This window comes from Dama dama, chromosome 23 (genome assembly GCF_033118175.1).
Source record: "Dama dama isolate Ldn47 chromosome 23, ASM3311817v1, whole genome shotgun sequence".
Lineage (NCBI taxonomy): Eukaryota > Metazoa > Chordata > Mammalia > Artiodactyla > Cervidae > Dama > Dama dama.
The window spans coordinates 77,469,888-77,614,066 of NC_083703.1; the positions used below are offsets into that span (position 1 = coordinate 77,469,888).

Sequence of the window (144,179 nt, forward strand, 5' to 3'; positions counted from 1 at the left end):
TCCAGCGATAGACAGTCTGTTCCTGTGTTGCATTGTGATGGCTTTTAGCAGCCCTCACATGCTGCGGGCTCAGCAACCGCAGTGGGAGGATAGTCTCTGTCAATAATCTTAGTGAAAGTCTGAGGCTGATTCAGGTCGGCCTTATTTAAGTCGGATGCAAATCCCTTTACTAATCCCTGCAGCCATATGGGAAGCTCACAGGGGCCAGGCTGGATCTCCTGCCAGCTTCTGGAGGTGGAGTTGGAGACTGGAGTAGTTTCACTACAATGATGAGTAATTAGCGGCCTGCTTTTGAGTCCTTTGCAATGTGAATTTATTCCACATGTTCTGGCCTTGAGACTTGCTCTGACTGATGGAATGCTGGGAAGTGATGCTGTACCTGTTCCCAGCATTGGCCTCAAGAATCTTTGCAGTCTCTGCTCTTTCTTGGAACCCTGCATAACCACTGTGAGAACCAGCCTGGAGGATGAGAAACCAGAAAAAGAGAGTCCAGTCCCCCGCAGAGGCTGTCCTAGACCAACAGCCAGCCAGCTGACCTCCCAAAACGTGAGCCTGCCCAGCCAAACTCAGCAGACCTGCTTAGCCAACCTGAAGCTGACCCCAGATGCATGAGACAAGCTGAGACCAAAACTACGCCATGGTTCCATCCACTCGTGGGAAACGATAAATACGTTCTGTTTATAAATTTATTTTTGGCTGCCTCGAGTCTTGGTTGTGGCACACCGTCTCTTCTTGGCGTCACGCGGAGTCTTTCTGTTGCACGCTTGGACTCTCTAGTCGTGGCACATGGGCTCAGTAGTCGTGCGTGGGTTTAGTGTTCTGTGGCATGTGGAATCTTAGCCACGCAACCAGGGATCGAACCCGCATCCCCTGCATTGCAAGGCAGATTCTTAACCACTGCACCACCAGGGAAGTCCCAATACTTATCATTTTAAGCCACTGAGATTCAGGACAATTTGTGTACCAAAAACTGACAGATACAGGGGTCAGTCCACCGGAACCATGTGGATCGAGTGGAGGAGGGGTGCTTGCTAAGATGAAACATGTGTTCTCTTACCAGAAGGGCAGGAAGAATCTTGGACAATCTATTATTTCTTGCTCTGTAATTATCATCCCCATTTTGCAAGTAAGGAAACTGAAGCTCAGAGAGTTTCTTCAACTGGTAAATGAGAGAGAAATCAATTTGCCTTTCAGCCTGGTCCACCATGTTTCCCAGAACAAGTACAAAAATTGAGTGATGAACCTGGATTCAGTGGAACATGGACACAAATGTGATCATGCATCTGAGATGAATCAATCATGGCAGTTGAATACTGACTTTAGTTGAGTTTCCTGGCAGCCAAGGTAAAAAGGGAAATGTATTGAGTTGCTTCAGTCTCTTTACTTAATATTTAATGAAGAAGGAAGTGAGGGAGGAGGAGGGAAAAAAAAAAAAAAGGAAAAAGAATTATATCCAAGGTTGAAAAGAACTGTATCCAAGGAAAGAAAAAACAAAAACAAAACTATATCCAAGACCGTCTGAAGACAAACGTTTTTCTAGCCTTGACTCCAAGACGGCAGTAAGGGCTTCTTATATAAGGAATCTAACAGGGAAAAAAAAGGTTTTTATGGTCGATGCTACTCATTTCACTCTCCATGAACGTTAAAGGCAGCCTGTGAACTCGCAGGCATTTCTGAGAGGAACTCAGATAATGAGGTCCTTTCTCTTTTTCTTTCTTTCCTCTCTCCTCCCTCCTGTCTTCCTTTCTTTCTTTCTAACAACATAGAACATTATTTCTGTCTCTAGTGTAACAATTTAGAGATCACTGATCCAGGGATGACTCAGCCGTTCTTCCCATGCAGCTTCAATCTCTGGGTGCAGGGTGGCTGCTCTAGCTCCTGCCATCACACCTGCCTTCCAACCATCAGAACATGGGAAGAAGCAAGAGTTTGCTTTTGAAAAATTTTATTTACCTTCCTGGCAGGACTGGAACCAACAGAAGGCAAGGGAACAGAGATAAAGTGCATTTGTATAGTTGAAAATGGAAAGGTTGCGAAGGTTCAGATCCTGCCTCAGCCACTTACTGGCTGTGTTAGTTCCCTGTGACTGCCACAAATTACCACAGACTTGGTGATCTGCAACAACGGAGACTCATCCTCTCGTCGTTCTGGAGGCCAGATGCTCAGCATCAGTTTCGTGGGATCAGAACCCCACGGCAAGATGCTGGCAGGGCAGAGGATCTAGGGGAGAGTCCTTCCTCCAGCTCCTGATGGCTGCTGCCATTCCATTACTGCAACCTCTGCCCCTGTCTTCACGGCGTCTCCTCATCTGCATGTCCATCTAGGCTTCCTCTGCCTTCCTCTAATAACGACACATGTGCTGGCACTTACAGCCCTCCTGAATAGTCCAGGATAATATTGAATCGTCCAGAATATAATTGATGGATATCATCTCCAAAGCCTTAATTTAGGCTTTCCTGGTGGCTCAGTAGTAAAGAATCTATCTGCCAGTACCGGAGACGTGGGTTCGATCCCTGGTCTGGGAAGATCCCACATGCTGTGGAGCAACCAAGCCCCTGTGCCGCAAGTACTGACGCCCGTGCGCCTGGAGCCGGTGCTCTGCAACCAGGGGAGCTACTGCAGTGAGTCCGCGCGCTGTAACTAGAGAGGAGCCCCTGCTCACCACAGCTAGAGAAAAGCCCACACAGCAACAAAGACCCCGCACAGCCCAAAATAAGTAAGAAATATTTTTTTAAAAGCCTTAATTTAATCACACCTGCAGACTTTACCATATTATGGTAACATTCACAGGAATTTATGACCTGATCTCTTAGCGACCCACCATCTAACCCACTGCACTAGTTGTGGGAGCCCAGACAAGTGTCTTAACTTCCCTGTGTGGCATTTTTCTTACTGTGAAATGATAGGAGCCACCTCCGGAGGCTATTATGAGGATCAAATAAATTAATTACATAAAATTAATCACATAAAGATTACTTCAAAGGGTAACCAGCACATGGTAGGCTTTAATATGATCAAGACGTTTCTGCTATGATGCAGATCCTCAGAAGGACAGTTGTCATCTTGGTCCTGTTCACCACTGTCTTCCTAGCACCCACCACATAGTAGGGACTTACACACAGTAGGTGCTCAGTAAATGTTTAATGCATGCATGCCGCAGGCTGACTGTGCGGCTTTAGGGAAGTTGTTTTCCCTCTCTGGGGCTTGGTTTCCTCCTGCCTCCATGAAGACCAGTTGTTGGGGAAAGTACATTCTCTGTCTAGAAGGGCGTGTCCCTGTCAGGGGTAGAGGTTTGGGGGTGGAGGCAGGGGACAGCTGCAGCTGCTTTCTTTCTGAGTCACAAGATTTCTCAACTTAAGGTCAAGTGTTTAAATATCATGAGCAAGCCAATTGGAGATAAGGTGGGGAAACACTGATTTGGCCAAAGCAGCAGCCAAAGCGCTGGGTCTGGACGTCTCTGGAACTTTTCAGCTTCATGACTTGGAACTTAGCACCTGCCAGGAAAATGGGCTGCTGACTCACGACCAGGAGGGGCGTCCCAGATGCCTGACTTTCAAACCTGCTTTAACTGTCCCTGTTCACAGAGCTGATATCTACTCAAATCCTCATGGTCCCAGTGGAGAAACAGACCCAAAAAAGAATGAAGACCTTGTCCAGAGTTATGCTGCCCAATGAGGCTACGATCCTCAGCCCAGCACCTGTAGGAGCCAACCAGGAAAGAGGGAGGAAAGCCTGCAGGCAGGGGTGTGGCGTGTGCAAATGCCCCCGGGGTGAGAGGCGGGACAGAGACTCAGGCGGAAAGGGGGCTACATCACATACCCAGGACTTAGGACTCAATTCTGAGGAGAAAGGGAAACCACTGATGCTTTTAGGAAGAGGACCAGCTAGACCTGAGAGTCTGTTTCCAAGTGTGGTCCCCAGACCCTCAGCATAAGAACAACAGCGGGGATGAGGAGAAGTCAAAACAGATTCCTGGGGACGGATAAGCTGGGAGGTTGGGATTGAGGTGTACACACTATTATATGTAAAAGAGATAACTAATAAGGACCTACTGCATTACAAGGAACTCAATACTCTGTAATGACCTGTATGTGAAAAGAATCTAAAAAGAGTGTACATATGTATATGGATAACTGATTCATTTTACTGAAATGAACTAACACAACATTGTAAATCAACTATACTCCAATAAAAATTATTTTTAAAAAAACAGCAAAGAAATGTTAACCACTCGTGGATGCCTCAGGATATAAAAGGCAGTACAGTTTTAAATACATGTGTTGGGAAAAGTACAGAAATTATGAATCAATGAAACTCCATTTTGTGTAAAATGGCACTTTAGTGTAACCATGATTAATAAATGCTCCTATAAGCCAAAAAAAAAAAAAAAGCCCCACAGACTCCTGGGGTCCCACATAGACAGGCTCTTCATTTTAACAGAGCCTCCTCTGAGGTGATTCTAAGGCATACCCGCTGTTCTAGTGATTCCAGAGATGCTGAGTAACATTCTCGTTTACAGGTCTGGGCTCAGCCAGACCTGGCTGCAAATCCCAGCTCTGCCACTCACTTCCTGTGTGACTTTAGGACACTTACTGCACCTCTCTGAGCCTCAGTGTCCCCTTCTCTAAAATGAAGACAATTTTAGTCTTTGTCTCTCAGGGTTCCTCTAAAGACCAAGTAAGGTAATGTACATAAAGGGCTCAACACAGGTTGAAAATCTAGAACCTTCATAGTGCTCAAAAATCACTGGTGGTTAGGGACTCGCCATGGCGGTGATGTGGAGGATGGGTTGGAGCGGAGCAGGCGTGGAGGCCCATCTAGTCAAAGCTACAGTTTTTCCAGTGGTCATGTGTGGATGTGAGAGCTGGACTATAAAGAAAGCTGAGTGCTGAAGAATTGATGCTTTTGAACTGTGGTGCTGGAGAAGACTCTTGAGAGTCCCTTGGACTGCAAGGAGATCCAACCAGTCCATCCTGAAGGAGATCAGTCCTGGGTGTTCTTTGAAGGGTTGGGGCTGAAGCTGAAGCTCCAATAGTTTGGCCACCTGATGTGAAGAGCTGGCTCATTGGAAAAGACCCTGATGCTGGGAAGGACTGAAGGCAGGAGAAGGGGACGGCAGAGGATGAGATGGTTGGATGGCATCACCGACTCGATGGACATGAGTTTGAGTAAACTCCGGGAGTTGGTGATGGACAGGGAGGCCTGGCGTGCTGCAGTCCATGGGGCTGCAAAGAGTCGGACACAACCGAACGACTGAACTGAACAGAGCTGGAGCGTGGAGGCAGGGGGACCAGTGAGGAGGCGGCCCCAGGATGCACTTGAGGCTGGGATGTGGAAGTAGCACAGGCGGGGTTCTCCCTACAGAGAACTTTGTGGTGCCTTCAGGTAAGCTGCACGGCGAAAGGCACCCCCGACGTCCTTCTAGGAGGCGGTCCGGGGCGGGAGAGAAGAGGGGGAGTAAACAGGAGAGGAACAGCAGCTGCACCCGCAGCCCTGACACCCGTGTGGGCCTCTCCAGGAACGGCTCCCTCGCACCAACCCCACGACGCGGGGTCACTCTACCCTCAGGGACTCTCAGTCTCGGTACTGTTGACATTGCGTGTGTGCTGGTCGCTCAGCCGGGTCCGACTCTTTGTGTCCCCGTGGACTGTAGCCCGCCGGGCTCCTCTGTCCATGGGATTTCCCAGGCGAGACTACTGGAGTGGGCTGCCATTCTCTTCTCCAGGGATCTTCTCAACCCGGGGACCAAACACAGGCCTCCTGCACTGCAGGTAGATTCTTTACCATCTGAGCCACGGGAAGCTCATGCCAGCTAATTCTTTGCTCTGTGGGACCAGGCTGCACCGTGGGATCTTCTAGCAGCATCCCTGGCTAGATGGCCAAAGTGCCCTTTGCTAGTGGTGACAACCGAAAATGTCTCCAGAATTTGCCAAATGTTCCCAGGGGACAGAATCACCCCAGTTAAGTCCCAGTGTGTTATCCTCATTGTACAGGGAAAAGAGCCCCAGAGTCAAGCCGTCTTGCCCACAGTCACGCAGCTAAGAAGCAGCAGGATTCAAATTCAGGTCTGGCTCAGAGATCCGATGTTAACCTCTGCTATGAAGGAGGTCAACTCTTTGCAGTGGCAGACCCAGGCTGTCTCCATGGGAGGGGCTTGGGGGTGAAAGATTGTTGCTGAACCACAAAAGACGCCTCATTAAGGCTATGCATAGAATTTTAATCCAACTGTCCTGCGTCTCTTAAATTAATTTGCGCAGATGTCTTTTGATAATGTCATTAGCTTTTTCAACATTTCCTGGAGGATTGGGGTCTCCAAGAACAGTGTAAGTGATATTATATTCCTAGAGCTTTTGACACCCCCTGAGTTACAGCAGCTTTAAAGGCGGAGCCATTGACGCTCTGAAGGCTCCATGACAGCCCAAACCTGGGGATAATTTCATGTATTAAAATCTTTATAACCTCCTTAGCCGGTTCACTACAACAGGAAAAAGCCTCAATCCATCCAAAAAAAGTATCCACCCAAACTTGTAAACAAGAATATCCATTAGCTTTTGGCATATGAGTAAAATAAATTTCCCAGTCCTCTCCAATATATTTTCCATTTCGTTGTAATCCAGATTTTGCTAGGTTTTCAGCTTTGGGTTATTTTTCTGACAAACCTCACATCTTTTGATAATGCTCTTTAAAGTTTTCATTACATTTTTACCTTCAAACGAATGAGAAACCATCTGGTAAGTACTCTCACACCTAAATGAAAACTCTGGTGTAAACCCTTAAGAATTTTCCATTGAGTATTTTCAGGAATTATTAATCGTCCATCCTTGGACTGTAACCATTCTTTATCAATAATCTTTGCTCCTCTTTTCTCATATCTTTCTAATTCTTCCTCAGTGTATTGTGGTTTTTCTTGTTCCACAGGACCTGTCCAGTTCAAAGGCATCTGCAGTGAAGAGGTTTCATAAAGTGCCGCTTTTCTGGCATGACAGTCAGCCAGCTGATTACCTTCGGCTTCTTTACTGGCATCCCTGCTGTGCCCTTTGTAATGCATAACAGCTACTTCTTTAGGACAATATATAGCAGTTAAAAGTCTCTGGATCTCTCTGAAATGCTTAATAGGTTCTCCTGTTGCTGTTTTCAACTTTCTTTCCATATTGCAGCATGAGCTGCTGCTGCTAAGTCGCGTCAGTCGTGTCCAACCCTGTGTGACCCCACAACGGCAGCCCATCAGGCTCCTCCGTCCCTGGGATTCTCCAGGCAAGAATACCGGAGTGGGCATGTAAAGTCAAATAAGCATACTTAGAATCAGTGTAGATATTTACTCGCTGCCCTTTGCTTAACTCTAGAGCTCGGGTCAGAGCCACAAGCTCTGCTAACTGAGTGCTGGTTCCCTGGGGGAGAGATTTTGCCTCTAAAACTTCTTCAGCCATCACCACGGCGTAACCTGCTTTACGCTTCCCCTTCCGAGCAAAAGAACTGGCATCTGTAAATATTTCCATGTCAGGATTGTCTAATGGGGTATCCATTAGATCTTCCCGAGCTGCATAAAGTTAGAAATTGGAAACAATCGTGATCAGGTGTTTCATTTTCCTTCTCAGGAAGCAAAGTGGCAGGATTTAAATTTCCACAAACTTTAAGCTTAGTTACTGTCCTTCTAACAACAATGACTGATATTTAAGAAGCCTACTGTCTATACCATCCAAGTATTAACCTTAGAATTTAAGATTCCACTCCCATTATGAGAAGTCAATACAGTAAGATTTCGTCCATGAATTATTTTTAAAGCTTCAGGTGTTAATAAAGCTGTTGCCCCAATTACTCTTAACAGTGTGGTCACACACGTGAAATTATGTCTAATTATCTGCTTAGATAAGCAATAGGTTGCTGCTGAGGCCCTCAGGGTTGTGTCAAAACTCCCAAGGCCATACTTTTTCTTTCAGTGACAAATTAAATTCTGACCCTGTGGGCAAGCTCAAAGCAGGAGCTTGCAGGAGAGTAGTCTGAAGAACCTTAAAAGTCTTTTGAGTATCTGGAGACCAAACCAGCTTGTTGGTTTAGGCCTACTGAGTCTCAGCTATAAATTTATATAAAGGCTGGGCAAGTTCCCCATAACCTGGAATCCAAACGCGACAGTAGCCTGTGATTCCCCAAAACCCTCTCAATTGTCATAGTCATAGGTAGGGGATAATTTAGTAAAGGTTTAATTCTCTCGGGGCCTATGGCCCTAATCCCTTCTGATATCATTAGGCCCAGATTATCTAATAGATTGTTGACAAAGCTGAGCCTTTTCTCTTGATGCCTTGTAACTGCAGCCTGCCAGAAAGTTTAAGAAATCTTCTGAGGCTCATGAACAAGCTTCCTCTGTCTCAGCACAGAGCAAAATATCATCTACATATTGTAACACTACCGCTTCAGAGCTATTAAAGTTTTGTAGATCCCGTGAAAACTTTGTCCAAATAAGTGAGGGCTGTCCCGAAATCTCTGGGGCAAAACTGTCCAGGTTAACTGAGAAGCTGGCTGAGTAGGGTCTTCAAAGGCAAATAGAAATTGACTTTCCTCCGCCAAAGGCACTGAATAGAAAGCATCTTTTAAATCAATTACTGAGAAATATTTGGCTTGTTCAGGAATTTCAGACAATAGAGCATAAGGATTAGGCATCATGGGGTGTAAAGGAACTACAGCCTCATTTATTATTTGTAAATCTTGAACTAGTCTCCATTTACCATTTGATTTCTTTATACCCAAAATAGGAGTGTTGTGTGGACTGTTTCAGGGAATTAATAGTCCCTGCTCCTTTAAATTCTCCATGATGGGTTTTAACCATTCCTTAACCTCAGGTTTCAGTGGATACTGCTTCTTATGTGGAAATAAGTGTGGGTCTTTGAGCTTGACAACTACGGGAATAGCATTTTGTGCTCGACCCACAGATTTTCCATCAGCCCATACTCTAGGATTTACATTTTGTTCAATTAAAGGGAGAGAAAGGGAGGGCTCCATATTCATGAAAACAGAGGCTTGGACCTTGCTCAGTAAATCCCTCCCCAAAAGGGGTGAGGGAGACTCTGGCATGATCAGAAACTCATGTGAAAATAGCACAGAGTCCCAGTTATAGCTTAAAGAACAACTGAAGTAATACCTTTTGGCTCGTCCAGACAGCCCCATTACGGAAGCAGATCGGGAAGAAAGTGGGCCAGGGGCTTCAGTAAGTACGGAGTAAGTTGCCCCTGTATCTAAAAGGAAATTGACAGATTGGCCTCCCACCGTTATCAATACCCGGGGCTCCTCAGGTGTAATTAGGATGGGAGCTTGTGTGGGGACCCCCGGGCACCTTCAGTCCTGATTGTCTTGAGAGTCAGACCCCTGAAACCTACGCCTCTGGGGACAGTCTCTCCTCCAGTGTGGTCCTTTGCAGACCGGACAGGCAGCCGGAGGGGGGGTGCGGCATGGATGCCTGAGGGCAATCCCGCTTGAGGTGCCCTCCTTTCCACAGTAATAGCAAGCCCATCCCTTTTCACCTGGGCCCCTCTGGGCATCTTTCTCAGGCTGTTTAAGAGCGGTCTCACAGCCATTGTGAGGACTTCCGCCTGTGCCTTTGTGTCTTTCTGCCTTCCTTTCTTTTCCTCATGTTCCCTACCGTAATAGACTGTTTGAGCCAGTTGCAACTGATTATCTAAAGATTGATTTGGTCCATACGCCTGTTTTAATAGCTTAAGGCGGATATCTGGAGCCGATTGAGTGAAAAATCTATCTTTTAAGATCACTCTCCCCTCTTCACTTTCAGGATCAATCTCAGTGAATCTGCGAAGGGCTTCTCTCAGTCTATCTAGGAAATTACCAGGAGCTTCCTTCTCCTCCTGTTCTATGTTAGCCAATTTGGCATAGCTTAAAGTCTTAGCATGCACTTGCCTGAGTCCTTCCAGAATACATCTGACAAAATGACTCTGATCCCATCTTCCTTTAGCCTTGTTGTATTCCCTGTCTGGTTCTACAGTTGGGACCGCCTGATTCCCAGTGGGGAGGGTGGTTATCTCGTCCTCCCTCTTCCCTATTGATTCATTACTGAGCCATTCATCTCCATAAGCAACAGCTTTCCCCAAAACTCGAGATTTTGAGTCGGGAGTCAGCATTTGTCCCAAGATATACATCACATCCTTCCAAGTAAGATCATAAAGCAGTTAGTCCCGTATAGGCTTCTATGTACTTTTTGGATCCTCTAAATAGTCTCCCAGATCCTCCTTGATTCTTTGTATTTCTTGGTAAGAAAAGGGCTTATTAACTCTCATAGCCTGATTATGTCTCCCGGTGGGTGCTTCATGAAGAGGCAACAGCTGGTGTGGCTGTTCCTCAGCTTCTCCGGCTGCTCTGCGCATACGATCCCAGGGATAGATTGGAGAAAACTGCTTTTCTGATCTCTCTCTTTCCTGTCCTCCATCTCATCCTGTATTTCACCCTTAGTTTTTGCTGTCTGAGCTTCTCTTACTTCGATGGTCTGAGTTTCTACTGAAATTAGAGTAGTCTGAGGTCGTGTTGTTTGGACCTCTACTTGGGCATTTTGAATCTCAGTTTGGGTTTCTACTGAGACCAAGGCAACCCTTCTTGAGGGGGAGGGGGAGGCCCCTGACTTTCAATTTGCTCAGTTTGGACCCCTGGTTACGGGGGCAAAGTAGGAGGACAGGAGGGAGCTGAAGGTTTCACACCCAAATTTATACCCTTAGGACATAAGTCTGGCATATTTTGAAGAGAGACAAGGGCAACACATATGCTACTTCTACCCACTTCCCTTGTTTTCTACAGAACCGGTCTAATTGTGAAACAGTATTATAATTAAGAGACCCTCCAACTGGCCACCATTTGCCATCCTCCATTGGATACCGTGGTCATGCAGTATCACATAGGAAGACCAGGGGATCTTTAAGCCCTGGGGATCAAATCTATCCCAGTTTTTCAGGATACTGTTCAAAGAAATGAGGCTGAAATTGTTAGTTCCCATCTGTAAGAGAGAAAAAAGGCGACAAGCACCATCTTTCTACCGGAGGTGTCCCTCCCTGCTCTAGATGGGGGTGTAGACAGACTTTACACAGAAGCTTTCCTTCCCTGGTCAGACTTAGTCTGTCCCTTACTGATGCAGGCGCCGCACTTGTCCCTCCCGGTTCTACCACCAAGACGGGGTGGAGATGCCCCGGGGTACACCTGATGTCATTCCAGACTGACGTCCAGCTCCTCACCATTAAAACCTTGCTTGCCTCCGATGCCACCCGGGGTGCGATCAGAGTAACCTTCCGGAATGCCTCCCCAGCTAAGGCCGCTGGGGGAAACACTCGTCACCCGAGTGCCTGTGCACGGCCCTTAGTATATAAGACCGGTACAAACATAAAACTGAGACGATCCTTCCAAGCATTACCATACCAGTGTAAACGATAGCAAAATAGATGGTGAAGGGCTGGCCAGTGAGGAAAAAGTGATTTTTGTCCTCAAGTTTTTTTTAGGGCCAGTCCTTCCAGTTCATTCCCACAGATTCCACAGGAAGAATATCTAAGGAGTTTGGGACCAAAGACACCGGAGAGCCTCCTCTGGTCCCCTAAGAGCCAGTGTTACCAAGGGAAGAAACCCATTGCACGTCCAATCTGAGTGACCTTTAACCTCCGAGATGCTCTTGGAGCTAGAGCTCCATCTAGCTTCCGGACTTTCGATTCCTAGAGAGGCTAGGTGCTTCCTGACTACCAATCCAAGTTGGGGACCTAAGTAACAGTACACCGTAACAGCATTGATCGCAAGTCCCTTGAAAGTCTGTGATCCGACCAATTAGGTTAGTAGTTCTAATTCCCAAAAAGTTATGAAATGGTCAAGGAAACCGGAAAGTTTGACTGAGAAAGGAGAGTTTGGTCCACACGCTTTGCCCATTTCTGGTCAGTCCCCGAAGGAGACGTTGGGTGCCTCTTGGCATTGGCAGGTCAGTATAAACCCCAGACAGATTTCTGCCATAAGCCATATGAGGTCACCGCGGAACCGCAGAGGAGGGCTCCTCACTTGCTTCGTGCAGGGCATGTCATTCATTCACACAAGCACGTTGTAGAGTAGGTAAAGTACAGCAGAAAATGTGTTCGCTAGGAGAACAAAGATCTAGAGCTCCAAGCATCCTCACCTTGTCCTGAAGAATCCCGGATGAGTCCCCAAGATGAAAGATTGCTGCTGAACCACGAAAGACGCCGGGATTCTTGGCCTCCAGAGAAGAAGAATTCAATCTGGGGCCAGAGACGAGGCTTGATCGCTCAGAGCTTTCGTGTAACAAGAGTTTTATTAAAGTATAAAGGAGGTAGAGAAAGCTTCTGACATAGACATCAGAAGGGGGTTGAAAGAGTGTCCCCTCACTAGTGTTAGCAATGGAGTTATATACTTTTTAATTACTTATTACAGTGAATCAAAAGAATGTCTGGAGGTTGTAAAGACCTCACTAGACCCACTCCCATAATTTACATTTTAAGATAACAGGATTAGCCAGACGGTTTTTTCCAGAGACTGTCCTCAAACAGGATACATTATTGTTATATAATCCTAAGGAATGTAGAGAGAGGAAAAAAAAAAAAAAAAAGATGGTCCTTTCTTCCTCTTTGAGAATTCCAGATCCCTCTCTCCTTGGGGACCCCTGGCCTTCTTATCAACCTGCCTAGGAATTGACTCTCTCAGGGGCAGTGGTCTGGGAGGTGACCTGGGGTCAGCCTGCTGGGAAGGTGAGTTGCATTAACTTAGATTGTATGCTTATGGGGCTGACTTTGGGAGCAGTGATAGAGATTATGGGGGAGCCAGATTCACCCATCACCACCAAGCATCCTCTAGGTTGCCCTGGATGGTGGGTCTGAGGGAGACGAGGACAGGGGAGGGACCAAGATGGGGCTGTGGGGAGAAGCAGTGAGGTCATCCTAGCCTGAAACCTTGCTGCTAGGACCCTCCCCCAAACTCTGTCCAAGACCTTCAAGCTAAATATTTACAGTGTAAACTCTGTTTTCCTTTCTGGGTGGACAGATGGAGACTTAGAGGTGGTCCAGGAGATTTGGGGAGACAGAATCCAGGGAAAGGGAAAAGAGTTGAGGCCAGAGGCCAGGAGATTGGAGACGAAATAAACGTCTGTTTCTCCGCTCGACATCCAAAGCCTTCCAGGGCAGAACTGGGTGCCAGCAGTCACCTCCCTCAGGGAGCCGTGGAATTCAAATTGTTTTTGTTTTCTTAGGAGATGTGGGAGAAAATGATATGTTTCTTTAAGCCCAGTGTTGCATGGAGTTAGAAGTGAGGGGACAATTAAGTTAAAAAATGGTGCCCAGAAAAGAACCACTTTTCTCAACCCTGAAATACTTTGTTTACACAGATGGTTGCCGTCCAAGATGTGACTCTGAGCTGTTGAAGGAGCTGGATTTATGACAGAGGGGCTTTCGGGTGAGCTGAGTAATCAGAGTCAAGGTCCTGACAGTGAAAGCCACAGTGGGCTCTGCTCTCCATCAGAGATGACAGACCCCGCTGCTGGGTTCTCCTTCCAGGCGATGAAAAGACTGAAAATGGCCTTCATGCTATCAGTTTTACCACGACTGTCCTTTAAGTGTCTGAAGCATCACCTCTGACCTCTTGGCTGGGATGACCCCCAGAGCTTGACGATCTTGGCGGGAGAATGCATGGAGCATTGCACTTACTTTGGTAGGAAATGGTGCTCATTAAAGAAATAGGCGCCAGTTAGCCATCACGTGAGTGGTGATGACCTTGCCTGTGTCGTGTGCATGCATGCACGTCCACGGGCACGCCGGCGGCCGTGTCTGCATCTTCTTTTTCTCCTCTGTTCTTCTACCAAAGTGGAAAGTGTTGAAAGGTGTTTGAGAGGTGTGAAAACAGAGAGAAACAGCAGTTCAGTCAACTCTTCCCTCTTGTAGGATGAAAGCATGTTTCTGGAGGTTTCTGAACCAAAACTGGTCCTTCTCCATCTTTTATGTGCATTGGAGACAGCTGGAGGTCTCAGTTTGGTTTGGTTTTGTTTTAATTTTGGCTGCACTGGGTCTTCATTGCGTTATGGCACATGCCCGTAGCATCTGGGATTCTCGTTCCCTTACCAGGGATTGCACCTGTTTCCTCCGCATGGGAAGGCAGATGCTGGACCACCAGGGAAGTCCTTAGGGGTTTTGTTAAAAGCAGAGCCGGCTCAGTAGATCTGCAGCAGAGCAGGAGATTCTGCCTTTCCAATAGGCACTCGGGCGGCGCTGACGCTGCACCTAGAGGGGTGGGGGCCTTAGCACCCGGCTTGACGCTTGAGGTCGTTGCCGGGGCGAGTTTTATCATCGGTCACCCAGCATGCTCTTGTGCCCCTGCTGCTTGGCATGCCCTCACTTTCTCTGCTAAACCTCTCTGAGCTCCCCACCTTCTCAGACAGGGCACCTCCTCCGGCTGGTAAGCACTCCACTTAAGGATTCAGGAAATGTCTAAGCTTGAAGGATCTTTGAAATAATCTTCAACCCTCCCTAGAGTTCCAGGTGCTTTAGTGGTAAGAGCAAAAATCTCAGCTCAACTCGGCCAAAGCAGAAAAAAATTTTTTAGTGACTTATTGGCTCATAGCATTGAGAAATCCAAAAATATTTATTGAAGCAATGTTTGTAATAATCCCAAACTGGAACCAATCTTCATGTGTCCTGCCATTAAAAAAAAAAAAAGTTGGGAAGGTTTGCATATGCTGACCTGAAAAATCTCCAAAATGTATTTTTAAGCAAGAGAAGCTCAGAAAAATATTATGCCACTTATTTTAAAACACCCCCCCCCAAAAAAAATCTTTGTATCTTCTACATGTCTGTATACATTTATGTGGCTGCAAGAATTAGGCAAAGTTTCTCAGCTTGGACACAATTTGGGGCAGATAATTTTCTGTTGGGGACTGTCCTGGACTTCCAGAATGTTTAGAAACATCCCTGGCCTCTACCCACTAGATATGGTAATACCACTCCCCCAGGTGAGACACCAGAATGTCACCAGGCATTGCCACATGTACCCTGCTGGCAAAATCCTCCGTGGCCTAGAACCACTGGAGTAAGATCTGGAAGAAATAAGATCAGCTACCTCTGGGGGCTGGGAAGGCCTGGGATGGAGGTTTTTCATTCATTACAGATTCATTCACTCATCTATTTCATACATTCTGTATCTTTGGTGGGCCCTGACCGACTCAGGAAGGATAAATAATACTCAGAAAGTCTGGCAGAAAACAAATGCTCAGGAAATACCAACACCATGGCGGTTGCTTATACGGTTCCCCTTCCCTCACCTAAAAGAGTAGACCTCGTTTTGAAGTCATTCTGAGACTAGCAGACACATCTCAAAGAGCTCATCTCTACACCCCCTGGAGGAGGGAATGGCTACCCACTCCATTGTTCTTGCCTGGAGAATCCCCTGAACAGAGAAACCTGGTGAGCTACAGTCTATGGGATCGCAGTCAGACACAACTGAGTGATTTTTCATTAAAAAAAAAATATTTATTTATTTTTTAAATCCCTTCCCAGTGAGATCTCTGAGGCTCCACCTGCTCCATCTGCAGAATGTCAGTAATCTGACCTCTCACGGGCTGGCTGTGATTAGATGTTCCTGTGACTGTGTAACACCTGGGACACCAGCGCTGCCTGATTAAGCTTCGTGGGCTCCACGTGTGTTTATTTATTCAGCATGTCGCAGGCACAAACGCATTGTGCTGGGCATCAAGGGGAAGTATAACCCACACAGAACCCGGGGCAGCGCATGGCTCAGTCTCTGAAGGAAGATGCACCTTTGCCCTGGAGATGCTTGGACTTGAGGGAGCTGGGAGGGAGGGGAGTTGCCATTGGCCTCGATGAGTCTGTGGTCAGGATCGTGATGACCCAGTAACTTTCCTCCAAGACCAGTGTTCTCAGAATTAAGTCCTAACCATCCATCTATTCATCCACCCACCCTCTCATTCTCCCTCCCACCCATCCATCCATTGATAGAACACTGTTGAAGACCTACTATGTGTCTGAACTGTGTGAATGAGGTGGGGACTACACAGGCCTTTCTCAGCCCCATCCTCCGTCATCCCTGCTTCCATCCCCTCTTCAGGAGAATCCCTGTCCCGGGAGATCCAGGGACTAGGCGGAGCTGCGGGAGGCTGCGTCAGAGCTTCACGGTGTCTCTCTGCAGAGGTCCTGGCTCCTCTCACCACGTGGAAAAGGTGAAAACCTGCATTTCCTTCCCAAGCCTGAGGCCAGTGGGGCTGGGCTTCTGGGACACTGAAAGTAAAAACATGGGTGGTGAAAACATTTCCTCTGGCAGCTTCCTGGTGGGAGTGAACAGCAGAGGGTCTCACACAGACCCCAGCCTCCTGTCTGCCCAAGGGGCTGCCCAGACCCCTCCACTGCGGTGGAAAATCTCCGCAAGTAGAGTCAGTGGTGGGTTCCAATCCCACCGTTGTGCGTGGGTTCCCCAGGAATGTGTCCCGCAACCCCATCTTCCACCCATACCCCATCCTCCAGGGAGGATACTCTGTAGTCTATTTAGCCTCCGGACTCTGCCCAGTGGAAGGACTTTCTGATCACAGTCCCTGGTGACTGAGCCCCAGCTACATCCTGCTGCTGCTGCTGCTAAGTCGCTTCAGTCGTGTCCGACTCTGTGCGACCCCATAGACGGCAGCCCACCAGGCTCCCCCGTCCCTGGGATTCTCCAGGCAAGAACACTGGAGTGGGTTGCCATTTCCTTCTCCAGTGCATGAAAGTGAAAAGTGAAAGTGAAGTCGCTCAGTCGTGTCCGACTCTTAGCGACCCCATGGACTGCAGCCTACCAGGCTCCTCCATCCATGGGATTTTCTAGGCAAGAGCACTGGAGTGGGGTGCCATTGCCTTCTCCCCAGCGACTGTAGTTCGTCATTCATTTCGCATCACCACCAACGCCCTTGGGTGGTAGATACCCACACTGTCTCCATTTTACAGACTTGGAAACCGAGGCACAGAGAGGCTAAGCCCCTTGTCCAAGATCACACAGCAGGTAAGCAGCAGGACTGGGACTCATGTCACCAGAATCTTAGTGGAACGTCAGCGCCTGGACAGGGACAGGTCTCAGAGAAGTGTTCACGATGGACAGAGGAGGAGGAAGGGGGACCTCAGGGCTCGAGCCTCCAGCCCTCACTCCGTGGGGAGCAGCTCCAGCCTCACCTCCTCCCTCCTGGTTCTGCCACCACCCTGCTCATCTACCTCTCTCCTGGAATCCCAGGTTTTCCTGGTTGATCGCTGTGGCTCCAGGAACTACATCAGCCCACGAAGGCAGGACTGGTCTGTCCGGTTCAGGGCCATGGCCCAGGCCCGTGTCAGTACTTAATACATTTTGGCCAAAGACCTTTGGGATCAGCTGTCAATCAACCGGACATCTGTGGCTCAGATGCAGCCTCAAGGCCGATGCCGTGAGCCTAGTAAACCACATCCTCCCCTTCCCTGAGCTTCACTTCCCTCGTCTCTAAAACGGGCTTGTAAGGCTTCTCTCGTAGGTCCGACACATACTAAATGCTCAAGGAATAGCTGTTGAGTGAACGATGTTGGAGCTGGAAGGGCCGCAACATCCAGGGCTGTAAACTCAGACATCCCAGCATCTCGAGACACGAGTCAGAAATGACGGGGTGGGCGGGGCACTGACTTGATGGCACCGAGTCAGCTCCAGGCACCACCTGCCAGATCTTCTCGTTTCTCAAAAGAAGCCAGAAATCTGGAGGTTACGAGAAGTTTCTCAGCTCTTAAGTGCTGACCATTAATCTAAAACACCTAAATATGTCTGTGGGCAGGATGTGGTTACAGGCTGTCAGTTCAAGACCCCTGATTAATCCAACCTCTTTTGCCTTTGGATGTGGCGATTGAGGTCCAGAGAGGGCGAGCCACCAGCCCCAGGTCATGGAGCACAGAAAGTGGAGGGGAAGCGGCTGGCGACTTTCATCCCCCAGCCGCCAGCCCAGCTGCTCAAGCCCAGGGCACAGGTGGTCCTGCTTGGCCTTGATCCCAAGGGAGGCAGCGCAGCCGTCTCCTCCCAGGCCTGGCAGTTCTAGGGTGAGATGGAGGTCGCGGTATCTCTGCCCACCCCACCTAGACCAGGCTGTATCAGGCGCTGAGATTCAGAGGAGGATTCCAAGTAACAGGCTGACCTAGGAAGTAAGACCTGGAATGGGATGATGGCATAGAGGGTGGGCACATTCCTTCTTCACTTTACTGAGCGGGAAACCACGGCAGCAGCCTGGGCAGACCTGGGAAAGGGGCTGATCTTTTTTTAATTAATTCATTCATTATTTTTGGCTGTGCTGGGTCTTCGTTGCTGCTCACGGACTTTCTCTAGTTGCCATGAGCTGGGGCTACTCTTCACTGTGGGGCCCTAGAGGGCGTGCGGGCCTCAGTAGTTGCAGCCCTGGGCCAGAGCACAGGCTCGATAGTGGCGACGCACAGGCTTAGTTACTCCGTCATGTGGGATCTTCCCAAACCAGGGAGGGCGGCTCCTACATGCCAAGACCCCTCACCAGAGCTCAGTTGATCCCCCACCATCCTCCCTGACCTCCCCTACCTCCATCCCCCCAGCTCACTCTGCCACCATCACGGTGGCTGCCCTGCTGTGCCTCAAACATGCCAAGCTCACTCCCACCTCAGGGCCTTTGCACCTGCCCGTCCCTCCACCTGGTACCTTGTTCCCCCATTAACTGCCTGGCTCACGTCCTCACCTCCTTCAGGCCTCCGTGAAGTGTGACCTTTCCAGGGAGGCCTTGCCTGCCTGTTCCCTCTGCTTAAAACTGCAAACCACCCCGACATCCCCTGTCCTCCCCCTGGCTTTATTTTTCCCCAGAGCACTTACCACCATCTCGTGTATTGGATGTCTCATGTGTTTGTTGGGTATGAGTTTCCTTTTGCAGCTGTAACAAATCACAATTTGGTTGCTTAAAACAACACAAATTTATCTTACAGTTCTGGAGGTCAGACGTTCAAGTGGGATCTTCTTTGGCCACAATTAAGGGGCAGGGTTGAGCTCCTCGGGGAGGTTAAGAGAGAAACATTGGCTTCCGTGTCTTTTCCAGCTTCTCCAGGCCGCCTGCGCTCCTGGGCTTGTGGCCCCTCCTCCGTCTTCAGAGTTGCAGAGGCCGGTCCGTTCTGTCTTGTGCTGCGTCCCTCTGGCTCTAACTCTCCTTCTTCCCTCTTGGATTACAAGGACTCTTGCAATTCAGCTGGGTTCAGTAGGGACTTCCCTTGGTCCTGTGGCTAGGACTCCACACTCCCAATGCAGGGGATCAGGGTTTGATGCCTGGCCAGGGAACTAGACGCCACATGCTGCAACTAAAGATCCCACATGCTGCAGCAAAGCTCGAAGATCTTGTGTGCTGCAACTAGGACCTGGCGCAGCCAAATAAAGAAATATTTAAAGTAAATAAATAAAAACAGGGCCCAGCAGATAATCCAGGACCACCTCCCAGCTCAAGGTCAGCTGCACAACAACCTTGATTCCACCTGCCACCGTAACTCCCCATGTGACCTCACATATTTGCTGGTTCCAGGGGTTAGGACATGGGTGGGGTGAGATGGCTCTTAGTCTACCTACCACACATACACACGCACATGCACACACGCAACAGAGCTTCAAGAGGTCACAGATTGTTGTCCATCTGGTTTACTACCTTATGACCAGTGCCTGGCGCTTAATCAGAGCTCAATAATTTGGTGAGTGGATGGCTGAATGGAGCAGACTGTAGGGAAATGAAGGAAAGGGAGGCAGGAGGCGACTCAGGCACCCCAGGGGTCCTCCCTGTCTTACTCAGGAGACGTTGGTCCAGAGGAGGCCCACGCGCCTAGGACTGGGCGCCGTGACTTGGCCCCTGGCCTCGCGATACCCACCAGAGCGCGTCCCGTGACGTCATCCCAAGCCCACAAAGAGGAGACGGGTGTGTGTGGTCTCCCTCCCTCACCGCTTGGCCCTGCCCATTCCTGGACCAGCTGCTCATGGCTCTGCCAGGCCCAGAGAGCAGGCCGGGGGTCTGGGCGGCTCCAAGGGTGGATCATCCCGGCCCTGACCCCACAACCCTCCCAAACCCTCCTCCCACGGCCTACAGCGCGTGCAGACAGCTGCCCAGCCCTGGCCGATCCATCCCCGGGCCCAGCAGGACCCCATTAGTCACGTAGAAGCTGGAGATTTCTCCTCCTCCCTATGGTGCAGGCCCTCCTGGCTTCAAAGGAGCAGGCTCAGGGCCCAGGTTTTCTCATGACAAAAAAATGTTCTGCACCAAAGGACATGAGTAAATGGCCTGCTAGGAAGGAGGCAGAAATAAATGACTTTTCAGCATAGCAGCACGCAGAGATCTTAGAGACAGAATGTTGAGTGAAAGAAGAGAGAAAACAGAAGAACTTGTCTCTAAATTAAAAACACCCATGCATAAAATAATGCTACTTGTTTTACAAAGACACATACACAACCAGAGACAGCTGTCATGGGCCTGGGCATTAAGGATGAGGGGAGAAAATACAACAAAACAAAGTAAAACCACGGAGATCCCTGATACAAACCAACGATAGCATGTTTAACTCAACAAGTAAAAGGTGTCTGCCTCACTCTCAATTCAAAAACAGAAAAGTAAAAGTCACTCAGTCATGTCTGACTCTTTGCGACCCCATGGACCATACAGTCCATGGAATTCTCCAGGCCAGAACACTGGAGTGGGTAGCTGTTCCTTTCTCCAGGGGATCTTCCCAACCCAGGGATCGAACCCAGGTCTCCCACATTGCGAGCAGATTCTTTACCAGCTGAGCCACCAGGGAAGCCTGAAACACTGGAGTTGGTAGCCTATCCCTTCTTCAGTGGATCTTCCTAACCCAGGAATCGAACCAGGGTCTCCTGCATTGCAGGCGGATTCTTTACCAGCTGAGTTACCAGGAACCCCTGGTAAAAACAGAAGTTTATCATAATAGCCAAGACATGGAAGCAACCTCAATGTCCATTGACGGATGCATGGATAGAGAAGGTGCAGCACATATATACGATGGAATATTATTCAGCCATAAAAAAGAAAGAAAGAATACCACTTGCAGTGACATGGATGGACCTAAAGATTGTCATACTGGGTGAAGTAAGTTTATGTGGGATTTAAGACAAAGACAAACATATGATACCGCATATGCGTGGAATCTAAAAAGATGATACACACTGACACAACAGTAAAAAGTGGCAGCCTGGCCAAGATTCCAGTAAAGAAGGACCTTCTCGTGGCTCTTGACCCCTATTCGGGCTCTGGAAATTAAGTGGGAAAATGGAATTATAGGAAAATATATGGATGTAAAGCCCCACCTCACACGCACACATGCACAAATCACTACCATTAACCACTTTTCAGATTTAACATATGATCTTAAACTGTGGTGTTGGAGAAGACCCTTGAAAGTCCCTTGGACTGCAAGGAGATCAAACCAGCCCATCCTAAAGGAAATCAGTCCTGAATATTCATTGGAAGGACTGTTGCTGAGACTGAATCTCCAATACTTTGGCCACCTGATGCAAAGAGCCGACTCATTAGAAAAGACCCTGACGCTGGAAAAGATTGAAGGCAGAAGGAGAAAGGGATGACAGAGGATGAGATGGTTGGATGGCATCATCGACTCAATGGACATGAATTTGAGCAAACTCTGGGAGATGGTGAAGGACAGGGAAGCCTGGCGAGCTGCAGTCCACGGGGTCACAAAGAGTCGGACACAACGTAGCGACTGAATGACAACTTAAATGTTGACATGCTTCTGTATTGTTTGAACTTGTATGAGAGGCGGCATGACTTGAAGTTAAACATACAACCACTTTCTTTTTAACTCAAGATATGAGCAGGGAAGTGTTTGCAGTAATCAAGGGGAGGAAAGATGTTGACCTGGACAGGCCGTGGAGACAGTGACGTGGCCGGTGGCGACAAGTATCAGGGACAAGTGTGCAGGCAGGCAGGAACAGAGGGGAGGAAGTGCCGTGACCCCACGTCCAGTGGACGCCAACGTGCCGGTCCCCGTCAGGACAGGGGAGACTGGAGTCAGGGTCAGAAACCCAGTGATGGGTGGGGGTCACAGAGCATGAGGAGTTCTGGATTTTAGGGGCTGGGATCTTCGGGGTCAGAGTAAGTTTCATGGAAGAGAAACTCAGTTTCAAGAGTTAAACTCCAGGTTTACACGAAGTTCTGGAGGCTGGATTCACTGCTGGGAAGTTTGGAGGGAGATGATAAGATTCTAATAATGAGTAACCGCAGTCAACGCTTTGTAGCACTTACTAGAAGCCACGTTGTTTTAGATGTGCTAATAACCGCCTCTAGAGAGGTGCCACCATCCCCATTTCACAGATGAGAAAATTAAGTCACAGAAGAAGTAACTTGCCCAAGTCACAGCTTATGGGAGAAACAGGCAGGCGGGCAGGATGCACCTCTGAGCCAAAAAGGAGGTCCCTTCCCCTCCTTTTAGATCCAGAGCCCCGAATCTAGCCTTCCTCAGTCCCTGCACCTCTCCTGCCATCACCGCATGGACACCTGCCATGAGCCTCCTCCTCAGCTTCCCTGCTTCTGCCCTCAGCACGCCCACCAGCCATCAATTGATCAAATTGAACATCACTAATAAATGTTAATGATGATCAATAATTATTTCAATAACTAGCCCGTACTCCTCAAAAACTATCAAGATTAAGGACAGAATCTCTCAGGTTAAAAAAGATGAAATGAACAAGGTCTGTGTCGCACAGGAGACTATACCCCGGAGAAGGAAATGGTTACCCACTCCGGCGTTCTTGCCTAGGATGTCCCGTGGACAGAGGGAGGCTGGCGGGCTACAGTCCGTGGGGCCGCAAGAGTCGGACTCGACTTAGCAACTAGACCACCACCAGCCAGTGGCCCCTGAAGAGGTATTTCCCTTCAATTCTGCCAGCCCAGTCATCCCCTTACAAGGCTCCATGCCTCGTTTTATCCAGAATCTCTGGGTATCCTGGTGGGAGAGACTCCTGACCAGCCCCACTGCTCAGCCTCCCAGCGCTGTGGGTCAGGAGTGAGTCTGTCTCACCCCCAGGCCCCGGCACAGATCCTGGGCTTGGACTACAGGCTGGGCTCTGATCTCAGCTCTCTACTCACCCCTGGGAAAGCCACTCCATTCCAAGCCTACTTTCCTTGATCTGCATGGGGACATTTCCATTAAAAAAAAAGTTGGTTTTTTTTTTTTTTTTCAGTTCAGTTGCTCAGTCGTGTCCGACTCTTTGCAACCCCATGAAACGCAGCACACCAGGCCTCCCTGCCCATCACCAACTCACGGAGTTTGCTCAAAATCATGTCCATCGAGTTGGTGATGCCATCCAACCACCTCATCCTCTGTTGTCCTCTTCTCCTCCCGCCTTTAATCTTTCCCTTCAATCTTTTTTTTTTTTTTAAATAAAACACAGATATAGAAAACCACACAGTGCAAACACAAACCTTCATGATTCTGATAAGGCAACTGGACTTCCCTGTGACCATCTCCAGGTGAAGAACAGAACTTGGCCAGTTACCCCAGAAGCCCCCACAGGAGTCCTGTCCCACTCAGGGACAGCCCCTCCCTCCTTCCAAAAGGATCCTGACTTCTAGAGTCAACGTTTGTGTTTTTTTATAGTTTTATCACTTCTGCATGTATCTCTAGGCTATATTTTGTCTTGCCCATTAGAAAAAATTTTTTTGATGAGGAATTCCCTGGTGGTCCAGGGGTTAGGAGTCTGTACTTTCACAGCTGAGGGCCCTGGTTCGATCCCTGCAGGGGGGAGACTAAGATGCTGCAAGCCAGCGAGGTCAAAACAAAACTGATACCTGTTCAGTCTTTCAATGTCTGCTTCCCCTGCCATTTGTTTCTTTTCCTCATGGTTCATCTGTGGCAGAGCCTGGGCCGTCTGACCCGCTAGTTTCCCTGGGGCTGATTGCAACACAACACACTCTAGCCTTGGCGTTTCCTGCAAAATGGCAGTCAAGTGCGGATGCTTGACTGGGGATGTCCGTGAAGAATAAGGATGAGTGAGGAGCCTGGTGTGGGTGGGCAGCCTCCGAACGCAGTAGTCGAGAAGCTTCCCCGGGGCGGCCCCGTGACCAGACCACAGCTCACCCAGCCTCAGTGATCCACCCTCCCTTCTTTCCCCGACTCAGACCCGGCCGCCCCACCTCTGGAAAGTTCCAGGGCCAAGGCTGGCTCGTCCCGGTGGGAGCTGGCGGCAAACTGGCCCGTAATTTTAGCCGTTCCTCTCCCCTAAAATTATTCCCCATCTGGAGATGGTTTCCAAACCCTGCCCAGGAAAGAGTTGGTGGTGCAGGGAACATTTTTCCATTAAAAACAACAAAACGAGACCAAACACTGGCCCCTGAGCTCCTGCCAGCCCAGCTCTGGAGGTCTGGCTGAGCACCAGCTCTATCCTCACCTTGGGGGACTCTGCTAGGAAGGCGCAGGTGAGAGGAACAGTTGGGCTCTGTCCCCGGGATCGCCCACCCACCCTGGATGCGTGGACTCTGGCTGCAAGGCCCAGGGCGGGGCAGGTTGGATGAACAGAGGAGAAGGCTTTGGGGCTGAGGTCAAGCTGCTGGGAGATTTGAGGCCTGTGGGCTGTCACGTGGGGCGTCGAGTCCCAGAGAGGCGGGAGTTTTCCGCACAAGGATTCTCTTCAATCAGCTGCTCTGCGCATTTCAAGGCAAAGCTCCCTTGCTGCTCCCGGCTCCTCACCACCTCTGAGCCTCAGCTTCCCCATCTGTCAAAGGGGGCCACTGGCAGTCCTTTGAGGTTCCCGCAGGAGGTGGGGGGTGCCTTCTGGGACCCCACGGCACCCTGCGTGTCCTGGGTCAGTCCCTGCCTCTCGACCTCCGTGAATTGAGCCCCGACATCTCTCCACCTGGTCCTGACTCCCCCCCACCGCACCTTCTTGATGCTCTTTCAGCCAGACTTGGCTGTTGAGGTTCCTTGAGCCACTCCGGGGCTTTTGTGCACATGTTCCCTTCAGCCTGAAACATCCTGCTGCTTCCAGGTGGGTACCTTTGCTCCTCCTGGGAAAATCAGGCAGGCTTCCTGCCCTCCCTGGAGCATCCCCTGAGGCTGGGCCAAGCTTCTCAGGGCCATCCCAGCTCCTCAGTCCTCTATTTTCTCATATGGAGGACATGAAGACTATAAACAAATAATTCTCTCTTGGGCATAATATCGGCCTCCCTTTCTTCAGCAGAAGCCCTCACCCCTTCCCCAAAGGAGACCATGCAAATATCTGATACGCACAGTCACGGCTTATGATCCAAAGGCGTGCGATCTGCCTCCATGCACTGAACACGCGTTGCGGAACAGCACTGCCTCTGGCCGACGACCCCAGCTCTCTGGCCTCAGCCCGCTTCTGAATAACGGGGCGATAACCATAGCCACCTCATTCTGACTGCCATGAGGGTTAAAGCAGGTGGGAAGCTCTGACCACACTGCTCAGTGCAGGGCAGGAGAAAGGCATCTCTCAGTAGAAGTGACCTCTCAGATCAGGGCTGGGACTAGGGCGAGGCTAGTGAGGTGCTTAGGGTACGAAATGTAAGGAGGGCTGCCTCTCAGGACCGTGCAGACCCAGGGATGCTGGAAGTTGCAAAGGAAGCCAGATGTCTTCTGCCCCCTGCTGGTCACTCCTCAGAATGACATGCCTTTCCTCTGCCCCCAAAGGTCCCAGACTTCACCCTGGTGGTTCAGACAGTGAAGAACCTGCCTGCAATGCAGGGGACCCAGGTTCAATCCCTGGGTCGGGAAGATCCCCTGGAGAAGGGAATGGCTACCCACTTCAGGATTCCTGCCTGGAGAATTCCATGGACAGAGGAGCCTGGCGGGCTACACTCCACGGGATTGCAGGGTCGGACACGACTCAGCAACTAACACTGCACCCTCAGAGCTGGATGGAAGCTGGATGGAAGCTGATGGAAGGAGGTCACCTCGCCAGCTTTGAGGGACAGGTCCTGCTTCTGCCGCTGTGGAAGCCTCAGTTTCTTCACCCATAAACCAGGGCAGGAGAGCTTGTCTCATAGTGCATGGCAAACAGGAGGCCCTCCTCAATCATCAGTGTCCTTCCCTCAACACCTGCATTTAAGGAGTACCTACTGTGTGCAGAGGACTAAAGAAGGAGGCTGAGACTCGGAGCCTTTCCCTCCGGGGTGGACAGGGGAGGGGGATGGAGGCCAGGAATGGGGTCTGAGGTACAGGACTGCCCCCTTATGAAGCACCCACTGGGTGCCACTCTGTTGTAAACACTTGTGGAGGAATGCACCTAATGCTTTCAGAATGCAGTGAGGAGGGTACTGTTTTTATTCTTCGGAAGCTGAGGCCCAGAGAGGCTAACGAGCCTGACCAAGGTCACACAGCCTTGGTGATGGAGGTGAGATTAAAACCCACAAAGTTCCAAGTGCCAGGCGGGAAAGGTCGGGCAGATCCATCCCCATCCATTCATCCAACAAATGTTTGTTGCACACCTACTGTGGACCAGGCCTGGGGCTGGGTGTCAGAGAGAGACCAGTGAACGCACAGACAGCACCTGCCCCCAGGGAGCTGTTCACCTAGAGGAGATGGGCAAGATAAATAAGCCAAATCTATGCCACTTGGTAATCCTTGCTGTATATAAAACAAACAGAGTGAGGAGGAGGGGAAAGCAGGCGGCAGCGCGCTTTGACTTTCAGCAGGAGGGCCGGGGCCTTTGGAGCCTCCTAGGGACTTTGGCTTTCTCTGCGAGTGAGAAGCGGGAGTGAGAAGCGGGAGCCGTGTTCTGAGCAGGAGAGGCACGTGGGGGTGACGGACAGGGGATGGGGACGACCGACTCCCTGAGCTTCCGGGGAGGGGCTCCGGGGCAGGCGCGTCTGCTCAGAGCTGCCTGTTGTGGGGATGTGGAGGCTGAGCTCATCGGAATAAAATATCCTGCACTGACCCGGCCACTGCGAGTCCCCAGCAAGCACTGCATGGGTCTCATTGGTGTCCCCGTGACAGGACGACTCGGCGCCTCCGGAAGCTGGTGCGGTGTGTCATCCGGCCAGCAGGTGGCACCAGCGCACAGCAGGCGGACCCGAGGCTGCGCGCAGGGGGAAACTGTCCGCTCCGCCCTCCCCGCTCCGCCCAGCCTCTCTCAACTAGCCGCGTCTGGACGAGGCCTCTGTGGTCTGAGGTGTCCGGTGCGTTGAGGCGTCTCTGGCCTCCACTCACTCAATGTCAGCCCCATACCCTTACTCCCTAGTGAAAGTGAAAATCGCTCAGTCGTGTCCAACTCTTTGCGGCCCCAGGGACTATACAGTCTGGGGAATTCTCCAGGCCAGAATACTGGAGTGGGGAGCCTTTCCCTTCTCCAGGGGATCTTCCCCACCCAGGGATCGAATCCAGGTCTCCTGCATTGCAGGCAGATTCTTTACCAGCTGAGCCACCAGGGAATATTAACTCCCTTGTGTGACCACCAAAATTGTCTTCAGACATTGCCAGGTCATGCCCTAGAGGGAAAAATCTACCCTTGCTCTTCACTTAGCCACTCTGTGCCAGACATACTGGCCTCTTCGAAGCTCCTCCCACTCATCTGCATATTCCTGCCACAGGACCTTTGCACTTGCTATTTCCTGTGTCTGGAACTCTCTTCCCCCCAGATATTGACAGGGCTGCCCCGTTCCATCCAGTCTCTGCTCAGCTATCACCACCCCCTGTTCCAGACACTCTCTACCCAGTTGCCTGAATATTTTTACCCCATGTATCACTAGCAGAAAGGATTATATCAAAATGTTAATTGCTTTGCATAGCGAATCCCTGCCCTCTTAGAGCACATGTTCTGGTAAGCCAGATGGTCAGGAAGGGCCTCTCTTTGGAATGGTGGCTTTGAGTTGTGACTTGAAGGATGAGAAGGAGCTGGTTCCTGACAGAGGCAATAGCATTTGCAAAGGCCCCTGGGACACTGCTCAGGCCCTAGCCCCTGACTTCGAGCAGGCCCGTCTGCTCATTTGGGGGGTGGGCTCCCGGGTCAGGCAAGGCAGCTGGCTAGGAGCCCTTGAGTCATCAGGAAGCTGTGTGGTGTGGACAAGGGCTGGGCTAGACCTGCCACACAAAGGCTCATTCACGGCCAGATGGGAAGGACCCGGGGCAGCCCAAGAGGGCAGCTCCCGTTTGTCAGTTCCCAGGAAGCCCTGGCTGGCAACATCTGAAAGTCGGGAGCTTCCCAGGAGATTCAGGTTTCCCCGGGTGGGGGAGAGAAACTCATGCAGCCCTGTCACCTGGACACACAGGGCAGTCCTGTGAAGGCTTTGAGGTCCCACCCCCCACCCCCCAGATGAGTGACCTTGGCCACATCATCCCACTCTCCGGGCTTCAGTTCCCTCACCTCTAACATGGGGTGAACCACCAGGACTACCCCGCTGGGCTCCTAACGCAGGGTGCTTGGGTTCCATCCCTAGTTAGGGAACTAGATTTTGCACGCCGCAACTAAGAGTTTGAATGCCGCCACTATGACCTGATGCAAACAAATAAATAAATATTAAAATAAATAAATGAATAAAACAGGGTGAAAAACAGGACTGACCTGACAGTGAGGCCCTGGGGGACCCAGGTGTTGATAGCAGGAGGCTGGTCGTGGTAGGACTAAGTATGAAGGCCAGTAGGAGAGCGTGGTTTTCTGGATCAGACACACTGGGTTTGACTCAGATCTCCTGCTTTCCGGCCTGGGGCAGGTCGCCCTGCTCCTTGCCTCAGTTTCCCCACCTGTAGCACCGGGATAATGAGAGCAGCACACAGGACAATTGACTGTGAAGTCCCCAGGATGGGGCCTGTGGTTACAGAAGTGGGTTCAGAGGGCAGCCTCAGGAGGGCAGGTGGGAAGGGTAAAGGATGTTCCCCACAGGCCGATAATAGGAAGGGTTTCTGGAAGGGACCGGCCAAATGGCTGATATGGCAGAAGAAAGCATCTGGGTCAGTCTGCTGGGTTCAAGTCCTCTTCGTTAGCTGTGTGTCCTTAGACAAGTTACCAAGCCCCTCTGTGCTTCGGTGTCTTCTGTGAAATAGGGATAAAATCACCCCCACTAGGCCATGGGGTAGATACAGCCTCAGGTTCCCCCCCTCCCAGGACCTCTTACGTTAAAAAGCATAAAATGCCTTCCCTCGACCCTAGCATCTTCCCATGAGCGCCCTCTCCCTCATCCCCATCCCCTACACCTGATGAGCGTCCGCACTCCCTGGCCCATGTCCACACCCCCTCCTTGCTGTCCCCCAGCCAGGCTTCCACCCTCCATGCCCCCAAAATGGCCCTGACGTTACGATCCTTGCTGCCAAGTCTGAGCATGGCATCCATGCTCCCGGATCCCCTGCCAGCAGTGGTCCGCCCCATTCCTGGGTGACCTCACCCATTCTGCGGCCTTCAGTAAACACACGTGATGAATCTCACGTTTCCGTTGGCATCCTGCTGCCTCCCAGGCTCTGGACTTGCATATCTAATTGCCAGCCTGAAATATCCTAAAAAGACATCGTGCGTCTCTCCAAACACTATTCCTCTGCCATCCCCTCCCCACAACATGCAGTCTCTGCTCCTCAAACACCCCCTGACGGCTCAGGCTCCAAAGTTAGATGTCGCTGTGGATCCCTCCCCGCCCCTCACCACCACCATCTCCAAAAGGGGTCCTGAATCATCCTCTTCTGTCCACCTCCACCGCCACTGCCTTAATCCAAGCCACGACCACCCTCACCTGCAGCCCCCTTGCTGGTCTCCCTGCTGCCCGCTCCGTTCCCCATAGCAAGCCAGAGGAACTTGTATTTAAAAAAAAAAAAAACAACATTTTTGGCCATGCTTCACAGCTTGTGGGATCTTAGTTCCCTGACCAGGGATTGAACCTGAGCCCTCAGCAGTGAAACTGCAGAGTCCTAACCACTGGGCCGCCAGGGAATCCCCGAGAGGGAACTTTCAGAAATGAAAATCCAGACGTGTCAACTTTCAGAAACGAAAATCCAGATGTGTCACCGCCTGCCGAAAGCTTCCAGTGGCTCCTGGCTGGCCTTCGGCGATTATCCCAGCTCTCACCTGGCCGGCAAGGCCCCGCCTTTGCCTCCTCCCCTCCCCTTCAGCTGTTCTGGCTTCCTTCTACCTTTTCCAACAAGCCAAATTCTCTGCTGCCTCAGAGCCCTTGCACTTCCTCTTTCCTCTTCCTGCGACTCTCTTTCCCCGGGTCTTGTCATTAACTGCCTTTCTTTTAAACCCCAGGGGACTCATCACTTTCCCAGGGGTCTCTTTCCTGACCATCCAATCGAAACAGCCCCACCATGGGTCCTGGTCATTCTCAACCCCACCTCCCTGTTATTTTCTTCCCAGCTCTGAGCAGATCCAGAACTCAGTCATTTATTTGCTCACTTGTTGACTGTCCACTCATCCTTCCTCCCCAGAAAGTTGGTTCCGTGAAGGCAGGGATTCATGTCTGCCTTGCTTGCTGCTATAGACGGAAGCCAGGTACCCAGAGCCGTGTGTAGCCCAGAGTAGACGCTCAGTAAACATCTGTTGCATGGATGGAGGGATGGATGAATTCATATGTAGCCAGACAAATAAATGTAGAAAGTGAAAGTGAGAGAAAGTGAAGTCGCTCAGTCATGTCCGACTCTTTCTTTATGACCCCATGATCTGTAGCCCACCAGGCTCCTCTGTCCATGGGATTTTCCAGGCAAGAGTACTGGAGTGGGTTACCATTTCCTTCTCCAGGGGATCTTCCTGAACAAGGAATCGAACCCGGGTCTCCCGCATTGTAAGCAGCCGCTTTTACTGTCTGAGCCACCAGGGAAATCATAATCTTGCCACTCTCCCACTCAAGAATCTTCCCACCATCTATAGAAAGACAGCAGAACCTTCTCTGTGACTTTCAAGGGTTTCTGAACTGGTACCAGACTGGGTGCTCACTGCACACCCAGAAATCATTCATATTGGCCCATTAGGAAGTGGACCGGCTGGCTGTCTGCCTCCCCCACCCAGCCACAAGCCAACTGGGGTCTCGGGAGTCTTCATCTTGGTCTATTGGCAGTTAGCCCTTGGTCAGCCGCATCAGAGATGTTTGATGAAGAAATGCAAGAAGTAGCGACTGAGTGAGCGTGACTCGAGAAGCCAGCAAGTGAGAGGGCTCAGGACCTAGAAGCTTCAGACTGAGAACTGCACTTTTCGAAATTTAGAAAACAGGAGGAGTTTCACTGTTTCAGGCCACCGCTTCTGGTTGGAGTTTCAGAAGTGCTTGTAAAGGTAGGGCTTTGTGATAACAGAGAAAATTTGAAACCTACCATCAATCAGCCTGCAATGTCTCTCAGGAAGGGCTAATTTGACTGATAATGACCAGATCCTTCAATTCTAAGAGCTGTGCAGCGTCAGATTAGTAAAAACACACTCTCACGTGATTTTCATCCAAACCACGAAGACCCATAGCCCTGTATGTGTGTATGCAGGTCAGGAAGCAACAGTTAAAACTGGACATGGAACAATAGATAGACTGGTTCCAAATAGGAAAAGGAGTATGTCAAGGCTGTATATTGTCACCCTGCTTATTTAACTTTTATGTAGAGTACATCATGAGAAACGCTGGGCTGGAAGAAGCACAAGCTGGAATCAAGATTGCCAGGAGAAATATCAGTAACCTCAGATATGCAGATGACACCACCCTTATGGCAGAAAGCGAAGAACTAAAGAACCTCTTGATGAAAGTGAAAGAGGAGAGTGAAAAAGTAGGCGTAAAGCTCAACATTCAGAAAACTAAGATCACGGCATCTGGTCCCATCACTTCATGGCAAATAGATGGGCAAACAGTGGAAACAGTGTCAGACTTTATTTTGGGGGCTCCAAAATCACTGCAGATGGTGATTGCAGCCATGAAATTAACAGACACTTACTTACTCCTTGGAAGGAAAGTTATGACCAATCTAGACAGCACATTAAAAAGCAGAGATGTTACTTTGCCAACAAAGGTCTGTCTAGTCAAGGTTATGGTTTCTCCAGTGGTCATGTATGGATTTGAGAGTTGGACTATAAAGAAAGCTGAGGGCCGAAGAATTGATGCTTTTGAATTGCGGTGATGGAGAAGACTCTTGAGAGTCCCTTGAACTGCAAGGAGATCCAACCAGTCCATCCCAAAGGAGATCAGCATTGGAATGCATTTAAAGCTGGCACTGAGAACGTTAGTTCTGAAGGATTGTTCCTCCCTCTGCTGGGAGCACGCTCTCAATTTCAGGTGTCATCCCTGAACACCCTGTTCGGAGCAGCCGACGGTCCCAGGTCTGTGTTATTTTTCTTTACATCGCATCACTAGATGAATCCATATGTGCACTGGTTTATTGTCTTTCTTCCCTCTCTACACAGTAAACTTCTGGAGGGCAAGACTCTCAGGTCTCCTTGCCATCCAGGGAAGGGTGTGACAGTAGATTGTTTTAAAATATTTGTTGACTGAGAGAGACAGGCCTATCCAGCTATCCAGACTTCTTGACTTTTCAATTTGTCCTTCTTACAAAAATATGGGCACTTTCCTGGGGGTCCAGTGGCCAAGACTCCCTGATCCCCATGCAGGGGGGCCTGAGTTAGATCCCTGGTTAGGGAACTAGATCCCACATGCTGCAACTAAGACCTAGCACACACGTGTGTGTGTGTGTGCACGCACACACACGTGTGCATGCACATGCACTAAGTCACTTCAGTTGTGTCTCCTTTGTGACTCAATGGGTCATAGCCCGCCGGGCTCCTCTGTCCTTGGGATTCCCCAGGCAAGAGCACAGGGGTGGGTTGCTATTTCCTCCTCCAAAGAATCTTCCAGACCCAAGGATAGAATCCACGACTCTTGTGTCCCCTGCATTGGCAGGCGGGTTTCTTTACCACTAGTGCCACCTGGGAAGCCCTACATCTATCTATCTATCTATGAACCACTGCTAAGGAAATGGAGTCCCAGAGAAGTTCCCAGGCTGCGGAGTTCTGTAGACGTGGGATTCAGGTATGGAGCCACTCTCCTCATCCTTCTTTCTAGAAAGAAGACCAGCAGATTGAAGTCTCTTTCTCCCCTCTTCCTCCCCCCTCCCCCCACCCCAGCCTCCCCACAAAGCAGGGGGGAAGAAGGAGAGAGCGGCACAGCTCATAACCTCCCAGGGAAGTGTTCTGCCAGAATGAGGAGCAGAATTCATTTCAGAAGCAGCATAAATTACCCGGAACAGTCTTTCCTCGAAGCTAATTTGCAGGTGATAGCGAATATGAATCATTACTTAGCCATCATGGTCATTAAAGAAACAGCTCGCCCCTACTGTCGCGTGGGGTCCTGGGGCCAGGTTAGGAGGAAGCGTTGGCATCCGTCGCTTCAGGCCTGGGGTGTTATCATGGTCAGTGAGAGCGTCAAGGGCTGTGAGAAGTGCCTTGTCTCGTCCCTGTAACTTCAACACCCTCAAAGCCACTCCAGATAAACACGCGACATAAGATAGCGAGTTTGCTGAGCCAAGGCAGCTTCACAGAGCTGCTTCTCCTCCATCAGAGCTCTGCTTTCATCTCGCCTGCACACCAAGAGATCTGAAAGGGCCCAAAAGGTCTGCAAAGATCAGAAGAAGGCCAGCAAGACTGGCAGTCCCAACAAGCTTTGCTGCCAGGGCTATGGGACTTCATTCAGTTCAGTTCAGTTCAGTTGCTCAGTTGTGTCCGACTCTGCGACCCCATGAACCGCAGCACACCAGGCTTTGCTGTCCATCACCAACTCCTGGAGTCCACCCAAACTCATGTCCATTGAGTTGGGGATGCCATCCAACCATCTCATCCTCTGTTGTCCCCTTTTCCTCCTGCCTTCAATCTTTCCCAACATCATGGTCTTTTCAAATGAGTCAGCTCTTCGCATCAGGTGGCCAAAGTACTGGAGTTTCAGCTTCAACATTAGTCCTTCCAATGAACACCTAGGACTGATTTCCTTCAGGATGGACTGATTGGATCTCCTTGCAGTCCAAGGGGTTCTCAAGAGTCTTCTCTTAGTTCATCATAGTTCATCATAGTTCAAAAGCATCAATTCTTCGGTGCTCAGCTTTCTTTATAGTCCAACTCTCACATCCATACATGACCACTGGAAAAACCATAGCCTTGACTAGACAGACCTTTGTTGACAAAGTAATGTATCTGCTTTTTAATATGCTGTCTAGGTTGGTCATAACTTTCCTGCCAAGGAGTAAGTGTCTTTTAATTTCATGACTGCAGTCACCATCTACAATGATTTTGGAGCCTAGAAAAATAAAGTCAGCCACTGTTTGCCCATCTATTTGCCATGAAGTGATGGGACCGGATACCATGATCTTAGTTTTCTGAATGTTGAGTTTTACGCCTACTTTTTCACTCTCCTCTTTCACTTTCATTAAGAGGCTCTTTAGTTCTTCTTCGCTTTCTGCCATAATGGTGGTGTCATTTGCATATCTGAGGTTTTTGATACCTAAGACGTGCCAGATTCACCTACTAAATATAATTTTTTAAACTGAATTAATTAGGCGTGAGACTGGCAAAATGTTTCCTGTAAAGGGTCAGATAGTAAATATTTTAGACTCCGGGGGCCATACGTAGTCCCTGTCACAATTCAACCACTCAGTTCTGTCTTTGTAACCAATGGGCATGCCTATGTGCCCATAAAACTTTATTTATAAAAACCGGAGGCTAGCCAGCTGGCCAGAGTTTGCCAACCCTTAAGGTAGGGTAAATATGAATGATGGAATATGAATGATGAAGGAAGATCACAGAATAAAAAAGGAGTCCAGGAAAAATAAAGCCAACAATGTGTGCTAGCCGGTTTTTCACCATGTAACAATAGCAATCCCTCGGAAGGAAGTCAAGAAGAGCAGGCAGACGCAAAGGAAGAGGAAGTGACAGTGAAGAGTGACAGATAACACAGGGGCACGGAAAAGCAAGCCTGACGGTGAAGAACGGGCACACCGATTGGGATTCCCCAGGCGAGGTGGGGAAAAGACAGCAACCAGTCTTTGTCCTGGCCGGTGGCTGCGGAGAGCTAACCAGAGATTTAGAGCAATGGGGGCCATGGCATTTTTGTGCCTGTCATTCAGTGTCTGACAAACGTTTATGTTTGTCATCTGAACAGATGATCAAAAACAGAACAGAGCCCAAGCAGACTTTTTAAAAAAATTTACAAGTTGATTCAGTAAATATTTAACAAGGACCTACTATGTGAAGGGCTACCATGACTTGGAGTGGGGATAGTCACAGTTCCTATTGGATGGGGTTATTGAGAAGCAGAATTTTATAATTATTTTAAAAATTTCTTTTTAATTGTGGTAAAATATACATAATGTAAAAATTACCATGCTAACCATTTTCCCATGAACAGTTCAGTACTGTTGAGTATATCCATACTGTTGGGCCACCATGTCCAGAACTTTTCATCTTGCGAAAATGAAAGTCTGTTTTCATTGAACAATAAGATTTCATTTTCCCTTCCCCTCAATCTCTGGGAACTACCCCTGGTCCCTGATTTTGTCTACTCCAGGAAGCTCATGTAAACGGAGTATTTGTCTTTTTGTGACTGGCTTCTTTTTTTTAACTTTTTATTTTGTATTGGGGTGCAGCCAATTAACAAACAATGTTGTGATGGTTTCGGGTGAACACTGAAGGGTCTCAGCCATACATACACACGAATCCATTCTCCCCCAAACCCCCCTTCCAATCCAGGCTGCCAAGGAACAACAAACAGAGTTCCATATGCTCTACAGTAGGTCCTTGTTGGTTATCCACGTTAAATATACCAGTGCGTACACGCCCATCACAAACCCCGTAAGCATCCCTTCCCACTCCCCTCCCCCCCCAGCAACCATGAGCTCATTCTCAAAGTCTGTGACATGACTGGCTTATTTCACTTAGCATAACATCCTCAAGGTTCATCCATTTGTAGCATGTGTCAGAATTTCCTTTCTTTTTAAGGCTGAATAATATTCCATTATATGTACCACATTTTACTAATCCATTCCTCTGTTGATAGACACGGGTTGCTTCCACCTTTTGGCTATTGTGAACAAAGCTGCTATGAATGTGGGTGTACAACTATTTTTCCGAGACTGTCAATTCTTTTGGATATGTATACCCAGAAGTGGAATTGCTGGATTATGTGGGATTCTATTTTTAATTTTTCAAAGAAAGACTGTTTCACATACCATTTGCTCCATTTTACATTCCCACCAGTGCCCAAGGGTTGCAGGTTTCTCCACATCCTTGTCAACACTTACTGGAGGCAAAACAGTTTAGAACTGAAATCTCAGCTGCACCCTGTCACTCCCTGACGTGATATATATATATACACATACTATGGGGTCACACAGAGTCAGACATGACTGAGCGACGGAGCTGATACTGTGAAGTAGGTCCAGTCTGTTTGTCTTTCTTCCCAACTGTACTGGAGAAGAAGGATTCTGTTTTTCACATTCTGAGTGAACAAAAAAAAAGGAACCATCTCAATTTGATAGGGAAAGAACTAGGTGAGATGCGATGAATGCAAAAAGAGCCGGACACGCTTAGCACTGAATCCCACTCAGGTGCCCTAAGTGAAGTCACGTGTCTCCGATTCTGCTTTCTCTTTTGCAAAAGGAGAGGGTAACACTTTCCATATGAGGCCATTTTGAAGAGTAAGTGCAATGACGTATGTGAGTTACTTAGCACCATGCTTGTCTCATAGTAGGTGGTCAGCCCACAGAGCCTCCTTCATCACGACAGCTTCACTATAAAGTGGCACATATAAATCTAAGGCACTCTTACTATTAGTAAAGCCTGCTTCTTAAGACCAACTCACCTACAAGAGAAGTTACTGGGAGCCGAGATTTCTAGTTGGTGACAAGATCGTGGACATTTCTGTCAAAAGAGTAGTTGCAATGGAATGAAATACAAAATAATACAACAAAATAGAAAGATGCCATCAGATTTGCTTTCCTATCATTTAGGAATTTTTCTTTTTTAAAAAATATTTTTATTTACTTATTTGGCCACTCCAGGTCTTAGTTGTGGCATGAGGGGTCTAGTTTCCCAACCAGGGACCAAACCTGGGCCCCCTGCGTTGGAAACTTAAAATCTTAGTGACTGGACCACCAGGGACTTTTCTTTTTATCACAGTATTTTGGTTGTGAATCCACCGACTAATAAAAACATAGTTGTGGGATCATGACTTGGTCACAGCTAGAGGGAATGGTTCATGTTTCCTCCGAGCAAAAGGATTTGGTAATTCTGGAGATTAGACTTAATATTGTAAAGATACCAAGTCTTCCCAAATTAATACTTCAATGTCATGTCAGGTCAATTGTACTCCTACAATAATTTTTTAAAAGAATTTGACAAAATGAATCTAAATTTCACTGAGTTAAGAAAATGCAAGTATGGAGGCTCCTTAAAAAACTAAAAATAGAGCTAGCATATGACCCTGTAATCCCACACCGGGGCATACATCTGGAGAAAAACATGATCTGAAAGGATACATGCACCCCAATATTCATCGCAGCAGTGTTTACAATAGCCAAGACATGTCCATCAACAGAGGAATAGATAAAGAAGACGTGGTACATATATTCAATGGAACATTATTCAGCCATAAAAAGGAATGAAATAATGCCATTTGCAGCAACATGAATGGACCCAGAGAGTGTCATACTGAGTGAACTAAGTCAGACAGAGGAAGAGAAGTATCACATGACGTCCCTTATATATGGAATCTAAAAAGACGTGATACAAATGAACTTACTTGCAAAACAGAGACTAACAGAAAACAAACTTGTGATTTTGCCAGGGAGAAGGATGGGGGGAAGGGATAGTTAGGGAGTTGAGGATGGACATGTACACACTGCTCTATTTAAAATGGATGACCAACAAAGACCTACTACATAGCACAGGGAATTCTGCTCAATGTTATGTGGCGGCCCGGAGGGGAGGAGGACTTGGGGAGGATGGATTCATGTATATGTATGGCTGAGTCCCTTTGCCGTTAACCTGAAACTATGACAACACTGTTTGTTAGTTGGCTATACCCCAATACAAATAAAAATATACGTAAAAATAGCCAAGAAATTTTTAGTAATAAGCAATGATGAGGTTATATGAATATGTTCACTCTAACAGTTTAAAGAGTTGTTCACTTATATTTATGGACATCTCTGTATGTATATTCCACTTCTAGGAAAGCTTACATCTAAAAGTTTGGAGGAGCGTATGGAAGATGAGAGGCATTTGTCTCATTAAACTATATTGTGGGGGTAAATATAAACCATGTAAAGCAGAATGAGACAAAGAGCTTGGTGGAATGCAAGAATCTGGCTAAAGAATTTAATGTCTGAGACGTATTTCAAAAAAATGAGGAAATTACATATTATAACAAATGTTATAGGGACAATTAACAGTCCGTTTAAAAAAATCCTGGCCCTTCTCCCTATCTCATCTCATCAACAAAATCAATTCCACGGGATTATGGTCTTCCTAGGTGGTGCTGCTGCTGCTGCTAAGTCACTTCAGTCGTGTCCGACTCTGTGCGACCCCATAGACGGCAGTCCACCAGGCTCCCCCCGTCCCTGGGTTTCTCCAGGCAAGAACACTGGAGTGATTTGCCATTTCCTTCTCCAATGCATGAAAGTGAAAAGTGAAAGTGAAGTCGCTCAGTCGTGTCCGACTCTTAGCGACCCCATGGACTGCAGCCCACCAGGCTCCTTCATCAAAGGAATTTTCCAGGCAAGAGTACTGGAGTGGGGTGCCATTGCCTTTTCCGCCCAGGTGGTGCTAGTGGTAAAGAAACACCTACCAATGCAGGAGACATAAGAGGCTCAGTTCAATCCCTGGGTTGGGAAGATCCCCTGGAGGAGGGCATGGCAACCCATTCCAGTATTCTGGCCTGGAGAATCCCATGGATGGAGGATCCTGGTGGGCAACAGCCCGTGGGGTCGCAAAGAGTCGGACACAAGTGAAGCAACTTAGCACACACACACCAAGATATAAAGGGCATGGTCATGCCTAGATGGTAGAAGGGTTAATCCAAATTGCCTTTAAGAATATATTTATTTATTTGGCTGCGGCAGGTCTTAAGTCACGACATGTGGGATCTTCAATCTTCATTGTGGCATGCAGGATCTCTAGTTGCGGCATGCAGGGTCTAGTTCCCTGTCCAGGGATTGAACCCAGGCCCCCTGCATTGAGAACTTGGAGTCTTAGCCACTTGGGCCACCAGGGAAGTCCCTAAGCTGCCTTTTTGTAGGACAATTTGGTGTGTTCCATCAACATCTAAAATATGCAAATCCTCCACCTAGCAATTTCACTTTTTGGACTCTCAAGTTGACCTACTCACGTAAATGCACCCGAATTTACGTGCGGCTGTTCACTGTGGTATTTAATGTGACCGTGGAAAACGGGACACAGCCGCCACGTCCATCAGGAGCAGAAGAGCTAAATAAATCACATCCATCCATGTGATAGGTTACCACATGCAACCATTCAAAGAAATAATATGGATTTGTTCATTCATTCATTCAACAGGTATTCACTGAGCACCTACTATGTGCCAGGACTGGGCTAGAGCAGGGAACAAAGCAGTCTCTACCTTCATGGGGATTACACTGGAGTGGGGTCGACAGTCAGTGAACAAACATACAGTAAGGATTCAGAGTAAGAAGTCTTGAGAAGCAAAAGAAAGGTGAATGAGGGCTGAGGCATTGTAGATCCAGTACCGATGCACCGCTTCCTGGAGGAGGTGGTATTTGAACTTTATGTGAGAAAGCTCTTCATTATAGAGAAGAGATCTCCAGGAAATAGTAAGATTAAAAGCCCAAAGTAATTACAATTTATATTTCCTTAAAAATATAACCTGTCTTTATCTCCCTATACTTGCACATAGGTATATAGGTACCTACAGACATGAGCTAAACTGCTAACATTAAAGGGAGTTTTTAAAACTTTTTCAGCAAGCATATGTTCAGGCATTACTTTTACAATAAAAGTATCTGTGAGGTGTGTTTGTGAACAGACGCTAGTAAGAGTAGTTAGGCAAAAAATAAAAAAAGAAGTTGCATCAGAAGTAGCCTGGGGGTTCAGAGCAATTACCTTGGAGTAAAAGCCACATGGTGTTGAAAGGCTGGGCGCTCCATTGGCTAGTTTTGTGACCTCAGGCAAGCGGTGGCTTTAGTGGCTTCCGTTCCTCAACTCTAGAGCAGAGGTTCCCAGCTAGGGGATTTTGCTCTCCCTGTGGTCACCTCGAAATGTCTGGTGACACTTTTGGTTGCCACAACTGGGAGCAGGGCATGCTATGCTACCAGCCTCTAAACGGTAGACGCCAAGGGTGCAGCTAAATATTCTACATTGCAGAGAGGACGCCAACCCTCCTTCCCTGCTCCATCTTGCACGAAGAATTATCTGGCCCCAAGGTCAGTGTCTAGTGGTGAGATTGAAAAATTGCATTCTAAAAAAGGGCAGAGTTCACCTTGCAGGGCTGAAGCCTGAGAGGGCACAACGTGCTTAATTAGCACAGACCCTGGCACAGAAGCAGCGCTCAGTAAATGGGAACTACTATTTTTACCACTGGACTTCCCCTAAACTAAAAAAACTTTCAGTGGGGAGGAAGTGGTAGAACCAGAGATCAATTCAGCCGAATTCTGATTCTGGTGATTAACTGGACAGGATCCTAGATCCTTGCTAACAGCAACACAGGCCTTCGCAGGGTGTTTGCTTATTGGAGATGGCTTGGAAAGACTTCTAATTCCTCCTGGTTTGGGGTTTTGCTTTGGTCTCACTCACCTGCTACTAGTTCAGGAGCATTCCTGCTGAATTATTCTCTGTCTCACGTATATTCAGCTATCTTTCTTGGGCAGGCATCTCCCTAGGGTTCAAAGACACACTCAAGTTTCTCTTGGAAAATCAAAGCCTGCCCTGAGCCTCACACACTTCCTCCAGCCCCCATCTTTCTTTTTTCACCTCTGTACATGAAATTCAAGAAATGCCTGCATTTGCTGCTACTCCATCTCCTCCTTTCTTAGTCTTCTCCAGGGTGGTGTCCCTCGCAGACTCACTTCAGCAAATTGGCTCTGGCCTAGACCAGCATCCTCCCCACTAATAATCATTAATCTTCATGCCTCATCTTGCTTCACTTCTTTGCTGCATGCAATGCTGTTGACCACAGCCTTGAACACCGCCCTTGACCTTCCTGTCCTAGCCACTCCTGTTTTCCTCCTACCACTCTTCCTGTCTCCCTTGCTCATTCAATCTCTTTTTCCCAACTGTTATTAATGGAGATCTTAGAGGCCTGGGTCAAGGCCACACTATTCTCCCTCTGTCCATCCTGTTCTACTCCTTCGCTCAGCAATCTCACCCACTCCTTGCGTGCGTGCTCAGTAGTGACCGACTCTGCGGCCCCATGGACTTTATGTGCCAGGATCTTCACTTATCTCCTAGTCCTGCTGCTGCTAAGTCGCTTCGGTTGTGTCCGACTCTGTGCGACCCCATAGATGAGAGCCCACCAGGCTCCCCCGTCCCTGGGATTCTCCAGGCAAGAACACTGGAGTGGGCTGCCATTTTCTTCTCCAGCGCATGAAAGTGAAAAGTGAAAGTGAAGTCGCTCAGTTGCGTCCGACTCTTAGCGACCCCATGGACTGCCGCCTACCAGGCTCCTCCGCCCATGGGAGTTTCCAGGCAAGAGTACTGGAGTGGGGTGCCATTGCCTTCTCCGATCTCCTAGTCCAGAGACTCACAAATGCAACCATGGTCTTGACCATTCCTTTGAGCCACCCAAACCAGCAAATGTTGAACAGCCTGTTAGCTGTTTCGATTTGGTTTTCTCAAAACTCCCTGAAGTCAACACACTTGTGACTCATCTCATGATCTTCATCATGAACCTGGTCCAATTCCAGTGCCCTTGTCTCGTGAAAATGGCCCTGCCACCCATACAAGTGGGGAAGCCAGTAGTGGATCCCTCCACCCCAACAGCAATGCATGCCTGGATCCTGGATGACGTCAGCATCCTTCTATCCCACACACCCTGCCCCCACCAGGACGGCATTCTCCTGTCTGGTCGCCTTCGCCTTAAGTCTCCTTTGTTTCTCTATAATACGCCATTCTTCCTGCTGCCAGACATCTGTTCAAATTACCCTCTACTTACATCACACCAGCTTCCCTGGTGGATCAGATGGTAAAGAATCCGCCTGCAATGCAGGAGATGTGGGTTCAATCTCTGGGTGGGGTAGACCCACTGGAGAAGGAAATGTCTACTCACTCAGGTATTCTTGGCCTGGGACATCTCATGGACAGAAGACCCTGGTGGGTTACAGTCCATGGGATTGCAGAGTCTGACACGACTGAGTGACTAACACTTTTCACTGGTTTTTTCACTTTACATCACACAGCCTTGCTTACTGGAAATGCTTGAACCCACTGCTCTAAAGATCAAACCCAAATGCTTGAGCTTGGCTCACAGGGCCTGCACGCAGTCTGGCCCTGTCCATTGCCCCAGCCCAACACTGCCCGCTGTGCCCTTTGCTCTCTCTGCCCTCTCCTCACGGGGGTACCCTGTTCACCTCGCTTCAGCTCACCCGCTGCACTTCAGGGATGCCTTCCCTACCAGGCACTCATGGTCTGTTGTTACCTCCGTTATGGCACTTACTGTGGCTGTCATTTAAATCCTACCTTCCATCAGGAGTGCAGGAGGAGAAAAGGACAGTTAAGCTTTATGAGGCCACTGACCTGTTAGTTTGCTAGTCGTTATATCCCTAAGACCTGGACATAGAACTTTCCACAGAGTGTTAGTCAGAGGTAAACCTTCAACAAAAAGAAGCTATGATTACAACCTCCCAAGTAGACACAGGCAGACAGCAAACTCTGGACTGGCCCCAGAGGACCTTCTGGAGGCAAAGTCCGTCGACCCTCACCCATCCCTTGTCCAGGGGTCTGATTTGACTTGATGGGCATTACCTGGGCCAATTCCTATTTTTTTTTTTTTTTTGGCCACACCTCTGGGCACATGGGATTTTAGTTTCCTGACCAGGGATCAAACCTGTGCCCCCTGCAGTAGAAGTGTGGAGTCAACCACTGGATTGCCAGGGAAAATAAAAGCGTTAAGTTGCTCAGTTGTGTCTGACTCTTTGCGAACCCATGGACTCCTCTGTCTGTGGGATTCTGCAGGCAAGAATACAGGAGTGGGTTGCCATTCCCCTCTCCAAGAGATCCTCCTGACCCAGGGATCAAACCCAGGTCTCCCACATTGCAGGCAATTCTTTACCGTCTGAGCCACCAGGGCAGCTCAGGCCTCCAGGGAAGCCCCTTTTTAAATCTTTCGCTATTGTGGTCACTTGGCATGCAGGACATTAGCTCTGCAACCAGGGATTGGGCCTGTGGCCCCTTCAGTGGAAACATGAAATCCTAACCAGGGAATTCCCTTCCTGGGCCAGTTCTTGAATGAAGACCCAAGTGTGGGTGGATTGAACCCAAGGGGGTTCAATGTTTTGGTTACATCAGCAGCGTTCTTCACTCAAGGGGCCTGACTGCAGGGCTCAAGTTGGCAGTATTTCTCTCAGGACCACCTTGAGGTCAGCCCGGCTAAAGCAGAAGCCAAGACTTCAAGAAGCCAAACTGTCCCAGACAAAGAGAGACGACCACTAAGGTTTGGTTCTTGAATATGTATTTTTTACTGAAAAAATCATTCATAAATTAACATACAAAAATGTACAAACACATGAGTAAATAATGTAATGACAAAGGACTATATTTTTGTGAAAAGTGTTTTTTAAAACATCTTTAGATTTCAGTGCAAAAATGTACCCCTGGCACCTCTTAAAACATAAGAGCAAGCTCAAAAAATCGTAGTGATGGAAATAAGCTAGTTCAATGTCATCGTCATTGGTGAGTGGATACCATCAGTCCGTGTGGCTGTCGCTCAGCTACTGGGGTCTGTGGTGGAGCGGCTCTCACGGGAGGCCCTGTGTTGTCAAAATGAATAGCTTTGTGGACACTCCCTCCCCCTCAAAAAAATCAGCGTGAAAGAAAACTTTTCCTTGCACGCTGCAATCAAAAGACAAGGCTGATTTAAGCAGTCGTCCATTTGGTAGCCTTAAGGAATTTCAGCTGCCAAAATATGCGCAAGGTCACATTTGGTTCTTTTTTTAACATGATAATTTCACGCTACCAACAGCACACGGGGCTGGCTGTGATTTTTTTTTTTTGCTTTTACGTTTCCCCACTCAGTTTAGTGGATAAATGATTAACAGTGCACAGTTAAGAGATTTCACACGGATAAAACAAACTCACACATGATTGCAAGATGATTTAAGTCACCCAACTTCCAGCCCTGGAAAGACTTTTCCTTTTGTCCGCAAGCCAGCATTTTCTTTGTCAAATCAGGTGTTGTTAGCTTTCTGCCAGCATTTGTTCTTGATGGCAAATATGCTAATGAAAGGCTTCAAACACGGGCCTTCCCTGACCAATGATCAGTCTGCCCTGGCAAATTCTTCTAAAGGACATCGTAATTTTGTCACACTGAAAGCAGCTCACAGCTCTCAGAGAAAGAACAAGCCAGGCCAGCACAGAGGCCGGGAGGCGCATGGAGGAAGGGGGAAAGAAATTTTTATTGCTTTATGCACCATACGTCAAAGGAAAACCAAGAGAACTTCCGTGTGTCGTGTTCCCTGTGAAGGTCTTTTAAAGCATGAAATGCTCAAAACTCTTTTAAAACATTATGATAACAACTTACCAGCGTGCTCAAGGGCAGGAATCTGCTCTCTCATATGAGCTGGTAAGAGCTTTTCAATGCGATTTCTTTTCTAAATAGCATTCTCGTCTTCGAAAGAACAAAAACACACACACAAAAAAACAAGGCCTGGCCAATCACTCCCACAGCTTGTGGGGATCATACGTCCATGGAACCCACACATGCAAAAACCCCAACCCACGTGTATATACACAAATATAGCCCCTACACACACATCCATGTAAACCATGAAAATTAAGGAAACTGAAGGCAAACAAGGCAATTTAAACAAAAACTATGAAGTACTCCTCAGAAAGTACTCTTTAGTATGGATACATAAATATGTCTCATGGAAAAGGACGGGGAGACCTGGTATTTCTCAGAATTCTGCAGGAGCCAAAGGGGACTATGAGGTGAGGGATTTGGCTCAGGGGGAAACTGAGGCACAAATTCAAATGCAATTTGGAATCTGACTTCAAAAAAGCACATGGGGGTGTGGAAGGAGCACTTGGGCTCCTGTGTCTGTCTGTCCGGCAGCTTTGTTAATCTAATCCCGAAGCTCTGATTTGGTCTAGCCTGGAGCCCAGTTGACCCACAGCACACAAGTATCACCTGCTCCCTGGCTGAGTTCCACATCATTCAGTTGCTCATGATTCAAGGTATTGGGCTGGCCAAGAAGTTCATTTGGGATTTCCCATACGATGGTACAGAATGACCCGAGTGAGCTTTTTGGCCAACCCATTACTAGTTAATAATGTTGACAAAAAAAAAAAAAAATTTTTTTTCCAGAAACCAAAAAGGGGAATATTCAGAGGAATCCATTGAAGCTGGTTGGTAATTTAGGCACAGATTTCAGAAACTGTGGCCACGGTCCACAAGAGCAAGCGAAAGAAAGAGAAAAGAGAGAGAAAGTAGGAAAAACCAACACCCCCCACTCTCTCCTGATGATGAGGAAAGGAGGAGACCCCAAGGTGAGCGATCCAGCCGTGTGCAGTGGGCCCACCTGACGGGCTGGCACTGTACTAACACGGCTTCCTGTTCAGAGCAAGGCTGGGACCCCGGAGGATTGCCCAGCGGGGAAGAGAGAACCAAAGCCAAAGTCAAGAGCAACGCTTTTGGAAAAGGGGACGGGAGGTGAGGCAGAGGAAGTTGGCCACTGGCGATAATGACTGGGCTGTTTCGTTCTGCTGTGACATGCTCTATATCCACTCCCTTCCGCAGTGACAGCAACCGGGGAGATGCTGTCGTTCCCTTTTAGCCGAGTTCCTGTGTCTGCGAAACCAATACAGGATCTGATGTATAAACCCTCGGTTTGAGTTGGAGCCGGCTAGAAAATCAAATTAAAAAAAAAAAAAAAAAAAAAAGGCATTTTACATGGCTTATTTACAATTATACTTCTTCAAGAAGTGATTGTTGCATGTCTATTTCTCTTTCCCAAGCCCTCCCCCTCCACCCTCAATCCCCACCCAAAGCAGGTAATTTAGAAAAAAAGAGAGAGAGAGGGAGAGAGAGAGGGGACACCAGAGATGCAGAAGGATGGTTGTGTGTTTTCTTTTGCTCTTCCTAAAACACAGCTGCCTTGCGGCGGGTCTGCCTCTCCGCTCTGGAGGCCGAGAAGCTGCCCAGGCCGTTCTCGCCGGGGGAGAGGCTCCGGGGCGGTTCCGGTTCCGGTTCCGGTTCCGGCTGCGGAGGCCCGTGGCTGAGACGGGGCGGGAGGCCGGGGAGGAGGGCAGCAGGACAGACGGCGGTCTTGAGAAAAGGGCAGTCCGTTCCCGGCCGCCTCCCTCCACCCCGGCGGGTCCAGACGGGGAAGGCGTTTTTGTGCGTGTGCTCTGTTCACATTTGTTTTTTCCTTGAACCCTGTGATCCTTCCGGAGGCGCTGGGTTTCCTGTTCTCTTCCTCTGTGGAGCGCCCCCCACGAGGCGCGTCGCGGGCTGCTGTCCTGGGGGCGGTGGGGGAAGCCAACGACTGTCCCCTCCCCCTCAGTACTCAGCCACCTGAGCCAGCTCGGGTGTCAAGTTGACGGTAATGTTTTTGTACAAGGCGTCGTACGTGACGTTCGCGAAGTAGTTCAAGTTGTTGAGGCCGTCCACCGCCTGCCGCTCCTTGGACTTCCTCAGCAGCGCGTACCTGTGAGGCAGGGGGCACAGGGGGCGGCTCTGAGCCAGGGGCCGAGCGGCACAGACCGCAGGCGGGGGGCCCTGCGGGGCGGGTCATCAGCCCTGCGGCTCCTCCAGGCCGCGTGCCATTATCAGGACTGGAAACACCTCCCATTTCACATGACCTGCTGGACTTCATGTAATGCGCCTGCCCCTCGGCAGATGAGGAAACCGAGGTTCACAATCCTAACTGGCGCCGGGAAGCGGGAGGCAAGATGTTAAATGGGGGGACGAGAAAGTTCCATCTGTATTCAGTGGCCTTACTCCCCAGGAAAACAGTTCATGGAGTCGGATCGACTGTCGTGAGGACAGTCCTCTCAACAATTAACAAAACCAGCGAGAGCCACCCCTGAGGACCCGGAGGTGCAGGCTATCCACTGGCTCTGCTCAGCCCAATGGAGTTTTTTTTTATTGAAGGTGTGCAGGGTGATAAAGCAGCTGCAGCCACATAAACAGAGGCTCAGGGACACCCTTCCAGAACCGAGCTAGCAGAGAGGGTGCCAGACTCTGTCACATGAGCGTGAGTTACACAGGGACTTTGACCCAAATGGGTTTTTCTCCAACTCCCTGAAGGCTACACCGCAGACAACTACAAAGCTTAAGGTGCAGAAGGAGTGATTTCCTTAAAAGATCTTATGATCACATTTTTCACCAGTAGTATCACTTTGCCCCCAAACACCTGCCTCACACTTAAATGAGTGATAAACAGGAACTCTCAAACAGCTGTCTGAACAGGACCTTGGAACGGGTGAGGAGCAAGCCCAGGGACTGCAGTGCTTGAGGACCCTGGAGATACAGGACTTTCATATGACAAATAAACAAGCTGCACCAACCTTCCAAGAAACTGGACCTCTCCTCGATGGTGATGAGGAATGGACTTGTACTTCCCTGTGTCACCTTCTGGCCGACTCACAGAATAGCCTGCGTTCTGGACTCTGTCCAAGACAAAGAAGATGGGCTTTTGGGTAAAATGATCAAGTCTGACAGGTGAAACCAAACCTATCCCAAGGCTGAGGAATGCCAAACTGAACAACAGTGCTTTTTTTACAGCTATATATTCAAGTCATTTTCCTTCTGGGTAAGTTCATGGTTTTAGAAAAGGAGTCTACAATACAAAAAGTTTTGAAGAAGAAGAGAAATTAAAAATTCCCAAGGTCTGACACGGGGTCTCAGTGACAGGTACAACCATGTGAGTCCCCCTGCAGACAGGTGCAAACATGCCCCCTCTGGGTCAGCTTGTTTGTTGTTTAGTTGCTAAGTCATATCTGACTCGTTTGTGACCCTGTGGACTGTAACCCCCCAGGCTCCTCTGTCCACAGAATTTCCCAGGCAAGTGTACTGGAGTGGGTTGCCATTTCCTTTTCCAGGGGATCTTCCTGACCCAGGGATCGAACCTGTGTCTCTTATGTCTCCTGCACTGGCAGGTGGATTCTTTACCCTCTGAGCCACCTGGGAAGCCCAAAATGGCAGAGTATCTGCATATAACCCACACACATCCTCCAGCAGACCTTAAATCATCTCTAGCGTCAATGCTATGTAAATAGTTGCTTGCAGGGAACAAATCCAAGTTTTGATTTTTGGAACGTTTTGGAATCTCCCCCCCGCCCTCCATCCATAGTTGGTTGAATCCTCAAATTCAGAACCAGCGGCTATGGAGGGCTGACAGGGTGAAGATGTGTTCTCCTTCTCATTTGATAAATACGTATGAAATGCCTACTGTGTGCCTGTAATTGTGTGGGGGTGCTGGGGAAAACCAATCACACATTCCTGGCCTGAGGGACTCCTTGCTGAGCTGGGGAAAGAACAGATGAGCTGGCAGGACAGATGTCCTAGGGGAGCCCAACTAGATTCAGAAACCAGTCAAACCAGTACGGAAAAGCTGCTCATCCTCACTAGGTTCCTAAGAAACCCAAATTAAAAGGATGAGATGCCATTTTTACCTAACAGACTGAGAAAGAATTGTCCAGGAGCTGCTGTGCTGAAATGGGGCACAAATTTCAATGGTCATTTATATCCAAAAGCAGGTGGTGCAGTAAGAAAATTTGTACGCTTATGTACTGTTGGTCACAATACTTTTGCAATCTTTTCTGGAGGAAAATCGGACAATAACTATCAAAATTTTAAAAGTGCATTTACTTCTTGACTCTGCAGTTCTGCAACCAGGAAATTAACCTACAGAAATATTTGCACATGTGAACAAAAGATGCTCAAAATTAAACACCACTGTTCATCAATAGGAGAGGATTAAAAATAAACTGCTGTCTGTCTACACAAGGAAATACCACACAATTATAATAATAATGAAATGGCTCTCTGTATTGACATGATTGGAAGGGGAAAAGGAATGTGTCTGGGCTGTTTATGTATGAATAGAAAGAACTATAAAGAAAGAAACTGCTTGTTCAAATGGCTACTTCCTGGGAAGGAAACAGGGTAACAATGGGGATTAGGACTTACACTCTTTTGTTTACATGCATGCGTGCATGCTAAGTCACTTCAGTTCACTTCACCAATTCTTGGTGACCCTATGGACTGTAGCCCGCTAAGCTCCTCTGTCCATGGAGTGGGTCACCATGCCCTCCTCCAGGGGATCTTCCTGACTCAGGGATCAAACCTGTGTTTCCTTCGACTCCTGCATTGCAGGTGGATTCTTTACCGCTGAGCCACCGGGGAAGCCCACTTATATACTTCTGTATTACTGAATTTTTACCAGCCTCCTCTGAATCCAACTTATACTCTCATTATTATATATAGTTGTTCCTCAGTCTCCAGGTGGGGGGGACTGGTTCCAGCACCCACCTTGCAGTTACTAAAATCGGAGGATGCCCAAGTCCCTTATGTAAAAATGGTGTAGTTGCCGGGCTGCTGTTTGGTTGCTCAGTTGTGTCCAACTCTTTGTGACCCCATGGACTTCAGCCCGTCAGGCTCCTCCTCTGTCTACGGGATTTCCCAGGCGAGAACACTGGAGTGGGTTGCCTTTTCCTTCTCTAGGAGATCTTCCCGACCCAGGGATCAAACCAGCATCTCCTGTGCTGGCAGGCGGATTCTTTACTGCTGAGCCAACAGGGAAGCCCCTACTATTTACTTATTATTTACAAATAGTACAAAAATACTATTTGACACTACTCATACATGAGACTGTTCCTACAGACAAAATATGAGCCTTACCTGATGGCATGGATAAATCTGTGTAAATGTAACTCATATCTGACCTCTGGTTTGGGGAGGTTTCAGTGCAATGGGCTATGTGTGTAAAGTACACATCAGATTTCTAAGATTTAGTAAGAAAAAAATGAATGTAGAATATCTCATTAATATTTTATATTAAAAGAAATTTTATATGGATTGCATGTTGAAATGGTATTATTTTGGATATACTGTGGTAAGTATAATTGTTAAAATATTTTTATTAATATAATAAATTAATTTCACCTTTTTCCTTTTTAAAATCTTTCTAAATGGAGCTACTAGAACATTGAAAATTAAATACATGGCTTAACGCGTCATATTCCCTAGGCAGTGCTGGTCTGGAGAGCCTAAGGGAGTGTTTCTAGTAGACATCAGAAGAAGGGCAATACCTGTTCCACAGGTCATCATCTTCTCCACCCCACCCCCAGAACGCGTTAGGAAAGCCGTTGATCTTCCGAAACTGTTCCACTGTTAAGCCGCTTACTCCACCAAAGAACTCAGTATAAGGAAGCCTAAAAGGAGATGTATGGCATCAATCATCTGTGCATGAAAGGGTGTTCTCTTTTTTCCCCCCAAGAACAGGCCATCTCATGGGAGAACTAAGTCTTAAGTAAAACAATACTCTCTGTGCTACTGCCCCGAACCACCTGAAATGGTTTCCTTGGGCCAAATGCATCAACCTGAGTAACTAATTAAATTTCTTTTCTAATTGATTTTTTTTTTTAATCACAGCTTTATTGAGACAGAACTGACATACCATATAACTTAACCATTTATTTATTGATTGGTTTGGTCTGAGTGTGGCAGGTGGGGTCTTTGATCTTTGTTGAAGTATGTGGGATCTAGTCTCCTGACCAGGGATCAAACCTCGGTCCCCCACATTGGAGGCAAGGAGTCTTAGCCACTGGACCACCAGAGAAGTCCCTAATTTACTTATTTAAGGTGTATAATTCAATGGGTTTTTTTTTTAATATATTCATGGAGATTTGCAACCATGGCCACAATCAGTGTTAATCAATTTCATCACCCCCCCCCCCCCCCCAAGAAGCCTTGTACCCACCATCAGCAGTCAGTCACTCATTTCTCCCTACTCCCCTCAACCCTATGCAACCAGTATTCTTCCTTCCGTCTCTATAGATCTGCCTATTCTGGACATTTCATACAAATGGAATCATATAATACCCAGTCTTTTGTAGCTAGTTTTCTTTCACTGAGCATAACGTTTTCTAGTTCCATCCAGGCTGTCACATCTATCAGTACTTCATTTCTTCTTATTGTGAAATAGCATTCCATCGCATGGATGTAGGCACTGCATTTCGTTTATCCATTCATCAGTAGATTGCGATTTACGTTGAAGCTGATCTGATTTGGCCATCCTTGCATCGTTCATCATCCTTCTAAATTTAACCTCTTTAATTAAAAGGAAATGATACTCACAGATACATATACTTATCCAGTTTAGTTGCAAAGTGCCTTGGCATCTGTCCACATCCATAATAGTTACGATCACTTTCTGGTATGTGATCCACGTCATGAAAAATGAGGCAGTCCCAGTCCAAGTCCTTCATTGCTTCTTGAAAACCCACATTAAAAAGCATGGCTCGATTAAAGGGTTGGGTGCCAACCTAAAAGAAGCAGAACTTTATTTTTAAAAGGACTCTTGAAGAATAATCTTTGCTGCCTCAGCCCTGCCTAAAGGAGAGCTTATTGAGAGAACAGTGGGCCGGAAGGGAGGTGGGTCCTGCCTGGTTCATCACTGACTCACCATCACTTGACCTCTGGCCTCAACTTCCTCAGGAATAAAAAAGGGTGATAAGGATAAACCTAAGCCTCTCTCTCCCAAGGCCATTGGAAGGCAGACAGTGAGCTGTGTAACAGCATTTAGAAGGGTACCCAACTCCCTACACAGAAGGAAGAACCACACGGCCATTTCTACCTGTAGCCCCTTATCTCGCGGGAATTTCCTGGGTCTGAAATGTAAAGACAATACCCAAAGCGGTTCCAGCTAAACCAGCCCACAAGAGGCCTTTGTTCAAGGGTAAACGAAGTTCCCGGCAGCACTCAGACCTGCTGGGACTGAACATCTCCACGGAGGAGCGCAGGACTCCCTCTGCTCCCTGCCCCCCACAGGGCCACTCAATCATGAGTTTTCGATCTTATGGGCTCTTAACCCCAAGGATGGATCAGCTTGAAGCTCTCTCAGCTGTAGTCTCGGAAGAGAAAGAAGAGAGAAGAAAGGGCCACTCACTTGCTCCACCACATAAAACGCAAACCGCAGGCGCTGGCGCTGGAGCATGGGAATGAGGTGTCGGAGCAGGACCGGGAGGTGCTCGTGGCGGTTCCGGAAGGGGACAAGGATGGCCACCTGCAGCGGGTCACAGCGACAGAGGCCGCCCGGTCAGCGAGTCCCCTCGACTGCTCCCGCAGCATTGGGGCCCAGCTCGCCTGGGGGGCTCCGGGGAGCTGACTTACCCTCCACTTCTCTCAGTCGCCCTTTATGTCAATAGTATCTCCTGTTTCTTTATTCTAGCGCAGCTTGTTTTAGAACAATGTGGGTGTGCCTGTCCCGACCACTAGACTAAGAGATTAGGAGGGTAGGTGAGATGTCTTAACACTTCTTTATATCAGAGCAAAGCCTTGTTCTGTGTCTTGTATATTCTCCAGGCAAGAATACTGGAGTGGGTAACCATTCCCTTCTCCAGGGGATCTTCCTGACCCAGGGGTTGTCCCACATTGCAGGTGGATTCTGAGCCACCTAGAAAGCCCTGTATTATCATCACATATACTAAATGAATACTTTTAACTGACATGAAAAAACATTTATTTATATATATATATATATTTAACGCTGGTCATTAAATTGATTTTACATCCCAGTGACGGGGTGGAAACACTACTTTGTTCCAGATCTGTTCTGATCACTGTTGCACTATACAGGGCTGGCATGGAATAAGCACTTTACTAAACACTTGTTGAAAGAATTGACTTAAGTCAGTGTCATAAGCTTGAGCCACACTACTGATGTCTCCTGATTACAGTCATGCAGGAAAAAAAAAATTCTCAGTATCAGGCTAGATAGTTCTGCTTTTTACTCCACTAGATTCATGGCAACAATGCCAAATAAAAGTGCTGAATTTGTGAAGATGGCTTCTGCAAATCTATCAGGAGAGACCCACCCTCCCCCGCTTCCCCCACTGCTTAGCCAATATTCCCGGACGGAAGGAAAAGGGTCCTGGTTCAGTGACCAGAACAATGTGTATGTCTGCGGCTATAGCAGTGTCCTCAGGGAAACCCACTCCTCCAATATGTTCCCATCAGATGCAAATCCTTTGCAGTAAGTGATAAGTAGGGTACAAATTACAAAATGTCAGAGTGAAATCCATGGTGACGGCAACTGCCAGGTAGGCTTCCCAGCACCTGGGGTCTGACCCTACCCCTACCTTCCATCGAGGCACGCAATCCGACGGCTTCCAGTGACCGCCCAGCTTGATGGTTGGGTCTTTAGAGAAGAGTTCATGGATGGCATCCATTCCAATCTCACTCATGTTTATGTCTATCGGGCCCTCTGAACAGAGATGGGGGAAAAAAGATAATAAGAGGCCACGAAATTCCTACGTTCAGGGTTGTAATCTCTGGAGTAGTTCAGTGCTTTTTCAGTGGGTTGTGTTTTTTAACAAGGATGGGGGTCCCTACGTCTGCTTCCCAACCCATTGGGTTTCGGTTCATCCCTATTACTGGGTAAAGCGGCAAACCAAGAAATAAAAAGACTTGGGAGTTCTGCTTCTGCCAAGGATGTAGAAAGAAATGAAGACCAAGGACAACAGCAGCTGAACTTCTCAAAGAGGAAGGAGAAGAGCAGCTGAGCTTGGTAGCATCTCTGTGCGCTCCTGAGGCGGGTGCAGACACGCTGTCCCAATTTACTGGTCATGGCCAAACTCAGAACACACATCATCTTGGACTCAAGTCAAGAAGACAGTCCAAGAAGCCCCAAAGCACAGGAAAGGTGTAACGTACACTGTCCTTGCTTTAGATTACACACATTCTAAGAAGGAAAGGGGAAGGGAAGAGGAAGAAGAAGAGGAAAAAGGAAGAGAAAGAAAACATGCAAGAATCTTTCTTAACCAGCACTTTGTTAAGAAAATAACTTCCCTCATATTAAATGAGTTATACAATCGGTGTGAGATTTATAGTAAAAGACAAAGCTGGTTGCCTACACTTTCTCAAGGATATCTTAACAGACCTCAAGTTACAAAGGAAGTGGAACATGTAAAGCAAAGAGTAAAAAATGTGGTGGAAGATGGCACCAGGAACACAGGCAACCCTGCAGACGGGCTGGAGAGGAGCCAGGACCCGTGTAACCTTCATAGCTCCTATTTCCAAGGGCCAGGAGGCGTTCAAAATCTCTCTATAAGTAGACATATCGAGAGATCAAGAACACTCTTCCTTTTATTTTAATCAAATAGAAGGTCATTGGTTTTAAAAGCAGAGGAAGACAAGCAAGCACTCTACTCACTCATGGAAGGGAGCCTTTCGGGACAGGTATGGTTTGCAAAGTAGGTGAAGTCTTCAGGAAGAAAAGTCGTGGTCTGTAGGAAGGATTCGCTGTGGTTCAAGTCGAGAGGATAATCTAGAGAGGAAAGAAAAGAAAAGGCAGCTCCAATGGGTCTAAGTCATCATCTCTGCAATTCTCAGATACCCCCCAAACAAGGATTTTTCTAAGTCATTATCTTTCCTTGAGGCAGGATGTTGACTTAGCCCTTCAGCTAAAATTTGAATACATCAATAGAAATGTTAATCAGATGATACTATTTCACCAGTGTTTCTATTCTTACTGTTATTATAGCTTTATATGCAGTCAGTTCATAGTCAAACAACCCTATAACATAATTAAAAAACAGAAACCAGCATGCCCTCCCATGTCTTTCTGAAATGAAATGCTCTCACTTCTCTTAGTCAACTACCTTAGTATTTTGGGCTTCCCTGGTGGCTCAGATGGTAAAGAATCTGCCTGCAATGCAAGAGACTTGGGTTCGATCCCTGGGTTGGGAAGATTCCCTGGAGAAGGGATAGGCTACCTCCAGTATCCGTGCCTGGAGGATCCCATGGACAGAGGAGCCTGGCGGGCTACCGTCCATGTGGCTGCAAAGAATCGGACACAACTGAGCAACTAACATGTACATATATGCATACCTTAGTATTTATCTCCATCAGCCTACACAGCCAATCTTTTCTTTTTTTGGGGGGGTGTCCTTTCTTTATTGCGGTATAGTTGCTTTAAAATGTTGTGTTAGTTTCTGCTGTACAGCAAAGTCAACCAGGCATCCGTTCACAAACATCGCCTCTTTTTATTTGGATTTCCTTCCCACTTAGGTTACCACAGAGCATGAGAGTTCCCTGTGCTATACAGTAGGTTCTTAATAGTTATCCATTTTATACATAGTATCAATAGTGTATACTATTGATGTCAATCTCCAATCTCCTAATTCACCCCACACCCACCTTGGTACATATATACTTATTCTCTATGTCTGTGTCTCTATTTCTGCTTTGCAAATAAGATCAGCAGTACCATTCTTTTCTAGATTCCACATATGTGTGTTCCTAATGCACGACACTTGTTTACTTTCTGCCTGACTTCACTTTGTATGACGGTCTCTTGGTCCATCCACATCTCTGCAGATGGCACAGTTTTGTTCCTTTTCATGGTATACAGTTGATCTCAATGCTTCGTTTTTAGGTCTGTTAACTTCTCACTATGGGGGAAGAAGGTTTCGTACCCTTCCTCCCCTGCCCCCACCACAGACATACCCTTCCTATCCTCCAGTAAGTATCCCTACAGTCACACACGCTAATTGTGGTTAGGACAATCTTCAGTATTTTTATGATGATAATTCAATAAACACTCTCTGTTGCTGAGAAATGTGGAAAGGATGATTACGTTTCCTTTCCTGCAAATTGTACCCCCCACCCCGGAGTAACTGTCTTGTTTTCCTGTTTGCTTAGTTTTACGTGGAATGATGACAAGTGGATGTTTTGCCCTTTGCCACTTCACTTCCCCTCGAGACACAGGCATCGGGTCTTCCTCTTGCTAGGAAGGTCCAGCGCCTCCCGACCCACTCCAGTCTGGACGGCTTTTCCTGGGAGCATGATCCACTAGTGCTACTCTGGGATCTCCCTTCATCAGTGGCCAGGGGAGTCCATTCACCTCCCGAGAGTGTCGAACCTCAGTTTTCCTAACTTCAACTTCTTTGTTTTCCCTCGGTAAAGCACATTCTTCCAGTGGCTTCCTAAAAGCGGGGAAACGGAAGTGATTTTGAAACCCTGGATATCTGATTATTTTTATTCTTCCTCACTTGATACATGGGTTTTACAGAATTCTAGGCTGGAGATAAATTTTCCTTTGGAATTGTAAAGGTGCTGTTCCACTTCCTTCTAGAGTCCCCTGGGCCTGTTAAGTCCAAAGTCATTCCAATTCCTGTTCTTTGTAAAAGGTGACAGTAATTTCTTTCTGGAAGTGTGAAGAACTTTCTCTTTGTTCAGGAAATTTGATATTGGTGTGTCTGCTCCACTGTGTTGGCAATGTTGTGGCCTCTAAAGTCTGGGGATTCAAGTCCTGTTCAAGAATTTTTCAGAGGTATCACTGTGGTGATGATTTCCTGCCTTCTGTATTCTGGGCTCTCTTTCTGGAGGACAGAAATATGACTTAGATGTTGGGCCTCCTGGCCTTATAATTTCCTCATCTTTTCTACCTGACTTTCTATCCTGCCATTTCTCTGCTCTACCTTCGGAGAGATTTCCTCAATTGTATCTAGTCCTTTTAATTATCATTTCCTGCTATTACGTTTTTTTAATTTCCAAGTGTCCCTTTAATTTTCCGAATGTTCATCTTTTTCAGTATCTTGTTCCATGTTTACAATCCTTTTCTTCTGACCCTTGAGAACATATGTGATGGTTAAGTTTTCTCCTCCCAGCATATTGTTTCTTCCAATTTGTTACCTGTTTTGATTGCCAGCACAGTGGCGCTTGGCCATATGCTAATATTTAAGAGTGGGGCTCGGAATCACCTAACTGGAAGGGTCTGGATGGAGGTTCTTCACTGGAGGGCGTTCTGGTCAGAGGTTTGGATGGGAAACCTCCAGGGTCAGTATCTTTGGGTCTTTCTTCTTGGTCCGGTCAGGTTCCCCAGAGAAGTCATTCTACTCTCCTGCCAGAATGGTACAGTCTTTGTTACAAGCATCCTGAAACAGGAAGAGGAAAAGCTGGGGGCACCCTGAAAAAAGTCAGGTGCCCCAGCTGACAGGCTCTCTGTTTTACAATCTCTGGCTGGAGGTTATCCAGTCTATAGTACTTTGCCAGGTTGGGGGATGGAATATCGGACTGCTTTTTAAACTGCTTTCAACCCATCTTTATCTTAGTTGCCACCTTTATTTTTATCTCCAGAAATACCTGATATTCTAAACTTCTGAGCTTCTGAGCGATTTTGGGCTATCAACTACGGGGTGGTTGCACATTAGCAGTGAGTTTTCTTGGGTCTGTCAAGTCCTTTATCACTGGTCCATCTGCTTTCCAACTTCCATAATTTTTTGAGGTGGTCTCCTTTCTTGTGCTTCTCATTTTTAAGGGTTTACAGCACTAAACACCCATACATACACACAGTATCTGCTGCTATTTCAGTGACGTTTTAACTTTACTGCAAATGCCTTTTTTCTAGAGGGAGGCATGAAGAGGGTCTTCCAATCTCTTATCTTTTTACAGATAAAGAAAGTGAGGCACCGTATACAGAACTCCTATGAGAGTTGCCTATGCAAGTCTGAGACCTGATTAAACGATGGGTTGATGACCTTGACATCTGTCGCCGTCGTTTAGTTGCTCGGTGTGTCTGACAATTTTGTGACCCCGTGGACTGTAGCCCACCAGGCCCCTCTGTTCATGGGCATTCCCAGGCAAGAATACTGGAGTGGGTTGCCATTTCCTTCTCCAGGAGATCTTCTCAACCCAGGGATTGAACTTGCACCTCCTACATTCTTTACCACTGCGCCACCAGGCAAGTCCCATCTCAGAAGATGAGAGGCCCCAAAATACGTGGTTAGTTTTTATGGGCTTGGTATTTCATGGGCTAATGAGTGGGAGGATTATTGCAACTATCTTCAGGAAGAGGTGGAGGTTTTCAGGAACTGGGTCACCGACCACTTTTCAACCTTTGATGGTCAGCCTCAGAACTGTCATGGTACCTATGGTTTGTCATTCAGCTTGCGGATGTGTTACAATGAACTTCACTGAGGCTCAAAGTCTAGCGGAAGTCGACTCATCCACCATCTTGGACCTAGTTGGTTCTACCCAGTTTATGTCATATTCAACAGCTACGTCATTCTTTTAAAGGCTGTGCCCTGCCCTCCTTCCCTCCTGTTTCACCAGCAGCAAGCAGGAAACAAAAGACCACTTATTTTTTTCTTCTGGCTACTAAATTAATAATGTCATTGTTAAAAAAAAGAAAACCTCAAATATACAAGTTCTAAGTGAAAGTCCATAACCTTGCCCTCCATCTCGAAGAACCCCCCACCCCACCAAACCCTAATTCCATCAATTGTAATTTTCAATTCTTTACGTAAAAATTTAAACAAAATCTACCTTCCCACTAGCAGTAGAAGCCTTTTAAAGTGGAAGAGGCAGAGAAACCTAATTGCTCATGACATGGCAAAGAATCAGACATGACTGAAGCAACTTCGCACGCACGCACGCACACACACCATGGGAAACCTGTGCCTGGTTATCGTGGGGTCTTCCTCCAGCTGCCTGGAAATGGGCGGACTATACTGCCTACTCTCCTCAGGGGTTCCAAACACCAATTTCTTGGTCTTCTAAAGTACAACCCGACTGAATGAGGGAATCGAAAGAAAAGGCCAGCCTGCTGAATTTCTATGGCCATGATTTTACTTTTTAATTTAAATCTAAACCATATTGAACCAGAACATGTTCTTCCAGCAAGGGAGGTAGACAGCAAAGAAGGCAACTGTTTTTACATTTATAACAGAGGACATGCTTCCCACCTGTAGACTCAAACAGCCTACTTGGTCAACTCTGCTTTACATCAGTAGTTCAGCAGTCCTGGCCGAATATTAGAATCATCTAGGAAGCTTTACAAAATACCTGGGCCCAGGCTATACACTAGACTTAGTAAATAAGAACCTCTGGGCGTGAGGAGCAGACATCGGTATTTTGTAAAGCCCCCAGGGAAGTCCAACATGCCCTCAGGTTTCTGTGGCTACTCCAATATGTGGGGGCACTAAAATTCTGCTTTCTCCCTCAAATTACCAAATCCAGCTGAGTAGGGGCTTCAAAGTGCTGACCAACAGATCCAGGAAGAATCACTACTTTCCCTTCCCATCTGCGAAAAGGCCAAACAGCTGCCTCTCTGTTTGAAAAAGTGGGAAAAAAAAATACACATACACACACACTAGAAAGATGTCATCAGGACATCTTTACAAGTACTTGTAATATACAAAGGATCTGCCTTCTTCAGGATTTAGCCCACTAAGAACGACTACCGGCTGGGACAGGACACATTACGACTATAGGTTGACCACCCAAAAACCACAGACAAAGAGGTTAAGAATATCCACCTCCTTGAATACAGTACAAAACATCCTGGCAATGACTTTATCTGTCTACAACAACAGACCTGTTTTGAAGGATGTGGGCAACAGGACATTTTTTTGAGTACGTGACCAGAAGGGGACTCAGGTCATCAGTGTGGGGAGTTGGTGTGTATGTGCACGTGTATACGGAGGGAAGAACTGTCTCTCTGAGTAGAATGGTGCCTGGAAATTTGTATTTAAGAATGACAAATGCCAGGCCACCCCATCACTCACCTCAAACACACAGCTAAAGTGGCTGGCCTGGATGAACCCAGAGAATTCTCTCCTGATGCCAAAAGTCTCTTGAGCATCTCTCTCAACCACTCAGAGTACACTGTGCCAGACTCGCAATCTCACATACCAGCGGCTTTCGGGGACAACAAGGTTCTCCACGTCATTGCATGCATACTCAGTCGTTTTAGTCATGCCCAACTTTTTGCGACCCCATGGACTGTAGCCCACCAGGCTCCTCTGTCTGTGAAATTCTCCAGGCAAGAATACTGGGGCAGTGGCCACTCCCTCCTCCAGGGGATGTTCCCAACCCAGGGAAAAAATCCGGGTCTCCTGCATTGCAGGCAGGTTCTTTACCCACTAAGCCACCAGGGAAGCCCTTATTTCAGGCTATTTCCAGGTCATGGTCCTGATCTCTTAAGGTATGTTCTTTTTAGGCAGAAGCCTTGTTTGCTTTCAAGGGTGAAGATAGCCGGCATTACTTCAACGATACACTAAGCTTTTCAGCCACACTTGGCCTCCTGAAGATCTCTAAACGTGGATGTGTTCAACAGCACTTTTTTCAGGGTGGGTCAACACAGTTCACGAACTATCTTAGCCAGGCTACTCTCACCAAGCTCCTGGCGAGAGTGGCTGGGTCAGCAGTGATGGTCATCTGGCTATCTCAGCAACTTTAGGTCCCAAACGCTCTCTCTGACTGTGCTAGGCAGAAAACTACTTTGAAATGAATTTAAAAAAAGAGTTGGCTTTTACTGGATAACCTCCAATGAAATGATGTTTCCTCTTCAACACTTAGTCACCAAGTGCCAATAACACAGAAGCGAATCAAGATGGTAATCTCAGGTCTAGGTTACAACACATAAAGGTGGGTTTCCTTGTTAAATCTACCCACTCGTGCACTCAAAAATCATTTAGTCTGTGCCTCCTATGTGCGAGGCAGGTACCAGGCACGGAGGTCCAAAGATAACACAGGCAAGGAGGGCGCTGCTGGGGTCCAGAGGTCAGCAAGTGCCAAGCCCGCCACAGTGCAGAGTCCGAGTGTGCTCTGATCCCTTTGCCCCTAAAATGGGGACACGGCAGTTATCTTCCTGAGCTCTCGTGAGGAGCCCATGGATAATGCAAACAAAGTGTGAACCCCATCATGAGCAGGTTCCCAACGACAAAGACTTACAATTTACAAGAAAAAGAGACATGTTAAATTCAAAATGGATGATTAACCAGTTTGACCCAAGTGATGCTGGGAAGAATTATTTTAGTGGGTGATAATTTGAAGATAAACACATGCGAATTCAAATAATAATGGGTCCCTGGATAAGCCTTCCAAGAGGCTCGCTCACTCTCCGCTCAGCTTCTAGGATGACGACCCCTCAGGGAATTAACGTGAGCTTGTGTTGCAAGACTGGCATTGGCAGGGGGACAGAGACCTGCTAACACACCCTCTAACTTTGAGAGAAAACAGACCAGCACGTCAATGGCCCAGCGAGAAGCCCCAGCATGCTCTGCCCTTGGAAGCCTGAATACTCGGACGGGGTAAAGGTCAGGACGGTGTACATGCTTCGTTATCCAGAGTGACACAGAGGGAAAGAGCTTTGAATGGCCTCATCCTTCAGTCAAAAAAGTCATCACACAACCAGAAGCAGGTTTGGGGCAGGATTTAGGGAAAGTCACATGACCAAACCATGCCAACACTCGCAAGATCAATTACACGTACATGTAAAAAATGGAAGTAAAATCCTGCCTACCCAACGGAACCACACCCAAGTCAAGTGAGACGATGCGTGTGGGATCCTTTTCAAATTGAGTGCCATAAATGATGAACTGTACTCACCTTTCTCCTTGACTTCAGGAGCTACAGTGACTCCTCTTCCAGGCATGGGGCAAGCCTCAGGCCATTTGTCCTGTCAGGCCACAATGTGGCTGCAAAGGTCTGAAAAGTTGATGGCAAGCTCTTTGCAAACTTTTAAGAAGAAAGGAGGGCTTCCCAGGTGGTTGTTAGTGGTAAAGAATCCACCTGCCAATGTAGGAGACCTAAGAACCACAGGTTGGATCCCTCAGTTGGGAAGACCCCCTGGAGGAGGGCATGGCAACCCACTCCAGTATCCTTGCCTGGAGAATCCCCATGGACAGAGGAGCCTGGTGGGCTAGAGTCCATGGGGTCGCAAAGAGTCAGACATATCTGAAGCGACTTAGTATGCATGCAAGAAGAAAGCAAGTATCGAAGCTTCTCAGTTTGCTAACTGCAGTGCTTGGTTACTGCTAAACTGGTCAGCGGGGCAGACTGATACATTAGGACATGGTCAGTTCTTCTCAGGATTTAACTTCCCTTTCAGAGGTAGTGCTTCCTCTTGAGATCCCAACACCACAAAAGAATTCTCATTTGCAACATTTGCAAAGCAATTTCACATTCAGCAGTGAGTTCCGGATAATCTTACAACTTACTAGAGAGGAACAAAGGGTTGAGTTGGAGGAAAGTGTTTTTAAAAACGTATGTATTTTATAATTCTAGGCTTGAGTGAGATCAGTGAGAAGCCACAGGGAAAGCACACTAGTCCTCAGCTAAAGAAATAAGAGGTAAATCATGAATTCGAAGTAAACTGAAATTTCAAAATCCGTTTTCTAAATAAAAACCATCCCTGGCTGGAGACTGTAAATGATTCACGACAGACCCATTTAACCATCTGCAAATACTTCCTCTGTTCAAATTTTGGAAGAGTTAAAAAGACAGACATAAAAAAAGACAGCTTTCTCTCAAAAAGAACTTGCTATGTATAGTCTTCTGTAAAAAATAGCTAAAGTCAAACCCACAATTCAGGATCAAGTTCTAACAATACAATGTTAGGCAAGCCATCTAACCTTGGTGCTCTTTTTCTCTCGTTACATAATTAGCGCTTAAAAGATAATAAAAGCTACAGGACCAAGTTCCAAAAACTGAGGCGGAAATGTTCAGTCTGGGGTCCATCACTGCTGCTAAGTTGAATAATCTGAAGAGCCTTCTTCAAAGCTAAATGAGTCTGACCACCAAACACGGGCATGCAACTGGCATTCAACCACTGGGTGAAAATCACACCTGACTGAGGAAGGCAAACTAGGTGATCCGTTCTATTTCTCTTCCTGAAGTCGCTTTTGTAATCTGTGGAAACTGTCCCAGACTGCCTGATGATTACGAAATGGAAGTTTATTACGTTTCAACTAAAGCATTTAGACACAACAAGGTGAACCAGGCCTACTGGGCTGGCCAAGCTCAAGCAGCATCTGACGGAAGGGACGAGATGGTGCAATTCTTCCTGTGTGGCCGCCAGGACCAGATTAGCTTTGAAAGCACTGTGGGCCCACCACCACCACATGGAACGCAGAAAACAAAACTAACGAACCGCAGAGTGTTAACCCATAAAATAAGTGCAGGTCAAGTCCAACCAGCCTATATTTTCCTCACTGTATGGATGTATTTTTTGAAATCAAATTATTTTCAAAATGTTTTTGGTGCTCCTGCCTTTCTGGTGTCCTAAAGATACATGCTTAATCTGCCTACTTAGGGCAACTACACAAAAAGGGGGCTCTTGAAAGATACTCTTCATGAATTCAAAGTGGAATCAACCGGTCACCCTGAACATACTGTCCACAGGACAAATAAGGATTCCTTTGGCAAGAGCTTCTGTTGATGACAACCTAAGATTCAGTCAAACCTTTCCTCCTCCACAATGCACGTTTTTTCCATCGAAGAGAATTATTCGAAGCACATCTCCCTCTTCTGGGAGGAGACATTCTGAGCAGACCCCCTCTTTACTAAAAATGTACCTGAGTCATTCACACTGCTATTTCTCTTGGCATAGGCGCTCCGAACCACCTGCTCGTAAACCTGCGCGCCGATGGTTCTCATGTTGTCCCGGATGAGGATGCCCTGGGCCTGCATCATGAAGAGGTAGGTGTTCACTGCAGAAACAGAAGGGGACGGAAAAGGGGTTAATTCAGAAGCAGTCAGCAACAGAAAACACAAAAAATCCACATTCCTCTGAGTTTCTTTCCTTTTTTCCCCCTTTTCTTTTTGAAAAGTCTTTAGGCGCTAAGATTCTACAAGGCCATAACTTCTCTCTTCCATACTGGGTTCTAAGTTTTCAGGACACTGATCTTCCTTGGGTAGCTAGTAGGACTGAGGGGAATATCTATCCATATTTGACAGCTTTAAAAAATTATATTCTACCTGATCTTCAAATACCCAAGCAATATTCTAGCCCTGATATGGTCAGAGAGAATTTTTGGATCAATTAAAACATTTTGAAAAAGATCTCTGCTCTTTTAAAATTCACATTCTCAGACTCAGTGGTTATCCTCAGAGAAAGGAGACCACCAACTGCCCTGCCTTCTGGAATCACCTAGATGTAGGTCTGGTCCTGGCTATCTTTTAAAAGGGGTAATGAAGGTTCCAGCTACCTTTTTTTTTTTTTTGGTACTATTTGGAGAGAGAGAAGAAGATAATGAAATGCGAGCAGTCCTCACTATCCATCCGCCTAAGCCCCGAAGTTCAGAGCAATGGAAAAGGAGCAACTGGCTTGATCCGGGTGTCAATTAAAACAGATTCTCTTCACTATACATACAAACATCCAACCATTATGTTGTGTACCTGAAACTAAAATAATGTTATATGCAAGTTATAGCTCAATAAAAACAAAGCAAAACAAACAAAAAAATATACTCAACAGATTAACTGCCCAATCACCATCATCTTTGGAAAGTGATCTCCCCTCGGGTTTTCCTGAAGTCTCTCTACAGCATGAAATTAGCCTATCTCTAGTATAATTCCTGTCAGAGAAGGCAATGGCAACCCACTCCAGTGTTCTTGCCTGGAGAATCCCAGGGACGGGGGAGCCTGGTGGGCTGCCGTCTGTGGGGTTGCAGAGTCGGACACGACTGAAGTGACTTAGCAGCAGCAGCAGTATAATTCCTGTACTCCGGATGCGATCTCAAATGCTACATATTTGAAAGAAACTGTCAGGTTTACAAACAGCTTCTTCACCAGCCATTCTAATTTACTCACGTTTCCCTCACCAGTCACTGGGAGAGGGGCTGTCTGAGGGGACAGCACATTTCTAGGTCTGGACTCTGGTGTGTGCTCTGGATCGGCTGAACACTTGGCTGACCTCCAACCAGGCTCCAGGCAAGTACGCAACAGACAGCCCCAGCCTCTCCTCCAGACTCAATCCACACAGCCTCGGGCGGTCCTGGCTCTTCGGCAAGACACATTTTGTGGACACTGTCTCATTATTATCACAGTGTCCTGCACATAATGGGCAGTAAATAAGGACTAAATGGATGAAGCTTAGAAGTCAATTTATTTCCAGCTACTGTGTTTGGTGCTTGTGCTGGCGATGGGGGGTGGGGACAGGGACAGGTCAACTGGCACAAGGCTTAATGGGGGAACCCCAGGTGGTCCTCGTTAACTGGGGACATAGAAGCTTTCAGATCTTCTCTAAGGTAAACCCAGAGCGGTCAAATAATTAACAAAAGAAGTCAATATTCAGAAATGAGGGGGCAGTTTCAGATTAGGCCTGGCAGTGACCGGAAGACAACTCTTGGCGTGGCCAGAGAGATCAGATACAGGGTTAACTCTCTATAGCATAATAAAGTTACCGGGGTGGTGGGGGGAGAGGAACAGCTTCAAGTCCTTAAAGAAAGTATAATGTTGTGAAGCCTCGGAAAACAAGAGCAGCATCTCACTTTCTATTTACAACAGAGAGCAGCTTGCCTGGTCACAGTAGGCAGGCAGTTAAACCTAAGATTTAAACTTCATCCAACATCGTATTTCTCACGTGGTTCTGCAGTATTTTTTTTTTAAATCACTTAGGCTATATATTATGTATATCATATATATTACACTAAATCTTCCTTCCATCCCCAGCATACTATTAAACCAGCTGTCTTCAATAATATAAAGACAAATATTTATTGAACACTGTGTGTAAAGCTGTCAAGCACTGCAAAAAATACACACTACCTTTTTTCCCCCAAATTTCATCTTCTCTGAGCTTTTTATCCTTTCCACTGTGAAGGACACTGTTGTTAGCCCCTCTTTAAAAAAACTCTAGACCTATGACTGATCCATGTTGATGTATGGCAGAAACCAATACAATATCATAATTATCCTTCAATTAAAAATAAATAAATGAGAGAAAAAAAACTCTCTCCCTTTCTTAGTTCTGTAGGATTCCCCGAGGGCTGTTCGCAAACACTTCCCTGCCTATCGCCTGGAGAGCTCGTTCCTACACCCACCTTGTGACCCTAATTCACAAAGTCTGAGTGGCGCCCATGAACCTGCACTTGGAACAAGCTCACAGGTGACACCAGCGTGGCTGGGCAGGAGCACGTTTCCAGAAGCACCCCTTCAGGGAACTTCAGCTACGTAATCAGTAATAGTGAGTAACACATATATTGAGCACTTAATTCTTTATCTCACTTAATCCTCATAACCTAAGAGGCAAGTAATACCATCCAACTCAGGGCTGCCTTCTAGGCTTTGGTTTCTCCACCTTGCTTCTCCCAGGTCACAGGGATGGATCTGAACCAGGCGCTCTAAGCTCTAACTGCTAAGCTTAAGAACTTGCTCATCCGTGTTCTAGCCACCAGTTCTTCAGAGATTTCACACCCACACGACTTAAACGATTGCTCTTAAGAAGATGGCGCTCAAGTCTTTATCTCCTACACAAAGCTGCCGGGCAGGTCTTTCGTAATTACAGATGTACAGATATATCCTCCTCAAAAGCCTTCTGCATCTCTGGCCTTCGTGCCTGGGCTTCTGCTCTCCCTGCTGCCCTGCGAATCTCATTAATCCTTCAAACCCCAGTGCAGATACTTCTCCAGTCTTCCCCTTCTAGGATTTCTGTGGTATTCAAAAATGTGCCTTTTGTTTATATTTTGTCTTAGTTTGCTAACAACTGTCTCATGTGTTCGTCTTGTCGTTCAATTAACAAATTACACAAACCACATATTATTAATGCTTTTGTAAACTCTCCACAGGAATTAGCAGAAGACTGAGAGAAGGAAAAAAAAAGCCCGAGGAAGCAAATTTTTGCCAAAGAAAATAATCACAGACTCATAGACACAGGGTTGGATGGGATTTTAAAGAACACTTTTTTCAATACCTCCTCAGACATCGCCACCCAAAAACTGTGCCTTCCAAGAATGCAGAGTCAGTCTGTACAGTAGAGCCGTCTTCAGAAAAAAAAAACCTCTACTTTGGATTGGGTCCAAAATGTTTTCCAGTCACTTTTAAGCACCTGTTCTCATTCTGCCCCCTGACGGAAGAGTCAACTTCCTTTCCTACCCTTCAGATACTGGAAGAGACATTGTCAACCAATCTCACACCCACCCCGCCTAACCTGCAACCTCATGCTAAACAGCCCCCGCTTCCTCCGTTAACCGCCCCACCCCCTCTTCCTGGAATCACCATGACTTCAGTCACTGTCCTGGGCTGCTCTGGATTTCAGCCCAGGAGTCCACACTTGACAAAGAGTGTGGCCCATGCCGACAGAGGGCCAGGTGCAGTCTGATGGACCCAGAGCCATCTGTTACCAAAGCGCTGTCAACTCTTGCCTCCTCTTGGAAATGCAAATACGCAACAGCTCAGGGCCAAAGAAATCCTACAACAGAGATGCTGAATTACCTAATCCACCATTGCCCAGAGCAGCCCCCTTGCCCTTTGATACATGCAAAAACAACGTTTACCACAAATTCAGGCTTACTTGTAGCTTTTTTACACTTTCATGAGAAATGGAAATTACTGTCCTGCCCCCGATTCTAGATTGAGGGATCTCCCGTGATCATAACTCAGATGAGAGATAAGCCCCTTTCAGGTTTACATGATCGGAAATTTCCATCCAGGTGCCCACGGAGGCAGCCTTGGGCCATGGCTTTAACTGGAGAGCTTCCGGGAGCAGAGCAGTGGGCATCCTAATGGAAAGGCATCCTCTCCTCCCTCCATCAGGATTCCAGGCAGCCTCCACATCCTTAGGAGTCGGGGAACACCGTTTTCACTTGAACACACAGGTTAATAAATGACTCGGACTCATAAAAAATTCCTCACTAGATAATGAAATCTGACATTTTGGCTTAAAAGCAAGATAAATTGACACAATGAACCCAAGAGGAATTGACACAATTAGAGGAGTCTATATACTTAAAGAGCTCATAATTTTAACCTAAACATGTGTATCCTTAAAGTGTGTTACATCTGGCTGGGTAAGGTAAACAGAATTAAGAAAGCCTTTTCTTGACTACCCTTTAAAATCTGTGTCTCAGTGCCAACAACCAACACATGTGTGTATGCACACCCCCCAGTCCTTTCTGGCTTTACTCTTTTATTTAACACATTTAAGACACCTTTTCTTAATCTGTCCTGTTACTGCCCTCTAGAACGTGAGCTGGGTGAGGGCAGGACCTATGCCCCCCGTGGCTGGAACAGTGTGTCTGGAACACAGAAGAGGATGCACAGTAAGTACCTGAATACATGAATATCTAAGTTAGGACAACGAACAATGGAGCCTTCTGAACTCAGCTGTGCATGGATATGGGGTTTCAAGCTTTTCTCTTGTATTAGCGCCCTACTCTGCTATGAAAGGAACTCAAAATGTTTTGAGCTAACCAGCTTCATTTGCACGAACGTGTTCATGAAAAGTTCAGCAATTTCTTTGTACCAACCAAGCAGAGCTGCCAAACAGATCACATTTTCCCTAAAAACGTTCTCTGGTTCTCGCTCCTGGCAGCTCTAAGCTGGTAAAGAATTCGCCTGCAATGCAGGAGACCTGGGTTCGATCCCTGGGTTGGGAAGATCCCCTGGAGAAGGGAACGGCTACCCACTCCAGTATTCTGGCCTGGGGAAAAGTCCATGGACTGTGTAGCGAAGAGTCAGACACGACGGAGAGACTTTCACTTACTCTTGGTCCCCACTAAGTTGCTTGGTTTTGTAATGGTCCTTAACATACTGTACAAATTTATTCAAAACCTTGTGCCACATTATTTGTAACAGGAAGACATCAGAAAAAAACTAAATGTCCACCCAAAGTAGATCGAAAGGAGACTGCTTGAATTACTGTACATTCACATGGATGGAGTACCGTGAGGCTAATACCAAAGAATGAGGAACCAGTCAAAACAGCTCCCAACTGGAAAAGAGCCCAGAAGTTCACCTACAATAGAACAGATTAAAAATGTGTAGCCTATTGGAATACTACACAGCCACTAGAAGAGATCAACTACAACTATATGCAACCGCACGGATGAGTCTCTCATGCAACACATGTAATTCTATGTGCACAGGGCCTGAAAGAGGCGTGACTAATCTGGAGTGTCAGAAGCCTGGGAAGAGGTATGTAGGGCAGGGGTGTGTGTGTGGAGGAGGGGAGTTGGGAGGGGGCTTCTGGTCGCCTTTTATTTCCTGACCTGGATACTGGTTTCATAGGTACACTCCTTTTGGAAAAAGTCATCAAGCTGTTCATTTATTTGTGCACAATTTAAAATGTATGCTATACTTTGATACATTTACAAAAAAAAAAAAAAAAAAAAAGGACTGAGGAAAGCCTATGAGCTAATTTCTAGAATATACTGTTACCTAGAAAAGAGCAAAGAGCGTGTACATGTGTGTGTGCACATGCGTGCACATGCATGTACATATTATGCTGATAAGGTGAAATTTTATGCACACACATATTTTTATAGGAAGAAACAGATGAAAGGCAAACCAGGTAAACATTTATTATACACCTGCTATGTGCCAGGAACTGCCCTCTACTATGTGAAAAGAATGATAGTTATAAATAAGACGCAGTCCTTGCCAGACAAGGAAACTGCAACCGGTGCTGTCTGTAAGGGAGCCCAGGAGAGGAGCGGTAACTCTCAGTGTGAGTGAGGGTGGCGGGGTGGCAGAAAAGACTCCCAAGGACAGGTGACCTCCAGGAGATGGTTTAGAAATAAGAACGCTGACACAGGGAAGGGAGGGGCACGCGGGAGAAGAGACGTCTGAGGCGCTAAAAGCAGTCGGGTATGGCAGGAATGAAGGGTGTGTGTGGCGAAAACGGGACGCTGGGGTGGGCGGGGGTAGGAAAGCAGAGGGGAGCGGATCACAAAGGGCTTTATGTGCTCTACTTAGGGGCCTGACATTGAAGAAATAGTCCAGGATCAGATTTCAGGTGAGCCAACTAGTAGGAATCAGTCAAAACAAGTGAATACACACTCCCTGCTCAAATTCATGGCTCTGGATAAAAGACTGAGCTTCTCAGTAGCCAGATCTCTCAGTCCCCTAACAGGAGGAACGTCTTTGTACGGAACTGAATAAGGTGCTGTACGCAGAATCCCATTTGGTTACTACAAGTTGGGTGTCAAATCTTACCAAAAATCTATTTTTGCTCTAGATGAAGCAGCAGGAAGAATCCTCTGCCAAATCTTGGAGCAGGCAGATGGAGGGAAGACGTCAGGATATAAAGCCGGTACTACAGATACCGGTCCCATCACTTCATGGCAAACAGAAAGGGAAGAAGTGGAAGCAGTGACAGATTTTATTCTTTTTGGGCTCCAAAATCACTGAGGACAGTGGCTGCAGCCACAAAATTAAACAACGCTTGCTCCTTAGAAGGAACGCTATGGCAAACCTAGACAGCATATTAAAAAGCAGACACATCACTTTGTCAAGAAAGGTCCATATAGTCAAAGCTACGGTTTTTCCAGTAGTCATGTATGGATGCGAGAGTTGGACCATAAAGAAGGCTGAGTGCCAAAGAATTCATGCTTTCGAATTGTGGTGCTAGGGAAGACTCCTGAGAGCCCCTTGGACTGCAAGGAGATCAAACCAGTCAGTCTTAAAGGAAATCAACCCTGAATATTCATTAGAAGGACGGATGCTGAAGCTCCAATACTTTGGCCACCTGATGTGAAGAGCTGACTCATTGGAAAAGACCCTGATGGTGGGAAAGGCTGAAGGTAAAAGGAGAAGAGGGCGGCAGAGGATGAGATAAGGTTAGACAGCGTCGCCGACTCAATGGACATGAATTTGAGCAAACTCCAGCAGACAGTGAAGGACAGGGGAGCCTGGCATGCGGCAGTCCATGGGTCACAAAGAGTCAGACACGACTGAACAACAACTCCTGATACACAGCTGGGGAGAGCTGGTGGGGGCGGGGCACAAAGGTAGCTCTGGTGGCCAGCGTGGGCCCATCAGACTAGGTGTTTTCTGGGGACTGGCTCACATCTGGCAGCTTTGTTCTGAACACCTCCTACAGCCCACCCAACGTGTGATTCCTAACAGGGTCAAGTACACTCCAGGAAAACAACAGAACAGATCCATGAACCAAGGGTTGTACCCCATTCACATTCATATGATTTCAAAATAAAGGATGGGGAAAGGGAGAGAGTATAAAGGGAACAGAGTAGAAAAGGAGTTAATAGAAGAAAACAGGAAGGCTGCTCACTCTCTCTTCTGCCCCCATCTATAAAACACCTGAATGAGACATAATAAAAACCAAGGGGAAACAAGGACTGAATATGTCACAGGAATGCTGAAGTCTGATTTCTGCCATGCTAGAACAGCTACAAAACTTACACGGCCTTTTTGGACCAAGATTTTCTGATATATACCAGAACCTGAAAAATAAACTGACTGCTCCCCGCCCCAGATCAGATGGTCCATGTTCACTGCTCCACACACGAGGTGTTCTGTAAAGAATGAGCCAACTTATTCTGCTCATTAAGAGAAGGATTCCTGTAAAAAGCAACTCATGTCTTGAGTCTCTGTGTGCCAGTGCCTTTCTAAACACTTCATGCCTTATCTCATTTCATCCTCACAGTAAACAGAGAAATAGGTTATTACTCTCGCTTTATAGATGAAGGGACTGAGGTGTGGATAAGTGACTTGACAATTGGGAGCCAAGACTTCCCAACAGGTCTTGGGTTCCAGAGTCCAGGTTTTTAGCAAGTGTGTTCCATTGTCTCCCAGGTTCTAGATGCCCAGGAGCCCCACTGTCATCACACTTTGCTCACTGATTCTTTCTATCTGGATCTTTACGTCAAAAACTGTTATATGTGACTCACCTCCAATGCTCCACTTCAGTGGCGACACCACTGATTATGGCATAGTATGGTACATCCGCTAACATTTTATTAAAAATTTTACCAGTATGAAGCTCAAGAATGAATCCCAAATTTTTGCATTTCAGATATACTTAAAATGCTGGATAATCATACTATACAGAGAGAGATGAAGATCCAAAATTGGGGGTACGGTGACACACACTGAAGAAGGAAAAGAAAGCTGTTGGGCTTTTTTTTTTTTTAAGACACAAGGAATTTTTTTTTGACAATAAATTTACACCCTTTGGCACATCTATTTTAATGTTCTGGAGCAACTGTGTGGCAATTTTCACACATAAAGTATTTAAAGAAAATGGGGGTCTGGCAACGAGAGATTAACCGAAAGGAATCCCAACAGTTACTTGAAGAGAAAAATTTCATTTGACTAATTTTTTGCTTTCCCAGTCCTTCCCACTTGAGGTAGACAAATCACCAAATCAAACATAGGTTTTGTTTTCCACCCTCTCTAATTATTATCCCTAGCTATTAAAAAAAAAAAAAAAAGTCCAAGTGGTAAAAATTAACAGCTTTGAAATACCCTGTAAACATTTCCACTGACCTGTTAGTCTATTATCTGTTAAATTATTAAACTGTACATGAGATTAGAAATGAAAGTGCTGCCTGAGAGATATTAGCTAGCTGAGTAGCCTCTGGTGGTCGCTTAACTTCAGCTTCCCACCCCCAATTTTTCTTCTAAAATTTTAAGTTCTTCAAAAAAAAAAAATAAAGAACAAAGATTATTTATTTATCTATCTTATGGCTGTGCCGGGTCTTTCTTGCTTTGAGAGTTTTCTCTAGTTGTGGCAACCAGCTACTAGTACAGCCCCCCCACTAGGACAGCCCCCCCCCACCCCCGGTTAGGACAGCCCCCCGCTAGTATAGCTCCCACACTAGGACAGCTCCCCCACTAGCAGAGCTCCCCTCTACTAGGACAGCCCCCCCAGCTGTGGGGCACAGGCTTCTCATTGCCACGGCTTCTCTTGCTGCAGTTCGCGGGCTCTAGAGCTCGGGCTCAGTAGCTGTGGTACATGGACTTAGTTGCCCCAGGTACGGGGGATGTTTTCCAGAGCAGGAATCGAACCCATGTCCCCTGTATTGGCAGGCGGATTCTTTAACCACTGGACCACCAGGGAAGTCCCTCCCTCCAAATTCTCAACAGCATGGTCAGTTAACAACCTCCAGAAATACACACGCGCAGGAGAGGCTGAGCAAGCAAGGATGTCCAATTTTGTCTCAGAGACGATCAAAAATGACTTTTCTGGGGCCGTTGGCGCTGGGTTGCCTGCACGGACCGTGGCCGTGCCCTGGGGGTAAATGTGCAGAGTGAGCAGACGTGTCACCCGGGGGAGCCTGCCTCTGCCCACCTCCTGGGCCTGAACAAGGCTCTCTGGCCTCAGTCCCACCAGCCAGAGAGCAGAGCACCTCCTGCGGCTGCTGACGCCTGGCCTCTGTACAAACATGCTCGGGTGTCGCCTGTTCATGAGAAGAAGCTTTAATGGCACTTTTCATGGCTTTTCCTGGTACCAGCCCATCCCCAAGATTAGTCTTGGGTGGTCTTGACTCTTTCCCAACTGATATATATAAACTCTTATCATGATCCCTATAAATGTGAGCTTATCTCTTCCAGCAGGCTATAAATTTCTTACCAGTACAGACTGTCTTACTTTTTTTCCATCTACAATATCTGATAAATAGGAGACACTTATCTGTTTATTAAATTAATGAATTACGGCTCAGCACATAGCTTGCTGTTATGGCCATTTGGTGGAGGTGCCTTGTTTTCTCAAGTCAGAAGCAGACCGGTTTTTCTGCAACCATACAAGAAAGATTCTCCAGGCCAGAAGGTGACATAGTGAAACTGATACTTGACCAACTTTGCTGGTGTAAGTGTAAATTAGTATAATCCTTTGGGAAAACTATTTGCAAGTTCAACAAAGAGCCATAGACATACTCATATTCTCTGATCTAGCAATTTTAAGGCAATTATCTGAAATACAAGGACATTCTACACACAAAGGTTTTAATTCTGTTACTCCTCAAAATAAAAACTTGGAAAACAAAAAACTCAAAAGCAACAACTAAAGAATAGATACATATACCTGGGAGAATCTTGTACAACCTTAAAAGTAAAAGCTATGAAACGTTATAAACAGAATAAATGTAGAAATTCTTGCCGTAACCAGATTTGTTCAAATTGATCCAAAATTACAGTTTCCAGAATTACTGAGAACGCCTTGTCCACACAGCACCTATTTAATGTCTAGGAACAGACTCTAGGAATGCTGCCTTGGGACATGGTCTTTTTCTTTCTTTTAATTTTTGTAAACAATGATCATACATTTATATGGGGGAAGGCGCACAAAAACAGAACCAAGCTTTTGCCTTATTAAGGATCTCCCCTTTTTACTGCTCTAGATCCAAATAATCTTCCCAGTACCAAACCATTATTCTACTTTCGCCTACCTCCAAATGATTTATTATCATCCTAAAACTTCCGGGGCTTCCAGTTATAACTTGACCAAGCAAGTTTTCTCCATCAAACCCACGACCCCGAAGTATTTTCCCAGAGACAGCCCTTTGGGCTCCCTCCTGATCCTCTTTTGGAAAGGAGATTACTCTCCATGTCCCATGGGGATAATATATGATAATCATATTATTTTTAGCCTAGAAGATTGTAACAGACTAATAGGGTTATCTACTCTTTGGGAATTTAAGTGTTTCCAGAAGGTAATGTTCTAGCTGAAATGAGCACCCCGGTTGACAAATACATGGAATCAGAGCCATGGTTTCTATAGAAGGACAAAAATTATCAAAGAAAGCACCTGAAAATGTCTTGACTCAGAGGCATAAACACTCAGCAGAATAAGGTCTTTCCTTAACACCCTGTGGGTATGACGCCCCTCCTCCAGACCACATGGTCTGTCTTTAGCAAACATCAAACTGTAGTGCTAGAAAAGGGGTCTTCTGCGCACTCATTTTCTGTCATCTCTGATAATGACTTTGTCTTTCGCTTGACCCAGGATGAGCAGACGGTAACTCTTCCTTCTCCAGCTAAGTGACGCTCACGTGCTACAGCAATGCAAGGCCCACCAAGTCCACAGAAACAGGAGAGCCAACCCACTCTATGAGGGAATGCTACAGAGTGTAAACTGTGGTCAGAACTCATAAGACCACTCTGGAACATCACACATTCTTCCCACGGATCACTTGATGGCTAAGGGCAAAAATGCATGCTTACAATGGGGAAAGCAGACCAGCATTCTCGACCAAGAGATCAAACTGGGCATCGCTAACATTAAAACAAGGTAACATTACCTTCAAGAGTATTCCTGCCAAAAACTTTTAACCTACATCTAATCGAGAGTTCGGATCTTCCAGTTTATAAAAAATACAAAGGATTAAGGAACATATCAAATGGACACCAGGCAATTCCAGACTGTAGGACATTCTATGAAACAACTGGCCTAAACTCTTCAAAAATGTGCTGGAGGTTGAGGAGGGGACAGGCAGCTACAGACTGAGACCAAAAAGACATAATCAAATATAAAAATACGTGATTGGGGGGAGGGCAGCTATAAAGAACACTTGCAGCACCACTGGGGCAGTCTGGATATGGGTTAGCTACTGGAAGATATTATCAAAGGACTGTTACTTGTGTTTGTTGCAGTAATAGTAGTGTGGTTATATAGGAGAATATCCTTATTTTTTAAAGATATGTCTGCTGAGGTATTTAAATATATCAATGTCTACTTACAATTTAATTTTACATGGTTCAGAGGAAAAAGAAAGCCAGAGTTAAATAAAAGCAAAGTGGTAAAAACTGTAGACTCTAGATGGAGGGTCATGTGTTCACTGTGTTCTTCTTTTAACTTTTCTGCATGCTTGAATTTCTTCATAATAAAAATTCGGGGGCAAAGTCTGATTTTGGATGTATCTAAAGTGCCAACTAAATCTAAGTTATAGTAATACTAAACTAAGAATTCTCTAAACATGTCATAAATTATAACACAGGTATAAATACCTTGGTAATGGTCACATACAAACTTACAGAGTTCAATGGCTATTCTATGCCCCTCACTCCCCAATTCTTTGTTTTTGGAACCCAAAATTGCACTTACTCTTTATCTCAGGAGAACCGAAATTATATATAAATCTTCCTGTTGCTCCCTCACTTAATCTCTGAATGGCTTTCCAAAGCCTTCAAGGTCAAGTTCTAAATTCCTTATGCTTAGGTGACTCAGTGTTCATAAAACCTGTCCCCTGTTGCTGCAATTTCAGATCTTGCCACGCCCCAATCCCAGCCACAAGGGACATCAGCAGTCCTCCAGGATCTCAGACAGGGCTGCTTCCACTGCCTGGACCTTCACTGAGAAAAAGCATGTGTTTGGGGTGAATAGGGAGGGGAAGAGAAAAGATCCCAGGGAAGACCAAACCCAGCTGTGCCTCCCTCTCCCTTCACACATTCCTGAAGGTGCCTTGCTTTCGGCTCTCTTCAGTTACATTTGTAGGTTCACCAAATGAAAAATGACTAATTTCTGGGATTGGACTTATCCTCTAGGCCAATCCCTAGGCCTGCACATCCCACAATAATAAACTGGAGTATGCCCAAAGACTCTCTGCTGTGAGAGCTGGATCATAAAGAAGGCTGAGCGCCAAAGAATTGATGCTTTCAAACTGTAGTGCCGGAAAAGATTCTTGAGAGTCCCTTGGACTGCATGCAGATCAAACCAGTCAGTCCTAAAGGAAATCAAACCTGAATATTCACTGGAAGGACTGATGTTGAAGCTGAAGCTACAACACTCTGGCCACCTGATGCAAAGAGCCACCTCACTGGAAAAGACTCTGATACTGGCAAAGACTGAAGGCAAAAGAAGGGGGCGGCAGAGGGTTAGATGGTTAGACAGCATCACCGGCTCCGTGGACATGAATCTGAGCAAACTCCGGGAGATAGTGGAGGACAGAGGAGTCTGGCATGCTGCAGTCTCTGGGGTTGCAAAGAGTCAGACATGACTTAGCAACTGAAAGACAACAATAGCTCTGCTGGCAACCATATAGGACTGAAATGTCGTGAAAATTAAATTACGGCCCTCTGTAATAGATTTAGCACTTTAAGTATTAACAAGACTGCCAGAGGGAGTAAGTTTATCAAGGGATAAGAACCCTAGCAGAGGCCAATTACCATTTCCCACCACGCCTAACTACGCTGGCTCTCCAGGCCTTCAGAGTTGCTTATGACCCTGTGGATTTGTTAGCAGGTGCCTCTGACCAATAACCTATTACAGTGAATGCACTAGGGGTTCAGCGTACCAGGAGGAAAACTTGAACCATGAGAGAGAACCAACCGAGCAAGCTCAGCACTGCCTGCGTTTTGCTTCTTTGCTTTTGCTGTCTGACAATCCAAAGCCTAACGTGCCCACTCGGTTCTCTTTTCTCACCTTGGTTTTCCCTTCTCACAGTTATTTTTAAAATCAGCAAATGCCCAACATTTGTAAACCGTCAGTGGCCATCTGTGCTTTTCACAATTAGATCCCCATTAAAAGGAGCAAAATGTTCAGCTCCAGACTTGACTTCAGCAATTGGGCAGATCATTAAAGGGGTGAGTGAGTGACTTCATCTTAAGAGTAGGGTCGCTGTACTCTGGAGGCCACCCTGAAACAAACCTAGTTCTTGAACTCAACCGCAGGCCTTGGATATTTTGGCTGAAGTTTTATTACTGCCTCGCCTCCCCCGACCCCAACTCTAGCTCCCCAGACAAAGCCTGGCAGTTTCTGGATCCCTGCTCATAAAATGACTCAAGTCTACAGATGGGTCACTGGCAAAGGGATTGAATATTTTAAGGGATTGAAATATTATCAGGTAAGAAGTGGGTTAAAAAACAAAACAAAACACTGTTCTAGTAGAGTGATGAATTACATAAGAATAAAAGAAAAACTCACCTAAAAGAAAAGAAAACTCAGGGAGTTCCAACTGTAACCTTCTACCCATATGACCTCTCTAAGTGGATCCACAGAAGATTTTCTTAAAGTGTCTTGTGCTAATTTGTGGTTAGAGCACAACATGAGAAAATGATGCTCACAGCAGGATACTAATGCTAAGTAATTTTATGAGATTATGCCTGCCTTTGCGCTAAATAATTTATGCTGGGAGTGGTAATAAAAGCAGAGATGAAGTTAAGCTATTGACGGGAGATTGTACCAATGTTATCACTTCCGCCTGCCACCAAAAAAAAAAAAAAGAAAGAGAGAAGGATGAATGAGTCCCTTCAAGATCTAGTGTTGAGTGTACCTGCTAACTGACCTCCGCCTCCTTTAAAAAGCCCGGCTGCTCTCCTGAGCACACTTCTGGCCCTTGGCGGCTGCACAGGGCTGTGAAGTCTGTGAAGGCCCTCTGCACTAGCACTAGAGCTGGTAAATGTAAAACCAGTAGAAGGGAGGCTGGAGGGAAGGGAGGTACAGGGGACAGACGGCGGTGGCCAGCCTGTCCTGGCCTCATCTCAAAGGAAGGAGAGACAGAAAAACCAAGTAACAATAGTCTTCACCCTTTAAAGGAATCACGATGGCGTTCATTCTCTAAGATGACTAGCACCTGCTGCTTTCTGGTGAGTAAGGAGTGAAAGTCATCCTGGAAAGCAGAGAATTGCAATACTTCCATGTTCCTCTATAACACAAAGGCGTCATCGCTCTAATTCTGGGGCTGGGACCTTCTAAGAGCAGCCTACGAGGTGTGTGCATGCCTATTTTTTTAAAAGATGCTACAGTTTTGATGACGTCTTTCTTCCCAGGGGCATTTCCGCAATCTTTTCAGAGGCACCTTGAAGAGTATCAGCCAGAAAATGCTACAACTTTCTCATGTCAGTCGGGGAGCGTGGGCTAGAAAGGGAACCACAGGCTTCAAAGATGACCACAACCACATCACCTATCATGCGAAGATGATCCAGCACAAGTTCGTCCTGGGTATGAGAACTCTTCGAGTGGTCTCCCTCCCCAAAGCCTGGCCCTGAGGTCACACGGTAGCCCCTCCTGGTAAAAGGTTCACGAGGTCCTTCTACTCCACCCCACCCCCAGCACCACACCTCCATGCTAGTTTCCCCGAAGCAGTGTTTCCCACTGCACGAATCTTCAAGCCACCTACAACTTCAACACTAAAGTGCATTATCATTTCTATTTTTTTTTTAAATCCCATTTCACACCGTTTAGACTGTAAACACACAAATCTCTAATCCTAAATGCTAGGTGCAAACCCATGGTGATTATCTTAAAGTCAAGCTCTTTTAATTTTACTTGATCCTTGTCTGATTTCTGAAGTGGAACTGTCTACTGAGGAAAAGAGTTGAAACTGCCTTTTTTTTAAATTATGCAATCTTTTATTATTTACTATGCACAAAAAATAAAATATAACCAAAACATGATACAAAATCAGTCACACTCTCCAAAATTACATACGGATTTGATGACAGGTGAAATATCTTTTAAAACAAATGTGAGCATGTGCTCTAAAGACAGTTTCCATCCTAAGACTCAGAATAAACAAATTTCATTTCTTCCGAGCTGAGAATGGCAAGGTAGAGAATCAGACGGCACTGGAAGAAAGCCTGGGTCTTACCCCTGCCCAGATGCCAATCAGATACAGCCATGGGCTCCTGGGCTAAATTAGAAGATGAAGGTCAAGGTGGTTACTAATTTCCCAGAGACAGCCCAGAGGAAGCAAGAGAGAAAAGCAGAACCAACCCCAGAACTCAAACAGGATGGAAGGCATGTCACGGCATTAATTAGAGCCCAGGACAGGGGGATAATAATTTGGCTGGAAAAGAGTTTAGGCCCTTTCTGAGTTTCTTCGCCTACTGTTAAAGAAGGCAGATGCCTTCCCAGTGTAGCCACCAGCTAGACGCCAGCAGGGCATCCTTAATGGATACACCCTTTGGTACCAGTGGGCATGCCTCTGAAGGGCAAGACTTATAATCGGCTGACCATAAGGTCCTGAAAAATGCCTCCCAACCTAACACTGCTAAAACACATAATCTGGAGAAGGAAATGGCAACCCACTCCAGTATTCCTGCCTGGAAAAGTCCATGGACAAAGAATCCTGGTGGGCTGCAGTCCATGGGGTTACATGACAGCATGTGTGCATGAGGGTGGAGGGAGATGGGTGGGTAGCAATAAACTGGTAGAACTGAAAAACAAAAAAACAAAAACCACATAATCGCTGAGCCCTGGAAGCCATCCAGGAGATCCCCAGGTCTTTGGAAGGGTGAAGTGACACAGATGTTAGCAGGGAAAGAAGGACACACTCCTCCCAAACTCCTTCCTTGCACAAGCCTTGATCAAGAAGAAAATGAAAGGATCAGGGGGTTTCATTTCATTTTGATCAAGTAAGTATTATTATTTCCATTTTATAGAAAAACAACCTGGGAGTCCATCGTTGTTCTGACCTGGCTTAAAAGTTCCCGTTCACCAGGCTACTAAGACGGTGGAGACCCTTGGCCTCCATATATTCCTCAACACAGACACTTACTGCCGGCAGGGGTAAAAATGAAAAGTTCTTGGGTTCCTGGAGCCCCAAGCAAAGTACCCTCCAACCTGCCAGATACAATAATTTCATCCTTTGCCCACTTGATAAAAGAAGAAAAAAAAAATTAAAACCTAGGGCCAAGACCCAAAGCCAACCACGATTCAAAAGGAAAGAACAATGGATACTTTGATCGTCCTTTTCACCTCTCATCAGAGCTGACTGTTTTCAGCACTGCTGGGATGAATTATGGGAAATGACCTGAAAGATCCGCTGTAGGCGCTAAACTGGGGCTGCGTCTTGAAAAAGACCTCTTGTCTCCAATTCTGTTCTTCAATTTTTTTTTTTAAACTAATCTGTTCTTAAGGTTTTTCTGCAATAGCCAGTTCTGAAGTCAAGGTGAACATTCATTTTCATTCTATCCTTCATTGTTCTCTTCTGTCTGTCGTTCTCTGCCGCTACAGGCAGGAACATTACTGAGCCTCGTCAGTGAGACCTGATGTCGGTTAAACAAATATCACCTTGTTCACATGTCGGCTGAGCTCGCAGTGGACTTAACCCCCAAGCCCAGAGGACAGCCAGCTTCTTCCTCAATGCACACAATGCCATAAACACTGCTGTCATCAAGCAAACAGTGAAGCGGTTACTTAGGAGACAGGGCAAATAACACTGCTTTGGTGGGAGGGGCAGGCTTACAGGACTTGCCCCCAAGCTCAGCAATTTGTCAGATGAGCCAGCTGTAGAATTCCACTCCCCCAAATACCTCTCCACCCTCTTCCAGAAGGAATCTCGATCATTTCCTTTACAGTGCCACTTTTTCAGGTTTTCTATCTATTCCAAATAAGACAAGCTTATCCTGTGATTAAACATGCCATAAAATATCAGAAAACCCATCAAGTCATGTTGGCCAGAGAGTAAGCCATCCAGCTCCGTACTATCATCGTCACTGTTCTTCCACCAGCATAAATAAAGAGCGCTGCACCGGCTGGAGAGGTGCCTCACCAGCTCTTCAAGTTCCAGACACAGGGACCCTGGGTGTTCTGGGTGACAGGGATGGGTTCTTGAGGCTGCTGTGTAGCAAAGGACTCCTCTTAGAAATAAGACTCAGTACAAGAAGGCTGTACTAATTATTCAAAGATGTTTTAAAATGTAATAAAAGCACTGACACGTGCTAGGACATGGATAAACCTGGAAAATATTACGCGAAGTCAGAGACAAAAGCACAGACATTGTATGCTTCTGCTTACACGCGGCACCTGGAATAGACAAATTCATAGGAACAGAGTAGAAACGTGATGACCAAGGGCCCACAGAAAGGGGGGCTGGGGAATCGCTTCATGAGTGCAGTCTCTGGGATGATGAAAAGGCTCTGGATATGGACAGTGGTGGTGTCCACACAATACTGTGAAGGTACTTAATGCTGCTGGATTTTATACTTAAGGAGGTTACAACAGTAAATTTTAACTTTGCCTACTTATATCACCACAATTATTAAAAAGCCGCATGTAAAAAACCAGAATTATAACAATAAAATTATAGGTGATAAATAATAAACCGAACCAAAGGGGCATAAATTTTCTCTAAAATCCATTTAAGGTAACCAACAAGGACCCTCTCTACTGTATACCACAGGGAAATATACTCAATAATATGTAACAACCTGTAAGGGAAAAGAATCTGAAAAAGTATACACACCCCCACACCCCTGAATCACTGTGCTATACACCTGAAACCTACAAGATATTGTAAATCAACTACACCTCAATAAAAAAATTTTTAAAACAATATTAAAATAAAATCCATTTAAGAGTTGAAACAGTCAAAACTCCCAAAGTGTCAAACAGTGCAGACAAAGCTAGCTGCTGCTATTACGCTGCTTTGCTTATCCAGCCTCAGGACCTCACACGCCACAGGGAAGTTCAGCCGGGACTGCTCCCTGAACACCCTGTCTGGATGCCAACCGCATCGTCCACGTCTCCACCTGGATGTCCAAACTCCACTGGTCCGAAGCCAAAGCACGGTTGTTCCCGCCCACGAAGCTGCTCCGCTGTGGTCGTCCCACCCTGGTTAATGGTAACTCTACCCTTTCACCCTCATCACCCCTTCACAGGCAGGGGCGTCAAGGCTGGCAGCAGCAACCTTTTGAAACAGCAATCAAATGATCTCACTCCTCTCCATTCAAAACCCTCCAGTGAATTCTCGTTTCACTGAGAGAAGAAGTCAAACTCCGGACAATGGTCTCCAAGGCTCTAAACCAGGAGTCAGCAAATGTTGGGGGCCCAGTGCCTGTTTCTATAAACAAAGTATTACTGGCACACCGCCAGCTGGGTTCTGCATTGGCTATGGCTGCTTCAGGGCTACGAGCTACGAGGCCTGAAACGCTCACGCCTGGCCCTTCACCGAGTCAGTCGGCCCACCCCGACTCGCAAAGATCTGCATCTCATCCTCAGCCTTCTGCCGCATCTCTTCACTCTCTGCCTCACTCGCTCTGCACCAGCCCCCGAGACTTCCTTGCTGTTTCAAGGGTACCAGGCGAGCTGGCCCCTTGAGGCCCTGCCGACGTGGCTCTCTGGGAGGGCTGCTCTGCGGCAGACAACTGCAAGGCTTACTCATCCAACTCGGGCAGGACCTGCCCCAACCAAACTTCATTTCAAATGGCAACCCTCCCCCGCCTCAAAAAACCCCCACATATCCACACCTTCCCCCCACCAATTATCTTTCTCCATATCACTAATCATCTAATATGATTCATGATTTTTTTTGTCTGATTTGACCGCTACACATTAGAACATTAGCTCCATGAGGGCAGATTTTTTTTTTGTATGCTTTGTTCATTATCCCAATGTCTACAACAGTGCCTGTCATACCGTAGCAACCCAATAAAGATTTGTTAAATATGGTTGAAAGAGTAGGTGTGGTATAATTTGTTAGCCTATGGCCAAATTCAAGATTTCTGTTCTAATCATTGGGGGTGAAAATCAAATAATTAACAAAAGAGATGGGGAAAATTAGTATCCATACTTTAAAAGAATCTGAAACACAATTTTGGCTTCTAACACATTTCAAATAGAGACAAATACTTCCAAAGCTTAATTTCTCAATTAAAAAAATCAAAACACCAGTCTAGAGTTTCAATTAAGTAATAAATACCATATGTGCTCACAATTCAAAACCTGTTTTAAGCTGCAAATCTCTAATTTATTCATATCCTATTAAACAATTTTTAAACTTCAAAAATCAACATCTTAACTTATACATTTCTGATTATTCTATTCCAATAGCCCATTAACATTGCTTTTCATTATCACCCTTTTAGCTGAAATGACCAGAACTAGAGGAAGAAAAACCCTGTTTTAAAGAAGTAAAGAAATGAGGTTTGTCAAAAAAAAAAAAAACCAACCAACCCTATGCTGACAAAAGTGGCAACTCTAGTTTTTATAAGAAATGTTTTAAAGAAGAAAAGTGCATCATGTAAGTAAAGTTAAAAATGTTAGAATGATGGTAACTTTTTTGCCCCAGTATCAAAAATACCAAGGAAACCTGAAAGCTGTAAGAACTCCAGGTTCTGAATTTATCAAGTAGCAAACCAGTCCTACAGGTAGAGGGTTTAACGAACAGTTTTGACATTTAACAACACTAGCATATCCGAAATGACTTAGAAGTAAGTTTGTATACAACAGATAAAAATTGCCAACTAAGAATGATTTAGGAAAGCAGTTATCTTAGAAATAAATTGTTTTCATCTCACAAAAAGCTAAGGTTCAGATGAGAAGCTGCAAATTATCTACACACAGACGTGTTGTCTGGCTGATCAGATGTCTTCTGGTTTTCCTTTCACTTTCAAACGTGATTTAACTGCCAAACAGTTTAGTGGTTAAAAGTAACAATTTTGGAACAGAACTACCTAGGGATAATTCCCAGTCAAGCTAAATGACCTTGGGCAAATTAAAAAACAAACAAAAAAAAAAAACACCATTCTGTGCCTCAGTTTCTTCATCTATAAAATGGGGATAACAATACTCCTATCTCATTTAGACTTAAATGAGTTAACATTTGTCACATACTAAGAATAAAGCCCAGAACATAATAAGCACTCGATTTATTTAAATATTTGCTATTATTATTATTCAATCCAGATTTCTAGATTCTCTTGAAATTTCAGGGCTGCGTAGCCTAGTGGCTGTCCCCTTTCAACAGAATACATCTTCTAAATTGACTCTAATCCTCACCAGGGCCTATCCAGTCCTTACCGGCATTTACATCCTCTGATCTACCTGAAAAAGGAAAGTACGTTCTAAAATCAGAATTTCATTGTGCCCAGCCTCCAAGGAGTTGCTTTTACATTCATTAACTTTTTAATCTAACCACTCATCAATATTTAAGTTTCTACTACAAAGCAATGGGGATCCAAATACATTAAAATGGAACTACAACTTAGCATTGAAGAGCTTGGCCTTCAGAATAAGACAACCCAGGCTTGAGTGCTGACTAATCAAGGACTTCCTTGGTGGTCCAGTGGTTAAGAATCTGCCTGCCAATGCAGGGGACACAGGTTCGATCCCTGGTCCAGGAAGATCCCACATGCTGTGGACAACTCAGCCTGTGAGCCACAGTCATGGAAGCCCAAGAGCCCTGGAGCCCGTGCGCCACGACCAGAGAAGCCCAAAGACTGCAACGAGAGCCCGGGGAGAAGCAACGAAGACCCAGCACAGCCGAAAACAAAAGTAATCAATTAAAAGAAAAAAGAAGAACCTTGGTCAAGTTACCTAGACTCTCTGTACCTCAATTTCCTCACCTCTAAAATGAAGGAAACACCTACCTCATCAGGTAAGGAAGATGGGTAACACCCACAAAGCTCGAAGACCAGGACCCTGTGTATGGTTAGCACTCACATGTTAGCTTAGAATTTCTTTTAATTAAAAAAAAAGTTGGTCCCTGAACTGATGGAGGCCACATATAACACCAAGAACATGAGCGTGCAAATTAATTATGTGCTGTGCAATATTATCGGTGCTATAACAGAAAGCGATCAAGGCTTCCGTGCAGACTTAAATGACACACTCAAGAGCCACTCGTTCAAATAACGCTATCCCCTTTCTCTGTGAACAGAGAGGAAGCGAAATGGGGTCGGCTCAGTCTTCCATTCAGCTAAGACCCAGGGCTGAGTCTGAACCCCACTCAGCCGTGTGGTCTGCAGCTCAAGACGGAGCATCTCACAGTCCTGTGAAGGCTGGAAGGAACAAATCTCAGACCCCAAAGTTAGTGATTAGAACGGAGTGGGCCTTCCTTATGAGTCCCAGTTGTTATTTTCACAAGCCTTTTGTTTTAGGATAATCTTCCAGAAAAAAACTGTGAGGTTATTTGTGAGTTTCCACTCGAGTATTCTTTTTATCCATATTGTTATTTCTGATTGTGAAGAGAGGTAAATAACTTCTAAGCTACCTTTAAAACCCGGGGTAACAAAGAGGATGATGGTTCTGGGAAAATCAGCACTTAAACGCGCGGCAGCGGGTCAGTAAACTGATTTAACGAGTTTGTTCAGATGCGTCATGGTTTAAAGGCTGACCTGAGACAGACGCTGCAGGGCGCGTCCAAGACCCGGCCACCCCTTTCCCACGTGACCACGTGCACCGGAGCTCAGCAGATGTGTGCGCTCGCCCTCCCCTCCACCTGCACCACAAACCCCGCAGCTTCCTCAATTTCTCTGATCGCAGAGCCCATCCCAACACGGCGCCTTCCTAACCGACCAGAAATAAAACTGTGGCCCAGACAGACCTGCCTTTGACAACCGCAGGCACAGCGGTGGCTGGGCTCTCAAAAGTCAGGCTCTGAGGGGCCATCCAGAAGGCCGTGGGCTGCGGGGAGGAAAATGTTGGCTCCAAGCCTGCACCCGAGTGCTCCCCGGGCCATTAATTACATGTCCTGTTCTTTTGCGTCTGTCTGACTCCTAGCAGCTGCCTATCAAAAAGGTAAGGCGAAAATATCATTTTAAATCATACAAAACAGATATCAGCAAACTCAGGAGCGACATATCCAGGCAGCCAGGTAGAAAAGTACTGAAATAAGTAACAGTGTTGTCCCAGAAATCAAATGCAGTTCACATTAACATTCAGACCAATTTTTTTTTTCTTTCATTTTTCAGACCCACTTTTTTAAGAGTTCTCAAAAACCTTATGTCATAGACATTTCTGGATAGTTTTGAAAGCCTTTAAGAGGAAGAAAACAGCAACCTCTGAATGGGAGGTTTAGAGTAATTAAGGTGAAAGTTGCTACAGGATACGCAGGAAAGACGGCAGCCTTTCAGTACCGCTTCGGGGCTTCTCTCCACGGCGCTGAGCTGCTGCTCTAACAATCTCCTCTGACTCAGCACCTAAGAGGCTCCATGGGCAGGGAGTACCAGAAAAAAGCCATGCATTATTAATAAGAGCCTTGGCATCAAAGCAGAATGAACTGGAAAACAGGAAAATGTCTGCAGAGTAACAGAAAGAGTAGCAAACAGCTTAAGTCATTTTTGCTAGTTTCAGAAAGTCCACTCCAGCTCTCTTTTCTTCTAAGCTGTCTTTTCTACTTTTAACCCTTAGTTGCAGCCCTAATTCTGATCTCTTTGTGCCCTTTGTCCCTTAAATTCCAAAGGGTTGTTTACATTCTGAGCGGACTTCTCTGCGTTAATTTGCTCCCGTCAGCTTAGACTGGCCGTGTGTGAGATCACAGTGAAAGCAGATGGCCACAGTACTGCTCTGCAGAAGCCCAGGGAGACGTCACACACAGGCTGGACCCCTTACCATCACCTGCAAGTCAAGAGTGTCTTCAAGAGTGACCTATGCTCCCAATTCACAACAGGCAAGTTAAGGTGATAAAATCTATATATTCTTTTTCTTTTTTAGGTGGATGTTCTTATTTTTTATATTTATTTTTAACTGGAGGATAATTGCTTTACAACGTCGTGTTGGTTTCTGCCATACCACGATGTAAATCAGCCGTTAAGTATACTTATACCCCCTCCCTCTTGAACCTATTTCTTCTTATAACCATTTAAGGGCCCCAGGGTCTACGATTGAATGATTAGGGAAGAATGCAGCTGGAGAATAGTTCAATGGTGAAAGACAGTAACTTGAGTAAATCAAAATTCAATTCCACTTCTCTGGCAAAATATCAAATTAGGACAACTAAGCCCTCCTCTTAGACCAGTGGCTCTCAACCAGGAGTGACTTTGCTCCCCAGAGGACACCTGGCCGTATCTGGGGACATTCTGGGTTGTCACAGTTGGGGGAGGAGGTTGCGAGAGGATCTTACTAAGTTAAAGGCCAGAGATGCTTCTATACATTCCACATTGCACAGAACAGCCCCCAGCAACAAAGAATTACTCAACCCAGAGTGTCACTGGTGCAGGTATTGAGAAACTCTTCCTTAGAAAAACCATTAAACTTGTTTGCGCCTGAGACTAACACTTATAAGTGTTACAAAACATTTCCTTTTTTATAGTCAAAGCTATGGTTTTTCCAGCAGTCACGTAGAGATGTGAGAGTTGTACCCTAAAGAAGGCTGAGCACCAAAGAATTGATGCTTTTGAATTGTGGGGCTGGATTAGACTCAAGAGTCCCTTGGACTGCAAGGAGATCAAACTGGTCAATCCTGAAGGAAATCAACCCAAATATTCATTGGAAGGTCTGATACTGAAGCTGAAGCTCTGGTACTCTGGCCACCTGATGCGAAGAGCTGACTCACTGGAAAACACCCTGATGCTGGGAAAGATTGAGGGCAAAAGGAGAAGGGGGCAGCAGAGGATGAGATGGTTAGAAAGCATCGCTGACTCAATGGACATGAATCTGAGCCAACTCCGGGAAACAGAAGAGGACAGAAGCGGCTGGCGTGCTCCAGTCCATGGGGTCACAAAGAGCAGGACACGACTTAGCAACTGAAATAAAACACTTTTAAATCAACCGTTAATACTGTTAGACAAAAAGCACAGTAGTGATGATAGCTTACTTATATATTCACTTTTAGATTAATCAACAGGTCATATTTCTTTTGAGTTCCCTTTGAACTGGACATGTCTTCCTTAAATGGAACAAAGACTAATACCATCTTTTCTACAACATAAAGAAAAAACACTTGAGCAAGATTTATATAAACCAGTGTCTGCTTCCAACTATTACTAAGTAGCTACTTCAGACCAGGGATTCCTTGGAGAAAAGCTAGAAAAGTCAAAAAAAGGAAAAAAAAGCTGCAAACTTCAGAGAGCTGCTGAGGTAACCAGGACTCAAGGAGACAAGACCCTGGAAGTGGGAGAATCCCTTGGCAGTGTAAGCCAACAGACTGCAGTTGGTTTGTTCTTCAGGGTACTTGCCAGTTCTGGGTACCAAGAACAAGGCTGAAGAAGCAGGTGGTCTGGGCAAAGGGCGGAAGACACCACTAAGAGACAGAGGAATCGGCAGAGCTCTTGGCTGTCATCTCAGATCTAAAGAATCAAGTCTTAAGGGGCCAGGATCCCAGTGAAAAGAACTGCACCAATTTTCCCTTTCAGAGATTTGTAGAGTAGAATCCGAAAGATGCACAGGTCCGGAGGCTAAGACAGCAGAAAGCCTCTGAAGAGCACAGTTGGGTTTTTATCCATCCCTAGTGCTGAGGATTCAAAGATCAAAGTTCAGGGCACATCGTGGAGGATGGGTCATGGTAAACAGTCCAGGTTCTCAGCTGGAACTCCAGCAGGGCTACGACCTAAAAGCCGACCTAAGAGCCTGTGAGCTGAAGTAAACCCCACCCTGGCTGTGGTCAGCTCGATCCCCGGCAGGATAAAGGGATCGGCTCCCATCCGCTTTGCCTAGCAAATGAAGCAAGCCTTCTCTAATCAAGGATAAATCATGTAAGGCCAACTGCAATTTTTTACACACAACAACCAGTTTTCAATTGAAATTACCAGGCATGCCAAGAGACAGGACACCGGATGGTTGAATATCAAAAGAAGAACCAGACAACAGGAAAAAAAAAATCCACAGGGGATACAGGAATTGGAGTCATCACTCGTGAGTTTTCAAAATAAGTACATTTGAGAAAAGAGAGAAAAAAGTTTAAGAAAAAGATGGGGACAAAAAAGAATTTCACCATGAATTGGAATCTATTTTTTAAGAAAAGTATCAAATAAAAAGTCAGCAATTAAGAATTTAGTATGTGAGTTTAATATTGGATTAGACATAGCAAAAAAAAAAGAATTAAGTGAACTAGAAGTCATGACAACTGAAAACATCCAAACTGAAGCTTGCAGAGTAGGGGAAGAGATAAGAAAAATACAGGTTTGAACTGAGCACTAGCCTTAGAAAGTGCCTTAGCAAAGTAGTGTTTATGAACCCACTGGATACTGTATGTAGAAATGAACACAGGTGCTACCTTTGACAATTATACAGGGTTTATGTTACCTGGCCATTTCCAAGACAGTACAATAATCAGAAAAATAATCTTTGGACTCAATGAGAAAGACTGTGAGCGCCTTCATGTAGCAAAGACGGAGAATTTAACAATTCCTCACTTGCTCTCTATCAGTCTCAAAACTAAAATGATCAAGTCAGTGGTCGGATTCAAATGGCTCCATTTCTGCTCTATGGTAACTAGAACATTAAAGATACTCATTTATAACCTTTTCAACCAATATTTTACTATGAAAAACGTCAAACATACAGCAAAGTTGAATTTTACAGTGAACACACAGATACTCACCATCTTGATTCTACTTAACTTTTTTTTCTTTTGAAGTATATAGTTGATTTACAATGCTATATTAATTTCTGGTGTAGAGCAAAGTGATTCAGTTATACAAACATACATACACAAATATATATATTCCTTTCCATTATGGTTTATTACAGGGTACTGAAGACAGTTCCCTGGGATATACAATAGGGTCTTGCTGTTTATCCATTCTCTGCATTATAGTTTGCATCTGCTAATCCCAAATGCTCAGTTCATCTCTCCCCTGTCCTCCTTTATTCTTCACTTTCTCATCACAAATATATCCATCTACCTATCCATCAATTCATCTTATTTTTTCATGCACTTCCAACCAAATTACACAGATCAGTATACTGACTTCTAAATACTTCAGCATGCATATCATTAATGAGAGATCAATATCTACATAAATATTCCACAAAATGAGCACGTCATTTGCTGAGTTCTCACAGATGCACATACCTGTGTAACCCAAATTCCTGTTAAGATATGAAACACAATCATCACCCTTCAAGTTTCCCAGAGACCCTCCTAGTCAGTCTCCATGCTCACTCCCCACTCCCGGAACAAGTGCTACTTTTAACCCACTATTTTTCAGAACTGCATTTTAAACATCTTCAAAAGTCTCTGGTGTAGAGTCAATCTTAGAAAAGTAATGTTTTAAGGACAAAAAAATTAAAAGGATGAATATGTTAACTATACAACATTAAATGGAAGCACATTCCTGAAGTTAAATATATCTATACAAGTAGGAAAGAAAGTGATATCTTTCAATTCCAATAAACTACTTAAAGTGTGGTATTAATAATAGCTAATTTACTGGCAGTATCTCTCAGTGTGATCATATTTAGCTCCAAAGAAGACGCACTGATTGCCAAGTCCAGCATATGTAGCCATTATTTAACAACTGTTCTTGTTTTCTAAAATTCTACTTTTATGAATCCAGGGAAGCACAAAATATTGTAGGGAAGAATCCTTACCCTCAGACTTTCATTTTATCTAGAATGTATATTCCATGAATATTTGGCTTTCCTTTCTGCATATGACCAAAATGAATTTCTTGTGGCAAGAATTAATTGCTCTCTCTGCTGTGAACTGGAGTTACCTGGTGGTATCTGGCAACGGGTTAACATAAATTAACAGATTACGCCTGTACTCTGGTCCTGGAATATTATTAGACAGATAGCAGATAAGGGCTGAGTAAGTAAGTGATCAAATGGTGCTTGTTGAACCAGGCAAAACTTCCTTGAGGATTAATTATCCTTTTCATTTCTGAGCCTTCCAATAGGCGAGGAAATATGAGTCATTCTGATAAAAGTGAACGTGCAGCACAAACAGGCCACTTTAGACATCGCGACTACATGAAGCACACAATAAAGAATGTTCTTCTACGCCAGATGGCAAAGTCCAGATTTTCTTACAGGACTGAAGACATGACAGCCACTTTGCTTCTAGATTGTTTTAACACTTTAAGTTAGTATATCAAACTGTACATATCTTATGAGCTCAATTATGTTTTTAAAATATTACACACATACCAAAAGAAAAAGAAAAAGAGAGAGCACAAAATGTTAATAAGCAAATTATCTTTGGGTTGAGATTTTAGGCTGTCTTTATTTTCTTTGTGCTTTGCTGTATCTTCCAAATTTAAACAGTGAATATATTAGTTTTATAATCCATACTTTTATAAATACATACTTAAAAAAATAAAACAAGCAAAAAGTATAGCAGCAACTGACCTGTAACAATCCCCCGTCTCACTCTGGTTACAGACCTACAATGCCCTTTCTGTTTTATCTTTCTGCTCACCTGCATATAGCCTGGTTCTCCCAGCAGCAAACCAATATGACATCCTACTTACCCCACGTCTGTAAGGGCAACAGGAATTCAACTGTTTTAAACCTATGTCCCCCTGCAAACATGCTATCTTTGGTGCAGTCCCACCTGCCAAGTTTTTTTTTTTTTTTTTTTCAACTTATTCACTGTAGTCTGCATTATAAAAACAATAGGTATGTTGAGTGTGCCTTTTCTATTTATACACAAACCTCTCTCTGCCTCATCCCCCACCAAAAAAAGAAAAAGGAAAAAAAAAAGTTTGGTATCATCATAGCACCATCATTCAATGCCATCTTTATGAGACTCCCTGATAAAACTGATGAAAAGTCCCTGGAATTACAAGACTGAGAATCAGCTCTAGTCTTGGTATCGCAGGGAGACTGAGTAAACCCTGGAACTCAGACTCCATTCCCCCACCGGTCCAACACAGAGGCTGCAGTAACCTTGAACGTCCTCTCCCACTCTTTCATGTGGTGACCCTGTGTATGTGACTTAGTCCGGAAAACACATCCAAGATTACAATCTCCCAGCAGGCAAACTCCCGTTATAGAAGCCGGTTAACATTTATTGGGCATGTTCACCATCGCCAAGGACCTTGCTAAGCGCTTCACTGTGAGGTAGGAAACTGACATTATCCCGCGAGGAAACTGAAGGAGGCGCAGAATGGTTCAATAAACTTGCCTGAAGTCACAAAACCAGCAGGCTGCAGAGGTGGGCCAAGAGCTTAGAAGGTGTGTGACTCCAGAACTCAGACCAGGTTTACGTCCCCCGGGGGCAGGCAAATTCTCCTCCTCCTAAACACAGCACAGCGGCAGTCGGGACAGTGTAACTCCTGTTTCTAAAGGCCTGTGAGAAAGATGACTGACTGGCTGATGGAGAGAGAGAGGGAGGCGGGAGGGAGGAAACGTGGAGCGAAAGGGGGGGAGAGAGAGAGAGAGAGAGAGGAGAGAAAGAATTCTGTACCTCTGACTGCCAGTGCTCCAGGAATTCTATGTATAAACATCCTTACTAGTCTCACGGTTACACATTATCAAGAAACAAGCTTCTTTCCTCACCGTTTTCCAAAAGCCTCGCTGACTTGACTGTGTTTGTGCTCTGCCGTTAGACAGCAGAGGCTACGGTGCCGGTCTGACCCCCGGGCAGGCCTGCAGCTTTGCAGAAGGAAAACTCTGAGCAGGAGGAGTAGCCTGGGGTGTCCGACTCTTTGCAACCTCATGGACTGCAGCCCGCCAGGGGATTCTCCAGGCGAGAACACCGGAGTAGGTGGCCATGCCCTCCTCCAGGGGATCTTCCCCACCCAGGGATCGAACCCAGGCCTCCCACGTGGCAGGCGGATTCTTCACCGTCTCAGCCACCAGGGAAGCGCTGGGGGAAGTTCCCCAGTTCCTGACGTGTTCCTCATACTTAGCACCAGTCACAAGGGAGAGCTAGCGTAATGGGGACAAAGGCAGAGAATAATCTCTGTACCTGGAAAATAACTCAAAACCACAGGACGGAAACCCACTTTCAACCTGACAATTAGCCACATCATTCCATTTGCCAAGAAACGCCAGCACCGAGATGGGCTAAGAAAGAAGTCTTAAGCTGCTCTTCTTTAAAAAGCAACAGACAGCTTAAGTACACTTTGAAGACCTTAATTTTCACATTAGTTTCCAAAGAGAAGTTCAAAAAGTTTTGATCCTCCTACTTCAAAGTACCCTTTCTAAGTACAAAGAGATGAATTGTGCCCAGATCAGAAAAAAAAAAAAAAAAAAAGATGGTTTATCTAGGCTTCACACCTACCACTCCTGTGGGCCTATTCCAGTAATACAGTCATTTAAGTGTCAGTATTTCCACACGGCTAATGACATCTATTTCTCTTCTTCCAACTGTAAAGAGTTTATACTTCCTCCTCCTAAATCAAAAGGAATGAAAAACGATGACTGAAAAACTCAGTATAATCAAATTCATCTTCCTCCTCTAGGGGCAGCATCACTGCTGCTGTCTGCCTGCGGGACCCCAAGGCCGGCAGCACGCTCGGCTCCTCTGTCCTCCACCAACTCCCGGAGTTTGCTCAAATCCAAGTCCACTGGCAGCGTAGGATTATCCAAGAGCATCGAAAAAGTAGGCTTGGCCTCAAAACAAGTTTTATGACCCTGAACAGATTATTTAACCTCTCCAAGCCTTGGTCTCCTCATCTCTAAAACATTTATGTCTCACGGAGCTAGAGTGCTAATGAAGAGGATAATAAATGCAAAACTCTTCCAGAAAGGCTCAGCAAATGGAAGCGGCACCTGCTGCCACTGTGGCTGGGAGACAGAGAAAGACGGACCGCTGAGCTGGAAGAAGGGGAGCCAGAAACACAAACTACTGGCCGAGACAGTCACTTCTGCAAAATAGGGTTTCTCCAACACCCCAGCCCCTCAGTCAGAAGAAACACTCGAGAGCGAAAGAAGAGTCATTACAGTTACACGCGCTAAATGTCACTTCATCAGCCTCTAGTTAGCTACATGTGTGGAGTCTATAGGAAGAAATCAAGAGTAGCTTGTGTGTCAAGAGACACAGAAAATAGTCTAAAAAGAATTTCAGACAGGTATGGTGACACTATTTTCAGTATGCAAAACTCAGGTGATATGGTCAAGGCAAATAATTTTTTCCCAAAAAACATGAATTTACTTATCAAGAAGTTTTATACAATGCCATCCCCTTTCCCTTTCTTTCTAAAAAAAAAAAAAAAAAATTCAGTCCTAAAGGAAGCCATTAGGTGGGGCCAAGCTAAGTGGGACTTCCCAGGTGGCACAGTGGTAAAGAATCTGCCTGCCAATGCAGGAGATGCAGGTTTCGATCCCTGGGTCGGGAAGACCCCTGGACAAGGAAATGGCATCGCACTCCATTATTCCTGCCTGGGAAATCCCACGGACAGAGGAGCCTGGCGGGCTGCAGTCCATGGGGTCACAAAGAGTCGGACACGGCTGAGTACCACCACCACACCACCCAGCTAGGCAGACGCCTGCATCAGGGTCAGACAGGAGAGACACAGAGGCATGTCTGAGCCCAGCAGGATGAGGGCACTGCCCTGCCTGGACTGTCAGAGCCGGGAAGGGTGAGGAAAGCATCCGACAGAGAGGGGATGCCAGGGTGGAGGGAGTAGCCTGGGGCAGGCGTGTAGAGAGAACCCAAGTGGGATGATGAGGGAAGACAGCCCAGCCAAGAGAGAGAGCCGACCTATGTTCAGGGTGAGAAACATGTCCCAACAGGGACTGGACACAAAGGAATATACGGTTACATACAGGGGATTAATCAAATAAGTAAACATTAACAACAGCAAGGAAAACGGGAGTTAGGACTCTCACTGTTAGAGAAAGAGGATTAATCAAATAAGTAAATATTAACAACAGCAAGGAAAACGGGAGTTAGGACTCTCACTGTTAGAGAAAGGAATTACGAATACGGAAAGAAAAAAAAAAAAAAAAACTAAAATGGACCCTGAGATGTTAGGTTTAAATTGTGGATACTGCTGTGAACTCACCATTTTATACACACACACACGGAGAAATAAATACAGATGTACTGAGTGGGTGTGTATACCTACATATTTTCCAGAGCTCTATACATTGATAAGAAAACACAGAAGTCACAACACTAACAGCAATGAGTGCACCCAGAACCAGGGTCTTGGCTTCTAAGAACCCGTTCTGCATTATCAAGAATCATGGTTTGGACAAATAGCTGATTCCAGGTCTGGGATAAAGAAAACACAACGTGTGCCTAGAACAACTTGTTATTCCAGAAAGCAAGGAAGTGGGCACCAGGGCAACGGAGTCCCCGTGGCCCGATCAGGACAAGCGAGCATGAATACAAATAATAAGAGTAAGCAGGTTAAAACCACATGCCCATGCTGATAACAAATTTTTTCATTAAAAAAGTACGGCTTTATATAAATAAATAAATACATGGAGAAGTCTGATGAAGAACAAGATACTTATATAGTTTTTTTTTTCTTTCTTTCTTTTCCTTTAAATTTATTAAGGACCTTCCCACAAAATACATACTGAATACAGAAGGAAAGAGAGTCACTTTATGGCGGAAACCCTCTTCAGGTACCTCCTTAGTCAAGGGATCAGACCAAACATCCTTGGCGATGGGGCAAATCACAGTCTCGTGTCCTCTGACACGCATCACAAGGACGTTAACACCACTTCTGCGATTTTAGCGCCAAAGATGCAGAACCTGGATCTGCCCACAAGGAAACGTCAGACAAAGTAAGGGACAGCCTACAAAAGAGCTGGCTTGTCATCCTCAGATGCGTCAAGGTCATGAAATTCAAGGAGAAACTGAGGAACTCTTTCAGATTTTCCTGAAGGAGACTAAAGAAACATTACATGGAACACAGTGGGCGATTCTGAACTGTATCCTTTTGACATAAGGGACTCACTGGGGCAACATCAGAGATTAGACGGCCACAGAGGTAGAGTATCAACGTTAACATTAATGGGTGGACTGTCCTTGGCTGGAATATCCTTCTTTGTTGAAAAACACATTCTGATATTTGGTAGTGAGGGGGCATAATGTCACCAGATGGTTCAAGAAAAAGTCACTACCCTACACATGCAACTCTTTTGGAAGCTTGAGATTTCAAAGCGTTTTTAAAACTGTTTTTTTAAAAGAATGTCTGTATGGACATAACTGAGTCACTCTGCTGTGCAAAAGAGACTGGCACCACACTGCAAATCAACCACACTTCAAGAAGAAATAAAAAATCTTTTGCTATTTCACGTATTTATTCACATTACGTCGTTATTTTGTCTTACAGGCAATTCCGCTATCAGACTTATTTTCAAAGTACACATTTGTTTCAACACAAGTGACGTATCTGGGAACAACCTGAGGATAACTGGAATTTTGTGTTGCTTATGTTCAAGTCTGTCCATGAGCGACACCCAGAAAACTACAAATGACTGAACGGACACACACCGATGTCTAACATCTGCCAGCGGCCTCAGTTCATCCTGAGCGAGATGTGTGTCATCCCATACACACTGGGTGTTATTACAACACCCAGTACTCTTTCAGCACACTTCACAGGAACTCTGGAGTTGCAATTCTTCGGATTGCCCACTTCCACCGGCAAATTTCAGGTCTTTTTCAAAACAAAGTGCCCTATTTTTTGGTGTTTCTTAACCATTTAACATGTGTCAAACTGTGCTGGTTTCATTAGGTTCCTTATGTTTTTGTTAATCCGACACTAATTTAGTTTTTAAGGGTTATGTGCCTAACCCCATCTTGCCCATAAGCTCTATGGTTTTTATTCAATAGTTTTGTATAGCATAGAGATTTTTAGGGACATTTAAGTCATGGTATAACAGAACTAACTGCATTTGATATAATCCTCTTAACCAAAAAGAATAAATTGCATGACATCATTGGTGTCCCCCTTCGGTACATACAGGAATGGGGAAAAAAGAGCATGGAGAAAGAAAGTTTGGTTGCTCTTGACAAACTGGAGAAAAAAACATCAGACTGGAGAAAAATAACCAAGTGCAAGTAGGGTTTTTCTCTATATATTTTACTTATGTATTTATTTGGCGGCACTGGGTCTCAGCTGCAGCATGTGGGATCTAGTTCCCCGACCACGGATGGAACCTAGGACCCCTTCATTAATTAAGAGTGCAGTCTGAGCCACTGGGCCGCCTGGGAAGCCCGTTAATAGGTTTTTAAGAAAGATTTTATTTCTGTCTTGTAGAATCCAATCAAAGGAGGAGCTATATCAAATATCTCCCATTAAATTAGCCACATTATAACATTTAGTGAAATTTGAGGTCCTTCTATTTTAACTTATGTGACGTCACAAGGTCCAGAACTTCCCATCAAGTTTTCCACATGTTTTCTTCAGAGCTTTCAAGAGTCATCTGCCAGAAATAATCTTATATAAAGACGCTATGTTTAGTTAAAATGAGAGAAACAGAACTAACCAGGAAAAGATATTACAGCAAAGAGATGGTACGAGATTATTCCAACGCAAACACTCGGCGCATTCACTAAACTGCCGCCACCCTTACAACGTCAATTCTCTCAGCCTAGCAACTCCTAAGGTATAAAATTTTTAAATAAGTGTTTGTGTATCTAAAGAGAAGGAAACAATGAAATGAAAACACTTGGGATGAAAAGATGATTATGAATAAATTACGGTAAACTCCTTTATCATCCTTAAAGTTGATTAAATAGTTTAAAAACATTGCTCAACAGAACAAGGGCGGTAACATTTGTTAGATCCTAAAAAACATGATTCATTCTGGAATGCTTCCGATGACACAAGCTTACTAAAATAATCTACTGGTGAGTTTGTTCAAAATTCACAATGAAGAGAGTCAGTTTTTCACACAAACAATACAACCCAAAACTATGGCTTCACCCATGCTGACTGTTTTACTTTTTTAATGATAGGACTAATAAATTAATATAACTAATAATACAATTAAATCAGTGGTGATGTTCATGTGTGGTTACTGGGGAATGTTACTAAACACAAATCACAAAATCTGTGCCAACACAGGTCCTAAAAGTGGTATTTTTGCCATTCTTTCCTTTGCAAGGTTGGCACCTGGCTTTGGTGAAGTTTAGTTCAGTCGCTCAGTCGTGTCTGACTCTTTGCGACCCCACGAAATGCGGCACGCCAGGCCTCTCTGTCCATCACCAACTCCTGGAGTTTACCCAAACTCATAAAGAGCTGTTGCAAACCCCTGCAATATATTCTCAGAAAAACAGGCCAAGAGAACCAAAAGAACACAGGTGGTACACACACGAGCAGCAGTCGTCTGCTCCCAGGGCACCTCGGAGACTTCAGCATCCTCAACCACAGCACCTGCTTCTCAAGCTCAGGACTGCCTTCGCGGTACCACCAGAGCAGAGAAAGGTCTACCCTTGGCAAGCATCTGACCTCTGTTCTTCCAGCTCTAAACACCCAGGGTTCGAAAGAAGGAAGGGATGATAGAAAAAACAAATCCTCTGGAAGCTGCGCTGTCATCGACTCTCTACTGGGTCCCAGTTCACCCAGTGTCCCTTCCCCGCTCCTCCAGCTGAGCAAGGGCAAGGGGACTATTACCTGTTCAGCATCTACCTCGTACCGAGCCACGCAAACTCTGACAAACATTCTCTCCTTTAATCCTCTCAATGAGCCTGTATTTATATACTTCTGGTCTTCCCTTTCTATATATCAAGAAACACTCATTTAGGTAACTGGATCAGCAAGACAGCTGAACAGAAATGAAAGTCAATTATCCAAAGGTTTTAAAAGTACAGGTTATTAATTAGTCTAAGCTTAGACTTTTGTCTTGTTGGGGGAAGGGGCCGTTTCACATTTACATTTTTCACAAATATGAAGGTCACGTCAAAAATCACCTTTGTTCATGGGAGTCCATTATACTATGCACTCTACTTTTGTACATATGTTTGAAATTTTCTATAATGAAATAAAACAATTAAGAGAAAAAATTATCTTTGTCATTAAGCCAGCCCAAAAAGTAACTCTTACCTAAAGTTAATTTCCCACAGTGCCAAATGAAATTCAACTAAATCCAAATCTTCTAATTCACACAGACCTGAAGATTTCTGGATACTTAAAAGCAGAATGAAAAAGCCAGGCATGCCAAGTCAACAACGAAACAGAAAAATCAAGCCAATACCAAAACCAAATGTTTCACTTCCTCCCACTCACATTCACACACACTCTCTCTCTCTCTCTCTCTGGGATTCCAGTTGTCCCTTGCAGACAAAGCAAATGATGGGTGCCAGCCTAACACAAGACAGCTCAAAAATAACCTTAGCAACAGAGGCAAGGTTATCTCCACCTTCCACCCAATAGCAAGACTAGCTGCTTAGGAATAACAGACTTACTTTTCATACCAACCATATGGACTTCCAATTTCAGAAAGTGTTTCTTCCTTATCGCTCCTCGGAAGAAGTAAAATGTAAAACAATTTCTCATTGCCTAGGCAAAACCTACCTCTCAAATTAAATACTGATGAGCATACTCAAGACAAAAAGTATAGCTTTGATCACAAATTTGAAAACACCAAAACCACTAACCTAAATATTTTTCTAATTCAAAATGAGAAACAATGCTCCTAGCAATATACAAGAATTATTGTATCTACTTCTTCCTAAATCAGGACTGAGTATTTTCCTGTTTATCGATTTTTATTTTATCTTTATTTTTTTGGCCAAGACATGTGATTTGCAGGATCTTGGTTTCCCCAACCAGTGACTGAACCCAGGACCACAGCAGTTAAGGTGCTGAGTCTTTACCACTGAACTGCCAGGGAATTCCCTGTTTATCATTTCTTCATCTAGATTTCAAGTTAAGGAACAAGACAAACCATTAATACATTCACTTGTGATTTGCAAGTTCGAAGCATTATCCTACACATACTATGTCAGATACAAAGCACCTCAAAGGGTTAAAGTCCATGTTGAATCTTAAATGCATAAAACTTTAGAATCCCTACTTGTCCTCTGCCCACAAACCAGCACCCACCCACACCCCCACCCCCAGCTCAAAACCAAACATCTGACTGAACTGGGCATAATTAATCTGCAACTGCGCTAGGAATCATACTTTCTATTACAATTAATATCTTTACAAATCCATTGTGTTTTCATTTGATCCTTTTTAATTCTTCACCTTCAAGTCTTAATAGCACAACCTACCCAAATGAGCAGAGAATGGGCTAACTGTACTTTTCAGGACCTCAGATCTGTCCACCTCCACCTTACTTGACCGATTTAACAAATAAATATTTATTGAGAACCTACTTCCCTGATGGCTCAGACGGTAAGGAATCTGCCTGCAATGGAAGAGACCCAGGTTCGATTCCTGGGTCGGGAAGATCCCCTGGAGGAGGGTATGGCAACCCACTCCAGTATTCTTACCTGGAGAACTCCATGGACAGAGGAGCCTGACCGGTTACAGTTCCTGGGGTTGCAAAGGATCGGACATGACTGAGTGACTAACACGACGGTGTGCCAAACCAACGTTCTAGGCAGGGATACAACCGTGAGCAGGACAGATGAGGCCCGTGCATTTGACACATACAGATCCAGGGACAAGCAGGAGTATTTGAGTCAGCCTGAGAAAAGCTTAAGGAAAGAGTCTAGTCTATGCTAGAAACCAGGCAGGAAGTCCACGGGGCTAGAGGGAGAGAAGAGGCGTAAATGAAACTAAAGAGGAAGGTAGAGGCCAGACCACAAAAATTTTCCTAAGCTACCATAAGGAGCCTGAACTTTATCCTAAAAGCCATGAAAGCCACTAAGGGGTAGAAGACAGACTGACCCTCACCTGACAAACGCTCTCTGAGCACTTTCTCTCTATCGCACTGAGAAAGGACCAGACCTCTATTCTAAAACCGATAGTTCCTGGTGGAAAGGAAGAGGCCCCAGCATACACACACATCCTCCCTCTGTTGGTGGAGAGCATCTAGGTTATAAAGAAGCTTCAGGTCACTGCTCACCACCATTGCCATGACTCTGTTCAGGAGATAAACATCGGAAACATTCCATGTTTAAATATAAACACCCTCGGGGTGGCTCAGGGGGAAAGAATCCACCTGCAATGCAGGAGATGCGGTCTCGATCCCCGGGTTGGGAAGATCCCCTGGAGTAAGAAATGGCAACCCACTCCAGATTTCTTGCCTGGGAAATCTCATGAACAGAGGAGCCTGGCGGGCTACAGTCCATGGAGTCACAAAAGAGTCTGACGTGACTTAGTGACTAAAGAATAACAAATATAAACACCACCAAAAACAGGTACAACCAATGGGCCCCCGGGCTGGGGCTGGGCGGGGGAGGGTGCTGTTAAGAAATGCAATGTCTTCATGAATTTCTTTAAAAATTTTGCTGCCTTAAATATCTACAATTAAAATATATCCACTACTATTCTTGGCAATGAAGGAATGTTAACATCAAATGACCCTCAATTAAACATACCCTCTGGGAATATAAAAATCACTCAAAATTCTGAGAAGCTTTTACTAAAATGAAGCCATACTCCCCTGTTGAAGACTTAGAAGTAACAGAGCTAGGGTATTCAGATTATTCATCACTGTATCCCCAGACCTAGCACACTGGAAGGGGTTAACACAGAGATTAAGTTAGCTTTAAGAGAACTGCCAAATCAGACGAATGCAAAGTCAAGTTTGTACATTTTTTCTTTCGTTACAGGCTCCGAAACACAAAAATTTCCCAAGGACCCACCTGTTTTAAGTCACTATCATTATCACTCACATTTGGATAAGTACATTTGAAACTCAGCTGATACCAGGAAAAAGAAAAAAAAAAAACATCAAAGTGCCAGATTTTACTATGGCACCGTTGCAGAAATCCAGCAGGTTTTACATGTTCGACTCCCCTATTTCCTCATTCTTTAACATTCTCTTCATTTTCTGATAATATTATAAAGGAAACCGGAAAGAAAGAAATCAAGTGTTCCTATCACACACCTCCTGGTCAGCCAGGCCACCACCCTGGCAGGCCATTCCTCATCACCGCCTGCCATCCTGTGCCACGCCGGGGACAGGGGAAACAGTGCTCTCCTGAATAAAGAATTATTGGTATTCAAACAATCGGAAGGAAAAAAAAAAACCATACTTAACATCAAACTCAAAGCCATGCATCCAGGTCAACGCTCTAAGTATCACCACATATTAAGCAGCAAAACATGAAAAGTGCTGGTTAATCCAGATCCGAGGCCAACAAAAGGCCAAGTGATATTTACTTTTCACTGTCAAAATCAACATATGCTTTCATTTCTGTATGGAAGAGTGAGCCCAGTGTTTCATGGACTATGCTTATCAACCTTGTAATACTTTCTAAATTTCTCTTCTAAATCACTAAACTGTACTGTCCCCAACATCAAAAATTTGGTGTTCTAACATCTGGCCCTGTCTTACATGGATTTTCAGAGAACTGCAATTAGAAACAGAAAAGACTTAAATGCAAGTGACATTTCACTCCTACTGAGCAAAATAATCAACAAATATCAGTAAGATTTAGATTTCCCCCCCTTTATCAGAAGAGTCATAGGACTCTTCAAGTACTTGAAACATCAAATGGAATCTGTAGAGCGTGTCAACTTTGGCAAAGACAGTAATCATTTTAAAGGCCAAGAATCAGAAATCAAGAAACGAAGATCAAACTTAAACGAGAGGGGAAAAAAAAGTAAAAGAAAGATAACCCAAAAAACCTTGCCTCCTGCTTTCTCAAAAATCAGCTCAATTGCTCGTGAAAGGTTTCCGTAAGTTACTGACAGGCTGCCTATGGAAACCTTTCTCGAGCGAAAAAATAAAAAAGAAATGGGTACAATGTAGCGAGCAAAAGTTAAGTCATAAAACTTACCAAGTAGTATATTTTTTAAAGTAAAAAGGAAAAATATAAATAAACCGAATCTCATTAAAGTTAAAAGCTTTTGCGTGTCAAATGACACCTACCAATAGAGTGCTAAGACAACACAGAAGATGGAAGAAAATAGTTGCAAATCATGTATCTGTAATGGTTTAATATTTTTAAAATGTAAAGAGCTCTTACCAATAGACAATCCAATTTAAGAAGGGTAAAAGAGAAAAAAAGAAATAAACAAAAAGGGCAAAGGAACCTGAACGGACCTTTCACTAAACAAGATATACAAATAGCCAATAAACACATGCGAAGATGCTCAACCTCATTACTCACTAAGGAAATGCAAACCAGAACTACAATGAGCTACCATTTCACACGTATGGGGATGCCCTACACAAAAAAATACACACTCAGAAAATAAGTGTTGGCTGCAAGACTGGAGAAACTGGAACCCTCACATATTGCTGGTGGGAATACAAAATGGTGCGGGCACTGAGGAAAGTCTGGCAGTCCCTCAAAGAATCTCTGTTGCTTTACTGTTACTGTTCAGTCGCTAGGTCATGTCCAGCTCTTTTGTGACCATGGAAGGTAACCCGCCAGGCTCCTCTGGCCATGGAATTTTCCCAGAAGTGAGTTCACTGGAGTGAGTTGCCATTTCTAACTCCAGGGGATCTTCCTGAACCAGGGATCGAACCCACATCTTCTGCTTGGCAGGCAGATTCTTTACCACTGAGCCGCCTGGGAAGCCCTAGGATTACCGTATGACCCAACCATTCCACTCCCAGGTAAGTACTCCAAGAATTGAAAGCAGGGACTCAGACAGATACGTGTGTGCCAACATTTACAGCAGTGCTATTGACAACAGCCAAAAGGTGGAAGCAACTCAAGTGTTTGTCAACAGATGAGAAAACAAAATGGGGCTTACACACGAAGGAATATTATTCATCCATAAAAAAAATACAGTTCTGACACATGCTATGCTAGGGATGAACCATGCAAACATTCTGCCAAGTGAACAGGGAAGACGCTAAGGGACAAATACTATGTGATTCCACTCACACGAGGTACCTGGAGCAATCATTCACAGCAGATCAGCAGTTGCGGGGTGGGCCAGTGGATGAGGAGTTATTGCTTAATGGGAAGCGAATTTCTGTTTGGGGCAACAGAAACTTTTGGAAATAGTGGTCCTGGTTGCTTAACAATGTGAATGCAATTAATGCCACTAAATTGCACATCTAAATTAGCAAAATACATGGCAAATTTCATGTCAGAAATATTTTACCACAAGGAAATAGCAAGGGGAAAAAAAAGGACAGGGTTGTTTCGGGCAAAGTGAATTCAAAAATCACAAAACCACTGAATAATTTAAATTGGTCTCTCTTCTCAGACTCCCTCCCCTCATTCCTGTTAAAACTCAAAATAAGGATTAACTGAAGAAGCAACTCTTTCCCCAGGTTAAACGCAATCCAACAACAAAGAGGCTAGTTTGACCACACAATAGTTTCTCCATTCATTTCAATTTATATTTAAGTGCATCTAGTGTGCTAAGCACAACAAGAACATTACAACCCAGAGAACCTCCCTATCACGACTCCATAGATTATGAAGATATGGATAAAATGAGTTTTTCTTTAAAAGTTAAATGATTAAATGGGTTTATTTAAAATGTAAAGATTTACAGTAAGTACATCAAGAATCCTGATGGGTCACCTCTGGCCCACCTGGTTTAACTTTCTTAAATGGGCAATTTTTTTCATTTTTCTGCAAGAGAATAAAGGATTATTTTTTTAAACTACACAAACAAGACCACAACACAACATTTAAGAAAATACTATCTTCTGACCTTTAAAAGCCAACAGTCTACCAATCAGAAAATAATGATACACATCACAATCATGAGCATAATTTAAGCTCAGTGTCTAAAAAGCACAACTCCTCAAAATTGGGCAACTAACAGTTCCATGAGTTAAAAAAAAAAAAAAAATACTGTTTTTCCATCTTTCCAAGTATACAGTTGTTCAACACCTGAAAATTAAGCAAAAAGTTTAAGTGTCTATTAATCATACTTTTAGGACCACTTGGGGGTGAAAAAAATTCCTTCTCCATGGAATGTTTTACAGCCCTTTAATAAAAATAATAAACAGCTGTGCTCACTAGCACATCTCTAGGTTGAGTTTTAAAACACGACACTGAACTTTCCTATAATCTACACTTCCCTGTACGTGACACTCCACATTTTTCATCATTATAATCATGCTACTAATCGCCTCAGAGAACTGTTCATAATTGATGATGGTAACTAAGGCACTTCAGAACAATGACCAGCTTTCCTTCTAGTCATGGCAAAGTACCTGGGTATCTCTGTCACCTGGGAAGGAGGCGGAACACTACTTATAGTCTAATAATTACTCACTCAAACTAACAAAAGGGGCGGGAAGGGGTGGAATCTGAGAAGAGACACCACTTTAAATTATTCAGTGTTGATTCCTAGGCTTGGGAAAAACACTGGATTCATGGGATCAGCAGGAGGTATGAATGCCCTTGGATATAAGCCACAATATTAAAAAGATTTACTGGGTCAAAATGTAATATTCATTTTTCATTTAACATCCAATTACCTAGAGGACTGAAGATGGGGCAGAAGCTAATGAATCCAGGGCTCCATTTCATGCTTAAAAGCAAAAGTGTGAAGCTAGAGGGGAAAAAAAACTGATTTAGCAGATTAAAACTTAAAAGGATTACCCAGGGGACAATAAGGGGGGAAAGAAAGAAGGTTAAAAAAAAAAAAAAAGCTGTAACATCCCAAAGATATTTCCACAGAATTCTTTAGGGTTTTTTTCCTTTGATCATTCTTTGTCACAATGATTTCAAAGACAGACTTTGGTGCAGACATCCTGGGTCTTATTTTCAGGGCAGATGTCCTCATGATGGTTACACACTGACACTTCACAGAATCCACCGCTCAGTATTTCACTAAGGTGGGAAACTAAGTGAATGAGAGGTCAGAATTTTTTATTTAACAAATGGGGTATCTTTACTTGACAGAACTCCATTATTCCTTCCCCTAAAAGGTTCAACTCACACTTGCTCAGAACCATGGAACTTCCGGTCCGAGAGGGACCCTGGAATCTGTACATGAGTTCATTGCTTCAGTTTATAGATGGGGGAACTGAATAAAGGCTTCCACCTGGTTATTGGTCAAGTTGGACTGGCGCCCGATCCTCCCCTGAGTTTAGCACTAGCATTAGGCCAAGAGGACACCTCCTATGGCTGTAACAATTTACACAATTGTTACAGGACATCTCCTATGGTTATGACAAAACGGAACAATTCTGAGCCTATGAAGTGTTGTGCCAAGCTCTGTGCCAAGCCCCCTTCCATGCATATTGCACTCAATTCTCACAGCAACCCTGAGGAAGATGGTATCATCCATTGGGCAGGTGAGAAAACTGAAAACAGTTTGCCCACTCAGTCAGAGTTGACTCAAATCCAGGTCTGATTGATTTCTAACAGTTAACTCCAGTGTTAGTCGAGTCTGACTCTTTGTGACCCCCATGAGCTGTAGCCCACCAGGCTCCTCTGTCCATGGAGTTCTCCAGGCAAGAATACTGAGTGGGTAACCATGCCCTTCTCCAGGCGATCTTCCCAACCCAGGGATCAAACCCGGGTCTCCTTCATCGGAGGCAGATTCTTTGCTGTCTGAGTCACTAGTTTACCTTTATCCTATGGTCCTTACCTTGGCCTACAGGGTCCTATGTGGCCTGACCCCTACCGTCTTTCTAAGCTCACTTCCTACCACTTCCCATCACTTATAAAAATCCAGTCAACCTTCACGAGGTCTTCTGCCTCAGGGCCTTTACATATGCTTGACACCCCCATCACCACCCTAATCTCCAGACCTGAGAGTGACCAGTTCTACCTTCAAGTCAAATATTACTTCTTTAATGAAGCTTTCCCTAACCACTCAAGTCTAAAATAGACCTTAGTTACTCTGACCGCTATCCAAAAATATCTTGCATATTGGCTGTCTCCCCACCAGAATAAAAGCACCACAAAGGGGAAAAACCTCCCACTAGAATGAAAACACCAGGATGGCAGAAATGTTCTGCCTTATTCATTTCTAGACTGCCCAATACCCAAGAGTATCTGACAAGAGGGGCAGCAATCAAAAAATACTACTTATTCAATAAATGAATGATTGCCTATATCTGAACCTCCACCTCATTAACAGCTAGTATCACAAAATTTAGAAATTGATTAGCTGGTTGTGGTGGTTTAGTCGCTAAGTCATGTCCGATTCTTGCAACCCCATGGACTGTAGCCTGCCAGGCTACTCTCTCCATGATTTTCCAGGCAAGAATACTGGAGCGGGTTTCCATTTCCTTCTCCAGGGGATCTTCCCAGCCCAGGAATCAAACCTGGCTCTCTGCATTGCAGGCAGTTTCTTCACTGACTGAGCTACAAGGGAAGCATCAATTGATTACGTACTATCTTCAACTTTTCTCTAGGTGTTTCTCATTATGAACCTTATCTTTTCAATCACATGGTATGTGCCTCAGGGATATTTTATAATTCTCAACTTTGGACAAGTTAATGACTCAATCTGGGCTTATAGTCAAAAATCTAGAAACGAAAGAATAACTCAAACCAGCCCATCCTAAAGGAAATCAGTCCTGAATATTCATTGGAAGGACTGATGTTGAAGCTGAAACTCCAATACTTTGGCCACCTGATGCGAAGAACTGACTCATTGGAAAAGACCCTGATGGCAGGGATGATTGAAGGCAGGAGAAGGGGACGACAGAGGATGAGATGGTTGGATGGCATCACCAACTCAACGGACATGAGTGTGAGTAAACTCTGGGAGTTGGTGATGGACAGGGAGGCCTGGTGTGCTGCAGTCCATGGGGTTACAAAGAGTCGGACACGACTGAGCGACTGAACTGAAAGAATAACTGCCCTTTCACTAATAGTGTACACAGGCCTTCCTCTTCTGAGGTTATCTCCTTGAACTTCTTTGAAGTCAACACCCAGTATGTTTGCTTCTGTTTAACCTTCAACTCCGGGAGTTGGTGATGGACAGGGAGGCCTGGCGTGCTGCCCTTCACGGGGGTCGCAAAGGGCTGGACACGACTGAGTGACTGAACTGAACTGAACTGAACCTTCATCTTGACCAATGTTAACCACTAGCTCTCTCTTTCGTTCTCTGGCAGGCCTCTGCAGCATCACAGAGCCTACCTCCCGCTTGCTAAAGCTCTATTTGCTTTGTGCAGCTGGGTGTGCAAAACACATCTTCCATGATCTAAAAAGCTGCTGGGACCTCCGTGGTGGTCCGGGGGTTAAGATTTTGCCTTCCAAAGCAGGGGGTGCGGGTTCGACTCCTGGTCAGGGAGCTAAGATGATCCCACATGCCTCATGGCCAAACAACCAAAAGGCAGAACAAAAGCAAGGTTGTAACAAATTCAATAAAGACTTTAAGAATGGTCCACACCAGAAAAATCTTTAAAAAAAAAAAAGCTTTTAAAGTTAGTTTTAAGTTGCTCAGTCGTGTCCAACTCTTTTGTGACCCCATAGACTGTAGCCTGCCAGGCTTCTCTGTCCATGGGATTCTCCAGGCAATAATACTGCAGTGGGTAGCCATTCCCTTTCTCCAAGGGAATCTTCTCGACCCAAGGATCAAACCCAGGTCTCCTGCATTGCAGGCAGATTCTTAAGAAAGCAAGTAAGTCAGCAGCACTTCCGTCTCTATAGCTTTGCAGTTCCACAGTCTTGGAGCGCTCTAAAGAGTCATGGCCACACAAGGAGACCCTCCTTCCTGGCGATCTTATACTTATTATACGCAGCTCCCAGGGGCCTGTCAAGCTCACTAAAGGAAATGTCAGGGTGGGAGCAGAATTAGCTACTGGCTGGAGTACTGAGGCCCGGGAATGGCAACTGATACTATCTGAACTCGCTTCCCAAGTCCGTCTGGGACCAGCACATTTTCACTGTTCAAAAGATTGCAACTTCAAACCTAAGACTTTGTTTCAACATGGCAAACTTCTGCAGAAAGACATAAAACATCACCAAAATCCTGGTCAAATGTGCTGCTCAGTTTTATAACCTCAATCTGCTCTCCAAATGTGCTTTCCTTCTAAGAAGACTGATACAATGTAATACTCAAAGGAAATAGCTGAGTGAGCCAGGGGAGTGAGGAGAAGCAGGTCCTTTAACAGGGTGGTGCCTTTTAATTCTCTAAATAACCCACATCCACAGAGCGCTTTTCACTCCAGAAAAGCTAAGGAACGAAGTGCACCAAAGCATTTTGAGGCCACTCTCATGTGAGGAACAACAATTTTCATACTATGCTTAGGAGGGGATCTGAAATTTTCCTGGGGTTATTAGAAAAGGTTGCATTTGATTACATAAAACATGTATCTTACCTAGAATCTTAAGTCCAAATCTTGCATAGAATGTGCATGAATTATCAACTTTCTATACAAAAAACTTTTCACTAGCAGTTTGGCTAAGACGCAGTTCTAGTTTTTCAAACAGCTTTGTTTTGTGGCCAAGGATAAGATCAGAGAATCAAGGAAACTTGCTCAAGGTCATCTGGTCAAATCAGGTGGGACTGAAATGACTGATTTCGGCCTTCCAAAAGCCAGCCATACATCAAACTTGCAGGCCCAAAGGGAAAAATCACTCCTCCTTTCCTTCCCTCAATAATCAAAAGCAAAATTAAACAGTGGAACTTCAATAATATGTCCTCAGTATATAGACTACTGCTCTAACAATGCGTGGGCATCTGTCTCAAAATCAGTAACTGAAATGATTTGCAAACATGAGTAACTGCTGTAACAACCTTCCCATGTGACAGCCCCATAAACTTCACAAGAGTTTAAAAATCAGCCCTTCAAATGCACATCCATAAATAGTTCACTTCGCTTATCTTCTAAAAGACCTGGTCAGACTGGAACAGAGGTACTCTGAGCTCTTGGATTTTTTCTAAGTTAAAGGATCATGAGTAAGTCCGAAGTTCTCTTCAGAATTCTGAAAGAACAGGGATATTTCAACAGTGCAGGTGAAACAAGTGATGAAATCAACAGGAACCACTCTGGCTGTAGAGGGCAGGGGGCTACAAAGAGGGAGGCACGCACTTTCATAACCACATTCCTTTCCTCTTCCTTTTTCAAAACTCCCACCTCCCTGACACTTCTGCCCCATCCTCTTCATTTCTACTTTTAAGCTGCTGATGTTAAAACACTACTTTTGATTTAATAACAAAAACATAATGGCCAATGAAGCTGTATTTTTAAATTACTTAAACTGGATCAGCATGGGGATATCGCAGTAGCTAAGAGCACTATGTATTTGTTACAAACACATTATAGCCCTATTTAGTGATCCTCCTCACATCCAATTTTCTAAGTCAAATGGTACAGGACCCCCATTTGAAATGACCCTCAAGCCCAGGAAAATTTCCCATCGTTCTCAGACTATATGGGTCACTGATATTGATAGCCAGCGTTAGATCTCAAAAATATCAACAATAGTTATGCTGAAACTGTAGCTGGGATATATTACATGTGAGCAACTTGAAAATATTTGTAACTAATGTGATTTTTCTCACATCTCAAATTCAAGTCTGCCTATTTCTGAGTATTTTAACACACTCTTGGATTAAGGACTTCACTTTAGCCCTTGAGCACAACGTGGCCACAGGGTTTACAAAGCAAACCAAAAGCAGGACTGGAAAAAATTAAACCTGGAAGGAAATACCAGCCTGATACTTCCCGTTATGCCAGAACACAAAATCTTCATTAGTTGAAAATGTATTAGGTTGAGCTATATCAAACTGCCAACATACAACTGGTTTTGACTTGCAAAAATGGAAGTTTCACATGAATATCATCTAATATTATTTTCTATGCTCATTTTAATAATTGTCTCAAATAAGGCCTTCACAGCCCAAGGCATATAAAAGCTGCTCTTTCTCTAGTTTGCCTTAACCTTTTGAAAAAATTTGCCACCCTCTGTCCAAAGCTGATTATTTAAAAAAAATTAAGTCGGTTAACAGGAAAGCCAAGATAAAGAAAATCACCAAACTCCTCAATGCGAGAACCCAAAAACCACTCCACATCCTTCCCACCACTCCCCTTTTCCCGCTAACAGAATTTGAATCCTAACTTGATCTGCCCTTTAGAAGACTTACACTTAAGGAGACATTAGTGACTATTTCAGTGCTTTCCACCTCCTTCAGTTACCAGTGAGGAAGCAATTGAAGTGTGGTAGAGCCCACTGCTTTACACTGGGGTTCCACTGACCTAAAAATCTACCACTGAAGAATTTTAATTAAGTTGATAAGTTCCATTTTGTTTCAGAATCCTGCTTCTAATCTCTCTAATCAACAGGGTGATTACCAACCCAGTGGGATATATTTTTCCATTTAGACATAGTTGATATATGCACCCACACCAGGAAAAAACCTGTTCCTTTCACAAAAGGGGTTATGGCTCCAAGATTGCCTCTAGGTTCAAACCCATCATTTTACACTCAATTTTATTAGAGTCTAATATCCAATATGCTAATGAACTCTTTTCTCAATTAATTCCCCTAATTACTCACCTCTTCTTATTCTGACCAAATTCCTAACTCCTCACCAGACCACCCACAGTTCCTTCCCAGAGGGAGATGCTTCTGAAACACTAACTTTCACAGCTACCTGATATTACCTGTTCTATCGTCGAGATCGAGTTTGTAGTTCAAATCATCAATATTAACCAAATGAAATATGCTCTTTAAAAAAAAATCAGGAAAGAATCTCCTGCTGTATCTGGAAATTTCTCTATTTGGCTAGTTCAGCGTTGATAGGTGAACAGAAAGGCACTAATCATTACTACAATCCTAAAGGGTTTTTCTCTAGAGTTTAACCATCAACCCTTTACTAACACCCAAATAATCCAGACTTTTTAGAGCAAAACTGCCCCACTCCCAACAGCATCTTCTGGTCATTTTTCACCTTAAACTGAGGTTTTCTTATGGCCTCACGGTCATGCCAAGTCAGGCAAATACATATCTTACCCTAACCCTAACCTTCCATCTACTCCTTTCTCAAAAGCTACATACAGTAGCTCTTTCTTTTAAAACTCTCTAAGCATCAAGTACAAAGGTAAGTGCCTTCAAAGGGAATTTATCTGCTTCCAGCTTTAAATCCCTGAGGTTTTTTCATCCTAATGCACACCCCCATTTTACAGAGGAGAAAAACTGAGGCTAAGTAACTTGCTCAAGGTCATACAGGGCAGGGACCAGAATCCAAGTCTGACCTCCAAGTTCCCTGACCTTAACCCTCAGGCTTTTACTTCCTTCCAGTATCTTTCTTCTCCTCCCTGATGTCTGCTCTGTGGTCTTAGACAGCCTCTGCTTGGGCAGGGCTCAGTTTCTCCAGAGCTGCCTTTCCTTTAAAGGCTAAGCCTTTAAGAGAAGAATCAGTATCCATTCCATCTTTTCTCCACGCTCCTCCTTCCCACCTGCACCATTTCCCCAAGGCCCTAGTCACAGCTCCTCCTCTAGCGCCCTCCACCCCCGCCCCGGCCCCAGAACAGGTCCCCTTCTACCCTTAACGCCAGGAGAGGCCAGAAGTGAAAGAAGGGAAGAAAGGAAGAGGCCACACAGCACCCTTTCCCCAAGACTTCAACTGGGAAGAAACTGGCAGAGGACCAGAGAGGGGTGGTGAGGGCCGGGGAAAGGATAGGCAGGCGGTAAGGGAGCGGGGAATGACAAGGGTGTGCCCTTGGGGGTAGGCGGGGCAGGGGGAGGGGAAGGAGTGGCGGCGTGGGACGCTCCGGGGCTAGCAGATTGAATGGGGGGTGGAACTCCGGGGGGGAGCGGGGAGATGGCACCCGGCGAGGAAAGGGATCTGGCCACTCGGAGGAGGATGTGTGCGTTGGGGCGGAGGACCAGGAGGCTGTAACGAGGAAAAGTGGAGGGAAGAAAGGGCAGGGAGGGGGAGCGAGCAGGAAACGGTGGAGTCGCCGGCGAGCGGAGAGGGGAAGGATGGATGGGAACTGGGAAGGTGGGACGCCGGGAGACCTCGGCACCGGGGCTCCGCGGGGAGGGGCTGGCCGGCTGGGAGCGGGGGGGTTCGGGGTCCGCGGAATGCCGGGAACCGGGGCTGGAGGAGACCCCGGGGCGGGAGCTCTCGAGGCGAACAGCGGGAAGTGGGGGTTCTGGGGAGGCCAGGGCCAGAACAGGGGGCGTCCCAGCACGACGAGGGTGTGTTTGTGTGTGTGTGTGTGTGTGTGTGTGTGTGTATGTGTATGTGTGTGTGTCGGTCTGTGCGCGCGCGCGAAGACACCGTCGGGTTAGCGCGGGGAGATGGGGCTGAAGGAGGGCAGGGGCTGGGCGGGAGGCTGGCGGGGGGTGGGGGCTCCGGAGCCCGCCGGGGTACAGAGGGCGGGAAGGTCCTGGTCCCCCGAGGGCCCGGCGTGGGGCGGAGGTCTCCCGAGGATCGGGCCGGAGTCCCCGTAGTCTTCCAAGCGCCAGGCTCCGAGTCGCCTCCCAGCCGGGTGTCCTCCGAAAGCCGGGGTCCCCCCGGGGCGGGGCGGGAGGTTCCCGGAGTCCCCCCCGGAGATCAGAGCGGCACCCCCCCACCCCGGGACCCCTGACCCCCCTCCTACCTATGCCCGGCGCCACATAGACGAAGTAGAGCAGCGAGGACGACAGCGAGAAGAAGAAGAGCGCAGCGAGCAGAGAGCGGCGCGGCAGCCGCAGCAGCCCCCGGCGGACGCGCATGCTGCAGCCAGGCCGCCGCTCGGGCGCCGGGCCGGGCCTGCTCACGCCGCTCCCCGTCTGCCGCCTCCCGGGCCGCCGCCGCCGCCGCCGCGCGGGCCTCGGCCTCCGCCTCCCCGGCCTCGCCGGCCGCCTCTCGCCGCCGCCGCGCCCTCCCAGCCGCCGGCCGCCGCGGGCCCGGCCACATGAAGCGGGCGGGGGCCTGAGCGGCCCGGCGGAGAGCGCAGCGGCGGGGGCGGGGCGGGGCGGGCCGCGGGGGCGGGCCGGGGGCGGAGCCAGCGCCGCCGGGCACCGTCGCAAAAGACCCGCGCGCGCGCTCACCGCGTGCTCCCCCCCGCCGTGCGGCCCCCCGCGGCGGCCCGCGGGGAACGTCGCCAAATGGCGACAGCCCCTCTCACTGGAGCGGCCGCCGCCCTGGCTTTTGGGGAGCTTCGCTTAACTGCCCGTTGGACGCCCCCGACCTGACAGCCCAGGGACAGTCTGCAGTGTCTGACGCGGCTGGTCACCCACTGCGACAGGAGAGCGGGGATTGTAGGCAAGGGGGCTCAGTACACACCTTCATTCAATCATCCATTCGGTTCACCGTTTATTGCAAGTCAGACGGGTGCGTGAGCATGTCTTGGCACTCGGGATGCTACATAGGACAAAACAGGCAAAAATCTCTGTCTTCTTGAACCTAACACTCAAATGGGAGGAAAAAAGATCAATTCATAATGTCAGGTACTGATAAGTGATGTGAAACACAATAAAACAGAATATGTTTGAGGGGGACTAAAGTCAGGGAAGCCCTCCCTAAGGAGTCACATCAAAGGGTGAACAGCAGTTGCCAAAGCCCTGAGGTTAAAAAAGCTTGATCTGACCCCAGGTTGACTCAAGACCAGCATGGATAAAATCCAAGGACAGGTTGTAGCTCTGGGCAGATTCCACATCCCAAAGACTCCTAAGGAGCTTAATGATAACAGTCATCAAAGGGAAGACTTGCCCTTGAGAGACACTGGCCTTTACTTACCTCATTAAATCACCCCCAACAACCTTGAGATGTGTGCTGTTATTATTCCTATTATACAAATGAAGAGTGAGGCCCTGGATGGAGAAGCAATCCACTCAAGCCTTGCAGTAAGAGATTAAATTAAAAATGACCGGGCTCAGACTTCCCTGATGGGACAGTGGTTAAGAATCCGCCTACCAATGCAGGGCATATAGGTTTGATCCCTGGTTCTGGAAGGTTCCACATGCTGTGGGGGTAACTAAGCCCATGCATGACAACTGCTGAGCACAAGCCCTAAAGCCACAGCAGTAAGAAGCCCGTTCACCACAACTAGAGAGTGGCCCCTCTCGCCCCAACTAGAGAAAGCCCGCATGCAGCAACGAAGACCCAGTGAAGCCAAAAATAAATGAATAAATAAATAAAATCTTTTTAAAATGATCCATCTCTCAAGGTACCCTTGACCAGTAGATTGTAGATTTTAAGTGCCTCAGCATTCCATCTGGACCCTAATTCCTATCCTGAAGACAAATTGGTATCCTCCTGTGTAGGATAGCATGCGGCCATATCCAAGCAACGCTTTACGATCAGCCTCAGGCGGGAAGACCTCGGAGGCAGCGGGCACAGTAGAACCTGACCTAGCCTCAGTGGGCCGCCAGCTGAACTGGGGAGCCAAGTATCCCCTTGGAATGCCAGAGCAGTCAGAGGAAGAAAGGACTTTGCAGGGATTCTGTGAAAACCAACAGTTATCCTGCTTTGTATTCATTCCTAAAGTGGTTTATACTTTTCACGGTGTTTCTTTGGCTCTTCAAATGAGGGCTCTATAGTCAGACTGTCCTGGTTCACTGACTCCTGCCTCTTGCATTCTTAGTTGAACAGAACCTTAGGCAAGTTACTTAACCTCTCTGCCTCTCAGGAAAATGGTGGATATTATCAGTAAGGACTACATCAGATTGTTGTGAGAATTTGAGTAATACATGCACACTACTTCTCAGCTGAGCAACACCCCCAGAAAATGGGATGAGAATGAAGAGGCTTGAACGACAAAAAAGAAAAGCAAATATTTTGACTTGGACAGACGTGAATTCAAATCTTAACTTGGTCTCAACTGCCTGTGACCTTGAGCAAGTCACTGCACCCTCCGAGCCTCTATTCACTACCTGTGAAATGAACCCAGTGGTGCCCATCCTATAGGGATGTACTGCAGGGTAAGTGAGATACAGAGGTGAGGCCTTATACCGGAAATCTCAGACTAACTGGAATAATCTGACCTGCCACTTCTTTTGTTTGGACCATGCAATGCTGCCTCCCTCCCAACTCTGTCTTTAATGAATGTTTACAAACACACAGAAAAGTTCAAAGACTGGTACAAGGAACAACTGTACACTCTCCACCTGGACTGTTCTTTTTCCAGATTTAAAAACAAATTTATATGTATACAATTTTTAAATGTTACTTTCCATTTACAGTTATTACAAAATATAGGCTATGGTCCCCATGTTGTAGAATACACCTTTGAGCCTATCTTACATCCAATAGTTTATTCGTCCCCCTCCCTCATCCCTACATTGCCCCTCCCCCTATTTTTTCAGATTTATCTATATTCATATATAGTTCTTTTTCTGAATTATTTAAGTTAGTTGCTGCCTTATTGGTACTTCATGCTTCAGTACTTCCACAGGAAATCCTAAGAAAAAGTACATTTTCCTACATAACCACAAAAATATTATTACACCTAAGAAAATGAACAGTTATACTACAATGAACTGTAATATCCAGTCCATTCCCAAATTTGGACAGGGAAGCCTGGTATGCTGCAGTCCATGGGGTTGCAAAGATTTGGACATGACTTAGCGACTGGACAACAACAGCAATTCCCAAATTTCCCCCTGGGTTTAAAAAATATCTTTGAGACTTCCCTGGTGACCCAGTGGTTAAGACTCCACACTTCACTGCAGGGGCCATGCGTTCATTCCGGGTACTAAGATCCCACCTGCCCCATGGTGCAGCCATAGAGAAAGGAAGAAGGAAAAAGCTAGAAGATATGCAAATGGCCAATAAGCACATGAAAAGATGCTTGCATTAATTTGTCATCTGAAAAATGCAAATTAAAACCACACCTTGATACAACATTGGCTGCTGGTTCAGAGGAAAAAAGGGAGCGTCTAGGGCCGAGCCTGGAGGAAGTCTGCCTTGAATGGCAGAGCAGGAAATTGTGACTCTGCCAAGGAGTCAGAGAGGTTGGAGGCTGGGTGTTCTGGAAGTCGAGGGAAGAGGTGCCCCTGCATTTGTGATCAGGATCAATAACCATCCTCGGACACATCATTTGGAACCCCTCCCTCCATCACTGCACGTTGGTAAATGACACTCATAGGACTGACTTCCTCAGAGTGCTGCTGCCTGGAGAGATCTCGGGGACTTGAGTACCGCTAACAGCGCTGGGCCTCTCTGTGGGCTTCCCAGTCGGTGCTAGTAGTAAAGAATCTGTCTGCCAACACAGTAGACATTAGATCCCTGGGTCAGGAAGATCCCCTGGAGGAGGAAATGGCAACCCACTCCAGTATTCTTGCCTGGAGAATCCCATGGACAGAGGAGCCTGGCGGGCTAAAGTCCATGGGTCTGCAAAGAGTCAGATCCAAAATGGGCTCCAGCTAGGAAGTGGGTGCAGGGATCTAGCTGACTCAGAACAAATGTCCTCCATAGTTGGATTCCCTTACCATCCATCTCTACCCTAGCCTAGGTGGGCAAGGAATTCCCCTGTTCACGGTGAAGGGGAGACCCTCCCACATCTGGACTATATACTGATGACCAATCTCCACTCAGTTTCATCTAAAATAACAAGGCATTGATTGGTTATTTTTTTCAAATGGAAGTGGGGGGAAAGATGGTAAAACCTTTCCTCCACACCTCCTTTCATCTCCAAGTCAGGTTTCCAACTCATTCAAGCATTCATTCATTCACTATCCAGTCTCTGTGTCAAACAAGCTCACTGCTTTCTGGTCTCTGCTCACATGTTATCTCCTCCAAGAGATTTTTCTCTAAAATATTTTCCTTCTCCCACCCAGAACTCTTCATCTCCTTACCCAGTTTCTTTTTCTTCATGTTACTTTTCATCCTTGACATCACATGCATGTCTTTATTTGCTCCTTTTCTGTCTCCCACCTTGGAACATAAGCTCCATGAGGTCAGAGATTTTGTTTCATTCTCTGCTGAATCTTTGCACCCAGCACAGTGCCTAGCATACAGCGTGCGTGAGCGTTCAGTCACGTCCGACTCTTTGTGACCCCATGGACCATATAGCCCACCAGGCTCCTCTGTCCATGGGATTTCCCAGGCAAGAGTATTGGAGTGGGTTGCCATTTCTTCCAGGGGATCTTCCCGACCCAGGGATCGGACCCTTCGTCTCCTGTGCCTCCTACAGGCAGATTTACCCGCTGAGCCAATGGGGTAGGTGCGCAATGGTTGCTGAAGGAATGCTGAATGAATAGCAGATGTGCCCTGAGCACATCTGGGCATGGCAGATGCACAGGTGACTAAGAGGAGACGCCTGCAGCCCAGCGGCAGGGTGGACAGGAAAGTGAGTCACTGCGGTCCCATGCGGGACTCATACGACCCGCAGTCTGGGGATGTGGCCTGTGAGATTCTGGGTGGCCTTTGAAAGGGAGTTGAGACATACTTGCTCCAGGGGCAGGGAGGGGAGGCCAGCCTGCCTGGAGCAGCTGGTTCCTCCAAGGAAAAGGGGCCCTTACTCTGTAGCTCAGTAGAGGCCTCGGAGTCAGAAAGATACCAACCAGTTCTGCCTCTTTTTGACCCTGACTGCATGACCTTGGCAAGTCATTGCACCTCTCAGAGCCTCCATGTCCACATCTGTAAAATGGGGATCATAGCTCCTTCTTCCTGGGGTTGCTGTGAGGATTTGAGAGAGTGTCTGTAAAGAGTCTGGCATGTAGCAGGCTCTCAGTCAATGGGAACTGTCCTGTTCTTACACTTTTTTTTTTCTGTGGGCCACAGGGAGCCCTTGAAGGTTTTGGAGGAGAGGAGTGACCTAAAGAAAGGTGGAGGGTGGTGGGGACTGGGAGGTCCCTGGAGAAATTCCAGGAGAGCGTGACTTGGGCCTCACATGCTAGTCAACCCTCACTTACAGACTTGCTGCAGCAAAACACATCAAAGGATCTAGAGCCTAAAGTAAGTCAGAAATAGTACTATGCCCTCCCCAACCCCTCAAACTCTCCTGTTCCAGGCACCTGCCCCGAGGAAACCGTTGCCTAATCCATAAATGCTAATCACCAGTGGTGTGATAACATTGCACAGTGGGGACAGCTGAGTTCACCCTCCCAGGGGCAGTGCGTAGATAAAGATCGCTGACATGTCCTAACTGCTTTCCAGGCCCCAGGAGTCTTGGCATCGATTACTTCTGGTGCCAGGAACCCCTGCTGAGGAAACCCTGACTGGGAGGCTCCCCGTGGTAAGCTCCAGCTGGGGAGTCCATCAGCCCTTCCACAAGAAACTGAGGCACAGCGCAGAAGAAACAGACATCGTTTCCTGCCGGCAGCTTTGAGAGCCAGTGGGTCCTCCTGCCCCTCTGCCACAGTGCTCCACTGCGGTCCTCGTCGGTGCCCTGCAGACGGTGCCCCACCGGCTGAGTCCCAGAGAGAGGAAAAAACTCCCCCGAGCCCACTGGGCAGGGATGAACATATAACCTGAGCAAGAAATAAGACTTTGTTTTAAGCCTCTGAGATCCAGGGGCTATTTGGGTTTGTTTTGGTTTTGTTTATCTAATATCTATTTATTTACTCATTTGGCTGCGCTGGGTCTTGGTTATGGCACACAGGACCATGGATCTTTCTTGCAGCATGCAGAACTCTTAGCTGCGGCACGTGGGAGCTAGTTCCCTGACTAGTGATTGAACCCCTGTCCCCTGCATTGGGAGCACAGAGTCTTAGCCACCGGACCACTAGGGAAGTCCCAGGGGCAATTTGTTTTACGTCAATATAACCAGGCGTATGACTCAGTGGTAAAGAATCTGCCGGCCAACGCAGGAGCCACAGGAGACATGGGTTCAATCCCTGGGTCAGGAAGATCCCCTGGAAGAGGAAATGGCAACCCACTCCAGTATCCTTGCCTGGAAAATCCTATGAACAGAGGAGCCTGGTGGGCTACAGTCCACAGGATCGCAGAGAGTTGGACACAACTGAGTGACTACGCATGCATACATGCAACCTGGCTTAACCTAGCTGATCACAAATAAACTCTTGTGCAATTTGCTTTCTCTCGACATGTTTTTATAAGGTACAGCTGCAATGAAACGTGGCAGGAGTTTATTCATTTCTTAATGATGTTTATTTTGTTGTTTCTTTTTTTTTGCTATTACTGGTCCTTAGCTACAATTCAAAATCTAACAAATCTAAAACCTAAGTGTTTCTTCATAATTTATTTGGCAGTAAAACTCAACCTGACTTGAACAAGTGACAAAACTTACCTTAATAGATAGAAAGCTATTTGTAGTCTTTATCGCACTTAATATGAATATTCCTGTGTTCCTATATGAGCAAATATTTAGATTTTTACTTAGAGGTTGACCCAGTCCTCTCAAAGGACTTCAAATGCTCAGTGTATATACCATATTACCTTTCAAAATTCTGAGATTCTTACAAAATTGCAAACCACATCAGACCCCAAGGGGGTTGGATAAGGGATGGTGGCCCAGTGCAAACATAGCTGCAATGAGCATCTCTGGCAGGATGTCACTCACAAAGGTGGCCTCAACAATATTTCCCATTCCCGTGTTCTTCCGGAACTTTCTTTAATTCGCCTCCCTTTGAATCTGACTGGGATTGTGAATCACTTGTAGCCAAGAAAAAGAAGTGGAAATGAGAGTGCACATAACTTCTGAGGAAATGCGGCTTCTGATGTGTTGGTTGAAACACCCACCTTTGGAGCCTTTAGCTACCACACTGTGAGGAAGTCCAGGCCACATGAAGAGGCCATGTCCAGGTGCCCGGGTCAAGGCCCTGGCAGAGGTCCATGCTGCCAGGCAGCATCAGTCACCAGATACTGGAGAAAGCAAACCTTCAGACAGTCTTGCCCCCAGCTGTCAAGTCATCCTTGTTTACACCATGAAGTCTGGGGTGGTTTGCTGCATAGCAATAGGATCTTTAACAGTGCCGTTCTGCGTGTGCCCTGCGCACGAGGGCAAGACTTTCTCCAGAGCACATTCATGTGAGTGCAGTTTGCTGAGCAGTAGGAATGCGCCTCTTCTGATGAACTGTTTCCAAATTGTTCTCTGAAATGGGTGTGCCAATTTACACTCTCTGCAGCAGTGAACAAGGATTTCATGACTTCCTGCCTCACCCACAGTTTCTATGATGAGATTGTTCCAGGGTTCTGTCCCTCTGCCATGAAATCCCTCTGAAGAAAGAGAGTAAGATAGGAGGAACTGGCATAAAAAGTTAGCAGAAGTCCTCTAGTAGCGTTAATTCTATAGAGCACTATGGCTTTGCCATCAAAAGACTGATTCATACCCCGTTCTACATTCTGACGCTATTTTTTCTACCCTGAACAGCCTGGCCTAGGTCATGCCTGGGTCGCTTTTGAGTGTCCAGTGATAGAAGTGATTTATATCTATCAAAGTAGGTGCTAGGCATTTTTCTAAATGCTACGAGAAGAAAGAGGAGGAGGAGGAAGAGAAGTGTAGGTACCAGTATTTACTGAACTTGTTTTTTTAGCTACTTAACATCCATTCACTTCTGCAACAGCTCCAATTTCCTCCTCCTCTTGCTTTCAGTCTGTGGGGTTCTCTGAACTCTGAACTTCATTTCTGACTCGTTAGATAAGCCAGCATGGCTAGTCAGAATATTGTATTCCTCTGGTAGTAATAATTGGTTCAGGGTTGGGTAGACCCATCAGAGCCAATGAGACCAGTTCCTAGACATTTAAATTTGTACTTTTGGAGAGCCAACTTTCCCCTTCATGCTAGACATAAATATGAAAATTTGTGATGCTGGAGCAATGGCAGCCATTTTATCAACATGTGGCGCCTGGGGCTCAAGACAGCATGTGGAGAGAAACTGATGTAAGTAACAAAGAGAAATTGAGTCCTGATGACATAATTTCAGTCATGAATCCACCTAGTCCCGGCCTGCCATTCACTCCCCCAACCCTGTCCCCTCAGTTTTCTATTTGCTAAGGTTTTTCTGTTATGTTTTCAACTGAAGTATAACACACACACAGAAACATACACATATCACAAATGTATAGCTCACTGAATTTTAAAAACTGAATATGCCCATTAAACAAGCACTTAAGAAAAAGAACGTCAGTGGTTCCCACTTGTATAAGTAGAATCATAGAGCATGTTCTTTTATGTCTGACTTCTTTTGTTCAGCATTATATTTGAGATTCAATCATATTGAGGAGTGAGGTTGCAAGTCATTCATTTTAATTGCTGAATAGTATTCCACAGTTTCTTATCCAATCAGCTGTTATCAGGAATTTGGGTAGTTTTGAGTTGGAGGCTGCCATAAATAATGCTGCTGTAAAATCTTTAATGTAATGGCTCTGATACTAGTGAACTACTCTCTTGACATAATGTATAAGTCCGGACTTTCAACTCAAACTGGCTTAAAGGGAAAAGGAATTTATTGCCCTACATGACTATAATGGCCTGAGGCAAGTTTACATGGCTTCAGGCAGAGCTGAATCCAAGGGCTCAGTGTAATATCATCAGCAGACAATTTCTCTCCATATCTTAGCTCTGCTTTCCTTTGGCTTGGCTTCATCAGATTCTTCTGTTGACCAGCCCCTGAGAAGGTGGTCCCCACAGCTAAGGAATCTGCACCCAAAAAAGAGTATTTGTGATCAAGTCTAATTGGTCTGCTTTCAGTCACATGATCATCCCTGAACCTGTCGCTGTGACCAAGGGGATGGAATGTGCTGATTGGCTGGACCTGGTCACATGCCCATGCCTAGAGCCGAGGAGCAGGAGGAGCTTCATATGAACCATGTGGCTGTTGGTGGAAAAGGGTGACTCCCCAGAGGCAGACCGACTGCGCAGTTGCTCTAGTGGAATAGATGCTGAGTAGCGACAACAACAGATATCTGCGGACTATACTAAGCCTTCTTATGCCTTCATGACTCTACATGCTTTGTTTCTGCTTCCTGGAAACCTTGGGTTCTCATCTCTCTTCATCCTATGAGACCCAGCTCAAATTTGTTTCCCTATCATGAAATCTCCCAGAATTCTGGGTCTGGATATTCAGATGGGTGCTCTTGACCTCCATTTCCCTCTCCTTCTATTGCAAGAGGCTCAAAAGCTTTAAATGACATTTACCAGACTCTCCTGCAGCACGGAAGTCAATGGTAAATTAAGCTCTGTCAACTAGATGCATTTGCGTGAAATCGGAAGGGTGAGAGGGAGGCAGTGGTCCTCTCCCTGTGGCTGTGACAGCTGGCCAGCCAGTCCTAGAAGATGGGAGGAGTATCGGCAGTGAAGTCCACCATCTAGTCCCCAGTTTGGAGGGTGCGGGGAGTAGGAGGTGAGTGGTGATGGCAGGAACAGCAGCAGTTTGGTGACTTCTGAAGCATGGCGTGGTGGAGGAACCTTAAATTTAAGTCACCCTGACTACTTTTCCCGCCCTTCTGGCATTTTTGCAAGCACCAATAATCCTGTATCAGATCCTTTTGGGGGACTTCCCTGGTGGTTGAGTGGCTAAGACTCTGTGCTCCCAGTGCAGGGGCCTCGGTCTCAATCCTCGGTCATGCAACTAGATTCCACATACTGCAAGGAAGACCCGGATAAATAAATATCTATTTTTTAAAAATCTGTTTTTGACTAAAATACTTGGAGTGGTTTCTATTTCCTGAACTACCTCCTGACATAAAGTTCTCCTAATCATAGACACTTCTATGAGAGCACCAATCACACTGTTTTATAGGCACATATGAGCATGTGGGTGTATATGCACGTGTGTGTACATGATAAAACGAGTACTTAAATGGCACTTAGTCTGTATCAGGTGCTATTCTAAGCACTGTGTAAAATAGGAACTTACTTAATCCTTACAACAACATCTCGAGGTAGATATTATCACCCTCATTCACAGGAGAAGAAACTTAAGTCTAGGATTAAGGAGCTTGCCCAAGGTCACACAGCTGGTTCTGTGTGAGTGCTGTGACTGTTATGCCTAGATTATACATTTCCTTGAGGACAAGAGAATGTCTCTGTTTCATCTTCGCACTCTTTGTGCCTAAATCTGGGCCTTCCACGTCGTAGAATTTTAGCAACTATTGGTTAAATGAATAAAACTGTTTATGAACTCAACTGACTCTGCTGTAAGAAAACAAAAAATTACCCCTTTCATTTAATCATTTTAAAAATGTTTCAAGGTATTTCTTTTCCCTCTAAAGCATGGGTAAGCAAACTTCTTTTGTAAAGGGCCAGATAACAGATATTTTTAGTTTCACAGGGCATACAGTCTCTATCACAACCACCTAATTCTGCTGTTATAGCACAAAAGCATCCATAGATATGCGGCTGTGTTCCAATAAAACTTTATTTTCAAAGATAGGGAGTGGGCCAGATTCGGCCCATGAGTTGTAGTTTGCTAACCCCTGCAACAAAGAATGAGTTTTTAATGAATCAAAGTGTTTACTATAGATTATCACACTTAGTAAAAATGCATCAGTACCTTAATTTTTACTTTGTTTTGAAAAATGTTTTTTAAGCTATCACCTTTCAGTTTATCCCATTTATTTCCTTCAGTATATTAAACTTCTGGAACATAATTTTCATCATGCCACTCTTCTTATCAAAAAACTTCAATGGCTCTCTCTAGCTTATAGAAGAAAGCATAACCTTCATTTGACCTTTGAGACCCACCCCCCATGACCTGGCCATGTACCTCTTCCCTCCCTCCAAGGTATAAGTGGGGATGAAGAGTAAATATGTCAAGTTCTATACCAAGGAGTGTGCTTAGGTAACAATCCATGACTCTACACAGGAGACGGGGGTTCAGCTAACATTCCTTGAGTTTAAATGGATGAGGAAGGTCTATAGACATTCCATAATGATAAGCAAAGAGGCTCTGCAAACATCCAATGATTTTATGGAAGCAGGTGTTCCACAAACAGTACAAGATTCAAACCACAAAAAGGGGCTCTGCAAACGTTCCATGATTCTGTATGTATAAGAATGTTCCTCAAAAACGGTCCATAATTCTATATATAGGAAGGAAAAGTTGATCAAACACCCTAAAATTCTATACACAGCAAGAGCTCTGTAAACATTTTATAATTTCATACCTGGGAAGAGAAACTTACAAATATTACATAATTCTATAAATAGAAAAGAGCTGTGTGACTCTCCCTTGATTTTCCAAGGTGTTTTGCAAACCACTGGTCATCCCAGAGAGGGATCTGCAAGCAATTAATGATTCTACCTGGAGAAGGGTGTTCATTCCCCGGATTCTACCTAGAACAGGGATGCTCTGTAAAGATTGCATGGCACCAAACACAGGAAACTCTGTGCAGTTAATGACGCTACAGATAGGAGGGTGTTCTGTAAATATTCCTTGATTTCACACAGAGGAGGGAGCAGTCTGCAAATATCTCTTGATTTTATATGTAGGAGGGGATTCAGAACACTTTCCAAGATTTTGCACAGATGAAGGGAGTCCAGCAAATGCTCCTTGATTCTGAGAAGACAAAGAATCTCTACATTTGTAGAGATTGATGTTGATGTTACACACAGGAGGGTTTGGAAGCAGTTCGTTATTTAATACACAAGCAAGTGCTTGGTGAGTGTCTGGGGATTCTGCGGGCTGTAGTTGGCTTGGCAAATCTCATCTTAGGGAGGAAAGCTGGGGGGTGGGCAGTTTTACCAAGGAACACCAAAAGTCAGAGCAAGCCAGAGCCCAGAGTCCCTAAACATTTCAAGGGCGCATAAAGATGTTTGAGGCCAACACCGACTCCAAAATATATAAAGAAAACAGCAGAAAGTGAAATTAACATTTAGTGAAAATACCTACAAAATATAATATTAGGGACTTCCCTGGTGGTACAGTGGACAGGAATAATCCGCCTTGCAATGCAAGGGACACACGTTTGATCCCTGGTTCGGGAAGATTCCACACACCCTGGGGCAACTAAGCCTGTGTGCCCCAACTCCTGAAGCCTGTGCTCCACAAGGGAAACCACTGCAGTGAGAAGTCCATGTACCCAGCAAAAAGGAGCCACAGCTCACCACAGCTAGAGGAACCAAGCCTGAGCGCAACAACAAATGCCCAGCACAGCCAGAAATCCATAACCATAAAAAATAACACATATAATGTTAGTCCGCTAGTCATCTGCCTCTGAACTCACATGGTTGCCTCTGATTATATCTACTGAGCCATGGGGAGGCATTTTGTCCTGCTTAGCAGGGTGTGAATGGGGCCTTACAAAGTAACAGTGCCAGTGGACCAGGAAAATCCTAAAACGACCTGACCCTAGATGGGAAAGTCGCTGGAAAGTTCCCGTGGGAAGGTCAGAGGACTCTCACGTCCAACCCACTTGCTGCCCGCTGCCAGCCCAGCCTCTGAACAGAGCGCTGACATTCCAAAGCTGGGCTCAGTTCATTCTCTGCTGGAATGAGAAAAACACCCCAACTCCCAGGAGACGGACACAGCTCCAAATACCACCCCCTGGTTGGAGGAAGGGCCACCCATGTCCGCAACAGGGAAAGCCAGTTAGCCAAGGGCATTATGTTGTGGCAGGTGTCTGGAGCAATCAGATGTTGTCACAGTCTCGGAAAGGAAAAACAGCTGTGTTTGCCTCTCCCCCCTCGCATCCTCTGAGCCCGTAGCGGTGCTCTGAGCAGAGTGATGGGGGCCAGAGGGAGACGCTGTGGCCGCAGCTACGCCCCAGGGTCCCAGGCAGAGATGAGGAGTCTTGATCAAAGGCAGTGAGAGATCATTTGAGTCTGGGATCTAAATATCCCAGAGCCTGGCCATAATCAATCAGCCCATATGACAGCAGATGTAATATTGCCCTGAGTGAGAGGCCGCAGGATGGTCAGAGCTTAGAGCTGTTCCTCCATTTTCTGAGCCCACACCCAGTTTCGGTGAACATAAAAGACCTCCATCTCCTTGGGCATCATTTAGATTTCAAAAGAATTTTTTTTTCCCCTCAAACTCTAAAATGATTAAAAGAACACAGGAAAGAATATCTTTATGATCTTGGAGAGCAAGGGCTTTCCTAAACCAGGCATGAAAGACACAAAGGAAAAGATCAGCCTGTTGTACTATTAATACATCAAAACTGAGTATCCTTCTATGACAAAAGACCCCGCAAAGGGAAAAGACGAGTGACAAGCCAGAGAAGATACTCACAATCAATCTAACAAAGAAATTATATCCAGAATGTATAAAGAATTCTTACGGATCAATAAGTAAGAATAAAAGACCATCACCCCAACGAAAAAGGACTAAACGGTTTGGAAAGCGTTTCCGCGAGCAGAGGTAATCCGAGGGGACCGAAAACATGAAAAGGTGCCCAGTGTAGCAACAGGACAGTGAAATAGAAGCTAAAGCCAGAATCAGATACTGTTTTACATCCAGAGACTGACAGGAATTCCACTTCTAGATACACACTGCAAAGAAATTCTGGCAAGTGATCGTAAGGACACACATACAAAGGTGTTCATTGTAGCACAGAGTGTAATAATGAAAAATTACAGGCAACCTAAATTCGCTATTAGGGGGGTTGGGGGGAAAAGTGGTTTTATTGGTCACATAATGACATAGTATGCAACAGTTAAAATGAATGAACTGAAGCTTTGCTAGAGAGAACAGCAAATGAGACAGACAGGAGAACATTTGGCGGAATTTAAAACATATAACTTATTTATACGCAGAGTACATCATGAGAAACGCTGGGCAGGAAGAAGCACAAGCTGGAATCAAGATTGCTGGGAGAAATATCAGTAACCTCAGGTATGCAGATGACACCACCCTTATGGCAGAAAGTGAAGAGGAACTAAAAAGCCTCTTGATGAAAGTGAAAGAGGAGAGTGAAAAAGTTGGCTTAAAGCTTAACATTCAGAAAACCAAGATCATGACATCTGGTCCCATCACCTCATGGGAAATAGATGGGGAGACAGTGGAAACAGTGTCAGACTCTTTTTTTTGGGCTCCAAAATCACTGCAGATGGTGACTGCAGCCATGAAATTAAAAGACGCTTACTCCTTGGAAGGAAAGTTATGACCAACCTAGATAGCATATTAAAAAGCAGAGACATCACTTTGCCAACAAAGGTCCGTCTGGTCAAGGCTATGGTTTTTCCAGTGGTCATGTATGGATGTGAGAGTTGGACTGTGAAGAAAGCTGAGCGCTGAAAAATTGATGTTTTTGATCTATGGTGTTGGAGAAGACTCTTGAGAGTCCCTTGGACTGCAAGGAGATCCAACCAGTCCATCCTGAAGGAGTGTTCATTGGAAGGACTGATGCTGAAGCTGAAACTCCAATACTTTGGCCACCTCATTCGAAGAGTTGACTCATTGGAAAAGAGTCAACTGGGAAAGACTGAGGGCAGGAGGAGATGGGGACGACAGAGGATGAGACGGCTGGATGGCATCACCGACTCGATGGGCATGAGTTTGAGTAAACTCTGGGAGTTGGTGATGGATAAGGAGGCCTGGTGTGCTGCGATTCATGGGGTCACAAAGAGTCAGACACGACTGAGTGATTGAACTGAACTGAACTGAAAACATATAAACAATGGAACTATAAATACTAAAAAAAAATATATATGAAAAAGGGCTTTCTAACTATGATTCAACGTCCAGAAGCCATAAAAGAAAAGATTGATTGAGGGCTTCCCTGGCCATCCAGTGGTGAGACTCCAGGTACCACCGCAGCAGGGGCAGTTTCAATTCCTGGTTCGGGAAACTAAGGTCCCGCATGCTGTGCGGTGTGGCTAAAAAAAAAATTTTTTTTTTAAAGATTGATAAATTTGACTATGTTAAAAAAAAAACACACAAAAAACTTATGGCAAGGAGAGAGAGAAAGAGAGAGAAAAAAAAACCACCAGATGCAGTCAAAACACAAATGACAAGCCAGAAAAAGATTCTTGCCACTCATCCCACAAAGAACTACTCTCCTTCATGTAAGAAGAGCTCATAGAGACAGATAAGAAAAATGGACAAAACCCAATAGAAAAATGAACAAACGATGTAAACAGTTCGTAGAAAAGGAAATTCGAATGGCTGTTAAACATATGGAAAGCTGTTTAGCCTGTCTCCTTCTAAGTAATGCAGATTGGAACTACAGGAACCACCATGCTCCATCTATCACACCGGCAAAGTTCCAGAAGCTTGATAACACACTGAGTCATAGGGTTTGAGGCCGCAGGAACCTTCATAATTCGTGGTGGGGTATCAACTGGCTCAACCTCTCTGAAGGGCAATTTGGAAAAATCTATCAAAACGGTAAATGCATATTCATTTTGATCCAGCAAGTTCATTTCTGCTAATTCGTCCTACAAAGAACTCTGCATATGTGTGAGAGGACATTTGTATGGAATTATTTATTTAAAAAAAAAAATGGGTCACAAAAGCAAAATAAAAACAAAAAATATTACCCATTGAGAGGAGCGTGCATGCTTGCTAAGTCACTTCAGTCGTGTCCGACTCTTTGCGACCCTATGAACTATAGCCGCCAGGCTCCTCTGTCCATGGGATTCTCCAGGCAAGAATACTGGAGTGGGTTGCCATGCCTTCTCCAGGGGATCTTCCCAACCCAGGGATCGAACCCATGGTTCTTATGTCTCCTGCATTGGCAGGCAGGTTCTTTACCACTAGCACCACCTGGGAAGCCCTAAAATAAACTTTGATTCATCCAGTAACAGAATATGATGTAGGAGTTAAAAAAAAAAAAAAGATGAAGCTCTCTATATACTGATATGGAAAAATCTCTAAAATATGTTGTCATGTGAAAAAATAAGTGTGATGATATCTACTGTATATAAAAACAGTAGGAAAGCAAGACTATATGTTTGTATTTGCATGAAAATAAACAGTAAAGCTTGTTGCAGGGGGAGGGAACCATGTAAATCATTCATTAGCCATTTATTAAATGGGTAAAATGAATTAAATGTCGAAATAATGAAAACACACACATAACACACACACACATACAAATCAGTTCATGCTCTTTCCCCGCTTAAAAACCTCCAATAGCCGCTCCTTGAAGTCACAAGAAAATTCAACACCTCCCTGAGGCCTATAGACCCTGCAGGATCAGGGACCAACCAGCCTTCCCCTCTGATCCCCGCTGGTCACCCTATCCTCACCTTTCTTCAGCTCTTTCTCTATATATGATCATATAGTTGTGTGACTGGAAAAACAAGTATAAAAAACTATCAGTTAGAGCCCTCATACACAGCCTGGTAGGAATGCAAATGGCCAGCCACATTGGAAAACAATCTGGTAGTTCCTCAATCGGTTAAACATAGAGTTACCACACAACCCAGAAGTTTCACTCTGAGGTATGCTCAAAACATATGTGAAACTATGTGTCCACACAAAAACCTGTACATAAATGGTCATAAGAGCCGAAGAGTGGAAACCTTAAAGGCATATTACTCAGTGAAAGGAACGAATTTCAAAGGGCCGCATACTGTATGATGTCATCTATGTGACATTATGGAAAAGGCAGAGCTATGGCGACAAGAGGGCTTCCCTGATGACTCAGTAGGAATGAATCTGCCTGCAAGGCAGGAGACTCAAGAGATGCAGATTCCATCCCTGGGTCAAGGATGGGCAAGCCTTGACAATGGGCAAGCCTACTCATGGCAGGGGGTAGGGTGAGGGAGTTTATGTAAATCTCTGTACCTCCCTTTCAACTTTGTTGTTAACTTAAAACTGCACTTAAAAACAAAACAAAACAAAAATTAACACGCACCCAAACACATTCCTCAGGAGGGAAAAAGACATAATTTTAAACTATATATATAGTTACAGTTACTGACAGAGGTGGAACAGAGAGTCAGTCACCTGGAACCCAACCAGATGGCAAGTCATGAGCTGCAAAGTGCCCCCAGGAAGGACTGAGCGAGCATCGGAAAAGCAGACAATTCGAATGTGTCCTTCCGCTGCTCCAGCGCTCCCATAACTCCCAGGGACCCTCGAGAGAATCTGAATACTCTTGGCCAAGACCCGCGTGGCCTGGCCCCAGCCTCTCAGTCCTCCTCACCGTTTCCCACTGTTTCTTTTCTCAGGGACATGGACCTCACTGGTTTTCTTTGTGTCCCTTGCACGAGCCTCTCTCTCCCTGTCTTTCTCTCTCCAGCCCCTCCACACCCCCGTTTCTCTGAAAACCTCCCCTCTTCTCCCACTCTCTGAAGCTAACATACACCCACACACCCTGCCAGGCTCAGCTCAGAGCTCACCTCCTCCAGGAAGTTCTGGGAGGTTACAGCTCCAACGGGAGCCCAGGGAAGGGAACCAGCTGCCCGTGGGAACAGCAAGGAGGCAGCTGATGTGGCTGGAGGGGAGTGAGGGGAGTGACCGATACCAGAAGCGATGTGGGCTGGGGGCCATCTCAGAAGGCCCTGCTGATCATGACAAGCATTTTACTCTGAGTGAGCTGGGAGCCGGGGCAGTCTTTGTGCGGAGGGTTACCATCTGACTGAGGATTCCTTTGGCTACTGGGGAGTGACCGGCAAGGGCAGAAGCAAGAGGACACAACACACTTAATCAGAATTAACCTCCACTTGATCTATGCCCCCAGAATACATGCAGGGACTGCTTTCTTTTTTTTTTTTTTTTTAATTTTATTTTTTTATTATTATTTTTTTTTTCCAGTGGGTTTTGTCATACATTGATATGAATCAGCCATGGATTTACATGTATTCCCAATCCCGATCCCCCCTCCCACCTCCCTCTCCACCCGATTCCTCTGGGTCTTCCCAGTGCACCAGGCCGGAGCACTTGTCTCGTGCATCCCACCTGGGCTGGTGATCTGTTTCACCATAGATAGTATACATGCTGTTCTTTTAAAATATCCCACCCTCACATTCTCCCACCAGGGACTGCTTTCAACAAGCAAAAACCTTGACTTTTTCTGTTTTGTGTTCTAGTTGACTATAAGCCACAGGTGCTGGGGCATGGTGGTTAACACATCTGGGTTGAAAAGTCCAGCCTCTCCGCCTAACAATTGGGTGTTATTTAGTATGTTGGAACCTCAGTTTTTTCCATCTGTAAAGTGGGGTTGATAAATTACACTGACCTCAATAAAGCTATCGTGAGGATGAAATGAGCTAATCCACAGAAAGCGTGCCTGCAGCATGGTCAATCTCAACAGATATTAGCTTCGATTATGAAGTGTCTGTCTGCACGACTATAACAAGAACTCTGTGTGGATTTAACCTGGGTGTGCTGAAGCAGCTCTCAGGCTAAGTTGCTGGAGATCCAAGCCTCTGCTGACTGTGCGTGGTCTCCCCACTTCCCCAGTCCTCCTCCTCCGCCCCCTCCTTCCCATCCTCCTCCTTCTCCTTCTTGGGTTGTTGTGATTCTTGAAACAGCTTCCTGCAGAGTCTTTACGTGTTAACACTTCCAGAGGACGCCAGTGATCCATGGGTTTCCTGGACAGATGAAGAGACTGGCAGAAACATCAACTATAGGATAAAGAGGCTGGAAATGGGGCCTCAGAGCTCTTATCTAAGGCGCATCAAGACAGATAGATGGGAAAAAAAAAAAAAAAAAAAGACAGATAGATGGGGACCAGAAAGCTTAAGCCTCTAGGCACAGGGGGCCAGGGTTAGGGGCAGAACTGGGGCAGATACCCAGGTTTCTTCTCTGCAGGGCCGAGGTACTTTGGTTTCCTTTTATAAATTTTTAATTACACAAGTAAGGCAGTCTCCTCATTTTTTAAAAATTCGGGTAAATGTAAAAAGCGTCTTTTAACAATCACCCCGTGCCGTCTGCCAACATTCTTTACCCAGGCGCCTGCTCTACTTTTCACCAAAGCCTCGGTTTCCACTTGACACATCACCCACTGGCAAACTCCAAGAGGGCAAATGGTTTGATCTGTTTTGCTCCTAGCTGTGGTCCTGGTGTAGTGCGGGAACAGAGTCAGCGCTCAGTGAACACTGTTCCCTGGAGGGCCAGTAGTTAAGACTCCCTGCTTCCAATGCAGCGGATGCAGGTTCAATGCCTGGTTAGGGAACTGAGGTCCCACATGTGGTATGTCGCCGCCAAAAAATGAAATAAATAAATAGAAGAATAAATGAGACCCTTATCTCCTCCTCCCAAGGCAACCGCTATTATCAGTTTGGCTTTTTCACCCATCTAGACTAGCACCATCCAATAGAATGTTCTACACTGATGAGGTAGTCTGTATCTACAATGTCCAATGTATTAGCCACTGGCTACAGGTGACTTACTAAGCACTTGGGGTGTGGCTGATGCCATGGAGACACTGAATTGTTTACTTAATTTTAATTAAACTTTTAAAATGAACTTACATTTAAATGTAAATAGCCACGTGTGGCTACTGACAACCATCTCAGACAGTACAGTTCTAGACGTTTTCCCTGTTTATTTACATGTGAATGTTACTCACAGACTGTTTGCATATTTGTGTTTTACATCTATGTTCCTGTTTGTGTATCCCTCAGCTTCTTGCTTTTTGTTACTGAACATTATATTTTGGAAGTCTTTTCACATCAGGCTCTGTAAATCTGCCCCTTTCTTTTGAACTGCTGCTCAGAAACCCACAGTGTGGGTCTACCATAACTTGTTTAGCCATTCCCTACTGAGAGATATTTAGATGGCTTTCCATTTGCCATTATTAAAAATAATGCTTCAATAAATGTTATCATTCCTATCTCCTTGGGCACAAATGTGACCTTTGCTCTCTGGTGAATATCAATAATAATAGCTATTTAAAATAGGTAACTAATGAGGACCTTCTGTATAGCATAGGAAATTCAGTGCTCACAGGTGACCTAAATGGGAAGGAAATCCAAAGAAGAGAGGATATATGTTTACATGGGGCTGATTCACTTTGTTGTATACTAGAAACTAATACAACATTGTAAAGCAACTATACACCAATAAAAAATTTAAAAATAATAATAGTTGCTACTGTAATTATAGTAAAATCACTTGCATTTATTGAGTCTTTAGTATGTACAAGGCGTTGTGCTAAGTCCTGTACATTTATTATTAAGTGATTCAATTCTTATTCCAGAGCAACTATACGCCAATAAAAAACTTAAAAATAATAATAGCTGTTACTGTAATTATAGTAAAATCACTTGCATTTATTGAGCCTTTAGTATGTACAAGGCGTTGTGCTAAGCCCTGTACATGTATTATTAAGTGATTCAATTCTTATTCCAGTCTATAAAGGGAGGTTTTATTATTGTCTCCATAGTACAGATACCGAAACTGAGGCACAGAGAAGCTCAGTAATTTGCCCAGAGTCACACGGTGGCAACAGCCGGAATTTGAACCTGGGCGAGCTGTGTGTTCACCTTCGGTTTTCCAAGCTCCTGTAAACCACCGTGTGGAGTGGGCTCATCACCTGCAGGCCTGAACTGCCGTCTCGGGGGTCTCTTTTCAGAGTGGAGAGCCTGGGTGAGACACGCAGCCCTGGAGACTTCAGGGCTCGGCCAGGCGGCCGTTGGGATCTGTTATCTGGGCTGCGGGTGTGTCCCCAGCAGGGAACTCCCAGTGACACGCCTGCATCTTGCCCCCTCCCCTGAGGTCCCTCCCAGGTCTTCCTCCCCGACCAGCAGTGAGCTGGATGACACATAGGTGATAGCAAGAGAGACGCAGCAAGAGTGGCAGGCGGACTTAACGCAACCCAGTGGGAAGCGATACAAGCCGACTTGCTGACTGGAAACAAACGGAATAGGAGTCAGGCAGAGGTTTCCTGGAATCCAGGTCTAGGAGCTGCCAAACGCGGGCCTCCTCTCCCAGGAACAATTGAATGTCACTGGGGTAACTGAACACTGCTGGAGACAGAGGCCGCCTGCCCACAGCCTCACAGAGCAGCCTGTGTGAGCCAGGCCGGGCTCCAGAGGAAAAAAGGGCCTGGCGAGGCGCCCCGCGGGGCCATCTGAGGAGACGCTGCAGTCTCTAGACCAGGAGACGCTGCTGGTCCTGCCTCTGCTGAAACCCTGCTGACGGGCCAGCGGCTGGGGGATTCCCAGGGCGAGTCTCAGGCACCGCTAAGGAGCAAGGTTCTAGCCCAGTGCGGTCGTGCAGTCGCTCAGTCGGGTCCGACTGTCTGTGACCCCATGGACTACAGCACGCCAGGCTTCCCTGTCCTTCACCCTCTCCTGGAACTTGCTCAAACTCACCATTCAATCGGTGATGCCATCCAACCATCTCGTCCTCTGTGGTCCCCTTCTCCTTCCGCCTTCAATCTTTCCCAGCATCAGGGTCTACTCTAGCTCGTTGGGCAGGCCCTGAACTCAGAAGCCAGGATATCTGAGTATCAGGATGAACTGGAGAATGACCCCGGGCTAGGCATAACCTCCGATTCCTCTTCTTAATGGAAAGAAAATAAAAACAGGAGAGCAGATTCAAATGGGATTGGTACCAAGGGGATAAAAATGTTATAAAACCCAAATAAGATTGAGGTCCACAAACGTTTTAGATAAAAGTCACTTAGTAAACATCTGAGGGCCACAAAGTCTCTGCCACAACTGCTGAACTCTGCCATCAGAGGCCAAGGCAACCATAGGCAGCAAGAAAACAAATAGACATGCTGTGTGCTGATAAAGCTTCGTTTTTGTATACTGAAATTTGAATTTCATATCATTTTCATATGGCTTTTGACTTTTTTTGACCATGCTAATCAGCTTGTTGGATCTGTTTCCCGACCAGGGAATGAACCCCGGTTCACAGCAGTGAAAGCCTGGAATCCTAACCACTAGGCCACCAGGGAACTTTCAGCTTTCGAGTTCTGTAAACTATTAAAAATGTATAAAGAAATCTTTGCTCAAAAAAAAAAAAAAAAAAAAAGGAAATCTTAGCTCAAGAGGTGTACAAACATAGGTGATATCCACCCAAAGGACCCAGCTTTGGTGTGCAACCATAAATATATCATTGGAGAAGTAAACTATAAATCTCCCATCTAGGTAAACAAACAAACAGGCAGCAGGCTCAATACAGAGTTAAACACAGTATCTGGCACATATAAGTGCTCCAGAACATTAACAGTTATCACATTGAGGGGAACACTTAGAATATGTAAAAAGTAGGTATAGGTGACCCTGTAAGACTGTGTGTGCGTGCATGCATGCTGAGTTGTTTCAGTCATGTCTGACTCCCTGCAATCCTGTGGACTGTAGCCTGCCAGGCTCTCTGTCCTTGGGATTCTGACCCAGCAGTTGAATTCTTGTCTCTTATGTCTCCTACATTAGTGAGCATGTTCTTTACCACTAGTGACACCCGGGATACCCCTATAAGACTTTAGCAGGTATACTAATAATAGTATTTAAAAGAAAATTTTTTTTTTGGAGCTTAGAAAGCTTTGTTGCAAGAGCCATGCAGAGTACAGGTGCCCAAAGGCCTGAACTCCCCTGTGGTTTGGGGGGGAAGAATGTTTATAAGAAAATTTGAGAGGAGGTCTGTAGGATGTGTTATCTTCCTCTGATTGGTTGGTGGTGAGGTAACAGGATGGTGTTCCAAGAATCTCAATCATCAGCTTTCTGGTTTTAACCAGTCTGGGGTCCAGGGCTTGTGGTCAGCCTGAAGTTATCATCCCCCATCTTGATGGGAGCTTTAGTTCGTGTAGAAGAACTCAGAGATACATATCAGATTGTCATGTGAGTCTGTCCTTGAGGAGGAGCAAGGACCCTTCCCTATCCATAGCTAACATTTATTAAGTCCTTGCTCTATGCCAAGCCTTGTCCAAAGCACTGTACTTATATGTATGTATTCACTGATCACTATAATCCTATTCTTAGGCTCATTTTACAGATGGGGAAAGAAGAGAAATTAAACAGCAGGGCTAGAAGCTTCACCCATAGAATCTAATTCCAGAGCCCACATTTGCTTACACCAGTGATGTTTCTAGGCACCCTCTGCTCTGGAGTGGGGACCATTGTTATAACCATTTTACAGAAGAGGAGAGTGAAGCTCATAGTGGTCAAATAAATTAACTTAAGAGTATATGATTAGAAAGGGGCCTCCCAGGTGGTTCAGTGGTGAAAGAATTCACCTACCAATGCAGAATACACAGGGAACGAGGGTTCAATCCCTGGATCTGGAAGATCCCCTGCAGAAGGAAAGAGCAACCCACTCCAGTATTCTTGGCTGGGGGATCCAATGGACAGAGGAACTTGGCAGGCGACAGCCCACGGGGTTGCAAAGAGTCAGACACGATTGAGCATGCACATATGCTGTTTATGGTTAGTAAACAGTAGAGTCAGGACTTGAACTCAAGAAAGTCTGATTCCAGAGTCTATGATCTTAACTACAACCATGTAATATATATAAATATAGCTTTTCCTAGCACAATTTGTGATATCATAATTGATTGAATCTCCTTTCAGAGACATTCACGGTATCTCCAGGTTTAACTTTCCGTGTTGTGACGCACATCTCCAGTTCTTAAAATAAACCTTTGACCTGGGATTTGCAGGCCAAAGAGCATCAATTGGGAGCCTTTCCATGTATATGTTAGCAGGTGGTGGAGCATGGGCGTATTTTTATTGCTGAGTAGGACAGCTGGTGGTTAAAGGCCAGGCTGCAAAGTCATATAGATCAGGGTTCAAATCTCAGATCGGCTATCCACTATGTGGCTAATTTGGGGCAAGTCACTTCACCTGTTTGAGCCTCAGTTTCCCCATCTGTACAACACTGCCTTCATTGATCCTCTCCTCACTTCTGGCTGATTATAATCCCCTCCTCAGAGATACAATTAAAATTGTCATCATTTGATGAAGGAGAGTTCCAAGTTCTCTTGTTCCCAGACAGTTTCTCAAAATAGAAAGTGAGGAGAAGGAGAGTCATTGGGGAAGGAGTGGAAGCATGGTCAGCAGAACAGAAACTCAATTCTAATCCTAATCCAACGTCTTTAAATCATCACTGTTCAGTTCAGTTCAGTCGTTCAGCCACGTCTGACTCTTTGCGATCCCATGGACCGCAGCACACTGGGCCTCCCTGTCCATCACCAACTCCTGGAGTTTGCTCAAACTCATGTCCATTGAGTCGGTAATGTAATCCAACCATCTCATCCTCTGTTGTCCCCTTCTCCTCCCACCTTCAATCTTTCCCAGCATCAGAGGTTTTTCAAAAGAGTCAGTTCTTCGCATCAGGTGGCCAAAGTATTGGAGCTTCAGCTTCAGCATCAGTCCTTCAAAATCATCACTAGCTCAAGTGAAAAGGAGGAGCATTTCCTTTGTGACAGAAGAAACCAACAAAAAATTGGGTTAAGCAAAAAGAGAAGTCATTTGGTTCACTTAATTGAAAAGACCAGCTTCAGGCACAGCTGGATCTAAGGCTAAAACGATGCTGCAGGTACGTTCCCTCCATCTCAGAGGCGAGCCTCTCCTCCTGGGAACAACATGGCACCAGTGGCTCCAGCCCTCTCAGCAACTGCAGGGTCAAGAGAATCTGTCTTCTTACTGCTCCTAACATTCCAAAACAGAGTCTCATTGGATCCAGCTGCATCCTGTGTTCATTTCTGAGATGAGTCCCTTATCATCTTCAGGGGATAAAATGTTGTGATTGAAAACAAAAAAATGTTGTGATTGGGCCAGCTTAGAGCCACATGAAGATAGAATCAGCTTTGCTGAACACCATGGACAGAAAGTAAAGCGGAGGTAGTTCCCCTGGGAAAATCAAAGTCCTATTTTTGAAAGAGGGGAGAATCAAGATCTCAAAAGCTAAGACAATAGGTGTCCACTCTATCACCCAGCTATCTTTATGTGAGAACCAGGGTTATATCAAACAACAGAGTAGGAAGGGCAGTGGCTTCAGACATTTCTCGAACTAGCATCTGAAAAACCACCAGGAATTGTGGCAGCGTATTTTGTGTTCCTCTGTCACCCTGCCCACAGATTCCATCACTTCTGTTTCTCTTACCCCCTACCTTCTTCTCTAAGCCTGTGACCAAATATGGCAGCCTCACAGCACCTTAGTGCATGACCCCTTTCTTTAAGCAACCACCCACAAAATCATTAGGTCATAATCCCAAATTCACAAGAGAGAGGATCTGATTGGCTCCTCTAATCAGGTACCCACTTTTATCCAATCAATTCTGGCTTGAAGACAGGGTTGTGTAGTTGTCACTGATTCGATGGGCATGAGTTTGAGTAAACTCCGGGAGTTGGTGATGGACAGGGAGGCCTGGTGTGCTGCAGTTCATGGGGTTGCAAAGAGTCGGACACGACTGAGCGACTGAACTGAACTGAACTGAACTGAAGCATGGCTTCCTGGGGTGCCCTCCCCTGTTTCAGAGAGAAAAGTCACCATGGACTGTTAGGTGCCACTTAATGTCTTCATGACACTCTGTATCCAGATGAGGTACTCTGAAGCCGAGACCCAGAAGTAGTGCAGGACACCAAGAATGTGTTCCCTCCGGACGGAACCCATCCTTGCCTCTGGGGAATGGATGAAAGTGCTTGGATGGACGAGTGGACCCAGTTGTCGGGGTGGAGCTCTGCAGGGTCCCCAGAGAAGCATCCAATCACAGCAGGAGAAGAGGGCCTGATCCCCCCAGGAAGCTGCAAGAACACCTACAGGAAATAACCATGGCAACGACACAGAATAGTGCTAAGAGGAATCCTTACTCAGCACCACAGCCAGGCCTCACTCCGGGTACTTTACATGTACAACATAGTTAACGCCCACAGTGATACAGTGACTTAGGTAATTATTTTCCTCACTTACAGAGCATTTGTTGAATGATTTAGCATTAACTGCCCACTTACCTCACTTTTTCACTGAGCCACTCACTCACTCTCTGAACACATATTTATATCAAATTTGTGTGTGCTGGTTGTCAGGATCACAGTGGAGGGCAAAAATGATCCTGCCCTCATGAAAGTTACGGTCAAACGTTGGAGGATCTGAAGGACAGATAGCCATTAATTAGGTAAAGAGGAAAGGGAAAAGCATTCTGGGCAGAGGGAACAGCATGTGCTAAGGCCCTGTAGGGGGAGGGAGGGGGTGAGGCAGGAGTGATGCCCGTGATTCAAACAGGCAGCAAAACGAGCAATTCACATCTGCTGCTTCGGTGGCAGGACGGTTCTTTACCACAGAGCCACCAGGAGGCCCAAGGTGAGGACTTCTAACTGTCGTCATCAAGATGGCTGTCTCTCCACCTCCTCCATGCTCCCTGCCTTGGCACGAGGTGGCACTGGGGAAGCATGGGCATTCGGGCGTGGGGTCAGCTAAAGAGAAGCTGGACTGGGGACGCATTCAGTCTGGGTCCAGTGGATGTGACCACAGAGTTCAAAAGCTCTTCCTTGCAGAGCCAAAGTACTGCTGGCTGTCCTGGCATAGGAGTGGCTTCCAGGATATTCCGATTGCCCACACTCCTGATTCATCCGCTATCGAGACTCAAAAGTGCAGGGCCAGAGGGCACACTGCCAAGGCCAGAGCAGAAAGAGGGAAAGAACCTGAATCAGTGGTCCCCGACATTTTTGGCACCAGGGACAAGTTTCATGGAAGACAATTTTTCCACAGATCGGGGAAGGAGGGAGATGGATTCAAGAGCATTATGTCCATTGTGCACTTTATTTCCAATCTAATACCTGATCTGAAAGGGGGTGCTGGTTGGACCTGGAGGTTGGGGATCCTAGCCTTAAAAGAACCAGCTTAAAAACTGTTCTACCCCCACGCATCTTCCAAGTAAATCGTATGCTTGTAGGCTGCATGTTTTGCAGCCCAAAGCATCTCAATAGATACAATAATATACGCTTATATATATCTCAAGTTTACCTGGAAGGAGATCTGTAAGTGTAACCATGAATGACTGTGGGGAAGGGACCAGGAGGCAGGCAGGGGGCAGAGGATGAAAGGAAGACTTGCTTTTTCTGGATATTTTCATTCTGCTTGAATTTTGTTTCTCCGGGGTCAGCTTTTAGCATTTCAAAAACTGGAAAATAAAACTTCAAAAGCTAGGGTAACAATTGAGTTTTACATTTCTTTTAAAGGCGTGAAATAAATAAATTGAATCTGGCCAGCCCAGTCCTTACTAAAATGGTAGGACAGCCAAAAAAGCGATGTTGACAGATTCAGCTACTGAAGGCCTGGAAGGTGATCTGGGACTTCACAGGGCAAGCCTGAGGGACGTTCAGAACGTCTCCTGACTGCCTTCCTGCCAGCGAGCAGTGCCGCCAGCCCCACCCCACGCTTCAGAGGGTTTCCAGGAACTGGGCACCAGTTGCACCCCCTTGAAGTACTTTTTGAGTATCTACTTCAAGTGCATTAGCCTGCCTCCTCTTCTTCAAAAACTGTACAAAATGCTGCTGGTGGAAAAAGAAAAAAAGGGCTCTCTGGCTGTCCAGTGGCTAAGACTGCGTGTTTCCGACACAGGTTGCAGGGGGCGCGGGTTTGATCCCTAATCCGTGAACTAAGACCGCACGTGCTGAACGGCCCAGCCCCCCACCCCCCGACCCCGCCAAAATGCTTCTGCTGGGCTGAGGAATCTCAAGACGGTTTCGTCATCTGTCGTACAAGTAGGATGTGGAATTTTTTTTCAAGGTCAAACATCGTCAGTTGGTGACAGGGTGGGAGTTGCCAAGGGTTCCCCTGCTGGCCCGAAGGCACGTGGTTTGGCCCCTCCATGATCCTGGCCAGCACAGGCTTCTTATCTCTTCAGAGGGGTCTCCCTGGTTTGCAGTGTTAGCACCCTGGAGATCCCCTATGCAAAAATGACCTTGACATCCACATTCTGTGAGTTTGGGGAATGCCACCTTCTAGAAGCCCCACCTGGAGACTTACAGAGCATATTAGCAGGTTAAAGTTTCTGGAAAGTCCTGCAGTAAAGGAAACAACTCTCTATTTTTTTTAAAAAATTTCCCCAAACAGAAGCTCTGGAGTCAGTTGGCCTGGGTTCAAATCCTCACTCTTTCACTTCCTAGGCAGGTGGGCGGGGCAAGGCACATAGCAGTTCTGACCCTCAGGTTCCTCGTCTATAAAATGAGGCCATTGGTCCTCACAGAGTTGTCATGGGGATTGAGAGCAGGAGTCTACAAACCATTATCAGAAATCAGCATTTCAAAATTTGGAAACTTTTACATTTCAGAAAAGTAGTCATACCCATTGATAGAAAACTCCTGAATATTCACACCAAGTAGGTTCAACAAGCCTGTACATAACCTCAGATCATGTGAGGATTTGTTCTCAGATGAGCTTTGGCACCAACTGGACTTTGGGAAGCTGTTGGTTTTCATCGCTTTTTAAAAGAATTTCAGGATTGTGGCTAAAAGAATGAGGACTTGTGGTGAAAAGAACAGCTAATATTTATTGAGCATTTACTGAGCCAGGTCATATTCCAAGCACTTCACATGGATTAACATCACTGAATCCACAGAACAAGCCCCTGTGGTTGATACTGTCATACCTACCCATTCGGCAGATGTTAGCACCGAGGCATAGGGGCCCTAGGTAATACACTCAAGCGGCAGAGCTGGGATTACACGAGGTAAGGAATATGAATTGTTTATCACACTGCCTGGCACATAATCACCACCCCGTAAATGTCACCTGATGCTATCTTATTAATCTCATCCTCATCAATGTTGTAAGAATTATGACCGATTTTTTAAAAATCTTTTTTTTTGTGCATGTGTGTAATTTCTGATTTTACCATAATAAAAATAGTCTATGTGTAGGGAAAAAAATATTTTTCTAAAAATCTCAATTTCTGAGTTGAGCTTAATCTCGCAGTTGTTCTGATTCCGTCTGTCAAGGCTGATGCTGATCTGGGCAAAAACAGATTTCTCACCTCAAAGTTGACTTTCTTATGATACAACCAGACCAGGTCCCGGGTGCCCTGGAGCAGTCCTGGAGGGACACAGCTTCAAGGAAGAAGACGCTGCTCCCCTGTGAAGAGTGCGGTGAGCGGACAGCCTCCAGCTGCAGTGTCGCTGGTATAGCCAAGGCCAGTCCCTTCCTGAGTGGCCCCAGGCAATGATTGAGTATCGTGGGGGCCTTGGGCTAGCCCTTTCTCTCTCTCTCTTTTAATATTTATTTGTTTATCTGTTCGGCGGCCTCAGGTCTCAGCTGCATCACGCAGGCTCTCCCGCTGTGACATGCAGCTCCATAGTTGTGGTGATGCGTGGGTTTAGCTGCCCAGGGACATGTGGGATCTTAGTTCGCCCACCAGGGATCAAACCGGCATCCTCTGCATTGCAAAGTGGATTCTTAAAACCACTGGACCACCAGGGAAGTCCCCGGGCTGGCCATTCCTGTCCTACCTGGGGCTTTTCTAATCAACAGTCTTTGCTCTGGAGCTCCCCAAGGTGTTGACAAAGACTTGGTCGCATCTGCATTGGAGTCTGAGGCTCCCTTGATCAACTCTGCTGTCTCCCATATTCTATCTTTCATAAGTACAACACTCCTCCCACTTACTATAAACCTCTTGCCTTCTTACTCTTATTAAAAAAATTTTTTTTCTTTATATATTTTATTGAAGTATGGTTGACTTACAATGTTTCTGGTGCATAGAAGGGTGATTCAGTTATACATACATAACATATATTATTTTTCAGATTATTTTCCATTATAGGTTATAACAAGATATTGACTATAGTTCCCTGTGCTGTACAGTAAATCTGTGTTGCTTATTGCATATCTATTTTTTTTTATTAGAAATGTAGCATTCTATCCATACTAAGTCAAACAAGTGGAATCAAAATGTGATGAGTTTTTTAGTTAGGCAAAAATCCATAAGTTTTCTAAAATATGTGTATATTATACATACTACTTATATTTGCTGTTGAAAAGCTTATGCCATTCTTTTAGAGGTTGTGCCCTACCCCTTTCGT

At 45.8% G+C, this 144,179-nt stretch overlaps 1 protein-coding gene across 1 annotated transcript; it reads right to left on the bottom strand.

The window, feature by feature from the left end:
* Positions 1 to 43,598: 43,598 nt before the first annotated feature.
* On the bottom strand, positions 43,599 to 114,246 carry B4GALT5 (beta-1,4-galactosyltransferase 5). Its single transcript, XM_061127461.1, has 9 exons — positions 114,090 to 114,246; positions 63,691 to 63,825; positions 54,543 to 54,656; positions 53,470 to 53,594; positions 52,278 to 52,394; positions 51,467 to 51,654; positions 50,419 to 50,541; positions 47,674 to 47,775; positions 43,599 to 46,811 (listed from the first exon to the last, which is right to left on the bottom strand). Exons 1-9 carry the CDS (start codon positions 114,202 to 114,204, stop codon positions 46,664 to 46,666), a joined length of 1,167 nt encoding a protein of 388 aa, XP_060983444.1. The 5' UTR covers positions 114,205 to 114,246; the 3' UTR covers positions 43,599 to 46,663.
* Between the last annotated feature and the right edge of the window lie 29,933 nt (positions 114,247 to 144,179).

Bases quoted from the DNA above. Each gene is read 5' to 3' on its own strand.
- B4GALT5 (XM_061127461.1), bottom strand. From the start codon at position 114,204: ATGCGCGTCCGCCGGGGGCTGCTGCGGCTGCCGCGCCGCTCTCTGCTC. The intron at 52,395-53,469 runs GTAGGGGTAGGG...GACCCGCTGCAG, and splicing joins ATTGCGTGCCTCGATGGAAG to GTGGCCATCCTTGTCCCCTT. The intron at 47,776-50,418 runs GTATTGCCCTTC...TGTCTTGGACAG, and splicing joins GATGATGACCTGTGGAACAG to AGTCCAGAACGCAGGCTATT.